Below are 144,179 nucleotides of genomic sequence, written 5' to 3'. Positions count from 1 at the left end.
GCGGTCCTCTCCGTTGTCCACCGTCTCTTCTCACTCGGCTCGAGTACTTGCCCTGTATCCTTGATCCTCGCGATCATGGCCAGTGTCAACCGCTCGCGTTTCATCTTGGAGAGAATTCATTCTTGCCGATGGCTCAAAGAACGATCGTGTTTTTAATTCGTCCGAGAGTAAAACAGTCCTCCCACAGCAATTTTTCTTGACGAAATTTTCTACAGGGGTGGGTCGCGGTTAGCGATCCCTTCGCTACGTCCTCTCCCGCCTTCTTTGGTCGCATGTTTATTTTTGCATACCCCTGTAACGCGTTATTTATCCGTCGTGGCTCTCGCGTTCCCCATTTCCTCCATCGTTCGGAGCTCACCCTCGCCGTTGCTTTTTGTTTCCGCGTTTTAACATGTCCATTCGAATCCGTGATCCCTCTATGTTTCTTCCATTACCGGCGAGGGGTCGCGCGCGTAACAGGGAAAAAATCGCGAGGCTCGAAAAAAAAAGGGAAACGAAAAAAGCGGAAAAAAAATATGACCAGCGGTAGTTCGTGGGGGGCAGGGCGACACGTACTCATACGTCAGCCCGGTTTAATCTCACCTCTCATTTATGCTACTGCGAAACGACCGAACCGGCGACCGTGGAACCCCATCAAAGCGGACTGCCTCGGCCGGTGGCGATTTCGCTGACGTATCTGGACTGTCGCGTTTCTCTTTTGTCTGCTCGCTTCGCGCGGATGTAAACGTCATATTGGCGCCATAACGTCGCTCTGGTATCCCCGTGCACCGATTAAATTGCTTTACTGTGACGCCTGAGCCTACCGAAATCGATTCGTATTCGAAACGTTTCGTTGTTCTCCGTCTTCCTGCAATCGTCGTCCCTAGACGGGAATTCTTCTTCGTGCCTTTTTGCAGTTAACGTTTCTCGACGCGTTCAGGTTAAGCCCATTCTCCGTAAAATAGCGTCTTGCTCCGATAACTAACAAACTCACGTCTTATAGAATAATCTTGCTTTTCCTATTTAAGGCGATCGATAGTTATAATGATGCTTGCGAGCGGCACGATTAACCCACGAGCCAACTTTAGTTATCGGAGGAGACACCTAGCCATCGTTAAAAGTATTTCAAACTGTGCTCGATAAACATCGGTAAACTCTCGTTCGAGCAGGAATGGTAATTAATAACGCTTCAGTGGTCGCATCGTGACGGCTATTAATAGAGATAAATTAAATCATTCCGTAACGACTTTATCACATTTTCGAGATCGAGCGAATAAGGAAAAGCTATCTGAGAGGAAGATACACGTCGTTGGACGTGAGTTATTGACCGATATATGCGCCTCCAACCATGCACGGGATTCTAATCTCGCTTTCCCACCTCCAACCACCTCGTTCCACCTTCTTCTCCGAGCTCGAGCCAAGCGTGGCGTCTCTCTCGCTGCATGCCCCCGCGGGGAGCATCTTCCGCTAATGAAACGCCGGTGAGCTACCGCCGCCTCGTGCCGGCAGCTTTTACCATAGAGCTTCCCTGGAATCACCCTCGCGACTCACTAATGCCAGCCCACCGAATCCGCCGACGATACGACGTCGCCACGGATCATATTGTAGTTTCCTTCGTCTCGAGGCGCACCGATATGCTTTATCGGTCCTTTCATTAACGATAATCGAATCGCCTGCGAAAAGCCTACCGATTAATCGCCTTCTCTCATCCACTTTATCCTGGAAGATTCAATTAGGAGGATTTACTCTCCTCCCATCCTTGTCTAGGATTAATCTTGCTCGAAGGAGGCCTTAACGCGATTACTCCTGGACGCGTACCCTTCGTCGATACCATTCGAACGCTTTAGACTTACTAGATCGTGGGATGAACGATACCGCAAGTTAGTAGTTTTTCACTATTTGGAATTGATCTCATAGTAGTTCCCGATCGCTCGTTGTTATCGATAGAATAAACGGGTAGGCGAAAATAAAATCTATCGAGTCTACGAGACGGCGTGCTTTGGTCGACACTTAAACGCGTAGCTAGATTTTCATTGCAAACGGAAAACGAATCCCGACGGTACGCTCGGCTTACTAGTTGGTGACGTAGGTGGCATGCAATGGCCGCGGAAGGTAAATTACCCGATCGTAACTACGGATACGTAGCCTAATGCTAATTTAAGGTGCCATCCATTCGGCCACCTTAGCGATATCTACGGCGAAACGTGAGGGAGCTATTTTCACCGGTGAATTCGTGAGAATGTGCTCGGGGACGCCTGTAGACTCTCCTTTATTTTAGATCAGACCCCGCGAGGAAATGTAAATCGTCTGCATCGCGATGCACTATGCGATTCCGGCGGGGAAAGGTTCACGGTAAACTTTGTCCTGCAATTTTCCATTCGAGATCGCACGATTCGGAAGAATAATCGGAAAGCGCCGTGTATTTGCGTTGGAAGACAAATTTTACATCGGAGAAACGTCGGAACTTTACGTTTCGTTATTTTTCAGGAAATGGGGAAGCGATGTTTTACCTTTGTTGCGGAGTTAATTGAGAAAAAACTGTTTCAAGTGTCCGACCTCCTAGACAGATCAAAGGATTACCAGGACAGCTACCCCGTGCAAGAATCCAATTTGAGTCCAGCTATTTTCATACATAAGCCGTTCATTGCATAAATCGATTAACTCCATCAGTCACATAAAAATTGTAACATTACTGACATGGATGAAATGGAGCTAGTGTACCTGAAGCAGCGACGGTGACGTTGAATAGAGACCATTAAATGTGTTCTTTTTATTAATTTCACAGTCACACCAGTAATTCCACAGCTCGCTATTCCCAGTTTCGTCAACGTTACGTGCCTGACCTTTGTTCTTCGAAACCGTGTTTGCTGTCCTTTCGAGGCAAACATTTCCCCTCGGCGCCCAAAGGTAAATTTTAGATTCAAACGTTAGATCCGCCGCGCGACGAAAACCGCGGTATAGAACGGCGGCTACGGGACGAGAAGAGGTTCCGGGGGAAAAAGGGGGGAAAAAAGAAAAAGAAAGTAAGATGGAAGCGGATGTATGTCGGGCACGTAGCCGCGGGGATTGCCTCGATGTGCCATAGAGGCAATCATGCCGGCAATGCGGAGGCCCATCTTACCACGTTACCGCCCTGCATATACCCACCCCCTCTGGCTATTCCGTATATATTTACTGTCTCCGTACTTCCACAAACCGTGTCCTCTCTCCGCTCCGGCTCTTTCTCGTTTTCTCCTTCGGCGTCTCCGTCGCACCGTCACGTGCCTCAAAGAAATTCGAGCAGGACGCGGAAATCCGAACGTGAAAATACGGAAACTCGAGCTGTCCTCGCATTCTAATACCGCGGTCCTGGATTTAAGGAGCGCGCCATCTTGCACACTTTAATTGCAGCTTCTCGACTCCAAGATTAAATTCTCCCGCGTTATAAATCCATATTATTGGAAATGGAGTATAACGAAATAATAAAATCTTACATTTATTAATTAAAAGTTTTGATTTTATTACTAAGAAAGAATTTCTAGCAGTATACACTGCAGTTTCCACTCATCTGTTTAGCGTATAAAATATTGAATTATAGTAAATATTCCAACAGATATTACTGGGTGAACAGAAGGGTTGCGACAACTACAAAGATTAGAATCGAAAACTTGGTTGGTTCGCGACCTCGATGTATCTTTAAAATTACAATTCGGTAAATGTTTGCTAACCCCTCTAAGCTAAATAATCAAAGAGCGAAAGTTTAGATTGCTCCACCTATAACAAAAATAACGCCGGAGGAGTTACGCGGAGCACCCCGTGCGGAAAGACTGCCGTAAGGGTCTCTCGCAGCGTCTGAACAATTTTCCTGCGTCGTTTCGTAAAGAAAAGTCTCTGGTAACCAATGCTCGCAATTATGTCGCGTACACGGAGCGCACTCGTGGAAAATAACGACCGTTTCAGAGCCATCGAACTGACTTCGTTCCGCCGCGATTCGAAACAACCGAACGGCGAACAAACCACGGGGAGCTCGTTCCAGTCGTTTCGTTTTTTCGGTAGTCGGTGGAGCCATCGCGGCGGGAAATATTCGTAAATCGTATTTCATTAAAGAACGTGGGTCGTGGCGTGCGCGCCGGTACGGGAAGAGAAGAGAAGAAAGGACGCGAAGGCTTCACAGCGCATCAGCATTCAAAGTACTCGGCAGAAGGAGGGCGCCGCACTTCAGGACAGAAGAGGAACAAAAACCCCCCGAGAGAGGCGGATGTTGCATTAATATTTATACGGGAAAAGAGGGGCCGCCGCCGCGGAGGCTCCGAGGGATGAGGGCGAGTAGGAGAGGGACGAAATGAAATGCAAATGCCTTAACGAGCCACTGAGGGACTGCTGGAGCACATCCTAGTCTCGGTCACGAATGTACCTTCCTCTCATCAACGCTTACGTTATATCGCGTCGCGACTGATCCTCCCCCGTGTCCTCATGGACGCCGACTTTCTTTCTTCCATGTCGGCTTTATCCGTCAAAGGGACGTCTGCGGATGCTGGTAGACGCTCCACGAGAACTCGTTGTGAATAATGAAAAGCAGTGAATAAACGCTAAATAAATTGAATTTGAACACATTGTTGACCGGTCACAAGTAAACTCGTGTTTGTCGGTTTTTAATTCTTTTTTAACAATAAAATATACTTTTCTCAGTATTTAGGTTTATATCACTCGATACTTTATATCACATTCGATTACGAAATAATAGCCGGTGACATGAAGTCGCTTCTGTGTAAAATTGCCGGTCAACAATGTGTTAGCATCCTCATTTTGAAATGTAATTCATAAGAGTTCGAAGGTTCGTTTGTTCGGTTGCTACCCGCAGCGACAGGGTCTATAAACCACATCGCAACAATCAAACAAGGAAACCGCCGAGGATCGAGGGAGTTCGAGTTAACGAAGTATATGAGCCAAGCCTCAATTTCAACGTCGAATCTCTCCCGGCGATCACGAGTCGTGCGAAACAGTTTCTCAGCTAATTTCCCATTACAAAATTTCACGTGCGTGCCTACCGATTCCGTGAAACCTCGTTAAACCCTTTCCGGTCTAGTGCTCCGCGTCGTAGGTTAATTAAGCCGTAGCCATCTCGTGGTTGCAGGTGCAGCGGCCAACTTGTGCGGATTTACGAGCTCCGTTTCGCCGTTTCACGAGCGGGTCTCGTGACGGGCACTCGCGAAGAGCACGATTCGTCAAGCCTTTTGTCCGTCGCTGGTTAGCAAGGCTCGACGTTGGGGGTGGAAAGAGATGGTGATAGGCAAACGTTTGTTATTTGCAATTCCACCCGTGGGATTGCAAACGGGGCGGGAGAGAAGGTCGAGCAGTGGAGGGTAGGAAGGTTTAGCACGGCTATTATACAGATCACGTGGCGATTGGATTCCTTGTTGAGCGCGGGTATCCGTGCCCATTTCCCTTTGGCTTGCCGGCTGGCTGGTTCACCGTGGATCACTGGCTCTTTGGATGGGTGGCTGCCTCTTTGGCTGGCTGGCTAGGCTGGGAGGGCTCTAGTACCCTCGCAAATCCAAGTCCAACTCCACGGCTTTCATTATAAATCCACCCCCACCTTCCGCTGTGCTACCGCTATACCGGAGAGCCCCTCGAAGCCCTAACTTTCAACCCGCATTTTCCACGATCCATTATATCACTCGGTTCCCTTCGCCCTCGGTACCCTCCGGAGATCCTGGCTCGCGCCTGCACCGAGGAGGGCAAAGAAAACGTCGTGAATGTATTTTTCAATTTGGATCACCGCCAGCCTGAGAGCTACGCGCGGAGGATCGGCAAACCCTTTCTTGGATACTGGACGAGATTCCACGTCGCGTACCTGATGGATGATCTTGGCTGTCGTAGAGCCAAGATCATGGAATGGCTGTCGTAGAGAAGAAAACGTGGAGAAGGAAATGATCTAGCGAAATCAGCATGGGTAAGCTTTACGTTGGCTACGTGGCGCCAACGTCGTTAAGATTCGGACTGCTAAGGGTAGCTTTGCCTTGGTTAATTTCCAAGATGACTCCTCTGGAGACGCAGAGACGTCTCTTCGATTGAATACATCTCAAACTGCGTCTTTACTTAGACGTACAGACGCTTCTATCAACCCTTCGACCGACGATGTCTCGCACGCGTGGGAGTTGGAAACGTTTCTACCCTGGAAGGTCAAGAGTCAATTGGTCGATTCTCGTCTCTTTATTTCCCGACCAGTCCTCGCATCGTAGAAGTTCACCTTCTCTTGCGGACTTGGAAAACTTGGGCAACTAAACGGTATCGCGAGACGAAATGGTCACGTTTCGCGATGTTTCTCGGTGTATCCTAATCAGAACCACTCGCATGGTCAGTTTCTGCAAGCTCGTGAATCGGTATAACCGAAAATCATCTAATTCCTCCGGTTATACTCGGCAAGGGAAGTACTCTAAGCGCTCTCTCGCAGATTGTTCGATGAATCAATGGAAGCCACGGTAACATTCACCGGGATTGGATTACTTTGCTGTAATACATATTCCTGGCTGGCTTCGAAGTCGAGCCAAGTCTACCGCCGGGGGGAAAACTTCACAACTGCGCGCTTTCCAATTTGGTAGGTTGCCAGATTGGAAAGGCGGCAGGGCGCTTGCTCGCTACGGAAATAAATGTGAATCTACAGGCGTAAAGCGCATTAATATCATCGCGGGGAATGATTTAGCCTTTTTTATAAGGTGTCCTCGTGGCCATTCGTGCAAACAGAGTCGGGAGGAAGGTTCGCCGGTCGCCGTACAAGTTGGCGAGTTCGGATTCGAATTCAGCTGGGGCGCCGGATGCGCGTAACGACGTCTTACGTACTCCATCCGGTGCCCCGCGTTATTTTTCTGCCACCCATCGCCACCCATCCACCCCAGAATCCACAGTCCACCCGGAACATCGAACACGTGTTTCACCCACACCGATTTGCCCCTAACCGTCTCATCCGAAGGCGTTGGATGTGGTCCCAGATGCTGTTACACAGCCGTCGGTCGACCTCCTCTTATTTTCTAAGCAGGGACTGCTAAGTTAGTGCAAAGAGCGCAGGGGAGCTCGAAGGAATTGTCTACAGATACTGTTCCCCGAAACGTAGACCTACACGAAGAGTTAAAAAATAATAACCAACTAATAGAGAGTACCGAGTATTCCGAGTATCTCTGGCACCGACACAACCGACAAGATAACGTTACAGTTTAACCCGTGTTTTTTCAGTAACGATACTAGTAATTTTGTTAGAAATCATTTATTGATAATCTCGTTAAGCTTTATGCTACGTGTTCTGGAACAAACTATGACCAAACGACGTTTTTCTTTTTAATACTGTATATAAAATAACTCATTTTTTCATCTTCCCTAGCAATATCGAATATACATTACTAGTGCGATTTTCAATTAGCACAAATATTGCAATAAATTTTGCGAAAATTTAACCTCTCATTATTTTATAATATGTTCCTCTTGGAATTTAATAAATATCATATATTTTCTTTGTAAATTACATCAACTTGGTTCGGTATTTTTCGCTTGGGTACAATTCTTTTCGTTGTCGCTAAAAGGGTTAAAGCAAGTCGCGTGACAACCGTTGGAATCAGCTGATAAACACGATCGCCGATAGATAAAATCTGAAACTGGTCCCCGAATGATTAACGAGAGAACTGTTAATTGCTCCAGCCGAGAGACATAACGCCCCGACGCGATGGTGGACGTGCGGTATTATCGAGGGATGGCGGAAAGCCCGTTGGCGAGACTTTCTATGTTTGTCGTGTAACGTTACCTCGTGTCGGACGGCCAGAGGCGCATAGATGTCGGCTAAATGGTACCACTAAAACGGAATGGGTCATTTGATTTGGAAACGATATCTCCCTTATGAGGGATCTACGTGTACCTATCCTGAGGCAACACGGGATCGTGCGATATTGTGAAAATATGCATATGGGGGACTGCGGATTTGTGGCATGCGACCACTTCGATCCGTTAAACTGATCAGTGTCCCGTGTTCCGTTCGAAGATTCATCGTTCCCCCGCTGTTCGTACATTTTGATAATCCTCTGCCACGGTAGCCGCTTCTATCTTGCTAATTATCGTTACAATTGCGACAGGGACGATAAACCGAATCGCAAGACTGCTTGGTCGTTTGGTTCCTGAAAAATTGTGTCGCGTGGTATTATAACGATCCGAAGCATCGGTTTCGTTTAACGATCGTTGCAAAACACTCCGTACAGTTGAACGACCGTGGAAAATATTCCGGGAATGGATACACGAAACGGTGGCGGTTGTTTAGCGGCGTAATTCCCAGCAAAGTCCGCCCAATCTCGTTCGAAGTAATCAGATTCAAATTTGTTACGGTTAAGTGTCCTAATCTAGATCGACCCAGCCGATAGGTGACCGAGCTTACGTTCGTAGGCCGTATGTTGGCGCGAGAAATGCTCTTCCAGTGGAGTAATGCGGTGTTTATCGGGCCGTATCCCCATCCACCTTCCGTGCTCGATCCAGCCGCTTAGACCAAGAGGCTGCTCGTGATCCCCCGTACAGCTCCTGCTATCACTGCCGCTTGTTGCAACCCGGTTACGTTCCCCGGCGGGAAATTTCATATTCCACCGAATTCCACGATTTCCCATCAGAGACGCCAGTTCTACCATAACCTTACGAATATCAATTAAACGTTGATAAATCCGTCGCTAATCGAATCCAGGTGGATCGTTAGTCCGTGGGTAGAGAACTGAAAATAGCGTAAATAGTGTACAGTGCATTTTTGATTATTCCAGTAGGAGTCTACTAGACTCTGGTAGAGGCGGGTTACTTGGAGGATTTTAAATTCTTGAACGAACAAATACAATAGTCCATTGAATCCCCGATTAAAAACTTCTACGGCGGAACTCGCGAACTTAAAAATGGCGCTACGAATGGATATTCGATATAAATGGTTTCAATGAAGCGTAATACGGTTCCTACGTTTGGTGGTCGCGCGAGAGTTACCTATTCCAAGAACGGTGGAGAATCGATTAAAGACCACGAAGCGATACAGCCGCCTCGGTTCTCCGCGATAAATCGCGAATTCGTATAAATTCGGTTTACAGCCACCGATACTACGACGCTAGTTTGTACGTTAAGGTTCAGGGAGGATCGATAAATCCGGATAAAAGTCGCCAACCGGCCGGGGGAACGGACGGACCGAGCAATTAATTGGCCCTGTTTTTCTCCGACTAGAATGCTGACTATAAAATCAACTCATTAGGGAACGCCTCGAGTTCCGATCGACGGGGCTCATTAAAATCCCCGGCGGAACTTCTGGAACGCGTAGCGAAGAACCTTAACCTTAATTTGATAAAGCGTGGGGCAGTATTTCTCGTACGAGGCGGATTAAGGCACCTTCCGAGGGCAAAAATGGCACCGGTAAATCGTCGTGGCAATTAGAAACCTGTCGGATTAGGTACACTGACCGGGGAACATCTCAAACTGTTAAGCACCGAATATTAACAAATACTTAGTGGTCCGGCCTCGGAAATATGACGTATTTTATCGCTGCCATTATTCCACTACTGTTTCAAATACATACTGTGCTGCAATCAAACTGTTTCATAGGAATGTATAGAGTAAGAGGCTCTGCGCTAAAGGATTAACTTTAACGCGATAACGTGCGGTTTTCTAAAATAGACACGATCGTTAGTGTGATTCTAAGGCAGGTTTACATGTCGCGGAGCAATGGCGATGCGCGAAATCGCTCCGTTTGGCTGTGCCGAGCACGAGCCGACGTTTCAAGTAAATGAGACATAACCGTTCTCGAGACGTATTGTAAAAATCAAGAGCCGTGGCGAAAAACGGGATCAGGATGCATGACACGATAACCTCAACGTTCATTGACCACTTTTTACAATAAGGAACGGGGTAATGATCGTCCGTGGCACATCAGTATGCGCACCAAAATGGCTTCCGTCTGCCGTCTAGATTACTACGCCCTGAATCTCGCGACGGAAGCGATTCCAGCCGGAGAAAATGCAGAAAACGGATCATGAGCGACAGAACTTGTTCCACTCTAACGTTTAATAACGATTGCCTACTGATAGAATCTCTTCGTCGAAGACATAATCGAGCTGTTCATGGCATAAATCGATTACCTCCATAAAATAAGAAGTTGAGGAATGCGACGAAATAATGTACATTATTTTTTTAAATTTCCTTTACAATATAAATTCAAATAAATATTGAAAAAAGTTCTTTCCCCTCCGGGAAAGTTATTATAAATATACAAAATTACGACTATACCAAGTGCTTTGACAGGTAAATTTAAGATTTTTCAAGAAGTGAAGGTAATCGATTTGTGCAGTGAACAGCTTAATTATTGATCGAACGTCTTCCATACGCATCCTCGTGAAAGTATAAAGAAATCCGAAGCGATAAATCTACGAATTGAATTTCTGTCGCAGAGCAAGGCTTTCCGCAAACTACGATAACCATGCAAAGTGACTGGTTCCAAAGGGAGGACAGGGGGTGGACGGTATTTTTTTCCCGCGGTATCCGAAAAATCTGCCAGAGGTGGCGATATCATCGAGTATAGGTATTTATAGGGGCAGACCTGGCCGTCACCCTCTTATGGGCAAATACCTGAACAGGGAGCAGCCAGAGGGAGAATTCTCGTGATCTCTTCGCGTACGATTCCCTGGGCGCCCTTTCGGTCCGAGCTGGGTCTGGCCCGGAACGCGTAACACGCATTTTTATCAAACGTTACGAGCACTGAAACGAGCCGGGTGAAAACCAATATCTTACTCCCGCATGGGAATTCGCTCCCAGTTGCTCTCGCGCACTGTTTTCTTCTCTATATTCGATCCCTTGTTTACATACGTTCGCCGAACCCGTATCCAGCCATCGGAACCTTTTCTAACGTCTCATTGTCTGGGGTGTTCGAGAGAGGTCAAAATTCTCGTAGGCCGGACGACAAGGTAGACGACAGTCCATTGGCTACGAATTGCCTCGATGTTAGGTGAATTTCAACGGTTCGAGGGATGGCGAAGAATTTTCTTTTCTTTTAATTTCTTTATTTAAGGTCACATCAACTACGAAGTTATTAGTGAGCACTGTGTAGTGATCAATGATTACAATTTAATTATAATTTCTTTAACGTTTATTTACCCCTTTGCGTAAAAGATTTAAGTGTTGGCCACTTACAAGTTTAAATTGATAAGCAAACCTACACACCATGTTTCAATCATTCAAATCTTTCATGTAAGTTTCGCTTCGTTTCGTTTGCACACAGCGTCACGATGTAAGCTCGTGAGATACGATTGCGTAATAAACGATGCGAGACAGTGACATAATCTTTTAACAAGAGCGACAGTTTCATTTCGTATGCAAAAGCTCGAAAGGATTGGGGATTCGAGAGAGCGGAGTGAAATAAGGAAAGGGTACTCGGCTACAATAAAACGTTTTACATCTGTCACGTCTGGGCAATATGGTTAAAGCGTACGAGGGGTTGAAGGTGACCATGAGGGGTAGAAGGCACGTGAGTTCATATAAAAAGTTTCTAATCTTGAGCCTCCCGGCGAGGAAAGTTCCGAGGAAGAAGGACAAGGCGGACACGGAGAAACGAACTCCGGTAACGTCCCCTCGGATACATATTAACCCTTATTGCACCCCTGGCGAGCCGTGGAAGCCGTTTTGAGAATATGTAAACGATATTTCGAAAAGCACCGAAATCTTTGCGTTCCTGGTATTGTACCTTAGGAAATCGTGGCTCTGCATTACGTTACAGCCGTTTCTACTTCCCTCTCATTGAAATTTCATTCGAAATTTATTGGTTTAAAGCAAAAATGATCTTCTTGGGTAAATTTATATGATACGTGAAGGTATAGCAACGATTCGACGATAATTTCGTAACGATAATCGCGGTGTTTAATATAATATCTACTTAAATGTGAAATGGGCGACAAAAATCGTGGAAAACTGCGTATCGATTTAATATTTTCAGCGGCTTACCGGCACTAACGTCCCGCGGAACTGTAATGGCGCGAGCTTTCGGAAAGTATTCAATAATTTTCGCACGTCTTTTCGAAATCGTCTGGCGCAGAGCAGAGGGAAAGAGGGTTTTCCTCTTTACAGATATATAGCTATCTCTACACAGCGGCACGTAAGCCCGCACCGACGCCGGGATTTAAACTCAAGCGTGGAAAGCTTATACAAAGCTCCAAATTTATTGGATGGAAATCCTCTCGGCATAAGCGTGCAAGTTCCCTACAGGGGCAAAGTTGCTCGGTAGGATTAACACTTTCCTATCTTCTACTCAATGCGCGACCATTCCATGGTAAACTTCTCCGTCTCTCTACACATTCATTTCCCCCGGATTTTTGTTGTTCAGTTGCGTTGGTACGCCCTTTCCAACCCTTCGCAACCCCCACAAACAATCGTTATTCGTCACGTAGTATGTAACAAAATTTAATTTTCTAGTTGGTGGACCGATCCATTAAATAATAATAATGTATTAATACGACTATTATTACTATGATAAGTGCGCATTTTTACCCATTATAGCATCACAAATAATAATATAACAATAGTTATTATTCCTGTACTAAGAGCTTGTACCGGTAAGTAGAACAGAATAATAAGTAGAATAAGACAGCACTGACCAGACACCCATCGCACGCGACTGTAACAACTGTTTAGATCTTAATGTATAAATTTGTGAAGTAATATGCGACCAATTCAAGTAACATGCCTCTATTCTAGAAGCTTTGTCTTCGCCCTAGGGTTACCACAAGCATCTAGAATAGTCTTTCCACCCATGTTGGAGTATACCGAAGCTCGGAAGTTAAAAGGTTAAACAAATACCACCCTCCAGCCCGGGGGTGCATGGCAAGCGAATAAACGTGATCTACGTGCAGCATTCCACGCATACCATTATCGTTATAATGGTATTTTTCGGAAAAGCTCGCTCCATCCTCCTTCCATGGAGCTTCAACCCCGCCTACGAGCCCTGCTCGTCCACGGGAACGCGCAGTCTGCATCTGAAAACTTCCCTAGCGGGATTTGGGAAGCGAGGCGAAAACGCGAGCTTTCCTGCCGAGGAAATACTGGCCTGGTGGGGGTTCGCCGGGGATAACGCCGACGGCAGCCAGCCAGCAGCCTCGAGGAAATACCATTCTGGGTGAAAGATACTCGGTCGCAGAATTGTTTGCAATTTTTAAACGCGAATCTCATGCTTTCACGCGCCGCATCATTCTCCAGAGTATTTTTATATCACCCCAGCCGCTGTTAATGGGGCTCGTCGGTCATTCGGGGGGCGGGGATATCTTCGCTTGGGAATCGCACGGTCAACCCCTTTCGAATTTAAGAGCGAATCGAACCCGAGTCCAGAACGCTTCGAGTTTGATCTATTTCTAAAATAATGGGTAGGTTGTCCAGGCTGCTTTGTAATTCATAGTTTAATCGAAAAGGGGTGATTTTTCGTCTGGGTTCACTTTAAAGATGAAGAATAAAAATTGTTATCAGGGTGCCTATTCTCAAACAAGAAATCGACTGCACCACGAATCACAGAACGTGCTTACCTTGTCGAGGGTGAGCTTGAGAAATCGTGCATGCAAAGCGTTTAACGTTACCGATGATTTAAGCAAATTTTTGTCGCGAAATCTTCGATCAAACGTTCCATTTCCTCGGCCATTCTACGTGCCGTGGAATGGAGAAGACCATTCATAAAATTCATCAACTCTTATAGAAGGAAAAAGTCAAAAGCAAGGAAAATCCTGAAAGAACCTCCGAAGGATCTGGAAGGTCTGGAGCGAGCTAGTGGGCGGAGATAATGGGAGTCTCGAAATTGGATTATCAATCTCCGCGACTCCTCGACCTCCCGCGCAGGTATTCCCCTTTCGTCTTTAGAATTAAGATCAGCTCGGCTTTTTCCAACGACCTCCGTTCCTCAACGTTTCCGTTCCACCTTCCGCGCGAACGAAAAAATTACTCCTGGAAATACGAAACCATTTTCCACGCGTTCGTTAACAGCCGCCAACTGTTCGGTTGACCGATAAGTGAGAATAACTTCGCGAGACAGAAAACAATCGTGTTTTCGTTGCTCTTAGCAAACTAAAAGATAGCGGGCCGCAGTTCCCAAAGTATAGTTGTTAGAACGAGCACCTCGCGTTCCTTGCTTCATGTAATACTATCCATTGCGGCTGTGTGCACCCTGATCGCCAGGAAACGATCAAGATCAGACGCAGTAGACAATCAGAGGTTACCCGTTTCGCGTTACCTCGCGATCCTTCGCTCTCCCTGTAACCTAATCCCTGGTATTCCCCGTAGAAACTGCGTGTCGGGCCGCCTTCTTCACCCCCGCCCTCCCGCCATCTCCTCGCCCCAAGGAAAGGTAAAAAAAAAAACAAAATAAACGAAGAAGAAAGGAACGGCGTGGCATTTATGGAGTTAACATTTCTAAAACTCGCCGGTTCCCGCTCGTCGGCGAAACGAGGAGGTGGGCGAGGGGGTTGAAGCGAGAGGGAGGCAGAAAAGCAAAAAAGATAGAAGCGCTGGAGCGAGTTTCGTGGACGGGGGTAATGGCAGTCTTGGAATTGCGTTATCAATCTCCGGACCCCTCGGCCCCTCGACAACCCCCGCGCCGCCCTACGGGCCACTACGCTCGACTCCATTCCATTCCATTCCATTCCACCCCTTCTCCACGCTGAAACCATCCTAGAAACTCACAGAACCATCCCCCCTTTTCCCATGCAGGGGAAACCCCCCGTCAAACACGGGGCTTCCGGCAATGCTTGCCGCGCAAGCTCTTTCCCCACTTCCTCGGCGCATGACGCTCTCAATTCCATTCGATGTATATGCATGACACCCACACCCTTCGGAACCGGCGTCTTTTTACCGTCGTCCTCTTAACCGAACGCTCTTATATTGCCTTTTATATTTTCTCTGGATGTCTCTAGTTTCGAATCGCACCTTTTCCAGAGCGTTCCCGTAAATGGTCCTGACCAACCCCTTCGGGGATCCCGCGTTGGCACGTCCAAACATCTCTATCATGACAAAAAATTCAATCGCGTTTGTCTATCCTTTGAAATTTATGTCTCTTTCTCAAATTCCATTGTGAACCACTTTATTTAGGGAAAAAAGCACAGCATGGCAGTTCGCGGACAGATAATATTCATGAGAAGATAAACGATCTCTACCTTTCTTCGAGAACCGACCCTTTCCCCCTTTTAATGAACACGATCTCCGAGAATGATGTCGGACCTCCCTCTCCTTGATGGTTCCATTGAATTTGGTGAAGGGTGGAAACGAAGGATTCGGTTGCAAGTATCGACGTTCATAGGTTATCGTGGTTGGCGATGTCGACTCTATTTAAAAGTAATCGTGTAATAGAGGGTTTATTCTATAGGGGAATCCGAGGAGGGAAAACCCAGACAAATGTGTTTCTATTTCGACAACAGAAACATTTCCTCGACTCGAGAAGCGTCTGCCATAGGGTTGTCGTAACAGCAGCTAGGTACACGAAGGTGCCATTATCTACTGTCGTAATAGTCTCAATCTGATAGCGCTCCCAATGATTCTCCTGATCAACATTTGCCAAGGAAACGAAGTCTTCGCGAATGGCGTGGCGAAATGAAAGGCGTTTAATTAGAATACGTTCTGTTCTGGTTACCTCGTTTCTCTAGTGGAACCGTCCTATCAATTCGTATAATGCTTTCAATTATACTCTTGGTTATTTTAAAGTGAAATCGTTTACTTTCTAGGGAACATTCTTTTCTCTAAAAATAAAATCTCCATCCCTATACTATTTAGACTCACAGGCGAAGATTCAAAGTCGTCTAAGAGTTTCATCATGATTGTTAATTTCGGATCTGTTACAGAGATCCTCGTGGGATTAGACGACGAGGTCTGGAAATCAGGAAAAGGTGTCGATAACTACCGGGAGAACGTCGTTGACGAATTGGAGAGAATTCAGGACGGGCGTAGGGTGGGCGACGATACGATCGCAAGGTGAAGCAGATAAGGGTGACTCTATCGAGTGGAGCGTCAGTAAGTAATCCTATCGGCGTCACTGCATGCAAGGAAGAAGACAAAATGGCGGTGGGTGAAAGGACGGACGACAAGAGGTAAAAGGGCGTCTTTCCTATACGCTCACGAAACGTCGCGCCACCGGGCTACCAACTCGATAGCGTATCGCTTTCCACGGACCCAAAGGTTACCGAATCGTTTCGAGACTATCTTAATGGTCGGATAGATCGTTCGATACTATGGGTGAGTCGTAAAGGCTATTGCTCTGCCCTCCGTCCTTCTCGTTCCACGTATTTCCAACCCCTCCGCGGCCGTCGGGCCACGAGAAAGCTGGCTTAGCGCCACCCGAGGATGCCCCGTCCCTCCTGTCTCTATACGCACCTCATTTATACCCCCTGGAAATGTCGACATTGAACACCGCTCAAGTCGATCTGGAATCGCACTCGGTCCCGAGTAATTAATTGACTTTGGAACAGGTTTACCGATTCGGTTTGGGGTTGCCGTGTTCGGCGAAGCGAGACCACCGTTCGATTTAGGAATAGGTGGAATTCTCATCCAAAAACCGATGGATGAAAACGAAAGATTACCGTTATATTCACATTTATTTATTTTTCGCGATATTTATCGTGAATCTAAAACGATAACCGCGTTATTCGATTGTTCTGACACAAAAACGAAAATCGCCGAATGTAATTTTCGCCGCTAACGTATAGTTAGTGGCACATCCATGAATTCCCCGGGGTAGTTCGCGGTTCTTATCTCCGTAAATATTTTGAAATTTCCGCTGACCCGTTTCGCGGCTAATATTTAATGCGATTCCGGCGTTGGCGTATTTAAAGGCGTTAACAATAATTAAAAATTACGTTTACGGCCGTGGCTTAGCCGCGAGCTTGTTTTGCGAGCATCGTTAAAAATATTCGAAATATCGATTCGGCTGCATCCACCCCCTCTGACCAGGAGCTGTTGAGAGGGGGTGGATTGTTCACCAATAAACATCTCTTCTGTTGTGCAATATTCAATTAGTTCAATTCAAAGAGAAGATTTTACATTTAAATTCAAACTATCCAAATTATTATTTTATACTTTAATACTCGTGCTTTCCTTTCCAGAGATTCCACGCATGGTTAAACTCTTCCCAAAAACCTACTGCTTCGGAAATGCAGTTTCCCTCAACGCCTTGTCTGGAGAGGGAGGGTAAGAAATGGATATGCGTGCAGTGCGGCGTATTTCGCGAGGAAAAATACGAGGGGAAACCCCGTAGTCGTGGTTTCGCGAACGCGAGAGAACCCGCTATTGAAACTAATTAATATCATTCTCCCCTCTTTCGCAGTGACATTTATACGCTCGGGAACAATGCGAGCGGCGTGTAACTTAATTAAGGCAACGACGCGGACCTGACCGTGGCTTTGCGGCTACCGTTTTCCTATATCCGGTTCGCGCATTATTATCTAGCCTGCTCTCTCGCGCCGTTTCGCGAAACGCCGCAACGCCCGACGGGGAGGAATTGTGTTTGTCGCGTAACGCAAGCGCGTACGTTTAACCGAGCTCTGTCTTCCGTTAAATCTGCTTCCAGCGAGTCGGGAAAATGGCCGAATATTCATGGATACCAGGCCTGAATCCTACCGAATGAAATTAAAGAAGCGTTCTGCTTTGGAGCGACCGCAATATATAAAATCTTCGAGAATTTTTTAACCCGATAAAAATGCCAACAGCCAAGCATCAATTCGGAATAAACATAGCTCTCTATTTCGTCTGTACAAGAATGCTGAAAATAAAAATGGCGAGTGATTTTTTTCCATGAATTTATAGCGTGCAGACCGTGTCGTATTCCAAGTAGCAGCTACATTTCGCAGGGAGGAGTTAATTATACGCCATTTCCGTCGACTGGACGAACCGTAAATCACGATAAATCACCGACAGGGACGCGCGATTAAGTCGCGATAATGAGCTCGGCGAATAAGCGGAGACGTGTTCATCTAAAAATCCGATCGAAAAGGAACCGGCACTCCTTCGTGTCAGCGTGACGGGACAGAGTCGTACAAGAGTCGCTATCGTGGCCACCATCGACTGAACGATGAACGAAAAGCGGCAGTGCCTTATACCTTCGTGGAACCAAACGCAAAATGGAATTCGGAGACATCATCTAAAAACAAAAAAAAAAAAAAAACACATGAAAACATTTTTAGATTAAGTTCATTTCAAAGGACTCCATGAATAAAGGAAATTCAGTATTTACAAGTTGCGGTGTACAGGCGCCATTTGTGTCTTGAAATATTGGCAAGCACGCCTTGTTTGCCAATAGAATCACCTAAATCGTAAAACGCGTTTATTCGACCTGGGCCACGATTTTCGCGGACGCCAGGCGTCGGTGAACCCCGGTTACGAGACAGAGGACGTTAAAACGTCAGAAGTCCGATAGGTAGCTGTCGGACATTGCGCGTAACTGCCTGATTGAAAGTAACGGCTTAAGCGTAAACGAAATTTATGGTCAATCACGGGTGCCACCTACTTTACGTCATCGACCGCTACCACGAAGAAACGAAGAAGATCCTCGCCGACATTTTGCTCTCTCGTTGTCTCTCCCCGTCTTTGCGTTCTCTACCTCTGTCGTCGTCGCTCCTTCTTTCTTCCATCCCGCCCCTGTCATTCAAAAAGGTGTCAACGACAATCGCTTTTACGAGATACTTATTAATTGTTACTGCGCTTTTACGACGGCATAAAAGCGCGGTCTACGATCGTTTGAGTGGGCACGACGGTGTAAGGGGGATTCCCCCGGTGGATTATTGCCTCCGATGAGGCTATACGACGTGTATATAGCTACACACGACGGCAACGACGATCTTCTTGTTGATTCGAAGACGGGAAAACGATATAATGACCGTGAGGATACGTAGGTATACCAGGAGAAAAGGATGAATCGGAAAACCTGTTCCGACTTTTGGCACCGTGTAAAGACCTGTTTTTCTTTGTTTTCGACGATCGACGAGGGGTTCTTGTGTTGTCGATGCGGCGTATCGAATCGCGGAATATTGAACAGCGTTTTAATCGCTTTAGTATCTCGTTTCTTATTTTATTCCGTGTATTTCAATTAAACGGCCCATTCGAGAATGAATGCGGCATTCAAATATTTCTTTTTTAGATTTTTCAAGTTATTAAAACGTCGTGTTTGGAATTAAGAAGTTCTCCTTCGGGCGCGATTGAATAAATTAACTGTCAACGTAAACACGACTTTTCGATTTCCTTTGATGTGTTACTTCGACGGTTAATTAACCCACTATTGCGTAATGCGCCATATTGAGAAGTCTGGAATTAAAACTGGTTAAGGAATGTCAAAAGATCGTTTTTATATCGGGAGTCTCAGGACTAACGTTCGGTTTGCTCACACGACGGCATGTGATGCTACATATGTACCAGGGGCAGCCGAATAGCGACTAACTTTAACACTAATCAAACAGCTTCTATAAACTGAAGTAAATTTAGTAACAAGAGTTCAGTAGGAAACGGGCATTCGACTAAAATTTTATCAGATGAACGAGGTTCACTACTATTGCTATATAACGAACCAAGGACAATGCCAGAATAGCAGCACTACCACCTCTTTTCTACGAGTATCTACTATTATCAGAGGTTCACGCAAAGACAGAGTATGTGAAACCCGACAAGACTACCCCATGGGCTCTGTAGGTCGATTTATCCATGAGAGCTATTTTTATCTACTACTATTTGTTAAGATATCCGAGCGTGTATCTATACTACAACACAAAATTTATTTCTCGTGTTTCAGAGTTCATCGAGGACCCGCATCGGAGATACGAGCTAAAATGAGGCGCAAGGAAGTACCAGGAACGTCGCGTGAAGTGCCCTTCACCCTCCCAAGTACAAAAGCAAACGTGAACAAGGGGAAAAGCGCGTTAACGACGACCAATCGAGAAAAGTAGCGAACCGAGGGAAAGAGAAAGAGAAACGGTAAATTAAATGTCGCGTATGTTCGAGGGTGAAAGCAAAGAGTTGTAAGAGTAGGCGGCGGCGTCGTCGGCGGCTGAGGCGTCGAGCCGGTGGAGGATGATGGCGCGGTCTAAGCTTTAAGCTTTGGATAACGACAACGGAGAGGCGACGGTAATGCCTGTGCGCAAGTAAAAGAGAGTTTTTCTTTTCCTTTGGCTCGTAGCCCCCGCCGCGGCTTATCTCCCTACTAAATCCAGCAATTTTAATACGCGTTTCTCGGCAATTTCCGTGCTACACGTTCCGCCGTCGACTTAGCACCCCTTCTGCACTCCCCTTCTCGTTTCTCTCCGACCCGGCCACCCCTACGTCTTCCCCGTTTTACCCTTCTTTAAATAAACTTTATTTTTACGGTGCTATTTAAAGCAATTTCTGATTTCCCTTAATTCATTACGACGCCGTTCCGTATAGCCCTCTTAATGCGCCTCCGGCATTGCTGGCATTTCTCATTTCCCCTCGGCCACTAATGGCAACGCGATACCGCCTCCTTCGATGTCGCGATTCTGGAATTCCTTGAGATTTGATTTTTCTGGAACCTGGACGAGCAAACGGAATCCTCGTGACGCTGCCTGGCTGAATTTCGCACCGAGCGTCTTTACCTTATCCTTAACCCCTTCGCTGTTTAGCCAGTTGCGACCACTTCCACTTGCTGGAATTAGAACTGTCTTCTAGCACGTTGGCTGCAAGTTAAAACTCGTGATAATTGTTTCAAAGTTAAAATTATGTCTCGAGACTATTGAAGATTAGATAATTTAACATTTGGCGTAGTATAGAATTTTTTAACGTGCAAAATTTACCGATTCAGATTTATTTTCATTATTTTCTTACCTTTGGAATTAATTTTTGTAATTCCTTAACGAAGAGTCCTGTCACCCATTTCTGGGCTCGAATGAAAAATCAACCAAAAAACTGTTTCTGTTACAGTAATTGTTCCTCTATTGAAAATAAACTTTTCATCCGGATGAAAATGTTGCCCGAACAGAGCTGCTGGGGAGCAATACGTTGTAACGATATACGCCGATCGGAAAGTCGAGAAATTTTTATCGCCGGTCATAGACGGAATGGATCGTTAGGGTATCGCAATAATCGGTCATAAAGATGTAGGTTAATAAACCGATCGGCGACTGGTGGCGGCACCGTTGGAGCTTCGCAACGAACTTTCTTCCACGGAAAATTGAGTCGGATTTGAGTTATGGAACGGCGAGCGTCCCTTGCGCCGGAATCGCCCTGGTCTAGCAGAACCCCCGTGTCTATTTCGACCCTCCTTCGCCCAACACATCCATCGCCATTACCAGGGCTGAAGAAGGGCGGAAAACTTGTAAATAAAAAGGAGTAACGATGACGTAACCGTCGTTTCGCGGTCGGCGGGGTACCAGCCGCCCTATCCTATCGATCCGTGCGAGGAGTAGGGCGTCAATAACAATCGATTATTGTTTCAGGAGTTCCTCGTAATAGGCTCGATAGTCTTTATTTTCTTCTCTCTCTCTGTTCCGTACGATAAACAGCGCTCGCCCCTGCACCCCGAGAATTACCTCTCTTCCCATTGCTGTGGAAACGATAAGCAATCTTTTTCCACCAACGCGCGAGACATGCTTCACGAAACCCTTTTATCAATGGTGTTTCTTTTGGCACGTTAATCTATTCGGAATTCTACGCTGTTTCGTTCTCCAAAGACGCGATTACGTTTGAAAACGGTAGCGTGTACTTTCATCTCTCCTCGTGGCAGTCGATTCGAGACGATGGCAACGGTGCTCCCGAATTGTCGCAAAGATAACCTGACAATAAAATGGTCGATTCGAAGTTGAACGTAGCAGAGGGAGAGAGAGGTGATTCCCACGTTGCGTCTGCGGCCGCTCCCGGCAATTCGTATCAGTTCGGATCATTATACATTCATACCCCCTTCGGGAGGTTAAGCCGAGAGCGAGTTTCTACTTTGCAATAAATTCGGCCTTGCGAGGCAATTACTCCAGCCGGCCGTAACCGGGCGATAGTCTAAGATTAAAAGAGAAGAGGAGAGTGTCTTCTCTCCGCAGCGGCCGCCATAAAGGTGGAACAGGGTGACACGCCGTTGGCCCTGCGGCAGGTAGGCGACGCGATAAATATGATTTTTGTGTGAAACCGTCTGGAAGACGCGGGTTTTGATCGCCAGGGGTGGTCCCGTGCGCTCGTACGTCACGCGGCACGGTCTTCTTCTTCTGGTCCTGGTTCTACCCCCTCGTTCTCCTCGCCCCAGAAACCGGCGAGATCATCGAGAGGGACCCATTGGACAACCAAAGACATTCAAGGTCCCGCGATGTCGTTCGTCACTGCCCCTCGCAAGGGGAGACTCTGAAGCTCCCTTTCTCCGCTCTCCCCTTTGTCCATCTTTTCCCCCTTTGTCCTACCCCGGGCTCTTTCTCTGACGCATCTTAATCTAGATGTACCCAGCCTCTGACCTCCTCGTCTTCTCCCGGCTAACAACTAATCCTATCTTCCTACCCGAACCATCCCTGTCTCTTGCGACCCCTCGTCCTTCCACGTCCCTCTCTCCACCTCTCCTCGCGGTGTACGAGACACCAGGACCGACAGGTTTGTACGACACGGTCGTTATTTCGTCCGTCCGTAGTCGAATCCTTTCCTTCTCTCCTTTTACCCAGGAATGCCACCGCTCTATTTATGACCGACGCGATGAACAAGATCCCCTAGAAAGTAATCTCGACGACTATCGTTAATAGAGTCATTCCTTCGATCTATCCCCGCGCGTCCTCATCGGTCGCAAAATCTGGCTGTGTAACATCCGAACTTGGCCCCTGATTTGCTTCCAAAACCACCCTCTGTAATCCGCGATAGTACTCGTGCTTCCTTTAAAGAAATTTGCCAAAGACGCACCCCTACACCCCTCGAAGCGCCGGAACCTCTCCATGCTCTCAAGGGATTTCGTTTTAGAGCACGCGATAAATGACTTATCCACCTAGCCACCTTCGGCGGCGATTTACGTTTGTTTGTTCGATCCTCCTCGCGAGAGTAGAGTCCGCCGCGATGCGGATTCGCCGAGTACGATTCGATTTTACGAGCCGATAGCGGAGACACGCGAGGAAAGTATAAAAGCGTAAGTTACGCGCGCCTGTTACGAGGCAATCTGCGTCAAACTGGATTTATCGCGATCCCCGCCGGGATGCTCTAATAGAGCGATAAATACGAATACCCGGTGGCTCGTAATGGCGGCCGTACGTCGACGGGGCGAGTTGCTTTCGTTTATCCCGACACGGAAAGAAAGCACGAAACGTAACGATAATTAAGATGCGGTTAGACGCGACTCTGGCTACCGGATAGTTTTTACGGAAACGCGGGAGAGCCATCGCGACACGGGCATGAAAAAAATGTTTAAACGAGGTCCAGGAGAGCCACTCTTCGGGAAGTTTGTGTCGTCTATTGTTCCTCCCGACGTTGCCACGACGATGCCCACTCCGAGATTCGCGGAGATTTACGGAGCAAGTATAAACATTGAGAAGATTACGGCGGAGCTCATTTTAAGTTCTAACGAGCTCCCTTCCCGGCTCGGTGTCGGCGGCATTATCAAATAATTGAGAGATGTAACTCACCGCTATCTACGCTGCACCCTCGCACCATGACCCCCTACTCTTGTCACTCTTCCCGCCGCGAAAGCTCCACCGAAATAGATCGGTTCTCTCTCTTTAGCGACCGCCCCCTTGATAACTCTTTACCTACACGAGATTTCTCCCGAACGAGCTTCTTTTTTTATTTCAACGAGATCGTATAACACGAATACACCTGTATTCGCGTCAAATGGATAATCGTACACCTGGCGTCGTTATGTCAGGAGAAATGTTAAGAGTTAATTTAAGAGAAAATTTCCAGCATTCAACAACTTTAAACGTTCCACGAAGGAGTGGACCTCCAGGGGGAAACCAACACTGGTGACATTCCCTTGCAGAGGGAAACTAATTAATGAGGCTGGATGTAGATGGCGTTTAAGCTACATTACTCGTGGGACGACCTAAACGCATCTTTGAACTCAAGATTAACACGTGGGTCATCACCGGATGGCCTTACCCGTGGGTCAGGACGGTTGTGACTCAGGTGTCCGTTGAGTATAGGGCAGTTCTGTGCTAATAATTTAACAGACATTTTCAAACGAGAAAAGTAGACGTATTATTTTGGAACTCTATCCGCCACCTCTAATTCATCATGAAAATGATCGCAACGAGTGTTCCGTTCTCCCCGAATTACATTTACTCCGTTTTTTTTTTTATCCGTGAGCACCCCGTGGCTAGAAGCTACAAAAGATTTTTATTGTACCGTAACTATCCGGCCAAGACAGAGACGGGGATAAAAAGGAAAGGGTAGACCACGGTGCCCCCTTGAATTCAGCGTAACGAAGATGCGGCGTCCTCGTGTGGCGCTCCAACAAAATATAAACAAGATCCGCGCGCAGCTTAATGCGTCTCGTACGTCACGCGGAAAGATTAAACAGTTAATAAGAATAAGAGTCTCCGAGCGCGTTCTCCCCCTTTATTCCTCGGACGGGGTTTCTTTCGTAGGTCGTCGCACAGGCCGCGGAAAGTGGAAGAGAGACGGGGACGAGTCGTTGGAGAAGGGGGGGACACTTCCACCGGGTGGTTGGAGGGAAATGGCGGCCATCTTTCCCACGGGCTCTTCTCGAAAACCAATCGCCTTTCTCCTACGAGCATTAAGGCGGCAACTCCGGCTGAAGAATTGCCTCTGCCACGTTAGACACATTTTTCTCGCTTTTCCTTTATTCTGTTCTCTGGCTCCAGGAGTCCCGGGACTCTCTCCTCTCTCTCCGTCCCGATGAAACTCTGCGAGCACCATCTCCGGCCGCGTCGTCGTTTCGCATCTCTTATTTTCTTTGTTCAGCCAGACCTAACCCCCGCTGCAACCCTCTTCCCGTTCTTCATCTTCTTCTTCTTCTTCTTCTTCTTCTTCCCTGCCGTCGCTGGCTCCGTTTCTATCTTCTTTTTTTTTCACCCTCCCCGTTATGTATAGATATAGCACGGAGGGATATAATAGTGTTCATCCCTGAAGTGAGCTCCATCGAGCGGCAGGTGGCTGACCTTAATAACGCGCCACGCAACGTTCTACGGGGCAGCCCGTTCGCTCACTCCAACCGGGCGGAAAGAAAATCGTAGAGTGTGCCATCTCGGAGACGTCAGATGCATGATTTACGCGGTGACACGAGAGAGAGTCACTGATATACTATACGGAGTCGGCGAAAGCGGCGAGGGGCCGGCAGCTCGGAACTTTCCCTCTGTTGTCCGCTGTGGGAAAGTTCGAACAATCGATGCTTCGAGTATCCTTTTGCTACCGCGTCTAATAAACAACTTGTACGATGAATAAGGTGTGCAAAAATGTCCCTAGGATCGGTCATTTATCACGCGTGGCGGTCTCGTTTGACGCTACGGCCACAATCCTCGGGATATTACTTCATTGTGTGTACGCAGAGGTCTATTTTGGAGGTTACTCGTGGCTCGTGTACGGCAGAGCGAGTTCAGCCGACGAAGACAACCATCGACGACAATCACGGATTCCCCTCAGCCTTTTAAAAGGGATCGTAAAAAGGAATCGTGTACCCCACACGTTGATCACCGGAAGAAAATGTATTAACCTGACGCACGGGCACCTTTTACGCGCCAGCGACACGTTAAGTGTCCCTAGTCTGAATTTCATGGGATATTTTAACTTATGTGCCGTTCACGTTTTGTGGACCACCTACAGACGGTCCAATACTATTCCCTCGGACGGTTTTAGTATTCCGACACACTTTGGAAAATCGATCCAGAGTAGTTCCATTATCGTGCTCGCTTCTATGAAGTGAAAATATCGAGAATTAAAAAAAAATAGTTTCATTTTATAGAATTTTTCGACCGTTTTCTTTTTTTAAAGACACTTAGAAAAAGAAAAGGTTTAATATCTAGTTAAGTACCACTGCATAAATAGCAATTACTTAAAATAGCCATAAACAATGTAAGAATAAAGAGTTCAATGCCCGTGCTAGCGTTCAGACGTGAATGCAGAAAATGTTTCTAGTGACTTATACAGTGTGCTGGCTGGCATACGCGCCACTGGAGTGCCGATACCATGATATTCCGATACACAGCGGTTTTATTCGTTTTATGACTTCTTTCGCTGCCACTGTGCCGCATTTCCAATTCATGAACGACCTCGCTGAACCAGTAACGAATACAGCATTGCCGTAGATAGTCAAACGACGTTATTTGTGATTAGGAAATACTGGATCGCGTACTTATTGATAAAAATATTCTCGCGGATAAGAAAACGTGAGCACGAAACCGTAAATAAATGCTTAAATAATTTACATGCACGTGTGGACATTATTAAACGTATTCGTATAAATTATTCTTGTATACAACCTAACCTATGTAAAACTGCACCTACCCAATAAATAAAAATGGAACTCCCGTTCGAAGCGCTTGAAATTAAATAAAGTTACCCGTCACGGCCAATAAAAATGATTGCCTCCGTCGACACGGAAGGAAAATAGTACCAGCAGCGCGTAAGATAGGGGTACCACGACTGCAAACGCATAAAGACCCCAAGCGTCACCAGAAGCATAAACGCTCGACGAGTAAACGTTCCCTTCGTGTTGTGACTTCATTCGAAATAACGAGCGACGATTATTGGAAAGTGGATAAGTAAATGTCAAGCCCTTTTCCGTCTCGGTTTCGGTCAAAGCCTAGGAACAGGGCTGAACGACGAGGGCAGGGGGAGCTCCTTTCTTGACTTTATGGCAGGCAACTTGCCCGGTGCTGTACCAGCAGCTCTCCGGCAAAGTCGTCAAAGTCTTTTACGAGCGGGTAAACGGGATTTAAAGTGACGATGATGCAACCTCAAGGTGCTCACTTTATCCTTGACGGCCTCATAAATGTAACTGATGACATTGCCAGATACGTTTGACTCGTCTCGTCTTTACCGTGCCGCCACCCATAGAAACACCATGGATTCCGTGTTGATGAGAACGGCACGAGACCCCACTTACGGTTACCGCTCGTAAAAATCAAAAGGACCATTGAACTGGATTAACTTTTCGCGCCTCTCGACGTTCGTCATGCTTCCTCTTCGACTTCGTTTTATTCCCGCTTTACGGTGTTGTTGATATTTATTTCCACAGTTCTACTGTTTCCGCACAACAACGAGCTTGTATCGATTACCGTTGATTTTTATTATATGTATAAGATAGCGATATTGTATCTTATGTGATGTAGAACATTCTGTTCCTAATTCGCTTGATCCGGAAGTTGCTATTCGGGGAATGCTCCCGACATAAATTCCGATCGCGTATCGATTACGGTCAAGTGTTACCAGAATCCCAAACAGCGCAAATTAAAAATCACTATGTACCGCAGCATCTAGTGGCGCCACCTCACAAAAGAAAACCCAAGCAGCTCGCGGTGCATTAAGAGAGCAATCGACAGCTAGTAACTTACCGAGATGGTAAGAAGGTCCTCCGAGCACATTTCATTCGTGAAACATAGAAATTGATAATTTAATTTAAATTTATTAATAGAATAAACAATAAAATTATGAAAATCAATTTCCATTTTCCTATTTAACTAAATACGACGTTTGCGAACACGCCTGGTGATAAAGGTAAGAACGCATATCGCGGACGTAAGTTAATAAGTTCTGTATAAATATAATACGAGTAGGGAGGCTGTTTGTTCTCGAAACGGTGCTTCTATCGAGCAGTTGCAGGCAAGTGTACAAAGGCAGGTGTAAGAAATAACATAAAATGTAGTAACAGTGGCGTAAGAGCAATCGTAAAACGCGGGTAATCCCCGTAAACAGCGCTCGAGCGCCGCTAGCACCATCTACGATCGGTCGGTGTTAACACGTAACAAAGGCTGGCACGGTCAAGCAGCACGGACCGTGTCGCAGAGAGAAAGTATTTCAGTAACGTGACGACAGATGGCCCAATATTCCTCGTCGTCGTGTGGTCCGCGCGAAACGGTGCGAATTCTTTCCCTAGTGATTTACGATCGAATTAAAACTGACAATTATTGTTATTGTACCGTCATATAAGGAGGTAACAGATAATAAATTCGACCGTAAAACGTTAAACTAGTGTGGCTGCGTTTTGTAAGGCTGGTTTAGTGCTGAGTCGCGTGCAACAGCGCTCGTTAAAACAGCCGTAAACCGACGTAACCGCCCGCGGTGTGCCCTGTCCCGCGACCGACGTCTCGCCATCTTATGTCCCTGTCAGAAATTTTCCTCTTTAAATGTCCTTTTTGCCGCTATTGTCTATCCTCGGCTTACGTCTCGAGCACGCTCAATTATTATTAACTTTACACTTTTAATATACGCGATGCGAGCAATTTAATCATTTACGATTGATCGTTTATTTTTTTTCTTCGCTAGTAATCTTAAGGATAGGTCTATAAAATCGTCGTCTGAAACTATGCGTATATTCGATGCTTCTAACGAAGAGAAATTATCGCCGCGTGCTGTTCGCAGCAATTTAAATCAATCTCTTGGCGAGAAATGGCATTTTAATGACTGGGCGTTAACCTGGATGCCTGATGGACATTCTGGGGATATTTCGAAGGTAGTTGTCAGCAATGTTATCGCCAGCCAACGTCGTACGTCCACAGAAAATCACACTAGTGGCGTCGATATTGGCAAGTTACCATTATTTAAAATCGAGTAACGAGTTTCATGATATCATTGAAATTTTATGACGCCAATATAGTATTTTATGCTACCAATATTCGATATTATCATGCGATCGTTGGACTCCGCGGACATTACAGGAAGTATTTTACCGTTTAAGTGGCTCGCGTCCGTATAGTTTAAGCATCGACCGTAAGAGCGGCTTAGTTACCGATTCCGTAACGATTGCATCTCTTTAGGGTAGCACTCTGCTAAATAATAGTCGATGCGCATGCGTATCGTTCAAAGGAACTTACAAGTCTTCTTGGAACATTACCTTCTAATTATTGTATTCACTTAATTAATTTCAAATTACCACGCTAATTTCTTTTAAGAAGACTTCAAGTAAATGTTATCGAACATAAAAATGTGATTTTCATGGTTAGTACTTGAATAATTAAATTGCCAGCGTATCTAATTATATACAAGTTGACGATTTCTGAAAATTAAATTAATTTTGTTGGAACGAATTCCATTCCCAGCAGGAGTATAAAGGCACAATAAGAGAAGCAAAGCGAGTCCTCGAGAGCGGAATCTAACAGCCCTATAGTATCGCTAAAGTAATTCTCGCATAGTATTTTCATATTACGATAAAAACGTGATACGGAAAAAGAATACAACGTAAAGGCGAGAGATCCATCCCCAGGACATCCGGAGAGGCAACGGAAACAGCGCGGTGTGCAGGTTCTCGCGTTGGTTCGATTAGCCAAATATAGATTTACCGCCGGAAACAAATGCGCGGCTAAAAGGGTGCCGTAGAGGGCTGTCGCAACCCGACGACCAACGATTCCCTTCGAAAATCAATCCTGATTTATGCGTCACGCTGGTCGCGATTTCGTGGCCGAAAAAAATCCATATTTAAACCGTCGTCTGATTCGCGTTGTGCCGCGTAACCAGCCAATCGTGACAGCGTAATGGCCACCGTTCTAGCTTGCCAGGTTCGTGACGGCGCCACTAGATGCCGCTTACCTCGAAGGTCATAAATTTTCAGGAAATCCCCGCCCATAGCGCGCTGGTAGGCGGTACCAGAGCGTTTCGTGACGTCAGTCTCATTCCCGTCGTGTCCCTCTGGTGGCTCGCCCCTCTACTATTTACTCCTACGCTATCTCCACCACCTCTCCCACCAAAAGCTCTGGCTGCCACCTCCCGATCGACGGTGGCGCTTTCGACGCTTCTCCTTCCCCTCTCGCGCGCGTTCCATCGCTTTCTACGTAGCCAAGGAACTCTGTCTCTGGTGGGCTAGCGTATCCCCGGTCATCTTCATAAATGCGAGTCGGCCATTTGAAACGGTATTGAGGCTAATTCGAGCGGCGCTTATGCGATACAGTGTTTGTTTACCGCTCGCTAAAGCGGCCCGGATTAAATATAAAACAGTTGACAGAGCGTAGACGTCGGGCTAGACGGAGTGGCGCTAGCCGGGAGCGGCGACGACGTCCGACGGCCGCCTTCTTTCCGCCTCCCTTGAAAACCGTCCTTGCAACTCGGAGCTCCACTCTTTTTCGACTGTTTATTCGTTCCCCTCTCGAGCCTGTGCGAGCTGCATGACGAGTTGCTTTTGGTATACCTTGACATTTCCAGATCAACCGATGGATGCGACGGTTGAAGCCTGGGTTGGTCGATTACCAAAGACCTTGTACCAGTGGTCGAAAGTCCTAGGCTTAGACTTTCGCGGTTGTTCTCAAAACTCTGACGAGAAAGTCAATAGTTTGACAATGTTTGTCTTTCTCGCATCTATGTACAGCGTGGAGCTCGAGTGTACAGTATCCTGAGCAGTTCCTATTAATTGTCATTGACTCTGGTGACGTCTGTGTATGCCTTGGTCGCGTGTCTGATGCTAAACAAGACGGTACACTGACCTGTAAACGATACCGTTTGTAGATCTCTGGTAACCCATTCAGGGCGGGCGTCATAGATTTATACTGGACTATCGGGGTAACTCTATGACGCCTGTTCTGGATAGACTAATTCTAGGCGTCTCTCAGGTGGAGAAAATTGAATACAAATACGAAAAACGCTATTTACACATCCAATGATGTTCTGAAGCGTATAGGAAAATTTTGATTCGAATTGAACACGACAAAGGTAACTCGTGGGACGAGAGTATAAATTATGAAAGAATCAGAGCAATTCCCAAGCGAAAATTTGGCGATACCGTGGCAGTCAACGCGTTGAATGGTGCCTGCTATCGCGTCTGATGACATGAGGACAAATGTGTGGCGCGTGTTTTATCGGTGTACACTTCTCGGCGCTGTACATATCGGGGACGTGGGGGATGGGATCGCGGACGCAATATACCCTAGTCAAATTGCGTGTTATAGAAACAGCGAAGCTGATGTTCGTCTCTCGGGGGAAATGTAGAACTTTTAGTCCGCACAGTTGGATTGCGCCTGTGGAGACGGCACGCCACTAAAAAGATCAATACGCTATCGCAGGCTCGCCTGTTCATCGGAATCTATTTAGACGCCGCGAGTACCGCGGAACCATGCATCTCGCCAAACAAATATGGCCTACTCGAGTATTCTTCCACTTGTTTCGACCGCGATACTCGATTGGGATCCTTCTTAAAATACAGGAGCAGGTTTACTTGAAATGCATCAATTTTTTATTACCTGCTTCGAAATTATTTTACCTACCTACCAACTCCTGGCCACAAGTGGTGATTTAATTTTCTAATATCTGTTTAAAAAGTATTTTACCTAGCTGTCGATGAACTCTTCGCCACGAGCCAACAAAAATGAATTACTTCGATACGAATGTAACGGTTCATTAAAACGAAATAAATTTATGCTCCGAGATGAAGTAATCTCTAGATACCGTTAATTTTGTCGTCTACCATAGAATCTTATCTAACATCTTACTTTAAAAGGCAGGAGCTCTAACAGAGGTCACTCAGCAACCAGTTTTCTACTTTTCCTTTTAAATATTGAGCTTTCAGAGCTGACGTATTAGTATATAATGATCCTAACGAACCTTCCGCCACATACATCCAGCAAAGTGTTAACTGCTGGGGTCAAAGTGTTCTTCCAGACACGAGCCACGCGCAGAATTATGGTCCAAGTGTACCTATCGAGACGCTGCAGTTAAGACTACCATTACCCGTAGACCCTCCTCTTCCGACAGACTTTATCTCCCAGACATACACAACACTGGGCATAATGGCCCAATTATATCTAGGATATTGCAGTTTAGACTAACGTAACTTACAGACCCTGTTGACTCCCGTAGTCGAGATATTTCCTGGGTCGCGGAAGAATAAATCAGTTAGCGTCATCGCGGCTTCCGTGAAATATCGTCCTCTTACTGTTTCGACCAACCTTAGCTTCCAGTCGTGAGCAACGTGGTTCTAGCTTGCCTATGAAAGAGACGTGGAAGCTTGGAGCAACGTTATCTAGAGACCTCCTTACCTTTTACGACTGCGACGTATCCTTACACGCTGAACAATAAATTTACGTTAACGACGCTACCTATGGCATTGTTCGATACATTTTTATCCCTCGACTTTCACGTCGTAATCCAATCGATCTAAACGCGTGCTGAGGAATGAGATTTCACTTTTTCTTTTCTAAATATGAGCCAGTGGGACAATGGACAACGGCCTTAATCGCTGCTCCATCCTTGAGGATACGTTAAAACAAATATGGCGATTCCTCTTTCGAGGACGTCGATAAGCAAATTCCATGAGAAATTGGCAATCGTGACAAAACGCTCGGACCGAGACGTCGTCTGCAAAACGTCAGGGGTGGTGCGCCAGAGGGTGGCCGAGGGGAAAACACAGAGAGATAAGTTCGAAAGCTGCAAAACATTTCCATCCTTACGCGGTTCGGTTCGCCAAAGAGTCCCAAACGATCAGGATCGCGACGGTAGTTTTCCATTGCTCCAGAAATATTTGTGTGTTTACTACGAAAGTAATGCTCTTTTCTTAACTCTCGCCCTTATCGTTCGCGGTATGACAGAACTTACCCGGCGTGCTATTACGTTCCGAGCAGATAGGGATCTGGCCGCCAGTGGAATCTATGTAAATTATCTTTCCACCTAACATCGGGGCCCTTACCCTCGGTTTATCGCAATCCTAATGCGTCCACCGACTATTCCCTGGGTGCGTTACCAGCTCAATTATTGGCGAATTTTATATTCAGGAATTTTGGAGACGCGGGAGTAGATTATAAAATCAAAGTTTGAAGACGACCCTGGCCAATAGTGCAACAACCAGTCAATTTAACATTGAAGTAGTTGTTAGAAAATTGCTAGAAAATTTCATATTCGAGGGTTGAGATTGTATTTCGTCGGAAATCGTGTAGTTTTTACACTCCAATAACGCCAAGTATCAAGATTACGCGCAGAGGGTAATTACAATCTGTTAGTTGGGAAACAAAGTTTATGCTCCTCGTTTAGCATGTGACAAAGTTGTTGGATAATTACAGTAAGTCAACAAGACAGCGCGTTATGTATCAAGGTTTTCGTAATTACCGCTCCGAATAGATATTTATTGCAAATCGCGTGGCTCTCGCTTAACGGTAGATATGCAAATCAATGTTTAAGATTAATCAAGGAAGGCAATTCGAATCGGTCGATTGGAGATCTGTGCAGGTGTTTCGTTCACTGACACTTGAGAACAAAAATTCAGAAACGAAAGAGTTACTTTGGCTATTCTAAATGAAGTTTACGAAACGAACGTGTCTTCCTCGTGCTCCAAAAAATCAGTATGTACCTTGTTACCTTCGAAATTAGAATAAACAGTGAAGAGAGTGTCCCCAGTCTCGGCGACATAAAACACAGTTAAAAAAATCACCCCCAAGAGCAAAGTTCACCAACGAAACACGATTCCCGCCAAAAAATCTAGGCTGGATCGTTTTTTTTTTTTTTTGGACGGTCGAGCGTGTTTTCAGTTAGTAAATCGGTGTGCGTGCGTGTCTGGCATTAACGTTAACATAGTTGCCGTGGTGCGTGCTGGTACGGCGTCGATGTGCCGTTTTACACATGTAACGGCGCACAATGGCCGTAAATGGTATCAACAAGTGGATGCTTAAGTGCCATTATGGAACGTTGATTATGGGTATAAAGCGTATTACGTATTATTTGCGGGCATATTAAGATACCGCGCGTGTCTTCGCTCGATTATCGCCTTCGTTTGTTTTACAATCAAACAGTAACAAAAAATGATGCAATCGCTGGGATAGCAACGAATTCTACGGAACGCTGATTGCGCGTTCTCGGCTGAAACCTTCGCGATGCAACGCGATTACGCCTCGGATTACGCGTGTGTACATAATCGCGGGAGCGAAACACGTGAAAAAAATGCTATTTCATTGATCGATTTTTATCTCTACTGAATGAAATAGGAAACAAAGCGTATCACGGGTTCAGCTTCTCTATGTTTACTCGATTCATTCATCTGCACGCTTTAACGGCCAACTATGCCTGTCTTTCTCACTTTTTTTTTCCTTGACCCAGGGAACGATGTTTATGATACTAATGACGCCGCATTTATGGCGCATTGTATGCTGAACTGCAGGAGCCGTAGGTAAGCGAAAAGAAATATTAGTAGCCGCGAGTACAATGGGCGAGGTTCAGGTAACTTCTATTTTTACACTTCGGGTCTGACGTTGATGGTTACTCTGGCGTGTATGTCGATCACAAAGTAGCAACTGTTTCAATTATTTTCGTAATAATGGAATAGTCCTTCTGGGAAGCATTCAAGACTTGGACGATCAATTCCACACGCTGTGTATTTCATGAACGAAGATTCGCAAATAGAAAGCTAACATAATCTCTTCGTAACGCGTCGCCGCTCTTCGACGAATCTTCGTTTCTATTAACACATCAAGCATAACTCTTACCGCTGCTCGCCGTCCTTCCGCAATGGCGCCGATTGATGAAGAAGTCACTCCAAGCGATATTTCAACGTCACGCGATTAAATTCAGCTCCTCCTCGCGCGCGAAATTAGTAACATCGTCAAAAGGAAAACGATGAAGTAGAATTTGATCTGCTCACGAGGAACTTGGCTGTACGCTTGCCATTCTCGTTTAGTCTGTAGCAGTGGTTCTTAACCTTCCTATGTTTCTAACACAGATGAAAACCAAAGATGGGTTACTCGCTATTATTTCTGTATTTCTACCAAGAGATTATCGAACGAGCTAATAATTGATTGTGTAAATAATTGCGTCAAGAATTTAAAAAGATGTGCAAGAGTTTATCATACTTGTCAAACAGTCGAGGGACAATATTGCTGGCTTCGCTGGATACCAATCACCAACTGTCCGTTATCGTTATTCGAATAAACATGCAGCGGTAATCACCAAGAGAGTAGCTGTATTCTGTCATCTTTCGAGTAAAATTTAATACATACCGCAACAACGTTACGGTGCTGTCGAGGAATTAATCGCATCGATGCGGCTACGAGTCGGGGCGTTTGAATCGCGGTTGTTTATGGTTTTCAAATCGGTCGTTTACCGCCGCTAGTAAATATTTATGTTCCGTGAAAGGATGTTGGTAGATTATGAACCGTACACTTGTACCTACTACCGCGAATCGTCGTTTCATGATACACCGAGTGATTACTATTATTATTATTATTATTATTATTATTATTATTATTATGTCGTTGGTCGTGGACTGGGTGCTCAACGATAACGGCGTTATGACGTCGATGCGTTCACCTTTAGCGAAAAGACAGGAAGAAAATATCGATTGGAACATTTCGGGCACGAGGTTTCATATTAGATTTCGCAACTCGACAAGCGGTTTCGTTAATTAGACGATTGCAGTGGTCACGCGTAATTAATAAAATCTTTTGGTAACTAACGAGTATTCGACTTTCTACTTTTAGCGAGGCTAGAGGCATACAGACGGCGCTTGAAAAACGTCGAATACCGATGATTACGACTAAAAAAACTGGCGTTATAAGAAGTGAACTAGAGCTGGGTCAATTTTCACTATTTTATATCAGAAATGTAATAAGTAGATTCGGGGAAGATTAATCTCCAAGACAATTGCGCTCGATGCGAAACACAAAAATGCAAGAAACGTAGCCGTTACGTGTCACCGATCCTGGTAAATATTTCCACAAAGCGACTTGGACGGCCGTTGGTCCACGTTCGGAACTCGTCGGCCGTAATCTGGCCGCGTGCAATTTACTCGACCGGCCAAGCCAATTATGCGCCTCGCAGCGAAGAATTTGCGACTCGTTGCAGAAGAGGAGAGGATACGCAGCTCGCGTTGGCGACTTTGTAGTCGCGTGTGCTCGCGAAACAGCCTCGTTAAAGACAATCTAGCCTTTCTATCTGGCCGGCGCAAAGGCCAAGGAAATTACTCGTGCGCGGGAGGCGGCGTAAGGGAAAAAAAAAAGAATGGGGGACAAAAGAAGTAAACGAGCAGCTACGCGTCCGCGTAAATTGTTAGCTACGAGACGAGGGCGGAGGGTAGGCCTGTCGTCGCTCGATACTCTCTTGGCATCCCTTTTTTTTTCGATCTCCCCTGTAGCACGACGGAGGTCTGCGAAATGTCAATAGTCGAAGAGGAAACGTTGTGTCGCGTCTCGAATTTTCTCTTCCGAGTGGGTCTGGCGAACGGTTTTGGAGTGGCCTCGTTGCGGTGGATGCAAACGGCCCTCTCCAGCATCGCTGCACTCCGCCGAATCGTGATTTACGGCACGCTGGTGTTTCGAGAGCACGTTACGCAGACAATGCCGGCCATGGATGGATCTCGCCAATGAATTACGAGGGACACGATGGGTTGGTTTCTGAAAAAGCTCCGTTGCAACTTCTTTGCACTCTCGGAATGGAGAACAAAGCAAAGAGAACACCGCTTTATAGCGTTGCGTAACCAGCCATGATTCATTTTTTAAAAAACTGTTCAACTGCGTAGAATAAAAAGAGTGTCTCGAGAGATCGTTAGAAAAATACTGCTTAATATGTCATTTTATTAAACAAATGTAAGGGTCCTGCAGGAGTCGCCTCAGGAAAATTTCTTGCTACATCATACATTGTAAATCGAATTTTAAGCTATATTTTACGGTTTAATGCTTGAATATTTTTACATAGAACAGTATAGTTTTCGATTTGAATTACGATCGCGCGAAGGGGAAGTCAAATTAGAGGAGGGACGCATCCTCCGCTGTTAGCCAGCGACGGCCGCCATAACGGGGGTGAAATCAATACCTCGATGTCCCGCTATTTAAAATATGAAGCACTACGCGTTCCTCTCGCGGAGTGGCTTTGTAATCGTAAATTATCAAATAAATAATATTCTCAGTTGCAACAATTTGTTTCAACCGTTCTAAACCAGATAGTTTATCGTAAAATCATTTACTTGTAACGATTCACTGAAAACAATTGAGAAGCCACGTCTACAAAGAATTTCGGAGCACGATACACATTTCACAGATTTTAGAATTACATGTGGAAACTTAACTGTTCGGCAGAGCTCGTAAAAAAAGAACACAAAAGTCCTTGGTAACTACGCGATCGACAGTCAAGTATTCCATAAAATACCATTATACACCATAGCGACGTTTTTAAAGCTCTGGAAGCTTTATCGAGCGATAAAGTCATTCGAATAGACGATCCTCCGGTTACATTTCAAGCAGTCCACGATTAACACGGTTCTTCTTTTAACTATTGGTATCTTAATCGCATCGCGTGTGTCACAGCACTTTCACGTCTCACGCACGAACACTGCGACTTTTCGGTCGCCTCTATTCGGAGAATAATCGGAGATGGGTAAAATTCTTGTACAGATAAAGATTTCGAATCGAGGATAAACAACCGTGTACCCGTCTCGCATCCAATACGAGTTAGAATTTAAATTACCGAACAAAGTATTCCATAACGGGAATGTGAAAATTTAGCTCGTCGATAGTGTTAAATTTTGGAAGATTAATCGAATTAAGGAGTCGAACCACCACGCGAAACTCGTTTCGAAAAGTACGAACTCGTCAAACGATTAAACCGAGACTGACAAGAGAAACTTTTCCACGATCAGATAGACCCCCGAAAGAAGAGAAAGGCTTTCGCCATTGGTCCGAAAAATATTCCCGTTGTAAAAAGGCAAGACCACACCACCGGGGAGAAAAAAGGAAAGTCTGTCCCGGAGATCAAAGGGTCTTCCTTCAACCCTGTCTTTTTAAAAAACGTGAAATTTTTATGACCGCACTTTCACACCGCGGTCGACGGAGTCCCGTCACCGGTAACTTTCTCGAGGCCGTCCGCCGAGGGGAACGATTCAAATTGTTTCAAAGGGTAGTTCGCACGCTTCCTTACGCGCCGCTCTTCCACCGAAACAACCTTTTCCTTCCTACGCTCCGAGATACTTTACACGACACGAGCACTAGCAAACGAAGTAAAGAGAATCATGTCTTTTCGTGAAATACTTCATTCGGAGGTTACCAATATAAAATACTCCAACAATATTTGCAAAACAGTTGCGATTCGTCGATTTTTCAAAAAAGAGAAATCCCTGCGTGGAATAAAACGGGCGAACAAAATTTTCCCATGACGCCAAGCGACGCCAGGTTGCAAAACGATCCGACTGCCTGGTGGAAAGCCAGTGGCGACCAAACGGAGTTAAGTAAATAACGAACGGGGGGCGTAAATTCCGTTTACGCGAGTAATATGTATCGATGATCGTTCGCGGGTATTATCGGTAAATTGAAATCCGTATTTAGGTGACTATTATAGCCATTAAGCCGTCGCGTTAACGCAGGTGTTTACGTACGAATGGGAAATCGTTTAAGCGGCGCGCGTCCAAGACTCTTGGTCTCCGCCGATCGAACAAATGGAGCAAACGCCAAGCCTGCTCGGGCTGTTTCCCATGCCGCGGAACAACCTAAACGCCCGCCGATTTGCATTGCGCACGACCGCCAAAACACCATAAAGAGTAAAAAGATATGATCTCAATTAGTTCCCAACCGAAACGCCCGGGAGGGGGGACTTGCACGAAATGGCCACGATAAGAACTCGACCGCGCGCGTACCACTTACGGTATGCAGCTCTTGAATTATGACCAGCCTCCGAACTTTTGAGTAATTCTCCGAAACTGCTTCCTGAGAGAACCTTGCCCAGCCTTTCTTCTTCGCGAAATCAACGAGACTGCGGCTTTCGGAAAGACTCGTGATTTAGATAGAGTTTACAGCTTTGGAGTGAGCATATTTATATTTTACTCTAGATGATTAAATAATTCATCTTCAGGTCTGAAGACAACGATTACCACCATAAACAAGCATAGTCACTACTAATTCAACCCTACAATGCGCGATATTTCAAATCGGTGCAAATACCAATAACACCCTACCGCAAAAATTTTGATGGCAACTGTCAGATTTGGCGCAAAAATAATTATCTTCAACGGTGCTGTAACCTTTTTATAAAATGTCAAAGAAAAATGCGGTTGATGTATCTGTGCATCAATGCGCACTGCAGAGTCAACACTGAAAGTAACACGATACATCATTTTCATGAAAGCATCCTCGGTAGTATCGTCCCTTAAACTTGACTTACCGCGAAAGTGCACGTTCCTAGCTTCTAGCTCGTCCACTAGGCGGATGATGCTCGCGAAGACCTTCCTAAAATCTGTTGTAAGAAGGTTGCGCCGTGGCCATCCGTCAGCTTGGAATTCATCGTGGCGAACGGCCAAGGGATCCTCAAATTCACCGGGCGTGCAAGAGGTCATGCACGCTGCAATCGCTGCGATAGAGCCACGCAGATTCGCAGAAACGCGAGCTCGAGCCACGTAGCACGGAAGAGAGCCACTCGATCCCCCGGACGGGCCACAGGGTCAACGCAGACAGCATTCGCAACGACGAGGACCGTGCAGGCGATAACGAGGACAGCGGTGTTGCGAGCACGAGAGATAAGGGGTCGACAGAAGAACTAACCGCGGTGGTAAATCTGTCGCCGCGTAAGCTACGGTTCTTCCCCTTCCACGATCCTGGAATTAACGGCGACGAGATCGGGATCTACCGTCGCTGGGCTATTGTATTAGATCGGGGCACACGGAATAGCACCTCGGAAATTAATGTTCATGTACTATTTGGATTATTAATACTGGCAAGCTTCAGAGAAGTTACTTTGTTCATCGTGGACGTACATCTGTAATTTCACGAAGTGTATAAAGTAAATAGATGTTGAGAATTCAATTATGATTACGTCGAATAATAATTATATTTGATCCTATTACTTTGATGTCTCTGAAGATCTCAATATCTACCTATTCATTCATCTGACTATTTCTGTATTGCTATAACGTGCTTGTATTAAGACAAGCTGCATTTGACCGTGTCCACGATCTAATAAATCCTTCGCAAATTTCGCGTTAACGATACCCAAGAGTTGTTACCATTTGTATAGGAATAATAGTCGATATTTCACTTCAATCCAACGCAAAGAAACTCTTGGAAAAGATCCGCTGGCCCCCAAGTTCGAGAAGTAAAGCCACATTTGCTGTTCGTCGATCTGATAATTTCCCCACGACCGATACAACCCCTCCTGTACGTATGCGGCGTTGCGATTACGCGATCGACCAATCTCTACTTAACAACGCAATATACATCGAATAGACGCGGCGAGTAACACGGGGGTGGCTATGTTCCGCGATCCGCTATCTGCCGTTTTGAGTCTAGCACCTACTGTGTCAGCAGCCAGAACGATATACGAGTGCTAGCTGGCCGCTGGTGCCATTTATTTTATCCCTTAAACCGGCACCGCCGTTCGTTACTTTGCGTAATAAGGCGGGTAACGACGCTGGGTCCACGATTTCTTTAATAATCCGCGCAACAGCGCCGTTTACGGTAATTGAGCCACGCCCCGCGAGCTGCAGCGTCACGAATAACCCGCTCCGAAAAAGGAGAGTTTGTCAGAGGAACCGAGGAAGGCGGGAAGATGGAGGACCCATCAGGAGGACCGTGGCGAAGAATTATTCAAACCGTGTAGTATTATTATCAACACATTGTTGACCGGTCGCGAGTTAATTCGTGTTTTCATACCCAAACGTTGTTCACAGGGTGATATAAAATATTGCAAAAGTTTTGTTAAAATATTTCATTTCGATTCATTATGTTGGTAAAATATAAACAAAATTTATTGTAGTTTATTTAGATTGTTTCAATTTCACATTCAATTACCAAATAATAGGCATGAAGTCGCTTCTGTGTAAAATTACCGATCAATAGTGTGTTAATATCCTTAAGTTAATATTCCCTGAAAGATTCCGTGACTTTCCATTGCACAGCATCTAACCAGCAAATATATCAAAAATCACAGTCCCATGGTCGACCAGATATACACTACCGTATAGATCCTTCCGCCATCGTGTTAAAGAGAGTCAATGTCGCCAGCCCAACCCGCTCTGAAAAAGTCGAGTCCACGTAGAGACGGAGTCAGGCCGAAAAGTGTTGCGGAGGATCCATCAGGAGCACGCGTTATCACCGCGTTGGCCGAGGCGAGGCGTGTAATATCCAGCGTTGGCCGAGGCGAGGCGTGTAATATCCAGCGTCGCCTCCTAGCTCTCATCCGTTTATACGTTTCGGTTACAGTCCCCGAGGGAGCTCGCACCTTTCGCCGTCCAGCCGCTTCCTCCTCGTCCCCTGGACGATCCGTGACCGGGGGATCTTGGACCAACGCTTTTCCTCCTCTCCAGCCGACGAAACCAATGAGCAAGGGAAGGAAAAACGGGATAGAAGGCTGGCAAGCAGGCAGCATATATATTTTCGCGGTGACGTGGATGTATGGGCCAGCTAGCCAGACGCGCGCGGAGAGTATGTGTGCGCGAAAAGGACGGGCCGACGGGAAAGATGTCGGGTAACCCTAACCCCACGAATTAATATTCCATCCGCGCGACGTACACCATGTCTCGTAGATTGCCAATGCTGTTCGCTTCGCGGGAACGTCCTGGACCCTCCGGAAACACCGGGGATAAGGACAAAAGGTGGACGCGGGCCGCAGGATTCCGTTTCATTCGTCAGCCCTGAACAATGTCGGCCCAGCGCCCGGTCTGGCCTCCTCTCCACCGTGGAAAACAAGATTCCGCCGCGCTGAAACGCAATTTCGCGACTGATCCGATGAGTTACCGCGACCGAGACATTCCCCAGAATTTTATTACGCTGTTGAAGTAGAGAGGAGGGGTCGTTAGGGTGTCGTCGGTTGCTACAGTTGGACGAAGGATGGTTATCCAGCTCTATTTTTCTAGGGTGTATCGGTCTGGAGATTGAGGTTATCATCATCGGAAAATCTCAAGTACAATTTTAAGTTTGAAGATTGGTACATGTACCGCTTTCGAAAGATATCTACAACCGGTATTTGTAAGTTATCGTGACCAAGGAACCGCCAACGAGGTAATTAAAAGTAATTCCAACTCGATATTAATTAACATACTCCAATCTGAACTGTACCTAGGAGAGGAGGCGCTTCCGGATACAGCTTTGTGCAAACTTTTATTTTTACCTTCGTGGACACCCCGTATCGCAATGGATCGTTGCGTTCTCCATTACACTCGTCGTTACAGAGTTTTCCTTGGTCTGGACGAAGACGGGTAACTAAACTTTCCGAACGCTTCTCGTAAATTGCGCTCTTTATTAATTCAGCCTCCCTGGTCGTCGCGACACCCTTAATCGCCACACCAGTTAAACCGCTTCTTTTCCGTTGGTTCGGCTAGACAAGAATTTACACGCGACGTCTACAGTCCGTCGCAAAAAGATACCGCATGGTGGAATTATTAATACTATGATGAACAAAAATAGGAGAAAGTATCGAGCCGTTAATAAATGAGCGATGGAGGCATCACGGTGTGAACCGTAATTGACTGTAATAAAAAAGCCCAATATAGAACTTATAAAGGGACGAACGAATGGTGCTCGATATTTCCAGAGCAATGATTACATCTTAATGAAATTACCAACGCGAATTAGTACAATTAAGAAACATTTTCGTTGCCGGATGAGGAGAAAGTCGCAACCACGGCAGGGATCTCGTACAAATTGTTTTAATAAATTTGGTAAAAATAAAAATTAATTTGAAAGTACGGCGTGCGCTATCTTTTTGTCGTGGACTGTATGTACGTTCGTAAATCCTTGTAATGTAGGATTCTCGATATATCCGCGCGATAAGGGTGGGTGTCAACGCTCGCCGCCGTACGTTTCAACCGCAGCTCGGGCGCACGTAGGCAGAGAACGTAAGATACAGTTGACGAGATACAGATAATTGGAAATGGGAAATTATATCCACCGATAAGCAAACGTTCGCTCCTGGCATGGATAATGAGCGCATTCCGCGGAACCTGTTCGCGGAAAATTATAATTCGACACAATTAGAAATGATTTTCCTTCTCTCTATGATTCACAGAAGAGATTTACCGAAACAGCCACTATTTTATAAACGTTGGTAACGAAAAAATAAAATTACCGCGTATTTATAGCCATGGGAACGTCGATGGAGTTCAATTTCAATGGCATTAGGTTAATCGTTGTTGATTCGACGAGTGCTGAATCCTTTGCTGCGTGTTAGAAAAATAAAGATTTTTTACTTTTGAGAGAATTTTTCTTTAAACAAGAATGCTGCCCATCTTTGCTCTTCATCGCCGTTGAACTATAGCGCGAAAACAAAAACATTTACACACGATTATGTAGCGTTTACGAGTCCTCCACTGACGATACTCGAAAGCCGTAAATTTGAGCAAACCACCCGTCCACGTTACACACTGCACGTTCTACACGGTAATTTTGCGGTTGTTTCCGTGCCGTTTGCGTCCAGACTTTTTTTTTCTGAACGTCTTACGAGCTGGTGAAAAACCCTCGAGAAGATCTCCAGCTCTCCGACGATTTTGAGCGCACTGTTCCGAACGGGAAAAGGAAGACCTCGATTGGTACTCGAAAGTATTCTCGTTTCCGAATCCTTTTCAGTGGAAAATAGGAATGGGATTTCATCGTATCTGCTTCAAATTGCAACGAATTTCCTTCTTTTGGAACTTTCTGGGTTAGACAAATATTCAACGACCCTCAGTTTTAGAATGCCAAGATTGAATTCGTTAAACAGTAGAGATGTTTTTAATAAAAAATGACGAGAACCTATCCTAAAATTGAAGATGACTCTAAAACAAAGAGGCAGAGGGTGAAAATCGCGGAGCTAGGAACCCTGTCGCTCTATCAGGGATGAATCTTCGAGAGGGAACTGTAGAAAATTCCCCGAAGGATTCGCCAGCGGGCGTGTAGACCGAGCAGCGAACAATACAGGTTAAGATCGGCGAATGGACATCGAGATTGCAAGGCAAATGGGTGACTTGCGCATCGAAAGAGGACCTGGGGAACCATGGCGCATAAACCGATACGGTTATTTCGGAATATCTGCAGCCATACGCGACCACTCGATGCCTCCATTTCAATGTTCCGCCCCTCCGAGCGTAAAAGTGGCGAAAACGCGCCGAGATGGGGTGAGTTTTGCGAGGGCTGCGACCATAGCCCCCTGGCATACATACCCCAGTGGCTGAAAACGAGCTATCGAGACGTAAACTTCGATACTCCTCGAATTAGCCCTGGAGTGTCGACCCCGGTCGCAAACGATTCTAAATTTCGCTCTAACGCGCTCTTCGTTTGCACATTGTATATAAATATCCGTATTTTCTTCCGTACAATTTCACGTTCTTCTGCCATTCTATTTTTGTTCTGGACTAAAATTGTGCCTGCGTCGTATAAAATTTTGTCAATCGAGTTAGCTGGGAAGAAATCGTTAATTAAAAACAAAATGTTTACTTACTTTCGTTCCGCACTGTCTATCGAAAAGATTGGAGTAAAATATTTCCTAGGAGTAGAGGCTCTGTATTCCAGAAAATTTGCAGATACGTAGACAACCAACTTCCGTGGACGGATGGAAGGGTATATTCCAGGAAAGGTGGAATGGTTTCGTTAAAATCCATTCGTCCTCGGGGGGATGCAGCTTGGGATCCAAAGGGCGCTCGGAAAACAATGAAACCGACAGCGTCCGTAATTTACTATACGCTTTTATTTCGTTTGTATATCATAGATATAGCTTATGAGTATAATTCTACATCAAGTTTCGAAAATGGATACATTTACATTCATTGTCAATGGATTACCTTTTCGCCTGTCGTCATCGTCGTCGTCGTCGTCGTCGTCGTTGTCGTCGTCAATCGCCACCCTCGTCGTCGTCACCTTTCATCGTACGGGTATATAATACTAATCTTGAAGTAGTCGGTAGACATGAGAGACTCCATTATTCCGTTACTTTTATTACTTAACGTGGTAGGTAGGTATTGAAGGACAGCTACGCTCTCTTATCGTTATAGTTATTACATTAATTAGGTATCATCCAGCGGCACGCGATGAGCCGCGGCTGCTACCGATTCACGGGCGATCGATCGAATTAGTGTAATCGATTGATCTGTTATTTCGATCACCGCGGCTCCTCGCTCACTGAGCAAACGTTTAACCTTTTTTTTACGTAGTGTTAATTATTTACATCGAAGAAACTCTTGAAGTAATACACGGCTTTCCATTCGTTTAATTGTAGGTACAGCAAAGAGACAATAATTAAGACCTAAATTCTCGGATTCGATATTTCGTTCTTTTCCTTTCTTTTTCTTCCTCTTACGGTGTGTATGCGTGTAAGTGTTTGCGTGTACGTTTACGTATGTGTTTTGCGCAATGAGGGTGCGTAGACGCGTACAATGGATGTGTATGCGTGCGCGTGAGTGCACGCGCACGTGCGCGCACGATTCTTCCGACAAATGGTTCGCGAGTTGGCGGACACAGAGACGGGTAAAATTCTTATCTGAATATGAAACGAATAAACAATGTTCTGTTTGTTATAAATTGAATAATAGTTTGAATTTAGATTACATTATATCTCACACTGGACGAACAAAAACTTAATAATAATAAACGTCGCGAATTAATCTGTATAGGTTTGGTTGTACGCGTTTTCTACCATTAGAGTGAAATTTTGCCCATCTCTGGAAGAAACTCGATCGCACTGGTACAAAAGACGGGATAAAAATGAGGAACAATGGCTTCCGTTTTTGCGCGGGAAAACGATATAACGATCACAGTACGTCGCGTCGAAGCTTCCGAGCACTCGAAAGAGAATTTATCCGAACGTAAATCCCATGGTCCTGTCGGACTCGTAGGGGAACGAAAGAAACACATGTGCACTAACCCGGCTCTACGTCAGTGTCGAGCAAATCGTGATCCACGATTGTAATTACTGAGCGATCGGTAATCGAACGTAATCACTGCTCAACTCTGCTCTACATAGCTTTTCAGTTACTTTTCTTTTTTTTTTCTTTTCCTTTAATTATCATTCTGTTCGACTTACTTTTCTAATAACAAAACCACCGCTCTCGCTCGATCGCGTCGAAACGATAAACAATATTCTTAAGTAACCCGCGAAACGGCGCAGAACAATAATAGGGGACGGGAACGTAACAAACAGAGCTTCGAGAATCGCACGATCGTTCTCCACTGGGAGAGCAGGATGTTCCGTTTTTCGCGCGGAATACACCGGGGTGGCGAATCAGGGGTGGAATTCACCCCCTCTCCGCTCGTGGAATTCTCGAGGCGTCATCGACCCGCTAAGAAACTAACCGGCGGCCAGAGATGGGCAACATTCTCATCCGGATAAAATTATTTCAAGCAACGAATAAAGTAAGGACGACTCTTTATCGTGTTGCATAAATGGAACAAAATAATACGTAACTTTTCATCCATTCATAAAAAGCTAGCAATTGAATTGTAAAATAAAGTATCTCGCAACAAACAAGCTAAAACTGAACTCTTCAATCGAATAATTTTGTTCGTCGCCTCTAATTCTAATAAACTCGTGCCCACCTCTGCCGCCATGACGCCGACGGTGTTGCTCGCGAGCAGGGAACTACCGTAGAGAAGAGTCGTAAAAATAATAGTATTCAACGCACGCGTGGAAAAATGGGACAGCTGCCAATGAAAGAAACAACACTTAGAGAGTAGACCACCAGTACTTGACCAGGCTACCGACAACCGGAATCAGTTGTAAGCGAACATCATCACCGAGGAACGAACTCGCTGAACACTTTCCTCGAACAAGAAGAACAAGCTTCCATGGCCATTGAATATTCCTTTTCTCGTCGCTTACGTCTAATTCCGTTCCTAAGTGTAACGCACGCGAACAGATTTCATAAGATTCCCTAACACGAAGAATAGAAACAAACATATAATAGAAATAATTATTTTACAACCAAACGCACTGCTTTTTCTATAAATTTCGAAAGGCGATCGAATTGTTTCTCCACGTACCGCTATCATACACGTTTAGTTTCCTTATGGCACGAAGGACTCGAAGAGGTCTGATGGTCGCACTGCGGTACGCAACGTAATCGTCGTCTTTCGATTTCGTTTAAATATAATCAACGCACGTTTAAATAATCGCGCTGCTTTTATCGTAAAAATGAAGACAGACACTCGTCGGTACCTCTATCACTCTCTCTCTCTCTCTTTCCGCAATTAACAAAAAACAAATATACGAAAAAATATGTAAAATAAACAGCTCATAAATAAACAATCAGATTTACACGTAAAAAAGAAAATATAACAAATTTTTCCTTTTCTTTTCTTCACTTCGTTATTAAATAACACCATTCGTTCATTTTTGTAAATTTTCCCATTATTGATCGGTACGCAATCTAGTCAAGAATAAATCTAACTTTAATTTTCGTCGAGTTTTCCATCTTACGAATATATGTATGTAGTACGGCGCGATTCTTGCTGATATTCCCTTTCACACACACACGCATAATCTTTCACTCTTTCTTCTTGCTCCCACTCGCACGATTTCGATCAATCTCTCTCACTTCTCACTTTCTGTCTGTTCATTAGTCGTGAACACTCTAGCGATCATTCTTACACATCGAAAACGTTGTGACATCGTTTCGTGTAACGCTTGAGCCTAGAGCCTTCTATATTTCATGTGTGCACGGATACACGTGTAATTAGGGTGAAATTAAAGTGATAGGTATAGCGACACGTAATGTTATTTCACGTGACACGCACACGGATGAAAGAGTCGAGGCAACCGAAGGCACATGCGTTCGTATCTTGGCGAACGTTGGCGAACGTTTAATTCGAGCACGCGTGCTTTCGGTTCCCTTGGCTTTCCGGTCTGCATAGGCCCTTAAACGGACATGATATAAGAGAACAAGAAGAACAAGCTTCGAACAAGACCCGTGTCTTTTCGAAACTACGCGTGACACGTGCACACGTGAATTTTAATACAAGTACAGGATCGTAAGCTCTAGTTAATCCACACTCTATAGTGTTCGTTTTACATTATTTCCTTAATTCGGATAAGAGAAGTCTTGGCGTGCGCGCTCGCGCTCGTGTACCCTCGAGGGCGCATCTACCACGCCATACGCAAGTTTTCCGTGTTGTATTCGTTATCATCTTCGTCGTCATCATCATCGTCATCGCGAGAGGAGTAAATTGTATTCGTGGTTACGCGAGTTTTGGCAAGTCGGGCAAAGTTGTACTACTAACGCAATGTTACGTTGACGTTTATTCGTGTCGCTTTGTTGTTTCCTTTCCTCGCGTTTCCTTTTCTCAATAACCCTATATGTATATATGTATACGTATAGACCTAATCGATATTATTTAAGTTCAATATGATACATCTATAATAAATGGTAAGAATAGAGCGAGTAAATCGTTTGGACGTCGGGGAAATGGGAAAGGGTAAAGGAAAGCGACGAGGGGAAGTTTCGCGAGGCGTTTGAGGTGAGGGACGAAGGGATGAGGGGGTTGGGGGAGAGCACGAGGAAGCGTTATGAACGTTAATATGATATGATTACGCGTCAATTATTTGGAATAATATTCTATAACAATGTAGATGCCATAGGTAGCTTAATGGTAAGCCGACGAGAAAGCTTCGTATGTGGACGGCGCCCGCACATTACTTTTTTTTGCGTTTTCTTTTAATCTAGAAATTGTTCGCCTCGCGCGCCGATCCGCCTCGACTCGCTCGAACGATTTCAGGAACCGTGGCGTGTTACAATCCGCGTCTCCATCCCCTTCGATCCCATAAAATCAACAAAGAGAAACAATCGTGTTTTCTTAACAAAGAAAAGGGATAAAAGTCTCCGTCGACGTCGATCGTTCTTCGAATGGGGAAACGCAGACACAACGCAAACAGTCGGTTGACACGCAATAAACGCGCAACTCTCGGTGTCAACGCTCCGTATCAACAAAACATCGACAAAACTACAACTGGGAGCAACGATCGTCGTGACCAGAGATGGACAACATTACGTTTTTTTTGGATTCGTTGAGATTCGGGTACATGTCGTACTTGGTATTTTTGTCTACACGCAAATGAAGGTATGTGAAATTATCAAGCGGATGGAATTCTTTTGCGACGAGTTTTAAATTCGTAAAATGTAATTCTGAAAATAGTTTTTATTGTAAGAATATCGTCCATCTCTGAAGGAGAACCGTAAGGCAGGAAACGAAATGGCGAGCTCGAAGAGAAAAGGAAAGGAGGGAACGGAAACGCCATCGTTCTTAAATCGTTCGCTCGGTCGAGACAACACCCGACGACTTTCTCCAAAGAAAAGCGCCTTAAATTCGGCCCAATTCTCGTTCTGTCTTTTTTTTTTTTCATTTTTCCTTTGTTTCCATTCGATCTGCAGTCACTAACGATTAAGACTTAATGCATACGTACGTATATAACACGACCGCTACGAATCTCACACCTCCTGCGAGTACTGTACAAACTCATCGACCGATTACTAATCGTTGATAATTAATTAGCAGTTTTTACGTATATCCCTAATTTGTCGGACGTATCGGCGCCGCCACTTCCGCCGGCCCGTTTCCTGGCTGCCGTGAATCTGTTCGTCATTTTTTTTCCCCCATTTTCGTTCTTAGTTAATCGAGAAACGGACCGCGTTACGCGAGAAGTTTTAACATCAAAAGACCGTAACTATGCTATATAATTAAACATAATAAAAATAATGTCGACGATACTATTTAATGATAATAATAATAATTCGTATAATAGAGTCACGCGTAAAGCTTTTCTACAAATAGTTACACCGATTCTCGGAACTCATTTACGTGCGTTTCATCCCTTAAAAAGCTTTCGCTCCCACTCTTTCTTCATCTTTCCTAATTTCATTTCACTTTTCTTCTGTTTTGTTTCGCTTCTTTTTTTTTTACGTATACATTGAGCCGAAGAAGTTTCAGGCGCGATCACACGTCTATCGCTCGACGGAACAATAGAAATTATCCCCTCGAACTGAGACCACGAACCGCGTCGCGTTTTTTTTTTATCACCCCTTAAAATTCGATAACTGAGATTGCGTGGAGCGGAACCGACAATACGACTTCTGTGCATCGACGTTTTCTCATGGGTTTCCTTCGGTCCTGTCACGACTGGGTGTATAACATTCCTCCCTCGATAAAACGACGCGAATAAATTCCAAGAGTGTGAAGGACATTGAATCACTGGGATATTTGTATAGGTCTCTCGAAGATATTTAATTGGAATTCTGAAATAAAACCGCTACCCCTTCTTGATATAAGATCAGAAACGAACTCGACCAGAGTCGTTTCATCGAGGGTTCACTGTATTTGTTGTTGCATCTTTGTTTTCGTCCGAAGAAAATATAGTTGCGAATTCTAGAAAACGTGATACCATGTTGTGAACTTACGTTGAACGAGACGAAGAAAGAAACCGTGCACACGATTGTACGATGAGAAGCGAAAATATTTTCTTTTCTCAAACCATATTCTGGACGAACCTTCGAAAAAGAAGTACGATACGTTTCGATTCTCCCTTTGACGTGTCGAGACAATTGCTCCGGAGATTTCGCGGTGCAAGTCAAATCGATCACGGCGAAGGGAATGTATAAAATATCTGCAAACCAAAAAGTAACATTTACAACGTCGCGATATAGAGAACACTTTAAAAAAGAAATAACGATTCGATAAGTCTCTTCCACGAAATAAATTTTCTCCAACAAATTACTTTGTTCGTCGAACAGCGTCAGTGTAATTGGGAGCCCAGCGGCAACTATACCCCCGTTCCCCTCGAAACGTCGATTATCCTTCTGCCAACCTACACTTGTACCTTACAAACTTGTTTATATTATATTCTACGTCGTTCGCGTATTTTTATTTTCTTCCTTTGCATCGATTTATCTTGCCCACTATACGTTAAAACATCGTTACGATTACGGTATGTACTGGTACATCGCTATGTGGGGCGAGGAATTGGGCGGGGGAGGGTGTTGAAAGGTAGGAGGAAGTATTAACGCGAGTATATCTCGTCCGTGGACTCGCATGCTCGGAGCTTAATCGTTAAACTTTACGTACGGGAGTATTTATTTATAATAGTACTTTAGTTTAGTTAATTAGCGGTACAGTATTTAATATGAATTTCTATCCACTTTTTACTTATCTTTTTTTCCCCTTATAGATTTCCCCTAAAACGACGCTAATCTCGCCATGATTACGGACGTGTGTCTATTACTTATTCATTTTTTTTTTCACTATTTTAGTTTAGGTGCTCGCTGGCCTAAAAATTCTCCCATACTTTCCCCGTGTGAACCGTAAACAAAGTCTTATTTAGTATTTAATTTTTTTCACCGTTTCGTAGCAACTTCTCTTCATCCACTTATGCAGCCTGATCGCTTTCCGCTATCATTGTTTATTCGTTTTAATTACGTACGAGTCATACGTATCCTAAATTCTTACGACGCTACTATCAAAATCATTTGTTTCTTTGTCCTTAAAGCACGGTGCAACAGATTTTTTCCCCGTTTGTTCATATATATATTTATATATATTTGTATATATATAATATAGTTACTTTTAATTATATATAATGTGGTATTGTGTACACTATGATTTTACATGTAAATAGATAGTCACTGGACGATTCGTACAACGGATTCCCCGCCTTCGTGAACAAAAAAATTAATTCATTGTTTTCGTCTTGCTCCATCTCTTGGTTCGAGTTACGTATATGTTTTCCGCGATATTTCAACGCGTCCTATTCTTTGAACGTCAATTAAAATAATTCTCGGCGAACGAGTTCCGATGAAACTTAACGATTCACGCTTAAGAAGAGAAAAGAAGATACTAAAAGAGAAGTAAGAACTACGAGCAACGGTAAAAACGCTCAACAGGAATATTAAAGTGCCAACCGATCTTCGACGTAACATAAGTTTTCAGCATTCGATCATTTTCCGTGGAAACGCCAACTCATCGAAGATCCAGAAGCGCAAAGTATCGTCAAACTTAACCGTAAAAATATACTATCTTAAAAACGATTAAAAAAAGAGAAAAAAACAACACTGGTCAACACGCGAATCGAGATACATGGGGGTCGGAATGCTTTGTACGAATCGCGTTGACGGGGAGGAGACAAAAAATAATTAGGTAATGATTTATAGAATCTGAAGGTTTGCGTATCTTTTCGTCTGTTTCTCTATCTCTTGTCCTCTTCTTTCTTTTTTGTTCGCGAATTCTACCGTAAGTAATAGCAACAACGGTTTCTATATCTATGGAAAAAGGTCTACCCTGACACCAAATTACGTATTTAATGTACTAAGAGTGAGATACTCGTCCGGTGATGTGTCTTTGTTTTGTACGAGAGTCTGCATTACTGCTCGAGGAGCGTTTAGACCGCATGTGCTCGGCAATAGCATTCGCACTTTGGTCTAAACACGCCTTCAGAGATGGGCAAACTTTTATTCGAATAACCGATAACAATAACAACTTCGTTCCACTAAACAGTTTACTCAAGTGACGTAAATTCGTTCTGAAATTGAAACTAATTTTTACTCAACGAACAGCGAAGTAAATTTTGATCTAAGAAAGAATTTTGCCCACCTCTGCTTTCTCGTAGTCATTTCCCAGTCCTTCTCCCTTTCATTTTTCCTGGAAAATCTGTGTGTCTAACGTTGCTGTCCCGTGGACGATGGGCGAAACGATAAAACGATGTAATAAGAGATTGAAAACGAAACGAGACATTGAAGATCTTTTTTCTTTTTTTCAAAAGCAAAGACTCGACGAAATCGTCGTTCGGTACTTTCCAGCGATCCCGTTCGATTCGATGTGGTCGTCGATATAAACTATGTTAACACTACGTAAAATTAACAGAAGAAATAATTAACATACCACCCGCGAAGTGAGCGAATAACATTATTCAGAGAGAACAAAACTAATAGAAAGGGAAAACAAAACGTGGATCGGAAAATAAATTTCTATAAACGAAACGTCGCGTTCCGAGTTCCCCCGTGGACGATATCGTGGATCGTTAACGCGATGCAAGTAAGGATAAACATCCTCGGATGGCGTTTCGATAAATTATCTTAGATAATATGGAAAACGTACTGCTTTCTATACAAGTTATCTTGTATTAATAAAAGCCTTAGCGATACCTTGCGCGATATCCTCTGAGATCTAACTGAAGCGATATAAACGAATGTAGATGCTCGTCGACGAGTCAGCCTTGTCCCGAATCGACTCTATCCAAAACGTTCAGATTCCAATTCTCGATTCTATAAAATCGATATTGTCCCGTTCGTCGAAACTAATCGTCCATCAAATTGCTCCTAGCTCCTTTCGGCGTTTCTTTCCGAGGGTGTGAGAAGTTTACGGAATACTTCGACTGTGCGAAACGTAGGTAAAATCGACGAACACTGTACTGCTCATCGTGGTCGACAAACTTTCATTATGATTAGTAAAAAAAATAAATTTTCACGGTTCAATGTTCAATTGATCTCTGTATCGACAAGCCAAGCGATTGACTTGACTCTTCCAATCGGAGCAATTCTAGAGAGTGTTCGATAAATCGTAATACAACCGAGTAGAACAAGATTCAATGCCAACAATTGCTATCAAAGTTAAGTATAGGATTATTTGTCACGATTATCAACGAATAGTAATATTTTTATATGCTAAGGTATGCAGTCATCTTTGACCAAGGTGTACTTGCCTTTTCACGACGAATCTGCTCCTCGCCGATCGTACCACGATTTCCTGGACGCCCTCTGTACAGTGTTCCCGTTGATTTTCAAACGTTTCGCGAGCATGCGCGATCGGGGTCATGGGAACGTAAAAAATAATAAAAAAGAAATTAAAAAAAAAAACAAGAAGGAAAAGAAACACCGATCCGCAACGGGTCCAGGGCAAAAGGATTTTTGCGTCAGCGCGGCAAACTCCCGCGCGGTTCGCGCTGACGTCGAAACGCCAAGAGATATTCTCGGTAGCGACGGTTAATTCGCCTAATTGCAACGCGAAGTCACGGAGAGAGGTAATCGCGAGCGTAAACCACGGCTAATTAACTCTGTAAAAGGAGAGCTCGGCGAATGGCATCATCGATTTGTACCACTAAATTCCTCTCGGGGCAAAAGAAGTTGGCCAGCACCGCGGATCACCGTGTGTGCCCGTTCAGCAGCTGTCTGCCAGGCGATCGTGCCTCGGTATCCGAACAAGGTATGCGTACCCGAGAGATACCTGGAGTATGCGATTCCTCGAAAGATACATTCGTCGTTCCAACGAGTTGCATCGCGAACAGCTGAGCGAGCTGCCTTGGCTCTACCTCGAGGAAAAGAACGCCTCGAACTCGAGGAACGATGACTCCCGTGTACAAGAATCGCAAATTCCCGTGGACAGTTCCAGACGGACTGAAAATTTGTATCTGGATGTCACGAAGGGAGTATCGAGATTCAGAGGTCTTCAGATACTAAGATACGTGTGAACGAAGAGTCAAGGCTATCGGTGGCACATGTGTTCTAACCTTGACGAACGTTGGCGAACGTTGGAGCACATGCGCCTTCGGTTGCCCTTGCTCTCTGGTTTCAACGTATCCATATAACTCAAAAACCATCTGCTTTAGGATGTATATACTGTCATGTTCGTCTTGGCTCTATCTCGAGGAATAACCCTTGATTGAATGACGTTTGGACCTGGATGTTTTGGGAATCTTTCCTAATTCAGGCGTTTCGGTGAACGTTTCATTCTTGCTCCCCGCGCGTGGCGGAGACGACGAGCCGACCCCTTTGCTCCCCTTGATCGTTCGGCGCAATTAGACGAATTCTTCGACAGCCTCGCTTAATTGCTCCCTACCGCAGACGGATCTTCTCCGTCTCTATTAATTGATCGTCTCGTCGGCGACTGCCGTAAACAACATCTCCCGACAGCCTGGCGTTGTAATCCTTCGGCTTCCGCTCGTTTAAACTAATTCTAGGTCGTCGATGATCTCTCGACGCGATCGTTGGCTCCTCGTGTGTACTTGGCAGTTATCATTTCTCGCGTCGACTGCTCGTCCTGTTGTTGCTGTTGGTGTCGCTCGTGACTCGTCGCGCAGCGCCCGATTAACAATTATACATTATACGTTCTAGGAATCAGTCGCAGGCTAGGTCCTCCTTTGGCCCAGCCAAATAAGTACGTAGTTTGAGGGTGTGCTTTACTTCTTCTACGCTTCGCGTTTCTACTACGGGTTGTCTAACGATCTATACGATTATTTGCGGTTTTTTTCTGCGTGCATTCTGCTTCTCCCTTCGTTCCTTTCTTCCGTTAGAAAAGAAACCAAAAGAGACAGACGAAGCCTTCCCAAACATCGTCGCGCGCCTACGTTTACCTCCGTCTTCCTCCTCTTTGTTACCCTTATCGATTCACACTGTCTCAGTAGTCCTTCTCCCAAACCCCCGCGAAAAGTTTCTTCCCGTTTTCTTTTCACCTCGAGTACAAAACGGAAAAGAGAACAGAGATCACTCGGGAAGCCCCCGTGGAATCCTGGTCGGCTTCGGAAGAGGAAGAAGAGGTACGGCTTCTTTTCGTCAAGGTCTTCTACATAAGCGACCTTACCGGCTACTCGTCGTCGATGTCTGCCCATCTACGGTACGGCGTCCAGTCTCTCGTTTCTTCTTTAAAAGAAAGACAACCGGCCAAGCAAAGTCTCCTATGTGGGCACCTTACTGACCGCCTTCAGAAGATCGCTCTGCGTCTTGTCCAGGCCGCTGACGTGATGCTGCTGCTGCTGATGCTGGAGGGCGGCGCTCTGCTGGTCCTGCTGCATCTTCGCCTGCTTCTCCGCCTGCTGCTTCTTCATCATGTCCTGCTCCTCCCGTTCCCGCCTGGCCTGCTCGTTGATCTCCTTCACCGCCCTTAGCTCCTTCTTCAGCTTCATCCGCCGATTCTGGAACCAGATCTTGATCTGCCGTTCCGTCAGGCACAGGGCGTGCGCGATCTCTATTCGCCGCCGTCGCGTCAGGTAGTGGTTGAAGTGGAATTCCTTCTCCAGCTCCAGGGTCTGGAACCGCGTGTAGGTCTGCCGACCCCTACGCCTCGGACAGCCGTTCGGCCCTGGAAACGTCAGAAACGCAGATTTGCCTAGGTTAGTTTTTTCATGTAGGACACGATCCTGCCTTTTCAACCCTTTGCACTACCCACAGTCAATTCGCCGCGTCGATCACTTACCGTGCGTTTCGTACGGGTCCTGGACAACTACGTAAGAAATAAAAGGATATCCGTTACAATCAAGCATTTGAAACACAGAGCGTCCCACTGGAAACAATTTCTAATATCCTCGATGTTCACGATAATAGCGAGAAGCGTCGCTTACAAAAGTTTGTGACAGTTTCTTTGTAGCTGGGATCCACTGATCTGGAGGTCAATTTCGATTTTTTAATAGAACGCTCAGTCTTTGTAGTAATACGAAACTGGACGATCCATTTGAATCTTGAAGTTGATCCTCCAAACTAATACTCACTGAGAAACTATTCAACTTCTGTAAACAATGTTTCTTTCTATTACGTAAAACAGCGAATACACTGGCATGAATTCTTTTCTAACAGGACGTCCTGTATAATAACACTTTTGTATAAAAAGAAAATGGTAACGCGTTGACTGAAAACCTATCGGAAGAAGTTGACTGTTGACTTACCATGTAAGCGCGCAAGGAGTGCAAAGGGTCGGCTGCGTAAACGATAAATGGTAGCCATGGATATGTTCGAAAATAAAAGCTTTGTTTGCTGACGCATACTTCGATTCTTGAAGACGAGTTTTATTCGCTCATACGGTAGGAAAGATGCTCAACGTCTTCGTGCCTGCACTTGGATCCACATTGTCCCTTGTTTTGATGCATGACAATTTGTTTTCACGCGACTGTAGTAAAATTCCAAAGTACATAATGGTAAAAAATATAATTCAGATTGATTTCACGATTTGTTTATCATACAAGGGCAGGCACGAAGGCGATAATATGGAGGTTTGCTTTCAAGGCCAAGAGTTTGTTGCCTACTAATTAGCAGCAGTTATTAGTTGATCATTAGTAAATAACTAGAGCGTTTACTTTGTTAATTTAGCTGCGCGATAAAACTACCCTGTATTTCACGTTTCTTCGACAATAGAAATCCAGCGATTTCGCTGGAGGTCCTTCCGGTCAACAAAACGGGAGTACTCGATTATGGCAGTTTTTTTTTCGTTACGTAATGTTCAGTTTTTCCGTGTTCCTGCTGAGTGACCTGCGTGTCTCTTGCAGAGTCACAAATCTTAACTCTCTCCCTCGCTTTCTCTTTCCAGGAACGAAAAAAGCAGCGCCCTCGGATGGGCCAGTTTATTGCAGGGGTTGAAGGAGGTAAAAACGGAAGAGCGAAAAAAAAAGAAAGTTTCCCCGTGAAAAGTCTCGTGTCCCATTGTCCACGAATCGAACCCTTTCTTCGAATGCCTTTAGCTCGGCCAACTTTCTCCAAGAGAGTCAAAAAGTCGTAAAGCGGGGTGTGCGCAGGGTTCGCTGAATTTTTTATGGTGTTTAGGTAGCTATCGAACCGCGTTGGCGCACTAACCAGGTAAAAACTCGTGCTTGTCGTCTGGCTTGTACCTGAAAGCGCTGTCTTCTACCCATTGCCAAGCTCGCTTCCTCAAAATTCACAACACGTTCTGGTGATTGCGAAACGATTGCATTTAATACTCAAACTAACAACCGTAAATTTAAACCGTAATTTCAAAGTACGATTTTTGAATCTTAGGTTTCTGGATGAGCGTACTTTACTGTTCTACTGTGAACAAAAGTTTGAAATGACAGAATAAGACAGTGTCTTTCAAAGTTCACCTTCTCATTTAGCTCTTCGATAAAGGGAAACTTTTTGATTTCACTTGAAAGGATCAATTTCGATGCTCTTCCTAGATTAAAGAATCAGCTGAGAGTATCCATAATCTAAAGACGTTGGTTAAGTAGTAGGAACGATTTAGGTTGCTCGATTTACCAACAGTAATTACATCTCTTATTATGGTACCATTCCCTCCGAAACTATCATCGATTGTAGTAGCAATCACTCGAATATAAATCGTTGTAACGCTATTAATATTTCAGTAGGAGTCCCCAAGTGTCGGTCACCGATGGCCAACATGGCGACGAGTGTGTTAACAGTACAATAAGAGACGTCTGTTGCGACGCGAATGATTTGAAATGGCGCATAGACCGTTCGTCGTTCAGTTCGCGCAACGAAAGGGAACGGTTACAAATTGTAACAAAGACGCTTGATAAATTTCTTGCCGACAATTTTCGCAATTGGCTTGGGCATAATTTTCCTTTTGGCTGCCGGCACGGATCGGAGGCGGGGACTCGTATTTTCGGTTCGTCGCTAAGAAACCGGTTCCTCCGGTGCAATGAGCGGACAGCCATAATACCATCATTCTCACCGAGACGCTGAGTGGCCATATTATTGCCTCGTGATGAAGCAAATACGTGCTACCGACCAATAAAAGATAGCGAGATTTTGTGTTCCACGCGGTCTCGTCGAGGCGCACACCGAAATACCACCTTGACTTCTTCCCTACTTCAAATAATAGCAACCGGCGAAGTCAGGCTTTTGAATCATTCAGCGATATTCCTAAAGCTTTTCATTGATCTTATTTTTTTTTACAACAGAATAGTTTCTACCGAGACATCGCGGAAAGCCCTCTAAAATATTTAAGCGAATCCTTCTCGCCTTATTCCTGGTGCTGGTTGAAGGGAACTTTTCATCCTCGAGGCGCAATTGGAATAAAGAGAAACGACTACCGGGGAAATTCACGCGAGTATCCACCAAATCCCTGAAAAGTCGTCGCGAGAAATTCTCGAGTTGTCTTTCTTCCCCATTTCCCTATGGTTTCCCGCGAACTGCCTTGTCGCGAGCGTCTGGACGCAGCCAACGACGCGGGACGAGCCGCCATCCGGTCCTCATCATTCAAAACAGAGCAAAAAAAAAAATGTTCGGAGGGAACGCGGGGAATGCTGATATTGAATTCAGCATGGCCGTTCGCAGCGGCGAGAGGTCCACGATTCATCGACTTCCAGCGTGTACGTGTGTGCGCGCCGTCGCCGTTGGGTGCACACGAATCTCTGGGCTAGGGTGTTAGGTGTGGTGGTGCGTACAAAGGAACAGCCGTGGGATCGGTGTGCGAGAGAGCCTGGGGCCAACGTGGTTTTTCGAGGCATCGGTGTGCGTGGAGCTCACGTACATTCTGGGCTGGTGCAGCCACAGCGCCACAGGGTGGTTGCTGAACCTCGAAGGGTGGGCCATAGGTTACCTTGGCAACCAGAGGGAAAACCATTCCATCCTGCTGGCGGCACATCATGCCAGGGGCGAGTCAAGCAGCCAGAAAACCCTTCGTTGCATCCTCCCTACTCCATCTCCAAGCCTCTCTGTTCCTAGCAGAGAGCTCCTCGAGCACCGGTGAACCCGATTGTCCCAGCACTTTGGCCGCCATAAATATTCGCGGCCTATTGACCGAACGCTGCCGCGAGCATTATCAATAATTTCGTCGGATCAGGCTAATGCCCATGCGGAATTTATTGATAACCGACGTTTCTTTCCTCCACGCCCCTCTAGACGAAGAACTGTCCGAGCCAGAATTTTGGTCGATGTGCTTCGTGGCATAGAAACGCCTCGGAATCTTTCGTGAAATGGCTTCGAGATTTTTACAAATTTCGTTCGAGCATATACAGGATGAAGTATTCATTCTTCATCGAAATTTCGGAGGACTAGCCTTTTATTTCTTCGGAATGCAAGATTAAAGAAATTCTGATATTTAAAATTCCGAGGCTTGACTACCCCCTCGACATCCGGCTCCCTTCGCTCTTGGAAACACTTAATTTATGTATCTTCTCCTCTCCTTCGGATGTTTCTCTATTTCTTTGTCTCGTTTTTTCTGTAAAGTTCCATGGAAGACGTGGAAACGTTTCATACCGTGAAAGAAAATCTCCTGTCCGCCGTTGGTCAGTTATTTTCGAAGACCGCGAAGGTGATAACCCTCGATCGAAAATCGCCGATAACCCCGGAGTCGGGGCGATTAAAAAAATCGACGACAGAAACGTGTAATATGCGTCTACGAGTCTCACGATTGATAACCTTTAGCTACCGGCTACACCGTCGTTTCTTATCGCTCGGTGGGTCGATTTATCGCAGACCGCCAGTGCGCGAAAAACAGGATAAATTGATTCTTGTTTACGATTTATAATTAATAAAATTAAATTAACGAATCGTTAAAACTAAAATTGTTTTTACGTAATATCTGCTCGACAAGTTTTTCGTGTATATTTTCGAGTGCGTGTAAAAGGAGGGGTAGTGCTGCTATCGGTCAGCATTCGATACACGAGGTTTCTCATAGATCGCGTTACTTTTCTAAAATGGCGGATTGGATCTGTCGCCTATTATACTTTCCATTAACAAACGCGTCTGTCGCCTGTCAAAACTGTCGCTCCAATTAAGGGAGCCGCGCAACCCGAGGAAGATCAAACAGGAACAGCGACAGTGATTGCTCGGATTCGTGCAATTTCTGGTTAAGAATTCTCGCTAATTAGCGGTAGGTTGGGAGTGATTTAGGGACAAAGGGAGCTTATGGTTGACACCCGGTGGTCCGTTTGCCCGAGGGCGGGAGAGTGACACGGTGGCGCAACACGGCAGCCTGTAAACGAGAAGGGCGAAGGCCTGCGCCTAATTGCGGCTATATATTAAGTTTAATATCCGCTTTTGGTCGCCGCACGCGGCTTTGCCGTTCCTCGTGTAGACGGGAATATTGCGGAAGTTTGCCCAACTCCCCCTCGAGGCGCCACCCCCGTTCCAACCGCCAACATTCTCTATCAATGCGCTCCGATCGCGCCTCGCTGTCTTCTAAGTTCGCGAATTTATTCGAAATCTGCGGAATCGAACTTTCGAGGCTTCGATTATCTCGGATTAGAAGGAACTTATCTCCTTCCACGGACGACGAACTGAGGGAAAATGTGAGCTATGCAAGAAAAGTGGAAAATCTAACGAGAAAGCACGAGGAATATATCGATGCCCATTGAGTATCGGTAGGCAGTAATTTAATCCTCCCAGTCTTAATTTCTCAATTATATTTTCTGACAGTACGTTGTTCTACGTTTGCGTCAGCCTGGTTTCAATAGTGGGAAATTTCTGGAAATTGTTCAACGGATGAATGCACGCGGGATTTTATTGCCTAGTTTCAGTCCGCATAAAAGACATAGACGAAGAATTTAATGGGCATGGCATAAAATAATCATTACTCGTGCATAAATGTCAATTATTTGTAATTGGTAGATACGAAGGTACGGTAATTATTGCTCTTAAATGTTAGGTGTATAATAGCACTTAATTGTACGTTGCGTTTGCTCAACATATTTTTCTTCCACTTATCGTTATACCTACGTATTCTGTTTCGTTTGATGTAATAAGTACGTTTTATTGTTAGTATGTATACTTTTCCTGCTATTAAGAAACTACATTTGCAAGCTTTTTTTATGTACTTCAAATAATTAGACAAAATTGAAGGTAACGAATTTGAACTAATGATAGTGCACATTGGACATTCATTTCAGCGTTTCCCATATTATGCAAACAAATGTTGTGTTAATCGAATAGTCACGAACGAATGTAAATGTACCAAAGCTATATTATATAGGATGAAAAGTGTGTTAGAAGTAAAAAAAGTTTGAGAAACTCTGTTTTAATCCACAAATACCAACAGAATTTTCGTCGAGGGAGTTCCCGGTGTGTTTTTTCTCCATTTCCGGGCACACCCCACGTTAACGTCATCGCTCCAGCGTCGTATCCAAGGATTCCTAGGTTCCTTTCCATACTTTTCGTCCCCCATGCGATAACCGGAGAAGCGATAAATCGCTTCCGCGGCTGTTAATGTCAGCATCAGGTTGACCATCACGACCATCAAACCTACATCGCGGTGCTCCGATATCAAAATCGAGGAAAACGATCCCAGCGATACTTGTCGAGCCTTATATCTTTATTCTCTCGCTCAAGTCGCGAAAAAAAGAAAAAAAAAAAAAAAACATCGGAGCGTAATAACGAAACTCTGCTGCACTCTCGTGGAAAAGAAATACGTGGATTTTTTCGTAAACGCTTGACGCAAGAAGAGATTGCGCAGCCTCGCGAAAAACGCGTAGAAATCGCCACGAATTACGCATGTACCGAGAATTCGCGATCGTTGAGAGAAAGGCGATGTTGGAAAAATAAGAATTAATCCCATCTACGTGCCTCGACTTCTGCGCTACTCGAACACCGATAGCGTTTACCACGGACGGGTCTCTTTGGTGACTTTGATAGATGGCTGAGATCTTCACCCGTAGCGATCATTCCGAGGACTCCGAATCACGTGGTATTATTCCGAAGACTAGTTTCGAATACACCGCTTGCCTTTTAATTAAGAGTCTCTTTCGTACCGTGCCTAGCCCCTCTGTGGGTCGATACAGTGGTCGCCAAGGGTCGTAAAAGGAATATTATTAGAAACGGTCAGCCGGTGCACAGGAGCAATGGGAGCTGTCAAAACACCGGCGTCGACGTCGAGGGTAAACGCGATTACGATTTACAATCGGAAAATGACGGGTGAGGATCGTGGGTCAAGGGAACGGAGGGAATCGGCATCCGTTTGGAGTGGACTGCGCAGTCCAGGATGGAACGAAACGGCAAGGGAGAGTGGCTCTCGGCTGTACCGCAATAGCGCCAGCAATAGGGCCGAGGTTGTCGTAAATCTAGACAGGCGATTAAACGTCAACCACGCGCCTCCATGCGATTTCGGTTCTTCTGAACGAGCTACGAAACGCGCTCGCAAACAATAACGCGACTTTTAACGGCCATTTTAAGTCGCTCCATTCGCTCGGACGCGTTATCGGGCCACGGCGTTTCGCGGTTATCGGTCAACGCTTTTTCACCGTCCGCTGGATATCACGGGGTCTTTGTTTCGTTACCATGGACCCTCTCTGTCTCTCCTCCGTTCCTCCTCGGCAGCCATTAACGAAAGCAGATGAGAGAGTCGTTTCGCAAGGGGAGGTCACGACTTGGAGCTTCCTGAATGGGAGGGAACCCAAGAGGAGAGTTAACACTGGGACCAAACGAAGACACAAACATACGAACGGACAAAATTTGAAGCTAATCCGTAACGTCGAAGAGCAGGGGGTTTTCGAGAAGCTCACTTTCGAGATGGCCGAGCTTCTCTCTTTCAGTCGGCAATTTTCGAATTCTTGGAAAACGTTCTAAATTTTGACGCGTTTACACGGGGACCACACAAGCGTGACGTAAATCGATTAATATATAAGGCAGAGTACATCGTACACACTTTACCGTCCACTTCAATCCGCTCGGCTGGAAATAGAACGCACGGTCTGGGACGCGCGATGAAAGGAGCGCGAGCAACCTTAGGGGCGAACAGTTTGAAATGGAAACGGGGTACGGCCACTGACAGCCGAAACGGCTTCGATCGCGCGGTAAATTCGCCACCCGAGTTTTATTCGTCGTACGTTTCCACTTACCTTGTCGGTTTTATTCGGTATTATTTACGCGTCCCTGAGTTATCATTCCACCGAAAACACCAACGACCGATGCACGCGGATGGTAACAGTCTCATTGGCTACATCGCCGAGCCGCTCCCATATATCCTTGGTTCCCATGGTCACTTTTTCGCGGTTTCTCGCGACCTCCTCTCGCTAAAACCAGCCGCGAAGCATACTTGATTTCGGGATTTCATGAAAAGGAGAATACGAGTTTCATGAAAAATGGATCCTCGGAGTGGTCGCTATTGGGATTTCATAAATTGGAGCGTTCGGCTGCATTTAAATAGAATGCGGCAAAAATTGCGGCACGCATAGATTGAAGTCTGAGGAAGACTCCTTCATTTGCACAAGGGGACGTAAAGTTCGTACTCTACGGTAGACTTAATCGCGCAAACAGCGACATGACATACGAAAACATAATGCTTCATACGCATCCATTTTAACGTCATCGAGCCTTTTGTCCAATAGTTGGGCGCTTCTCGACTATAGTATCATCGGAGACACCAATGATCCGTGTTCGCGGGCGATAGCGCAGCTTATTGGTCGCGACACCTCGCCGCTCCCGTATATTCCAGGTTCCCATGGTCGGTTTTTCGCCCTGCTGCGACCTTCTCTCGCTAAAAGCAACCGCGTGTTCGCGGAATAAGAACGGATGAGTCACGAAAGTTGCGCGTAATTCGTAGCGCGCACCGGCTGATCGGACCGACTACTAATGAGATCGGGATCCATTAAAGTTTCTTAGGAATTCCGTGGGTTGCGCTCGAAAGGGGCAAGAACGTACCCGAGTAATTGGATAGCTGCGAAACGGCCGCGAACGCGTTTCGACCGCGAGAGGCAGTTCCGCGTTCGTTGAACGCGACCAGTTCAACCGATACCCAATGCCGGACTTAGACTTGCCGGGCCCTGGAGTTAATTAGCTCGAGGGGCCATGGGTTGGCGTCTTTTCTTAAATATTTTACAAAAGTTAGGAACAATTGCCAGCCGAATTCTAAACTGACTCTATGTTTGTTGAAGTTTGACTAAATTGAATAATAGTTTTGATATTACCGAATGAATTTTTCATTATAAATATGTATATGAAAAAACTTATGCGTGTACATATTTACATATACACCAACGTATTTATACAAACATACACTTGGAAACATCAACCTACCATTTAATTTTCACAAATTTCTTTAATAGTCATACAGGGTACTTATGGGACTGACTGTACAGTGGCAAAATGTATCATGTAGACAATAATCAACTCATCGACAAGAAGAAGAACGACGAATTGAACGAAACCTGTTTAGCAAATGAGTTATTGTTTCCTTCGCTTTATGAGAATGTCGAGTCCATATAGGGATCGAGTCCTCATCGGTTAGTTCTTCCCCTATCGATATCGAAACTCGATTCCTGTTGCCTGAGCCTGGATAAATCGTCAAGTTCTACTTCAGCCGGAAGGACAGACGGCCGTACGTCATCGCGAACCTGGCGAAGCAATTGAAACGTATCGCGAGCTGGATGCGGAGCTCGTGGAACATGTCCGCTCGAGCGTTCATTCCACCGTCGTTACACACGAACTCGCGCTTAAATTAACGAGTAGATCTAATCGCGAGCCCTTTCGTGTACCGATTATAATAATCGCCAAGGATCAACGTCGCGCATAAAATTACCATAAATGAATCTCGCTCGCTGGTATCTCATGCCCGACACGACCGTTCCTCGCATTCTTGCTCCGACGCTTTTCCAACGAGGACGTCGACAGCCCGTTTTGCGTTTTCCGCGATTGAAAATTACCCTGGGATTCCTTCTCAATTTCCACGTGCTTGAAATACCGGGGAACTTGCTGGATTCCGATCGACCGGTCGGCAATCGAATGGTTAGCTCTCAACGGAGAGCGCGCAATCTTCTTATTGGGGTGATAGGACGCTAAAAAGATTACTTTATTGCCAAACAAATGGTAGATAAACTTATCAGAAGCGTATTTGTTGCTTATCGCAGCAACAAAATTACGGCGTTCCATCCTAGATCCGCTGGAGGTCTCATTAGTAAAGCTTCTCTAAAGAATTCAGCTCGAGACACGCCTCTCGGTTGGAAACTGTCTTCCAGAAGAGGATCTTTCTCACCGCAGAGTTTGACCCAATGGCTTCTCTTACGAATGACTACTTTAACAGTGGATTGCGCCTAACTATTAGTTCCTTTATTTTTTTTACAATAGGGTCGCAAGGATCTACACATAACACGTGTATTGCGATATTACAAGCAATAACACTATCTGGAACCTACTCAAGACAAGAACCAGTTTCTCACTTTGTCTTCGAGGTTATATCACATGTCAACAAGGCACCATATCGTTAATCAGAGTGTGTCGATTGTTAATGAGAGTGTGAGAGATCACCATGTGTCGGAGAAACTTTCAGTTTTAAATGCACACCTTTGCCATATGTGGCTATTAGAGTCGTTAATTTAGCGTATTGGTGTATATTTAAGAACTTATCCCAATCTCTAAATCTGAGCATTTAAAAATGGTCCTCCAATCCCAAATACGAAAAACGTAGGTGGGATCAATGAGTCCCATTCACATTGGTGTTCAACCCAACAGCTCGTGGCTTAGTCTTTCCCGGGTTAATCGGTTCCAAGGGAGCCGAGTGATCGGCCAATGGACGCGAGTTAACGCCTAGTCCCCCTAGATATCTGCGGGGGACGAAAGGCAAGTCGGGCACGAAAACTGCGAGGGATTAGCCGGATAAATCGCGCTCGGTTGGCGGAATCTGGAATTGCGACAGGGAACAGAGAGGGAAAGAAGGAGAGAGAACGAATGGCGGCAGAGTTATCGCGAACATTTTTCCCGCTCTCTGTGTCTCTATCTCCGTCTCCCTCGCGCTCGTTCCCCTCTGGTTCCGCTCGGTCGTTCTAGCGGAGGCTGCAGTGACCCGAGACGGCGATCAAGCGATTCGTGGGTCGTGGCTGGGCCGTATCTTCTCCCGGTTCCCTTTCCCTCCTCGCGGAGGAGCTGTCTACATTTTTCACCGGCTCGAGATTTTATTCGCCCGCAGTGCCGCGAAATTAAGCCGTTTTGAGATATTTATGAATGGATCCGGCGCGCGGGCACCGCTGGACCCGCCGACTCGAACAAAGAGGGACGCCAGCAGCGTCCTCGTGTTCGAATACGCGAGGCATGCACACGATTTGCGACCGTTGTCGAACTAGGCGCTGCTGCTTTTTCGTTCATGCTCGATCGTCCACCTCCACCCTCGACCTCGCGTGTTCCTCCACCTTCGACCGGTATTGTCTATGGAATTCCACCAACGACGCCCGGATAGCAGGCATATCTGCCGTATGATGTCACGTATCCGAATACATTAACCGTCCGTCATACGGTGGCTTTTTTTAGAAGGCGGACGGACGGCGACGTGATTAAAAGTTAAAGTCTGCGCTCGGGACCTTCACTCTTCGGCCGTCGAGCTTGGCCGTTCCAGCGTTGAACAGCCTCCGCATCTTGGAAACACGGTACTCGGTGCAGTACACTTTCTTTTTCTTCGTTTCTCCTACAGCCGTTTCCCATTATTTTCGCTGGTCAGACGTTTCCATTTTACCTCCGCTCTTACTCTATCGTAGCGGGCCTCGGCTTCACTGACAAAGGCGAACGTGTTTGGACTTATAGGACTGCAGTAAAACCTTTGTCGGTCTTCTTGCTGTCAATGAAGTCTATCTGCATCCACAGTGGCTGATGCTTTATTGCTTCCTCGAGAAGCTGGTCGCATGGTAGACAGACACTACCGGGTTACACAATCGAGAGGCATATCGAGGGCATCGTGCAATAGCTCTGGTCGGTTAAAATACTTGTAAGAATACGTGCTCATTAGACTAAGCGCACTGGTATCATTAAACACTGGTTTAGAATCCAATAATTTGAAGATTACAAGCCAGCATAACCGCTAGTTATCGTCTATGACAGCTATTGCTCCGTTTCAGCCTTAGTTTTATTATCGAGAACCGTCTATTTGAAACTATCGGTGGATTAGAGTACATTGCGAGCTATCCATCGAGGAACGAGATTCTATTTACAACTCTCGCGAACTGTGCGACAATTTGAACGAATCGTCTTTCTATAACAACGCGGTACTCCTTTTTCGGAGCAGCGATTCCGTGTCGTCGAAGTTTCGAGCGCCCGGAGCACCGAGATAAAGTTTATCAAGACTCGACGTTCCATTCGCCGAAAGTTTAACGATAACTAAGACCCACTCGGAAAGAAGAGCCACGTTCTTTGCCGTATCCAACAACGATTGGCTTTGATTCGCTCGGCGACGACGCCGAGGGCAATAAGCCCGACAATGCTGCCGAATAGGAAAGACGATCGACGATAAGGATAATCCAATATTAAAATCGCGGATACTCACTGTTTACAATTATAGCGCTAATTTCGCAAACAACGTCCGAGACGCAGCGAGATGTCCTAGATCCTAGGCTCGGAAGAATGGCGTCCTGCGTTCGACGATACGCGTAATGCAGCCTAAAGGCGTTCAGCAGCGCGTGGGTGGCGATAAAGGAGACTTCTTTCGTACTTGCTATCGCATGCAGGTTTGCGTCATCGACGTGGCGAGATTTGTGCTCCGAAGCGAGAGCTGTCACGAGCGAGGCGTTCTCTGGCGTCCAACTATTTATGGGAGAGAACGCGACAAAAGATGGAAGCTAGAATTGGCCATGTTCGTGCTACCACACGAAAATCGGTATTAACCCTTTGCATTCAATAGATGACTCTCGGTCACCACTAAGTTCGACGCAACAACTCAACTAGCAATAATGTTTGTTTAGGTTTAATTTCCTTGAAACTTAAATCTTAAATTAGAGATCTCATTCTCGAAGTCAACCTAAGCTTAGCATTCGTGTTGCTGGTAGATGCCAGAAAAAAGTCCTCGAGTGCAAACGGTTAACATGTCTTGTCTATAGTCACTTTTAGAAGAAAGCACGGGAGTGACACGCTGGAAAGTAGACCACGGCGACGTGGGTGTCTCAAATCCTTCATGGCAGGACGCGAAGAAAAACAAGGCCCGAATGGCGAAACGAGCGTACAGGTGCACGCGCGCTCCTACGTCATGGACGAGTGTGCGTAGGCAGGGCACAGCTTCCATCACGAGCAACCAATAGGCTTAAATCCCGATTGGTTGGACAGCTCGTTCTCGGCTAGTGTGAGTGCTTAGCTTGTACGCGTGCACACGCACACGACGCAAGGGTGCGGATGGAGGAGGGTGGATTGTATATGAGGGTACACCGTTCGTATATATACCGGCTGGTAATAAAGGATTCCGACAAGGATGGATGGTGAGAGGGGGAAGTTCGCTCCATTGTTCCCCGTGGAACCCAAACGTCATCCATAAGGGTGCCTCCCATTATCCGGCGTGTATCTGCCTGGCGCACACAGCCGTCCACCTAACCAGTTAGGACAGGGTACACACGCACACCGCACACCAGCGAATCCGAAGAGATCGGGTCTACCCAGATGCGCGACATGGCGGTGCCTTTCACGGTGTGTGGAATCGTATCTACATGGCGGACCGACTTGTGCAGCTATTCCTCCTACTCCCTCACATCGCCGGCAATAGGAGCTCTAATCTCCCACGAAATTGTAAAGTCACCTTGGGAATGAAATTTATAAGAGGCCCCCGACCCTGCCGCGGCACGAGCGCCACCCCGTTACACGGATTCTCGAAAAGAAGTCTCGTGTGCGCGTCCCTCGTAGGTTTCTTTGTCTCTTCTCGTCCCGTATCGCTTGAGAAATTATTGCTGTTTACGACGACGCTCGGAAGAAAGATGATCCGGGCAGTTTCGTGCCTTTTTTTTCTTCCCTCTCGTCTTTACGAGGAGATTGGCTCGTATTTCATTGGAAAAACGGGAAGCGATATGCAAACGATGGAGTGGGTTAATGGGCATTCCTCTTTTACGCGGCTCCAGTATTTCGCCTTTGACGAGCCCGCTTTGTTTTGCTCAAGATAGATTATTAAAAATGATTTGGAGGATGTAGGCTCGTCGGTTGGCCGAGCAGAATGGCGATGGTTTGTTGGAACGTCGACGTTTCTGGCTGTATAAAAGGCCCTCGTCGGGAAACAGTAATTATGTAAACCCATGTGATAGATTTCAATGTAGGCTTACGTATGAAATAATTGCGAATAAGTGTAACACTGGAACACTATAATGAGGCACTTTGTTATTTATGCATCCTGTTTTCTTCTAACAGGGAAATATTATATTCGCTGTTTGATGCAGCTGGCTTCATCGAAGCACTTCATCTTTCTTTACTTTTATTATCGTAGTATGTATCGCAGGATTAAATAGATACAAGGTTCGAAACCATATCGATGTTGCACCTGCGATACCGTTCGGTATTCGAATTTCTAATTGTGACATGCGAAGGGAATTGAATGGGTATGAATCTAATGTTTGGTTAATTAGGAAAGTGAATTCAAATTCCTCGTGTGCACTCTATACGTAATTCCTCGATGGTTGTCGGAAGTGTAGAGATACGACGGACCAATTTTCCGGAATTTTGTGTTTATCTCTGTGCACACAATGGTATCCTGTTGTTCAAATAATCCTCCATATTACCGGGAACTTGTGTGCGAGGATTTGCCCGGCGGGTGTTCTCGAATTTCGAGGAGCTGGAATATGTGCTACTTTTGCTTTATGTAAAGAGCGTTTCCCCTTCTGGCTACTCGATCTTAAAGTATTCAAACAGTAATACTGCACTTCGAGCAACAAAGATATGCACTTCTCTATTCGCATTTGCCTCTACACAGAGAGGCGTAAATCTTGTGAAAAAGTGCCGTGGCACACTTGAAAACTTTTTGTTCTTTTCCTTATTTTCGGTTAGGTTTGCCCGCACTGTCATTACGCGCTCCCTATGGCACCGGTGACTGTATCGATTGCGTGGCGGATATTCGAACAGAGTGTAATCCAGATTCTTTTCGACTCCGATTTCTCATCATAAAAAAAGAAATAAAAACATGAAATGGTATCAAAGAAGATATCGCGATACAATTGTCGTTTCTTTCTTGGAGTATTCGGCACCATTCGGTGAAGCATAGCTGCAGGTGTCTCTTTTCTCCAGTTTCACATAATACAATCTATTCTAGCCTCGACTACGGTCTCTCCAGCAGCGATAATAGGCGAAATCACACGTGAGAAAAAATTCCATTTAATTCGTGTCTTTGCATCTCAGACCACCGTGCCGGATACGATGAAACAGCGCGCGATAATGCGAATGCAATGGGAGCGAGCGTAAATTTCATCACCGCCGCGAGCGAGTTGCAAACGTTACTGGAAACGGCATAAAGCCGGCACAAATCGTCGATGTCCCGCAGCCCATTCCAATAAATCTTCACCGAATACGAAACATTATTGACGGTATGTATCCGAGCCGGGATTCGTCGGGGCTCGAAAGCGTATAATTAGCGTGCGCGAGCACGGGGAAACGACGGATTTATTTTTATTAGAACTATTCGCTTCGAACATTTCCCGAGTGAAACGACACGTATAAGAGTTACGAACGAACGTTATTGCGTTGCTCAATGCTGTGATGAGGAATGACGACTCGAAAGAAAGCAGAAATTCCTACCTATATAACAATTTGGAGTAACAGATAGGAGAAAAACAATCTTTTTGTTTGTTATACACATTATGCGAGCTACATGGAGCAGAAAGGTACTTCGATTCTATTTCAAATAAATAAATGATACGAATAAAATGTTGCCCGCGTCAGTCGTAGGCACCGTGGTCTCGAATAATACCGAAAATACTGTAGGAATATTTTCCTCCGAGTCGGCCATTTTTTACCACGGAAAGAGTACACGCGCTAATTGCGTGTCACGGCGATCGCATAACTCTCGCCGTGTAGGAGTATCGCGGAGGAGTTGGCGACCGAGTCTCGCGAAAATAAACCGGTCGGCAACACGCCAATACGAAAATACACGTAATCTCGCACGGTAGACGGGGGGTCGATGGGATTAAATTTTAATTTTACAATAAAGAATGACGTATTAGAACGCCGTTGGCAAACATTCCGCCCCTCGTAAGAGTCGCAAGGGAGGCGTGCTACCCTCTTGTACGCTCCGACTAACGCCCATCCACCCTCAGCTGTAACGGGCCAGCAGCGCGAACAACCACCCCATGGAACCCCTAAAACTCTAATTACGGCCTTACATTCCCTACCGACCGTCTTTCCGCGCCCCCTTTTCCAACCCCCCTCATATTTTCCGACATTCTTCGTCCCAGACCGGGTCCTTCGCCTCCTGCACCATTACATGCAAATGCCACGGTTGTCTCTTTCCGCTAATAAAAGTCGTGGCCCGCGCAATTTAGAACATCCGACGTAGAGCTCGCTATAGCTTCCGAAAGATACTCGACGAGACACGAAATAAGTTCCGAGGAGGTACCGACGCGTCGAGGAAATTATTGCTCGTCAACGGAGCCCCGGAACACGGCTTGAATTTTATGTCCGCCGCTGCCCGCGCCACCGTTTTGATTGTTATTTAAAATGTCGAAACACGCCGTAGTTTCTGTCAACCAAATCCACGGATCCTGCATCCTCGAGGGGCTTCGTCAGCTAAAAACAATTGGGTTTCATTAACCAGTCGGCTGTAGCGTCCTCTTTTCAGAGTCGTGAGAATCAAGCTACGATAGGTATAGTCGTCAAACACAGAGCAATAGTGCCACTTATAGTTCTCAATAACCAATGGTAATTAAATTTTATGCATGACGAGTATGCTCGTCATCGCACAAAATACTGCCTTTTCTCCATGGCTTTTCTCTTCCAAAAATTAATCGCATATTCCCAACGTTGCTTCCTAGAAGTTGATTCATCCTCCATCGATTAAATCTCGATTTCTTTACAAGTCTTCAGGAACAGTACAACGTTGGCGCGAGGCATTCTTTAAAATCTAATTAGAATCAGCGCTCGGGACTTGGCGATGATTCCTTGTTAGCAATCGTAGAGTCTCGTCAATTGAAGTTTTAATCACGCCGAGCGTCCGACACTCTGCATTCTTCGAACGTACGTAACCTGCCGATGGCACGAAGGCCATGGCGATCCTCTGCTCTCGACGGCGTGTGGCGCCACCGCGAACACCCATCGAATGGCGCCTAATCCATATTAATTAGGACGAGGTGAAATATACAGCGACAGGAATCGTTTCCCTTATTGAAAGAAGCGATTGAAAGGATAAGATCTCGGTGGTAAAAGGTTGGCGGCAGCGGAGAACGCGCAAGTGGCTATCGTCAGCGGTGAGAAACGTTAGGGCCCACATAATGTTTAATCAGAGCACGTTGCGGCTTTACGACATTAGTCCCTTTCCTCACCCTTCATCGCCCTTCGTCGAGGTCTATCCCTCCCAGCAGTTTCTTCGCGCCCGAGTGCTCACCAGAACGTCGACCTCCGGAATCTTCCGGATATTTCGGAATTTACAGCCGGGAGGTGTTTAACCTTCGACGGGAAACGTTCGAAATGTGTTTGCCAGCCCCTTACCCTCCGAATCTGTGCCCCCATGACGATGTGCATATTGGTCGAGACCTTAATCGCTCTATCGAATCGGACCAAATCGTGGGTCGGACGCGGTGATCGGAAAAGATTATGGCCGAGCTTAAATATATTCGTGCGAGATAAGTGCACACGGTCGTGTAAAGTAAACGTGTTCTTTCTCCCAAGAAAAGGTTGAATCCAACAACCTGCAACATTTCATTCGGTTACTGCGGTCAGAGCATATATACTCGTTTAATCTATGAGTCTATCATGTCACCCTTTAACCCCCTTCTTCGCCATGTCCACGAGCAAATAAACGTTAACTTTTCAAATACATTATTAAACTCGACATCTTTCTATTCAACTTTCTGCGATACAATCCTAATGGTTTCTGCCGGATTGCACAAACATCCTCGACGATTTGCTAATCAGCCTACTCAGGCGAGGAGTCGTTAACGTTGGACTACTAAGCCAAATAGCTTAAGTATCAAGACCTCCCGGCTCCATCTACATATATTTCACTCCTAATTGAAGGTCGACCGAGTTCATTGCGTGTAATAACGGCGTTATTGGGTTCAAGGCGAACGTCGTCATCCAGACTACTAAATAGATAATCCGTCCCTTAGGTGTGCGTCAGCAATGGAAAGCAGACTTTTGTAGCGATCTAGAGAACGACCGATGAAAAAGTCCACTCGTAAATCTAATACAAATAATACCGAGGGTGCGGTTTTATCGGGACCATTTATCTGTCTCCTCGTGTCTGCATCACCGAGGAGAATAAGGATCGAATCGGGATTCCCTTTCTTTTTGCTCCGTCGAACGCCATTTCTCGTAGACGTCGAACTTTGCTACTTTATAGTCCACCCACGTGTTTTTGGACCGGTCGGTTACGGAGACCGAAAATTTCATCCAACGAGACACGTGACGCCAACGAAGAGAACTTAATTTGTCACAGTTTAGTATTCAGGAATACCGAGCAAGACTCTTCGATTTTGAAATAGATCGGTAACGATTACCTCTAGATATTAGCTCGTCTCTCAAGATAGGTAATTAGGTATACGATATTAGAACACATTTTATTCGATTTGGCGCCATCATAATTACGTATCCGCGTTTATGGTCTTACGTAAGGGCCGCCTATCGCCGACGATTTAATAAAAGTTGATTCTCCCATAAACTAACGGCTTCCCAGGATGTGGCTCAAGAACTCTGCCCATCTTCTATTAACTCCGCGCTTTAATTAACTCCCAACTCCCTTCTAAGGATCGAAGCATGCCGCTGAGCATTCGAAAAATGGCTGTCGAAGGACAGTGACGCGTTGTACTCGTCTGAAACGCAAACGAATAGAGGATACGCCTAAATTCGATCGTTTGAACGATCCGTTTACTTATAAGATAACGCGCCACTGGGTAAGGAATCATCGGAATCGTTTCCTAATTCGACGATCGACCGGATCGCCCGAACGAAATCTGCACACGATCCTCTCACGACTGGCTGACTGCGCCCGGCTAAGGAGAAGACTTCGCTAGGCAAACATACGCGTAATAAAAGTCGGAAGATAGGCGAATTCCTCCGGGAGCTGTAGCCACCCCCTGCATCCCTCGCCCCGGAGCCTGCTTCTCTCGCTCCTCGTCGTGCTTCCTTCGCGTTCTCTCGGGCACGTCGCGCACAATGGGGAATCCCCGGCACATGCGCACACCTCGCCCGGTCCTAGTAACGATTCCACCCTCGCCTGATATAACTCGTCTCCCCCGCCGGGATACCCCTCGCCCCCTATTCAACCACCATCAGCCTGACGGGAGCTACGGGAACGATCTCTCTCTGTGTCCGTGCGACAGTGGTTCTTAACCTTTCTGAGCTCGTGATACTGTTGACAGCGATAATCTTGACACGTGATACTCTATAGTTTATAGTAGTTCATGGTACGACTCGATTGCTCTACAGAATTGTATTTGGGTCTCTCCTTTTCATGAATTCCTTATGGGTGCCTAAAGTGGGTGAGAATCCACTTTATTTCAGAACCTCCCATACGAGTGAACACCCCAGAAAACTGGCGAAACGGAGTCGAATGTAAAATTGGTATCGTTGTTGGTCAGTTCTTAAAGGCGTGCTCGGCAGCAATTAAATAAACGCTATGCTAATACTTTTATATCGTTCGTTAGATCTTACTCTTTGGTCACCGGTGAATACCGCGGAACTGGAACTTAAATTGAATTAAACAAAACGGAATCGCGTCAAAGTTATAATTTTTTTCGACCGAGGGCTCGTTAAATGGACTTACGGAAGGAATTAATTTTACGACCGGGGTTTCGAGACATCGGAATTGGAATTTCAACGAGAATCGTGGGTAAATATCGACCGACTCCGGGGACGAAATCGCATTCAAGCGCGAAAGCAAAGGATTGTCGCTTTTAAAGGCCCTTTAGCGATACAGGGCTCTTTAATTATGTCCCAATTAACCGGCGCGCAGGATTCCGCCGCTTCGATGCGCGGCTCGTTTCCTTTTTCTACCTCGAACCCATCACTATCGACGCCAAGAACCCAAAAGCAGTTTTCACGACCAACGTAGGGCACCGAATATGCCTGCGAAGCGCACGACGTGATTACGTGCACATGCACACCACGCATCGAGCTCTCCGGCGCACACGAATAAGGGGAACACCTCGCGTAGTGTTCCTCAGTGTCTCTCAAACTGGAGGCCACGTGTCGATGGAGTAACACTTCTCATAGTACTTTCTTCATGCTAACCTTTATTGTACGAATTGTTTATACAAAAATAAAATAAGACTTTAAATGCTCCAAACATTTTCTACTTTGATTATCACAGTGTGATACTTCAGGTACCAAAGGAATGATTGAACAACTAATAAGAAACTTAAATGAGATAATAGAAAATCAGTTGAATTAAATAAAAACTCTCGAAACGTAGACGCATACAAAACAGATTTAACACGTTGACTATCAGACCGATTCACATGGAAATGTCTACAGGGTTAAAATTTTGTCTCGAGACAGTTGTAAACAAGAGAATCCAACATTCGCCGTATTACTTATTATTGTATTATTATCATCAAAATTTACAAATTCTAAACTTATTTTCATTAATACTTAACTCTTAAAATTAATTGATGAAGTTCCTTAGTGAAAAGCTTCGTCACCCATATATGACGTGGCGTTCGACGTGTTAAAATCCGCTGGAAAAATGATTCTTTATTTTATTATAAGTAGTTCCCCAAAAATGTACTCGTTGAAGTTTGAGAAGCGCTGTGCTAGTACGTCCACACGACTACCGGTCGGGTTGTTCGCGTACGTAAGTATAAAGAGAAGAGGCGTAATATCCTCTGGCGGAGCCGCGGGACGGTACAAAAGCTGGAAATGGAGCCTTTAGTTTTTATCGAGGGATAAAAGTCGTGATAAGCTGTATCAGGGGTGTACCGTGAAAGAGCACGGCGACGAAGTCGCGGGATATCTAGACCGGATCGGTACCCTATACGAGTATGTGTGTGGGTGCACGTTTCTCCATTCGCGCGAGACACGTCGTGGATTTCGAAATTTCGGCAGGTTATTGGTGTAGTTGGGTAGAATTTTATACGGATAATACGATGCACAGTGCGTTACCATTCTATGGTGTTCGGTGAAGTACAATTCAGTCTTCACATCCCGCAGAGGTCGTCATTGTTGGCATTATCGGCGATGTTAACCCTATCGCAAAGGGTCAAACCCTGACGCAAAGTTATTTTACACTGGGGGGCAGAACTGTCGCGTAACAACACGACAATTTCCCATTCGGAGGCAATCGTCTCGCAGCGCAAGATTATATCCAACGTCCTCGGGGATACCCGTGCTTCGTGTACCTCCTTTGCTTTCCCTACGCGAACGACGCGCAGCTTCTTGCACGAGGTTCCAACGGTAGAATAAGAAAACGCCGCTCCCTATCGAAGGATCCCAGGGAGATCGGAAGTCGATAATCGTTAACTAGCCGTCGACAATTAGAGGCTGTCCGACCTGCGGTGTAAATCAAACGCGGATCGTTACACGAACGTAAACATCGTAATTCCGATCGGTAGTAAATCTACCTGGGATCGGGGAGGAGAGATCCGAAATAGTCCTTCCATTCGGTATTGGCCATCCGAAGGCATAGATTATACCGGGCGAGTCCCTGGGGATAGAAACGAGAGCTCCTCCGCAGCATCCAACCCTCGCGTTTCTCTCTTTCCCTCTCAGAGCTCGATCGAGCGTACCTCCGTCCCCCGATCTTCGTTCTCTGTCTAGCTCGTGCTGGCTAAAGGTCTATATCGCGCACCGTCAAACATACCCGAATTGCTCGTCGTCGTGTTATGCAAACGGGCACATTTGTTACGATAGTACCCGCCGGGGGGTCGTTCTCCACTGGCGTGGCACGGCGTGGCACGGCGAGGCTCGGCGTGGCGCACACCGGTCCGGAGTAACACAGCCATCGAGAGCCGTGGATCCACCCCAGGACTGGGATCGCGTTCCCTGCCCGGTGAGCACGTTCTCTCGCCTGGACAACGTCGTTCCGCGTGTCAGCGGTACGTTTTCCTAACTACAATGATGATGTTCCTTCTGCCGAATGTTACCATCTCGCTGGCTCGAACCTGACGTCCACGTCGCGATTTCGTCTTCGCTTACAGTCTGTCCACGAGGATGGATCCATTTGAATCCACCATATTGTAGGAGAAAAATAAGGCACAGAGATTCTTAGGCATTGGGTGCGCGAGACTACAACATGTTACACCAGAATCGAGATAAATACGATTTTACGTGAACGTTGGGACAGCATCTCATGCGTATCTAAATTGTACAGAGAAAGGAAACGAATCTGCTTCTTTACTATCACTCATTGTAATAGACTGTACAGCACAGGCATTCCAGTGAATTGTCCGTGCAATTGGCTAACCTCTATCCTTTTGTTGCATTGTTGAGCCTGTCGCGGGTGAACGCCACGACGCCCGTGAATTTTAATTGCTCGAAACAGTTAGAGGATCGTGTTTCTAGGCAACCGTGGGAAATGAACTGACTGAACATTGTCGCCATTCGATGTATCCGAGAACTTGGTGAAAGAAAAATTCCAAGTCCTTCTGGGGGGTTATTAACCATAACTGGGTCAATTAACCGCTTCTTAATTTTCGTAATCGTCAATCGAGTGGATTGTGTCCGAGGATTCGTCGTGTCGTCGAAACAAACGGAGGAATTCCAGGGATATTTAACGATCTTCGCACATCCTTATTCGTCACATATTTCACCGGATCGTTCTATCCTTGTCGTAAAATTTTATCGACCGTGAAAATAACACTCTATCCGTGTTATATCTGCCAAGTGACATTCTCGAAGTTTTAACGACCGTCACGCGCCTCCATATCTGTCAACCGGAACCCTTCTTTCTCGGTTTGATTTTTCGAACTTCGCCTATCGAGCCCACGGAGTGAAAAGAGGGAGCTGGAGAAGGGGATCAAACGAGTTACGTAAAACTTGGTTATAAATTTGATCGTCTAAGCACCAGGGATGCGGTAAATTTTTATCCGGATAACAAGTGTTTATCTTTACTCCTTTCGAATACAATTTTGTCCGCCTCCGCTGATGAATCGCATTTTTCACGACGACGTTACACTTTCAGATGGAGAATTTCCTAGTCTATATCTAATTTTAGGTTCAAGAGAAAAACAGCCAAGTTCTCGTTCCTCCTCCTTCTACCGCTCCTTCTCCGTTCAGCAACGGCTGGAATAAAATGTAAACGTCCTCCCCATCTCCATTTTGAATCAAGAAAGTTCGGCTCCGCTTCTACCGTCGCGCATTCGAGCGCGAACGAGAAAAGAGCAGGACGTTCCAAGTTTCGGGTCGGGAGAAGCAATTTTTCTCTTAAACACCGTCCTAAAGTTTAAACTTTCCAGGCACAGAGATGAAGACAAGTTTCGACTAGCAGCGACTCGGAAGAATAGGGTATCTAGACACGAAAACTCGGAACGGGATGTTTGTTAGAGAGGAACTTTTAGCTAATCGCGAGAGGGGTGGTCCTGGAGGAAATAGGACCCGGCGTTCACTCGAAGAGGCGAGAATTTCCTTTTGTACACGTATTCGCGTCGATGGAGACAAGTTTTCGCGAATTAGTAACTAGAACTCGAGGAATTGCGCTGCCGACTGTTAGCCCAGCGCCCATCGAACAACATCCTCGTTGAGAGAAAACTCTGCGAAGGAAACTATTCAACTTTCGTATAGTTATAGAGTAGTTCTCCAGGAAAGCTTAACCTTTTGACTACGAAAATTAGGTTCAGAAATATTGTAGTATTGGTCGTTGGTAGTAGGATCCACCGATGCCTATCAATCTATCAAAAAGTACTACTTCTTATTTTTATTATTTTTGCTAACAACAACGTAATGAAATATATATTTCAAGATAACCAACGGTGACAAAACATATGGGCAAGTTTAACGAACTCGAGAGAAAGTACATTTTATCCTATCGACTCTGTTATTACATACAATGCACATGTCTGTGATAAGATCAGCGTTGGAAAAGATCGCTTCGAACGTTGGTGAACTATAAACGGTGACATGCATTAAACATGAATAGAAATACGATGCCATTATCGAATCATGAAATGATTTCTGGTAATTAATTATTAAATGTATGCTGGAATGCAAACGTAAAAGTGTATTTTTTTTGTATCGCCCAATTAAATATTTCATATTCGGTATCAGACTAAATTTTGTCCTTCGATGAGTTATAATAACCGTTTAAAAAATACGAAGCTCGGGCGTTTATCGGGCCGACTGTTTGTTCGGCTTCTAATTGCGTCTTTCTCGCGACGCAAAACAAGCGCAATTAACCGGCTCGCTTCGCTCCGAATTGGCCGGTGCCTGATTATTTTTCTGGTAATTCGAGCGTGGGCGGCCTCGTGAATTTCCCAGCCGAGGCATTGGTATGCAAGTCACCGTGAGGATCCAACCTCTAAACCTAAGTTTTCATTAGAACGGTCGTTCCGCTATCTCAATCCTCGTTCCACCCCGGGCATAATCGTATTTCAACGAAATCCTGTTAGCAGCGGAGGAACCGGCCGAACGGCCGCGCCGAGCGCACTATTTTATCCTAACCGCGCTCCCATTGTACAATGGCTCAAGTCTTTTGCAATCTCGCGAGCTGCGAACGCCTCCGACTCTAGGGTATATTTGCCTCTATCCCCCTGGATCTTGAGGAAATAATTCAACCTGGGGAACGTTTCTACCTGGCTGAAATCGCGAAAGGTCGCGGTGAGAAGTGTTACTCTTTCTTAACGGATTAAAACTAGTCTAAATCCGCAAACCGTGGTGGCAATGATTACATCGAGGTGACGAAGAAATAATTAAAGGCACTGAGAAATGCAGCTTTTCTTTCACTTATGCTTCGAATCATATACATTCCAGTCCTCGAATGTGAATGTGAAATTTCCGAAAGTTGATCTTACTTTAGGTGGTCGTAATATACCTTGATCGTCTTTCTCCGCGTTAGCTGCCCCCTTGAAATAATACTCCAGTCCTCGAATTTAAATTTACGTTGCACAGTTTTTGGGTTAAAAGTTTCTTAAAGTTGATTTTAGTTTGGGTGGTCGTAATACGCCTTGATCGCCTTTCTCCGCGTTAGTTGCCTCCTTGAAATAATAACATTCGTAAGGACCCCCTGAAAGTAATTAGCGCCAGGTCCCGATAAGTCTACATCCGCCACTGCGAGAAACAGATAGTGCCGTCGGTGTAATTACGATAAATCGTATCCCCTCTCGCGTGCCGTCCCCCTTGCCGATAATTATCGGTACCGGTGGAACGCCAGGACACGGCAAGTCCGTGTTTCTCTCGGTCGTGGCGCTCACCTACAGTTCGATTTTTCAGACCCTCCCTCGGCTTGCGCAAATGGCACCGCTGAATATACGATCAGCCACGACGCGCGCCGCCATCTACTCCCCCTGGTAATCTGTTCTTTGGACGAGTTTATAAATTAGAACGCTCGTGCGCGGGTACTCGAGCGTCGCTTATACTGTCCACCAGACAAAGCTCTGAACACGAATCGTGGTTTCGCATCACGTTTGTCCACCTATGCGTCTCTCCGACCCTCTGCGTTGAAGATACTACGGCTACACCTCGGCTCGTTGCAGGACACCGGAGTGAAAATTCCTTCAATAATCGAGGAGAAATTACCTCCACAGATCAAACACCTGCCTAACAGTCGTCTAGTCATCCAATTTAAGCTTCAGGTGATTTGCACGAATAATGACTGACACTTTACATTCGAAATGATAATACCGAACGATGGCGATTCCTGAGATTCCCAGAACCATAAAATTCTTCCTATAAATCTCTTTTAATGTGGTCTATCTAATCGAATTTCGACGCCAGTTTCGAATCGAGAATGGAAACATTGCCAGGAAATTCTTTGGTTGTTTTGCAGCAACGTGATGGATTCCCATGGACTGTCAAAAGCCTTTACTTTCACTCGACGGAGAAACGTCATGATTTACGAACGACGGCGACAGGCATCGACTTTTTGGCTGCTCTTTCCTCGGATAGGGTAAAGCTTTATTGCCTTTTTAAAGGGACGAGGCAACAGGCGCGCGACTATCTACAAAGGGTGCGGTGAAAGTTTTCGACGGGTTAGGAAAAAACCGATCCTCCGGATAGAGGTGAAACCATAAAAAGGGCTGAAGAGGAAAGTCGACCTTGTGAAATTCCGACCGTCCTGGTGAAATTTCGGATGATCGTAATAAGTCCAACGCAAAGTACTTTTGCGTGACCGTTCACAAAAAAAGAATTTCAATTCCTTTTAGAGTAGAGAAATTCTTCAAAGGCAATGTACAATTTTTACGTAATTTTAGTTAAATACGAGAGCTTTAAAGAATAGATTACAAAACAAAAAAGGTCAGAAGTGTGAAAATAATAACAAGGTAGTAGCTCTATCGCGTTATGCTAATAATTATTGTAATTGTACAGTGCATCTTACACCAGTTTACAATTTGCCTCTGATAATAATATCACCCAAGTAAGGAGGTGGTGGAATAATAATATTAAACAGAAGATTTTTACACTTTGCGAAAATAATGTTTCCGTTTAAAACCAAGCGAATGGTTTTATCTTTCATATTCGTCACGCATTTCTGACTGTGCTATCGTATACTTAGGTACTCTTGTTGCGTGCGTATTTACGTCTTCCTCCTTTCATTATGCGTGCAGTCTTTAATAAGCCGGTAAACAAAATTAATTTCATAGAAAAACTAGATAAGAAAGATGAGCACGAAAGGGTGCAGCACATTTTTTTGGATATTCGTGTTATCAAATTAAAAATCGCTACAACACAGGTGTAACGTTTCGTCCTCGTATGCAATTTTCCGCAAGTCTCTCGTACGGTAATTAAAAAGAGTACATTTTGTAAACGAGATCTTAAAATTTTCGCGTATTTTCAGCACGCTTAATTTTCGTCTTATCTCGGGCAGTTGAATCGACCACTAAGACAATGCCCACCCATAGATAACACAATGTAGAATCGCTTCTATTGTGTTGTTTTCGCTATCGTCAAACAGGACATACAAACACGGATGAGGTACCTGTAATTAGAAAAAGAAATTCGAATTCCACACACGTTATCTAGAACTCTCACTTGGGGCGGAAATAAGTTAAATTCCAAGGTAACACGACTTCAAAATAAAATACAGTATGTACCTTTCAGTCTCATTACCTCTTTATCTGTGCAAATACCAGCGCGATCGTTCTCCAAATCGATCCTACTATTCTATTTGGTCGCGTAACACTGTGACTATGGATGTTTCTTAAATCCGTAACGGCGTGTAACGGAGCACGCGACGCAATCGTTTGCATATTATCATCAGAAAGGGGCGAATAAAAGCGTGTCGGGGCTCTACGTGCCACGGCCGATCTGGAGGATTCCGTCGAAGGAAATCGCTCAAAATAAACATGTCCCCGGGAACCGGAGTGAATGAAAACGGCGGAATGGTCTGTTCGTGCGCTGTTAAGGCACGTCGTATTTGCAAACGACTCTTTCGACTGCACTTTCTGCTATAGCGCTCCGTAAGCGAACGGTTGATAGCGCGTCGACGATACCGGTTGCTGCTTATCGTTGGAAATTACAAGCGGAAAAAAGTATTATCGACCACTTAACGAGGTCAATTAGAAAGAAAACGTTCGCGAGGGGCGCAGCAGAGAAAACATATGGGTGTTGTTTTATACGATTTTAATTTATAACTGTAAACCAAGTACACGAAGAAATTCAGTTTCGCTCGCAAAAATTCCTTAGCAGAACGCAGTAGTTATTATTCATTCCGCGTTTCTAATTGCTCGTCTTTCATTCGTTATTAATTGCTTATCTTTTATTCAGTACTCGCAGTTATCATTTATATAAGAGCTCTGCCCATCTCGTCGCGGCGGTTGTCTCGGCGATTCCCCTTGGCTAACCCGAAAATAACCCAACGAAATTTCCTCGAGGTTACTCATTAGGAAAAGAGACGGACGGTGCGTGTTTCTTTTCATATTTTTTTTTTCCAAGGAGGCCGACGCGTGAATCTACGGTGACATTTAGAATCGGCCCAGTCATCCCGGGGATTTGACCGGTATGATGGCTTCGGCACGCGACGAAACGGGGTACGCGCCGCCGTATGACCATAAAATAAACGTTTCGGGGTGGCGCAGGCGGAGGCCGAACCCGCCAGCGCATAAACACTTATATAACAGCAATTAAACTGCTTTTAAGGCCCATAAAACTGCAGTTTCAATAATCTCGGTGACAACACGATTCTGACCTGGGCTCACACGACTTCTGCAGGCCCCCGGAAGCGGGGCTTCCCGGCGACGACCTTCGACGCAGACGTTAGCTAAGATTACCCTTAAAACTGCCTTTCCTCTCGACAAGCTGTCTTCAAGGTTGGCGAAAGGGTGAATATACGAAACGCAAGAATGGGGAACCCTTCGTGTCTCTCGAACAGCTTCGGCTATTTTTCTAAGATGCTAACGTTATTTTTCGGTTAACGGCAAAGTCTATACGACAAAGTATCCTCGAAACGGACGCTTGACATCCTAAGGTCGAGACGTCGCGCTTCGTTGTTGCTCTTTTTGCGGAAAATGTCGGATACCTGGCAGACCCAATGGCGACCGAGAGAGACGGGATAGGTGTGAAATAGAGACGAGGACCAGGGTCAGAGACGCGGAGGGTGGGCGGAGACGGGTGGAAACGAGCAGAAGCTCAGGTAGGGGAGGGCTGGAACGATGAAATGGGATAATACGGACGCTGCAGGACGCGGCAGCCATCATCGAATGCTAATGAGGGGTTGGCGGGCTTTTGGGGGCGGAAGATTCAGTCCGTGCAGTGGCGTACTGTTGCCAGAGAAACGGTCTGATTATAAATTATACATTATCTCGTGCTAGCCCCCGTGTACACACCGAAATCCAACTACGCGTCCGCAACCCGCTGAGCCCTAACATCAAAATGCAGAACGTTCGCGAACCAGAGATAGATTAAACTGGCCCGTACGGCTGCGGCATTATCGCCCCAGCCTGGCTCTATATATCAAAAATTGCGTTACACTCTACCCTCTAAGCCAACGTTAAGCGTATCGTTTGGGTTAATCGTCGATCGGTTCCTTTTTTTATTGTACACCCTCCTGTACGCTTTACCTCTATTCAGCGATTAAGCAATTACGTACTTTCTGGAAATGTCAGTTGCAAATTAATCCTACTACAAGGGAGGGGGTCAATTGTGTCATTTGGCCTCATATATTTACATGTTTATCTACTAAGAATTTTATGAATATACTAAACGTCTCTAAGAGAGCGTGTAAACCTCCAAAAAATAAGTGGCCTGGTCTCCGAGAGGCTCTGGTGGCAAAGTAGAGATCAGTCTGACATCTTACTTTAGGTCATTCATAACCACCTCCTCTCTCTCTCTCTCTTTATCTAAATTATGCGAGCAGAGGATGACTCTTGATTGTACCGACTATATTTAGACCATGGTCGAAAACTTTGCTGGTGGAAGTGAATAAAGGATGCTGAGAAAAATGTCATCGAGTCCAGAACTTACTGCCCTACTTGCCCTATGCGACTGCAGTTTTGTTTGGATCCTTTCCAAAAATACCGCGAAGAATAACTATGTCGAGTAACTTTGGTTTCTCCTAAATTCCCAAGTGTCGCTTAGGTATTTCGGTGTTTTGATCATTGAAGTGAAAAAAAAAAAACAGAGCCGTGTGAAAGGGTTTCGTTAATATGTACGTGATGCAATGTTTCGATCATTTCCTCCTCGATTGCCTCAGTCGTTGCGAAAGACCCTACAGATCACTGCGTTTTAAATAAATTATCGCCAATCCGATTCATGAGCGTCCGACACCGTTTTTATTGCCGGTTGCTTTTACGGTGAATAATCGATAGAGAATTCGTCGAGCGTCCCCCGTCGCGAGATTCGTAAGAGGAATATTTAGTATTCACCCTACGGCGTCCAGGCAAGATAGGCTTATACATTAGTCCCAAAATAAAATTAGTTCGGTGCTCGTGACTCGGGAAACCAAATTAAACACGCGGACAGTCTCTACAAACATCCATATTTATAACAGTAGGTAGGTGTACAATTTTTGGTTACGAGAATAAGATACAAATTACAAAACCGATTACACCGATGAAACTGATATATTAGTCCGACTCGAAAGTGTAAGCGTCGAAGGTTTCCTCGAATAGTCGTTCGTTCGACGGTGAATCGTGTTAATGGCTGAGCGACTACTGCGAGACAGCGCCGTTTCCATTTTGTCCGACAATGTTTCACGATAAGGTAAAAAGAACGAATTCAGTCTGTAATTTCGAAGATTCGACCATTACCCGTTCCTTGTTGCTCGGTTACAGAGGTAAACGTTTCCAGGAACGAGACCGTACACCAGCGGGGGTTAATCAAAGGGTGGAGGAGCACGAAACGCTCCTGGAACTGTCCTGAGTAAGCCAACAAGAATGCTCGCTGGCGCAGTGCTGCCAGCAGATCGAACTGTTTATAAATTATACATTATCTCGTGATAGCCGAGCGTACACAAACCCCGGCTAGACGTTTACTGGCCAGTGAACTCTGTCGCGAAAGCGCCAAACGTTTCCTGCCCGACGAGGAATGGGAAGAGAAACGTCACGGACCGAATTACGCAACCGTCGCATGGATTCCAAACGTTTTCGTATTTTCCTCCGGTTCGCGGCAGACAACACATCCCGTTTTCATCGTTACCTTACCGAATGGAGAGTACCGAAATATCGAGTCAAGTTTTTTTATTATTAACTGCGTGACCTGGTTGAAAAGGGGAGCTCCAACGCGACAGACTCGCTGAGAAACGCACTGGTGGTATAGTATCCATGAAGCCATCGGCAGATCTCTGACCTCAAACTGCAATACGTTTGCATACCGAGAGTGAAAGATTAGATACGCGTATCTCCCAGTTAATTTTTTTTTTTTTTTTTTTTTTTTTTTATTGTAAAACGGGCGCGTTTTTCTCCGAGTTTTACGACAAAGAACGCGAGCGTGCGACTGCGTTCATGTAAATATATTTTTTTTCGTACGCGACTTCCAAAAGTAATAAAATAGATGTACTGCGTTTTATTACATTCGATGAACTTCGTTTAAAAAGAAGTCAAAAAGTACTTCACCGTTTTCTAATTTGAAGCTTCGTTACCTAGGCAACGAGCAATTAAAGCTTACCGATACGACTCCCGGTTCGCGCTATTTCAAATCCTAGTCAGCTGTTCGCGCGGCTGCGCCCTGAAGCCTCCCCACACACGAGAAACACGTGCCCACGCGTTCACACGCGCAATAACTTTAACTGCTCGATAAAGAAGTCTCCGATTGCAAAATGAAAAAACACTTTTCCAAAGGCTAAACAAAAAATTTCTTTAAGCAAAATTCACTGTCTCGATTAAATATTTTTCTGAGTACACGTATTCTCTGTACATTTCGTCGAGTCTCTCCCCTCTGAAAGGGGGTTTGGGGAGAATCTTTTCGGAATCGATGAACTAATTTCGCCACCATACTGTACCGCGTCGCTCCCGAGCGAAAATGTATATAATTTTCGCTCCAATTGGAATCGTACGGCGAAACCGCGAGCCGGCCATTCTATCGCCCGTGGACTCCGAAGCCACCCAGTCGCCGATCCCAATCTGAAACTCGACGGCGTAGTACGTTCACGTAGCACCGATAGATTACGCCCGTAGACACGGCGACGGATATTGCAACGAGTGGCAGAAAAAGAATGACGCGCTTGAGTTGAATTCAAAGTGCTAATCTTGCATTAGTTTATAGCGAGCGCGACGGACCGCCGAGGAATTCCAACCCCCCCTTTTCCCGAATTATTAAAATCTTGAGATTCGACGACATATCGTAGTCACTTGTGTTCTTGACATTCGTCTTGACTGCGTCTTCTCATTTTCTTTCGTATCACAGCGAGTCGATGGAAATCTTGCATTATACCGTGAGTGTTTCTTTTTTTTCAAGTTGCGACTAGGTTATGAGAATTCTCGGATATGGTACTGTTTCTTTACTCGACGTGTCGTCGTATCTTCGTCATTGTCGATAAATCATCGCGCGCAATTCTTTACAAGTGTCCACGGTAATTAAACAAAGACCGTTGTCTAGATAATCATCGGTGTTGAAAGTGTTTTGCGCTGTGATCAACGATGCAACAGAGACCGGGGAGGAAAAGGGAGTACTTTGTGGACGAGCTCCCATGCATAATTCAGCGCTCGTCTCCGAGACTAACGTTGATTCGCACGCATAAATTCGATTACAATTAGTCAAACATCCTGGAGATCTTCGTGGAACACGTTCCCACAAGTATTTCGACTGGCGCAGCCCAACCTCCGCAATGCATTAACGTTTCTCGATGGTGCCAGGAGAAGCGACGCATCCAAGAACGAGGAGGCGAGCGTGCTCACGCCAGTGAGCAGTGTTTCCAAAACACCGGCAGATTCGTTCGTGATATCGATCCGGTGCGACTAGCCCCGAATTTGAACCGCCCTTTGCGGCAACCGAGGCTAGGAGATTAAAAGCTACCCGTTAACTGGAAGCTGCTGTCTCGTTGCTGGAAATTGGCGACACAGAGAGTCGCGTTATTTTGGATCGTCGAGGTTTACGGAAAGGAGAATTTCAGAGAAAAACATCGAGTGGTTCAATTGAAACGAGGTATCTGGGATGCTTGTAGCGTTGTACGAATTTTGAGAAGAAGCCAGGATTGAGTCAAGTTTGTCGACTACCCTGTCGCTAAAAACGTCTTCTTCCCACGAAGCAGAGTTTCGTATTCGAGTCCCACCTAAACACTGACCTACCGAACGAATCGTAGCTGTCAAGCTCAAGCTGCTCCCCCTGGCAGGCGAACAGCCCGCAGGATAATCTCAACGACCAATTGTGTTTTGTTTGGAACTGCCGGTGGATGTAAATACACCCGGCGGGCTAACTGTTCTCATCGTACGGGCTGACTTCCTCCGGCGGTAGTCGTCGGTACTCCTATTTGAAATTATGATCCGTTGAATATAAACAAACCATGGCGATAAGTCCGACGGGCGAGGTTTTAATTTCACCTAATCGCTATTTACTGCGTCATTGTCGGCTTGTAATAGGTCGTATAAAAGATAGTCACGGGGGTAATTTGCGGGCAACATTATCACGGGCGACGACAGGTGTAGTTGGCCGTATACATGTCCTTCTTGCATGCGCAACCAACATAAACGAATAGGGGTACGGAGGGGGGCATGGTAGCACGTGCTACCGGCACCAGGATTCGAGCAAACGACCGAACCGCGTGCCCTTGACTTTTCTCTGACACACTTCCTTCCGCATGGGTCTGGGACGCATCCGTCCAAGGACACTTTTTTCTTTTAACGCAGCAATGAACCCCCGGAAGAACGTCTCCGTGCGATGAAGCCAAGAACGCCGGAGTCATCGACAACGTCCTCGAATGAGGAATAGGTGCGCGAATTAGCCTTAAAGCAACTTATTTCGCGCGGTATATCGCCGAGCGAAATTGTAAGTAAAGTTTAACGACGCTTGCGCTTTTATCGTCAAACTCCTAAGTGAACTTGGAGCTTTCAGAGGCGAATCTTCCCGTCGAGGGACTTTGTCCGAGGACTCGTTTCCTCGTAATATCGAACGTCTTCTCGACCTTTGATCCAGACTTGAATAATTTAAGAACCCGCAAGGTAAGATCACGCGAACTGAACTGCTTTGGACATTTTTTTAAATTGTAATATTTGCAAGAGATAAAAAATTCAGGGTTATCGTTTTAGTTATGCCGGAAATTCACCCAGAGGTCGAAATAGGAATCACGAAAAAGTAGTAACAGTCTTGTACGATTGCGGTTCGTGAACGAAACTGGCTGTTATATTCGAAAATATGGCTGCCATATGTGGCGGCAGCGTCATACGCTTAGCAGCTCGCTCGTTCCTGCATAGGGGGACCCATTCTACCACCCTGACCACTTCAAAAAGACGTTCCTTCGCTGAGATTTATACGCGCGACCTATGGCGTCGCAGATAAGCTCCATTTTTAACGCGTTCAACGACACTTGCTTGTCCCAACCGTGTTGCGAGTTACTGTATAGACTAAAAAACGTGCCTGTACCGCGATATCGAGGCATTAATGGGATTAAGTGCGCGTTGCAAAAGCTTCACTCGAATTAAAGGTTGATTACGTGCTAACCAACACGGCGACGATTAAAATGGTCGAAATTCAGAGATGGACAAAATTCTTAGTCGGATAAAAGTGTCGAATGACGAATACAAGATAAAAAATAAATCAGTACGATGAATAAACAAAAGAAGAAGCGAGGAATCAGTCGTCGTCATATATTATCCGAATAAAATTTTGCCCAATTCTGAACAGTGGTACAATGGCGAAACAAACCTCGTCTCCAATAATCGATGCTCGAAACGAAAGAAATTTCCAGGCGATAGGTTTCAGCTAACAGCAACGTCGCTAGCGACAACAAGATAATACTCACCGCACACGACTCTGTCGAAGGGGCTCATCCAATCTGCAAGTAAAAATAGAAAGAATCGTAATTAGTGAGAGTGTTCGTGGCGAATCGATCCGATACGGATATTATCGAGCTCTTTAACCCCGGTTCCGTGAAACGCATGCACTACGGACAAACTACCCACACGCAAACAATGCCAGCAACAAGAAACGCTGGATAGGGAGCAAGGTACAGAGGAGAGAAAGAAAAATCGAGCAAGAGGGACGGAGAACGGAGAGTCCAAACTTATTCCAACAGATACCCAATTAGAAAGTAGGAAATTCGCGGCAGCCCGACACGCAAAGCTCTCGCTGTAACTTCTCTCCCGCCTAGGATCGAGGATTAGACGAACGGATCGTGAAACGTTCGAGCGTAACGGGCTTAATCCCTCGTCCTACTCTTGGTCTCTCTCTCTCGATTAGATAGAAACATCGACGGATTAGACTGACATCGATCTTCGCAACCGTGACGGGCGACTCGGTACGATTGCGACGTGACGCCAATCAAAGGGATGCGCATCCTTTCGAAGTTAAGGCTGACGCCAGACTAACGTTTTGTAACAAAAATGTGAAATTTTTCTTCGAGATTAATTCCTCGTGCAAAAGAAAAACGAAAACTCCCGTACGGTTAAATAATCTGACGCTTGGTTACGTAGATACGAGCAATTAAAGTTTGCCGACGTGACTCGCGGTGCGCGCCATTTAAATCCCACTCAGCTGATCGCATGCGCCTGCGCAGTCACGCATGAAACACGTGTTCGTGCGTTTGGATGCGTAAAAATTTTAATTGCGTGTATCTCGACAATAAGAACCCTGATTACAAAATGGAAACAGACTTATCGATACGTAATGGCATGAAGAATCAATCTCGAACGAAGATCTATGTTGAAATTCGAGAGGTTCGGATTACTGTTTGCTTTTTGGAGCATGTGCGATAGCATGCGCAGAGTGTTCCAACAGCCTCGTTCAACAGAGGTATCTTTTTAACTGCCAATGGCATAGACGATCATTCATTCCGATAAATTACAAGGCATGCGACGTTTCGCGACGAGAGTAACGTTCCCTGCGTTCTCAGCTCGTAAAAGTTATTCTTACGCAACCGTAAACTAGATATGCGCTTTAGTGAATCGCGAATAGACATTTCTCGCAAACGTTGTACGGTAAGGCCACCCCACGAACAACAACAAAAAAAGTTACATCGCTGGCCATAGGACAACGTGGTCTAATAAAAGTGGGCAACGTGAATTATGAGAGCGATACATGTCCAGGGAAAAACTGATCGCTGTGTGTCCACGTTGCGACGTATAGATTGATCGATAGGTGTAATTAACACTTCGAGTAATTACCGAGGAACATTACAAAATAAAAATCAAATGCATGCGTCAATAGCCTCAGGCAAAATGTTTGCGATATATCTTCCGTGAACAAAGGCATCGTCTAGGTAACGAAAATTATTTAAATGAAATATGTTTCCATTTTATGATTTTTCTTTGGATTTTTCTTGTGTTATCCCTCTGTTGACTTCAATTGCGTTTTAATTGTTTCTGTGAAATGACGAAATGATTAATCATCGTCGTTACGTATCTATAACGGCGAAGTCGAGCGAGAATTAAAGTGTTACATAAACCATTATGATAAGCTAGATGAGTGTCACGTAACCTGTGTGATAAGCCAGATGCGTCGTAACGGGCATATTACAAGCGTGTATTCATGGACCGTCGATTGCTCCAAAGTACCGAAGCGGTGGTACAATAATTTGGGAATAAGAATGGCAGACGATTGTAGAGTTTTTTCTTTGCACAGTTGCTTTAACCGGTAAAAGACTGGTTCAAGAGAGATATTATAAAATACCGTGTAGCAACTTTCGTACATCGAGCACGGGATCGTGGTCGTATCGAGTAATGATAGATAAAGTGAAGAGATCCGATATAGACGATACGCATTAGGCAACCTTTCTCCTAAGTAGACGTTGGAGACCTAGAGCTGCGCGTTATTGGCGGATCTCTCTATCTCCCTCGTGAGTTGATGGTAAAAATGCTTGAAAGCTCAGCAGTTTAATACGTTTATAGGAGCATTACGGCGTGGCGTTGATAGCGGAACGATCCTCGGTAAATAATTTGCATACTCGACGATTACGGCTTCATCGCAATATATTCGATCGGGTCATATCGTCGCGGTTGCAGCCTGCCGCGACGAAAATTTCGTCATTCTGGTAATTTAAAATCGGCTAGGTGGAACGTTAATTCGCGGACTGCGTGGACATTCCGGTCTTAGAGTCGGGTGCAACGTGATATTTTAAGGTGGCCGTTCGTCGAGACGTCCGCCGCGACGCTCGCCTAGCTTAGTGGTCCCCAACCCTTTCCTCTGTGAGAACTCATTTTACTTAAATTTCTTTAGACTCTAAACTTCGAACTCCAATGTTTATTTAATCGGTAATAAGTAAAAAATTATTCATCTTTTATTCCTTAGTCGTAATTTTTGTTTATGAAAAAATTGATTAGAATAACAATGACGAGTCCTTCGCGCCATAGAATATAGTTTTGAGAGCGGAAAGAAAATTAACGTACAGAGGTAAAAATAATTATACATTCGGTACAAAGACAGGATACGACTGTACGTCGTTATTAACATAACTTAACTGTCGCATAACGGTAGTAAAATAAAAACATGTCGTGAGAACAGCAAGTTTATGTCTTTTTTAATATCCATCTACTTGAGGAAACAAATTATTAAAAATATCGTCTCAGTTGATCCATACGGAGACGTGCTTGTATAATTAAACAGTTACGGATTGATTCCAACGAGTTCGCTTATAGTTTCCATATCTTGTAATAGCATTACGATTTTTCTTCCTTCGAAAAAAGGTGTAATTGCCACCTCTTAGGTATACAGTTTTCCCCATCGAATAATGTCACTCATTTATTTGAAACCCAACGATTAAGAAATTGTTATGTATGATATTTAGCTGCACCGCGGTATCGTAATAATTTGTGTGAAACTAAGGATTAATTAAGATAGTGGGCCCGGTAAGAAGCACATTATGCCACCAGCGATGCTTTTAAAAGTAGACGTAAGCAGTTTGAATGAATTAAAAAGACATACGTTAGGCAGGCCATGGTCGAGTGCACGCATATGTACCTCACTGACTTTCAAACTCAAATTTCTCGAGAAAGGAGCCGCGTGTAACAAAATTTCACTTCGCACCAATGACTTATTTCTACCCAAAGGTTCGTTTTCTTTTTGTTTCGTATACGGTACAAAACGCACTCCATATTTGAAAGTACTCTAAAGCTTTTTTGTTTGGCTCGCTTCATCGATCGGACTCGAATAGCAAAACATACATGAATTTTTGGCTCTTCGCGCGTCAGGACAAAAATCTGCCAGGTGATTCCACCCCAATAAAACCACCTAACACCATTCGGCCTAAAAATTGTTATTTTGGTTCTGTTTATTTTTGCTCGACCAGAATCCTTGAACGAGGTACGTTCATCAAATTCTCAACAGAAGCAGAGAGAGGGAGGAGACGCGGGAAATTTATGGTCGTGGTGGAAACAAATGCTCCCAAAAACAATGCGAATCGGTGTTTCTGCCGTCTTTAAAAATACACGAGGTTTTCACGCGCGAGTCACAGCGATGTCTCTTGTTTGCCGCAAATACACGCGTTAACACGTTCGCTACCAACGTCACACCCTATAGCACGAATATTTCTAAAAGCAGCTCGAAAAAGATAAATTCTTCGGAAAAGGCGGAAAACTGTCGGCGAGTTTAGCAGCAAATATAGACTATGGTGACCGTTCTCTGACCGAATGGTAGTTGGAAACGTGTTAAACGTCGCCGGCACTTTGTTCGCGCTAATATGTCCATGGACAAAGACGCTTGGGTACAAGCATGGCACAAAATGCATTATGCGAAACACGGAGAACAGCTCGTCGCAGAAACGCCGCGAGGTTTCAGGCCTCCTATCGCGCCTTGAGCACGCTGCCATTATTCCCGTAAATTGAACACCCCGCCATCGACGAGAATTCCAATCGAGACCGGTGTTTACCGTGTTAGAAATTGTTTGATGAAACGAGCAAGCTGATTCCCAGGCCAAGTGAATGCAAACGTCAGGAAATTAATTCAAAAGTAGACAATACATGCTCCAAAACGATATTTTTTCGTAATAGTCCCTTTCAACGACTCCACGTTTGAACGACGAACAAGCTACCGCTCCAATTATTATTCACACTCGAGAATCGCGCTTGAATCGACCAACGCAAGTGTTTAATTTGTTATTCCACCAAGTATTTACTCTGTGCACGAAGAACGTTCCAGCTACGAGCGTTTATTTTCCATTCAAGAACATCGACGAATATTTACAACGAATTGACGCACGAAAGCAAACTAACGCCAGAATAATTACTCGCGAATGTTAAACGCGCTACTTAGCAGTAGTTCCCGTCGGTTAGCATTAATATTGCCGTGATTAACCTTAGAACGGATAAGAGAAAAACATTTATCTCGAGGCTTCTGGTGCAGAAATACCAATGAAAAATAAATTTTGTTTACTCCCAGAACGATCTTCGTTTCCAAAGATGGCCGGTTCTATCGTTACAGTCTTCGGGTCTCCAACGCACTATAGTGACCCCTGCTGAAAGAATAACTACGAACATGTGTGCCCTAGGTCAGTACCCCTCGTCCAAGGGTAACAGAGCTGATCAGAATATTTCTGTGCGCTATCTTATCCCTTGTAGAAAACAAAAGTATGCAACAACAAAAACCAGGGAGAATTCAGATTTATTTGGAATAGACTGAATCTAGACTCGAATCAAATCATAATTTACCAGCTCATCGGTTTATTACTCGAAACGAAGCTCGTGTTTGACTTGAAAACTATGAATCCATTATTTTTTTAATTATCCCCGAACTCGTACTCTCGCTCAACGATATGGGCTACGTGCATGTTATCGTTATCTTTCTTGCATTATTAAGAATAACATCCGACGCTCGGCAGCCAATGCGTACCGATAGCGTAACAACGACCACGATGGAGTATAGAACGGTCGATCCCGATAACATTAATTCTATTATTGATTTCACCCTTCTCGACAGCCAATTTAGCGCCATATTAAAACGCCAACGACTGCTCCGATCGCCGGATCTATCTCTCCCAGCTCGGAAAGAGGAAACGCTAGCGAACCATTTAACGATCGCATACCAGCAGATAGAGTGACATAGGATAAACGTCCAACTTTCCCGTCGAACGATATAATTTTATATTTGGACATTGAACGTACTGTTCGAGATCTCTGGGATGCAGGTTCTCAGGTTCAACATACCAAGCATAATTCGTCAAAATTATGAATTATATAGCCCTTCAAAAGATTTCATAGCTGCCTGAGACGATGGCCCGTCGGACGACTCCAAAATGGAGTCGCGCGTCAGAGAGTCAACGCTCAGTAAGATACACGCGAGAGTGAAGAAGAAAGGGTGAATAATCATGTATGGAGCGTATTTAACTCATACCGCCAAGTATTAGCTACTATTTGCATTCCTCTACTCATTGACTAAGTCGAATAGAGTACGGACGTTAATCCGAACCAAGACGTACCCTTTAGGATATCATGCAGGGATCATAAGAAGGGACTGAAAAGGGGCGCAGGCTTCCAAATTTTACACAAAAAAGCAGCATAAACGTTTGGCTTTAACTCGTTCATTGAGATAGGGGCCATTTTACCTTCGTTTTATACTAATGGCGGGAAAGAACCGATACATATATAAAAGTTCAGGCGCATTTAACTCGAACAGTCAAATATCAGTGTACTAGAGAAGCTAACTCCAAAGCTGACTCGAAAAACAAGAAGCGCATCGAGTCTCGTCTGATCCGAAGAACGCAACAGACGACACACGATCGCGGAACTTGGCATTCGTAGGCATACGCGAGATTCGAGCAGATAAGCAGCCTTGCCTCGACTCTTCGGTCTAACGTTTTCACGCTTCGTCGGCCTCGCGCACGAGATTCCCGTAAGGGAAACGTACAAGTGGCCTACACCCATGCAACTCATGCGACCACCGAAGCGTTGAGCGAGCAACGGCAAGCGAGATGCATAGAACACGGAGAGATAAAAGAGTAATGTAGACTCACCGGTGATCGACATCCACGGGTACCGTGGTATGTCCGAGATGCCGGGCTGTCCGGTGGTGGGTTGTTGGCAGGACGTCAAGGGATCGACGACGGCCGACGCTGCGGCGGCCTGATGATAAAACTGCGCGGCGGCGGCCATGGACGCGGAAGCTGCTGAGACGGCGGACGATGCGGATGCCGATGAGACCAGGCTGCCGGGTGTAGCTCCGTTCTGATGATGATGACTGAGGGTATAGTTGACCATGGGGTCGGCGGATGTCGGCGCGACATTTCCAGTGAGGCTGGCGGTGTAACGGCAAGACTTGTCGCCAGTTGCGGCGTCGACGGCCGCGGCCGCGGCCAACGCAGCGCTCGAAGCAGCGGTGGAACCGAAGCCTGGCACCATGCTGGACGTGGCTCCAAAAGCCGCCGCCGCGACGGCTTGCTGCTGCTGATGATGGTGATGGGCAGCCGCCGCCGATACGTAAGGATACATGCTAGATGTTGTTCGTGCGGCCGGTGACGTAGACGCGGAACTTCCTGAGTGCTGTGGACTCGAACCTGTCGGGCTTGGCGAGTTGTGCTGTTGCGCGTAATTCACTGCCGCGGCCGCGACTGCAGCCGCGGATAAACTGGACTCTAAACTGGCGGTAGCCGGGCTAGTCGTGCACGCCTGGATCGTGCCTGGATTCGCGCTCGAGAACAACTGTTGATGATGGAACTGCTGATGGTACTTAGGTAGCATACTATCGATTATGAATTTCGAACTCATATCGGCTGTCACCGGTGCCGATCTCTCGGTGCCTCGATGCCGAAGACACGCCCGGACACGGAGACCGGGTCGAGTGCCTCAACACCGACACCGTGCCGCTGGCGAGTCTGCCAGCTGCTGCTGCTTCATCTTCCGCGCACTCACCGTTTTCGTTTCACCGGGTACTCGTTGATTACGACGAAACCGAGATCAAAGCTATCCTTGGCGCGCACTCGGGTACACCGCTCGTATCTGAGGGGTTCCTCTCCCCTTTGTGTTCGGTAGCTCCGTTTTTTTTTCACCGTGTTCTTCGTCTCGATCGTCGTCGTTCGCCTGCCGTCTTTCGGCTTTCCCTTCGTTATCCGTTACCTTTAACCCCCACTTTGATTGCCACTTACGCAACTTTACACATTATCACAGGAACGATAGCGGACGCGAGCGAACGAGGGGTGGACGTCGTCGTATGGTCACGATCACTGGACGCCTCGCGACGGCGGACGAACACACCGGGAGCGCTTCGTTTGATCTTCCGTTCGGCGGCGAATCTCTCAGATCATCGTGTCATCGATCGCGCACCGTCGGGGCCGACGATCCACCGTCCCAGGCGGATTGAATTTCGGGTCGGACGGTACGATTCCTTTATGGTAATTACGATTCCTTCCACATCGGAACGACGGACGACGATAAAGCAGCGGGTCTTCCGTCGTTGTCGGGCCCACCCAGCTGATCCAAAGCAGCGGTCCCAGCGACGGAAATTGGGCTGCGACGGCGAACGAGGCGACGGCACGCGGAGAGAGAAGAGAAGAGAAGAGCGTGGCCCCTGTCAGGTGTTAGAAGCCGTTTCTTGCGTACTTCTCGGATAGTCGACGAATCCTTTATGGGCCATGCATGAAGGTACTATAGCCCCCTATCCCGAACGCCGCGTACTACAACCCACGGCCAGCTAAATGTAACCCCTTACAATAATGGCGCCGCTTGTCTCTCCGTTCTGTTCCCCCCTCTCTTCTACGATCCTCGAGCGCGCCGGGGTACCAGCTGGTAAACAGAGCCGACCAATCGCGCTGCTACCTTATCCACGGTGGACCAATCGCGTGGCGCCTAGGCGCGCCAAGATGAATGGCTCTCTCTCACCACGCCGACTCTACTCGCTCTGATCTTCGCTGCTGCCTATGCTTCCAGCTCTCTCTGGTTTCTTTTCAGCGGCGGGCGCCTCTCGGCCGCTCTCGCTCCAATACGCCACGCTCTCGAGCTCCGTCCGTGCCACGGTCTTCTCCTCTTCGGCTCCGTTCTCCGTGTTCTCTCTTGCCAGTGCAGTCCTGCCAGCCACGTTGCCTTATACCCTGCACACACCGCCTTCGAGCGTCTCGCGCGGATACTCGTTTCCTCTGTTTTCCTCTAATCTCTACGCTTCTCTTTCTCGACGCCGTCTTTTTCGTGCTCTGCTCTCCGGCCAGCCAGCGATGGTTTTTCGAGCGTTAGCCTCTCGCACGCGTTACTCCGTTTTCCCCCTTGCTCCGTTTTTCCTTTGTTTTTGCGTTAAGCTCGCTCTACCTTTTGGCCAGCTCGTAAACGCGCACCAATTCTCTCGGCTCGCAATTTCGTATCGATCTCGCTAATCGCGACCAGTAGCTTCCGATTTCCCTGGTCCAGTAGTGCATCCGTGTCCGACGGCTGGCGCGCTCGCTCCGAGACTCGTTTCCTCGTATCTCTTTCGCCCTTTATCGTCTCGCTGCTTTTGTTCTCTTATCTGACCGGGACCCACGATCCGCGTTCATCGTCGTGGAACTTGTTTCGGAGTTGTTCTCGGTAATCGCGTTCCCTCCAACGAAAGCACGCCAGTCGAATGTTCCGATCCGATCGATCGACGAGATGGAACCTCGACTCCGATCCAGATGGCGCTCCGAAACAGTCTCTGATCCCGATTTCGTCGGAACCGCGAGCTTTTCAGATTTCCCCCGTTCCCGCGAGAAATAGCCAGCGAAACCGGCGCGTTTCGCCAGCGTCGTCTGCTCGACTCTTGGAAACCACTGAACTCGTCCCGCTCGGGATAGCGGCGGCATTCCTGCGTTCTGAGAGTGGTGGCACCGCGATGGGGCAAGAAGCGACTCGTCCGAGGGGCCGGGGTAGGGGGAAGGGGCGCATAGTAGTCGGGGCGGAGAGGGAGCTCGCGGTGGATCGCGAGCGAGGGTGGAAAGGTGCAGGGGCGGGAAAGGTCCTCGATCGCGAGCTGCCTCTGCTCGACGCTTTTTTCCTCGCGGAAGGCTTCCATCGAATTGATTCGTCGCGGCCAGCGAGTGCTCCGTTACGCTCCACGATTCCGTTTAACCCTTTCGCTAGGACAGTCTTTGCTAAAAGACGAGGATAGACGGAATTTATTTGGAACGACTGATTACGAAAGGAAACCTCCAAGTGTTTATTTGTTTGAACATTCATATTTGCATAATTACACATGCTTTTAGCCTCTCGAGGTAAAACGTAATACGATTAACGTTATTTCTGACACATTAACGAAGACGGGAACCTCCGATATACTTAAACATTTCAACGTTACTCGTTCAGGTCTTCATCGGTAACAAAATTATTGTAATCTAAGCCAATTAAGAAACGCGATGGCTAATAGGAGCATAAAAATGGTCCCCGGTTACTGCATTATTCAATGGTGCATTATCATTTTCTTTCTGGCTCACAATAATTGTATTATTTATAGACATTTAATTAGCGAAGAAGACATAAATGAACGAGTTGAAGACGTTTTAATATTAGAAATGTGCTTAATCGGACTATTAACGTCAACGCTATATCAAGCTACCAATCTGCAACCATTACGATTTACTTCTTCCTGTAAAAAATCGTATCGTACAATCCCATGGCTATTCCATCATACGAATAGGTTGCTATTCCGGTGCGTTGTGCGCAGTATTTCTCGAAAGTCGTCGATATTATTCGCGGATCGTTTAGAGGAGGACGACTAAAGTCATCGTTAGTAGCGAAAAGGTTAAATATAACGCTGGTTGTTTGCTTTCGATCGGTGAGAGCCAATGTGGCGAGGTAAACGGCCAGCTCGCGTTGCGCGGGGTTCGGCAGCTCCTTCGGTTCGCGAGTTTTACGAGGACTTTAACGACGAGGGAATCGAGATTTCAGGGTTCGATTAATTTTACGATTTATTTCCTACTGTTTCAGCCGATACACCTCGTCGATTAACCGGTTAACGACGATCGAGTGGAGGATACATCGGTAGTCCGATCGGTTTCAGGCTGACGTACTCACCTTAGACGGCGATCTCCGATCCTGAAACCTGAAACACAACACAAACAAAATCCCTGTTAGAGTCTCAGAAGAATAGTTCTTATAAATTGATATGTATTCGTGCTATTAATACAATTAAGTATTCCGTTATCTATTTCAAAGATAATGGATCCAAGATGTCTTTGACTTCAAAATCAGGGAAATAAAAATGATGTTGGTTGCTTTTGTTTTGTAAAATTAACATTTTTTATACATTACATATGCATATAATAATAATTCTTTCGCTGCTTAGATAGATTAACCTCTACTCATTCTACCTGCCGCTACCCTCGGCAACATACCTTCCACTTTCACCAAAAAACACAATTTAGAAGACTCTTTTTAATTTATCTCGTCGATTACAAATTATTCCCGATTCTTTAATTCCTCATCAAGGAGAGGAACAGGCGTGGTCTCTCAGGTATCTTCGAAATGGGCTGGAACGTCCGAGTACGGATACCTCGGAACCTAATCTATGGAGATGAATGTCCCACCTCTGCCTACGTCCCGTTGGCATGGTTCGAAACCGCTCGATCCTTAAAGACACCGCCTGCTCCGATGGTACCCGACATGGCAACTCGACGTACAAAAGAAGAAGTGCCTTCGAGCCTACCTTTGTTGCCGGGGCGGTTCGGAATAGATGGGAACGATACAGAAAACGACCTAAACAACAGCGGATGGTTATATCCTTTTTTATACGCGGGGGACACGTGAACTCGTTTAATCTGCCGCGGGGACTGATTCAGAGGAGGAAGATAAGGGACTGGAGACTGGGGATATTTTGACGAGCGACCCCCATTTATTGCCCCGCGGTGACGAAGATATTCCGCGATTCGGTCGACAATTGCTTTTGCCGGGGGCAATCGAGCCACCGAATAATTTACAACACCCAGGGAAGCCTGTCTGGATTCCCCGGTAGCGGTGATTAACACCTACCGTGCGTCATGTATAACCGACACGCTGATTCTCGTTGTCACCTATGCGTGTAGGCGTGTGACACAAATGTAGCTCGACGCGTCGAAGACTGTTAATACCAAACGTGTTAAGCTGCCATCGAAACGGTCACCTCCTTCCGTCTTATCTATCAGAACCTCCTCGTGTCAGGACTCATCGTCCCCGAAACTACGTGGTCCAATTGACGTTATCGTTAATGAGGTCCAGCTACCGCCGAAACACCCTCGTTTTTCCCATAATTCTGTCGCAGCCTCTTCGTGGCGCGATCTAATCGTCCCCCCTCGAAGCTACGCCTAGTGTCTAATAAACCCAAGACCCGGTGATGTACAGCCACCTATCCAGCGGCTCCATAATTACGCAATCGAACGATCAGGCTCGAGACAAAGGTTGTCGTCAACCCGGTGCCGAAATTCGACCAGCACCTAGTCGGGAGACCTGTCCAATTACAGGAACGATCCTGACGCATCCTGGGACGAGCCTTGGAGCCAGTTCTGGTCGCGCGAGCGGAGGCTGCGCTCCGAGGCATATGCATACCTGTCTTGAGCACCACGGGGTGTAAATTGCGTCAGCTGGACGGACAAAGACGGAGAGCCAAGCGGCGGTTGGTATGCGTGAACCACTGGAAAGATCCGCGGAGGATAAAGAGGTGGTCTGGTTCAGCTGGAACCCTCGAACGTGTCCGTGGAATTCTCGAGCGAAGGTTCTCGTTCCAGGGCTATCCCGAGCGTGATCCCGCGGGGAAAGGGAACGCCGAGGACGTAGGGAAAGAGAGATTGGGCGGTGGTCCAACAGGATCACCCTGGGCTGGGGGTGAGCCGGGGTGACGCCCTGCCGATCGGAACGGAGGCACCTAGAGCGCCATCTTCGAGCGGATGGAGAGAATTCCCGAACGATGCACCGCTCGTACCGGCATCCTTTTCGCCCGATCAACGATCCTGGCATTTTCTGGCAGCCGAGAAGGACCTGCGAGCCGATACTACAGGGCTTGGACCATTCGAGCGATTTAACATTTCGGTGCCTTCGACTATTCGAATAGAGAATAACAGTGCTCCTCCCTTCGAACAATTCTTGAAGGTGGGGAGTAAATTAAACCGACGTCTGCTGGTTGTAAACAGCAATCAGAGTTATTTATTATTATCCTAATTGGCCGAAATGTCGTTATTCATTTGCGATAATAATAAGTGAATCTGATTGCCCTTTACAACCAACATACTCCTAACCAATCCAGTTTTTACTCGCTCTGCTCCGATTCGCAATCTACCATATTTTGCTAATCGTACGGGTCTGCGATCAATCTTTAAAAATATTATTATTTTTAGGAGCATCGGATTACCTATGCGAATTGACACCACTTTTGTGACTATTTTCCTCTCTCTGTTTAAGAACTGAACTTGCATCGACGCATTAGTAAAGAAATATTTCCACGTCGCGGTTGAAGCTTTTTTGCTGGCGAAAACAAGATGTTTTCTTAATGTTAACCGAGGAAATTCTATTTTTAATGAACGGCTTGGCTAATTACAACAAGCACGAGGTGAAAATACATCGACAGGTGTGAAACTCATTGCATCAACTACTTATGCACCAACTACTTACTGCCACGTGTTTCTTATTAGCAGCTGTCGTCGTCTATTAATCGAAACACTTTAGTTCGACGCTGGTGTGCCAGTTGTAAACTTATCCAAAAGAATAAAATTGACGCCGGCAATTAAAATTGTGATATAAATAAAAACGGGCCGACAGAGTTTACCGAAGGGGCTCTTTTTGCGCGAATAAAATATTCTGCGCGTTAACTTGTTGGATATATTAATGTAACCCCGTTAAAAGGTAATAACCGCGAGTAGATTTTTTTCTCATCCATTATGCAACTAGTCGTTACGTGTCACTTTTTACCGGGTTTATCTAATCGTAATGTACAGCTCATACGTTGTTTAAGCTCTTGTGTACGCACAGCCAATTAAACGCGTAATTAAAAAGCAATGCGCGTAACGACAGATTGCTAATCAAGGTCACGGTCCACTTTGATCGAGGGAACTGTTTTACCGACTCGCTTTGTCTAGCGTAACCTGTTTACCTAGCGAGGTATTCGCGGGCTTCGTGGGTATTTTACCTACAACAGTTTTTCCGATACAACGAATTTGTAATGTTATATATATTAAAAAAAAAAAAAAAAATAGTACTCAACAATAGTTTTTCTGTCATAAGAATACAAATAATTCTATGAAGAATCGATTCGAGTTCTTAAAATTTACCGAGGGTGACATACGTTCAGCTACCTCTGCTTGGTAATAACTCTGCGATTAAAAAGTTAACGTCTAGGCGCTTTCGACGTTGACACGCTTTAGGGGAACGACCTAACCGATCGTGAATGCTCAGAAAATTCGGTTGTCACCGAGAATCTCTCGTTTCGAGCGATAAAGCGAAGCTCGGCGATCGAAGGGTGAAGAAAACGCGAGGATGCGGCGGTGGAGAAAGATTGGCCCTAAAACGCCGACGAAGCACTGATAAGAGGCAATCCCGAGACGTCTCCTCTGTTCGTATCTTGCGGATTACCGATTCCCTCGAGTCCAGCTCTGGAGAAGGTGCAAAGTTCGCCTCCAACTTTCGACGAGGACGCAAGTGGAAGAAGTCGCTGGCTCCACGAGTAACGAGCGCAATTTTAAGTGAGTAGATACTAATTGTTATTCCTACGTTTATTCCATCGTTTGCACAAATTTCTCAGTGATCATTCGTCTTTGTTTTTTGAATTCTCGAAAAATAATGACTCTACTCTACCAGAGAAAGCTAGGCAGAACCGCAATCATGCGTCTCGCGTGCCAGCTTTTTTCTAAAGCGTTTTCCACGACGCGCTCGAGTTCTTGCGGGCACCGTGGAAAAATGGATCGTAATTTGTTAAACAAACCTCGCGCTGTAAAAGCCGCACGAAGTCCATCGAGGCTGAGCGGAGTCCGCGATTCAGGGACGCACGGCCTGTCATTACCAACAATTTTATTAGCGCTTCCGAGAAAGTACTGGTGAAACCGTGATGCACGAATACGGTGATTACGGTGCACTCCGGCGATTGGTCGGTCAATTCTCGGAACGCGTCGAACACAACCGGAGACGGTAATAATAATTCCCGCGTTCTATCGAAGAATATCAACCGCCGCCGCCGTCGCAGCAGCTCTGTGTGGATTTCTATAAAAACAACAACGCTGGCTGGGTGAACAATAATATTCGAATGGAGAAGAGGTGGAACTTTCACTGGACCGTATTAATTGTTGTTAACGAAGTCCCGTAGAAGAAATATAAGAAGTGGGTGCAATGGTATTCGAGGGTACCAGACTACCAGAGACCCTCTCTCACGATCACTCGGTGTACGAGTGTAGACAGAGCAATCATCACAGGGGATCAGGTGATTTCCTAATGATAATAAAGCCTAATAGTAATGAAGAAGAGGAGGAACTTTCACTGATCGGTATTAATTGTTGTTAACGAAGTCCCGTGGAAGAAATATAAGAAGTGGGTGGAATGGTATTCGAGAGTACCAGACTATCAGAGACCCTCTCTCACGAGCCCTCGGTGTACGGGTGTAGATAGAGCTATCATCACAGGGGATCAGGTGATTTCCTAATAGTAATAAAGCTTCATCGGATAATACAACCTCATTAATCCCACGCGAGACCATCGCTCCCAGTCATTTCTGACCGGTTACCAGGACGGTTACTTCTTCGAACCACCGTGACGTTTTTGCAAAAGGTGTTCCCTCTTCGGAGCGAACGACCTGATAAACGGAGGATGTGCCAAGCACGTGACAGTCAAACTGACGCGACGCGACGCGTAATGACGTAATGACGTGGCGGAAGGTCCGAGCTCGCGACAAATGTGCGAGACAGCGACAGGACCGCGCGCGCGGGGCGGGCCACTTAACGACATTAGCGGTGAGGAAGACAGAGGGATCGAAAAGGGTTCCAGAGGGGAAGGGAAAGACAGACTGGCGGACTTGTGACTCGATGCGTTTTACTGCTGCTTTACGGCGGTTTATTGCGCCATCAAAACATAAAATGTGCCCGGCTGGGAAGCGTGCACACGCGTGGGTACACCCCCACTTCACTTTTACCGCTGACTGCCGGTTAAACCGGCCAACGTTTCCCGATTTCTTGCTCCGGGGAGCGTTCCGGTTCGCCTCTCACGATCTCCTTTTTCCTTCCGAGCCTCCCCCACCAGGTTCCCCGGTGACTTTGCCAGGGACTTCGTTTCATCTTCCCTTATTATCCGTTCGCGTTCAACGCCGTACCCCTCTGGCTTTATCTTCCACGCGGCGATATTTTATCGCGAGGCTTAAGGCCGCCGTATTGGGCGTAATTTGATTTTCTAAGTCCTCGTTAGAAGTTAAGTCTAGTCGTTCCAGGCTTGTTTATCGATGCTGGTCCACCTCCTCGCGGCCTCTTTTCGCAGGCTATCGCGCTTCGTTTTTTCTCTGTCTGGCTCCTGGTGCATCCTTTTCCTCGCGGATGTTCTTAATTAGGGTGTGGTGAGTTTGCTGCGGGGTTGATTCGTCCCAGGAGTTTTTGTGTTTGTCTGGTTGCAACGGCTGACCAAACTCGTCGCCCTTTTCAAAATGGTACTGGTAGTAGCCATTACGCGCGAAATGAGAAGACGAGCCACGAGGGGGTCCAGTCTAAATTGTGTTCACATCTGGTCCCATCGCCTCATCTACTATATGAACGGAATGTGAACCAATGCCACTGTCTGAACTGCATGCACCCTTATTTCTCGTCCCATTATCTCTCTACAATATGGAAATAATCATTAGAACCTAGCCCGTAGTCTTTTCCGAATACGCCTCAGGTACCCTCATCACATTACTTCTCTACTATATGGACATAATCATTAGAACTCAGAGGGCAGTCTACGTTGTGTGCACCTCGGGTACCCCCATGTCTCGTCACATTATCCCCGTACAATATGGACAGAGTCATTCGAGTTTGGTGTAGCCCTCATCAGAGTCATTCTACCCGAATGATAACATTATCCTGGAAGACGCTGCCACTCTGTACATCGCCCGCAGAGGCCAGCCCACCAGAGCCAGAATTGTTGCACCCAGAGGGTCTGAGTTGGCGTCGTTCCGCGCTCACGCCTCGGAGGCGCAGGAATCCTCCGAGTCGGAGGTGGAATCCTCGGAACTGGTCGGAGGAAATATTATCTCAGAAAATGGCGATCCCCGATGCTGGTCGAGCATGTCGCGCGCCATTACGGCGTTTTGTCTGGCGGAGAAAAAGAGAAAGGCGGGCGCATTCCAGGGCCGGGCGATTTGCGTTTCGACGCGATAGCGTGGTCACGACGCTATCATTCGGAGCCGAAAACGCGCTCTATCGGGAAATTTACAAGGACGCGCCGTTCGTAAATTGAACGGTCGCGCGCCGCAAATTTCATTAATCGGCCGACGGTGACCCGCCTCGAAACTCTTCCACTTCGAGGACCCGCTGAACGCGATTTTTAACTTCGATTCCTCGACTTCGGCCGCGATAACGCACGATGTGGCCGTTAGAAGGGGTTACTGATGTCGCGCGATAGAGGACGACATCCTATGTTCCCGTTTTTACTTTCCTGGGTGGTATTAAATATAATAGAGTCGCTATCGGTTCAAACTTGCTATCCTTTTCTCGATTTTTACACGATTTCAACTGTGTTCGAAATTGTAAAAAGATGTTTTCATATTTCGGTGATTTTTGTATAAGATACTTGCATCGGCCTGCTTTGCTCCATATCTGAAGAGTTATCAGAAAGACATAAAATTCGGTACGTTACATGGAATATGGAATATCGATGCCATTAAATTTTTGAAAAAAACTTGACGAGGACATGCAACGATATCTTCACAGTGACTACCACAGTTTGTTTTTCTCTGTTCCCATGGAACTTTTATTACCAGTTCTGACTATTAAAAGCATCGAATTTTGATGCATTCCGAACGAATCATATTTTATCAATTTTACTGCACTACGGAAGTTTTAGCTCCGAATTCCACCCTAACTGTCACGGAATTTCATTCCACGTACTTCGCGCAACACATATAACGAAGACGGTCTTGAGATTCGCGAGATTTCGCCACACAAGGCGAATTGCATCTCCCTCCGGATCAAGAAATTGTAACATAAGAAATACGTTTCGCATACCATTCCGAAACTACTGGATTGTATCGATTAAAACGAGATGTACTCGCGTAAATTTCGTACGTTATTTCGTTCTTCGTTAGCGTGTGCCCTTGCAATTCCTTTTCACGATGCAAATTAGCCAATCGGTTGATTGGTTTCTATAGCGCTTGCGAAGGCCAAGTCTCGCGTCGATGCCCGAGCCATTCGAACACACCCATGCGGAATAACAAAACGACGTTAGACGTGATCCATAACGTGTGAACGAATGTGTCCCAATCTTGGTACGTTGACTCGCTGGTTCCAAGGTCAATGCACTATATCGAAAATGACTATTGTCGCGAAATAAGACAGTTCGAGTAATCTCCAGACTTCGAAGGTGCAGCAGCTCCGACCGCGCTGGTACTCTCTCGCGCACAATTTTACCAGAAACCTTAAAACTAAAGAATAAAACGATTAGCGTATTGATGGAAAGCAAACGCGAAATAGTCAATCGAGTCAGTAGAATTCGCTGAAATCTCGACACCCTGTGCGATCTAGTGGCGGCATCTGCCGAGGGGTGGTCGAACGCTTGCTTCTCCCTTGTTTCGGGCGCATCGCAAACCCCTCTGCAGAACCGACCGACCAGACAGGGACCGATTAGCGAACCCTCCCTTACTCCATTCCCCGTGGGTTTCTCACAACTTTCCAGGATACCGTCGGAGACACATAGTTCCCTAAAATCTCGCCAGAGTTGCCATACAACGGTGACCAATCGTGCAAAGGCACGCGACGTGGAATCGCAAATCATGCGGCTCGGTGTTGCAATCGAATCGATGGTTTCTGCTTCTCAAATGGAGGAATATGAAGAATTAAAAACAAATATACTCCTTCTCTTCGTTGTCTCGCTGGTTTATAGTAGGTCGAGCGTCCTGTGTCTCTGTAACTAATTGTACATGTTAATCGTATAATTTTTGTAACGAACAAGTAGTTAACATTTCCCGGTGTAAGGCCATAATCTCCATCGAGGGAACTCGCCACACGCACGAATCGCGTTCGTTGAAGGTGCGTGGTTCACGTGTAACTCATTTAAAGTCTCGAGGTGAAGGACGCGAAGACAGACTATGACTGCGATTAGAAGAGGTCGACGATCGGGGAGTGGAGAGCGTAACTCGTGACATCTCTCGTTGTCCCAGAGAATCACGGAACTGCTATCCAGCTCGCCCAACAATGCAGGCGGGCGCACGGTAGCCTCGACGCGGGACCAAAGCGTTCATAAAATTTTAACTGCTTAATAAAAAACGTTACGAGCCACTGTTTCGCGCGAGGGGTCACCGTAGAGAGCCGAGAACCATCTTTCACGGCGCATCCAGGCGGCGCCATTCGAAATCCGCGCCCGCCATATTCGATGCTCGTTTCTCGTGCCGCGCTGGTTGCCTGAGTTTGTAGGTTCGAACGATTTCTCCATACTTTGAAGAAATTACTAAACTACTTTTACTCGCTTAAAATTTATATTCGTAAATTGAAAGAATTTCGAGTGTACATGAAAATAACTAACTCGAGTCGAAGACATTCTTCCATGAATTTTTATACATACATACGAGACCGAAAGGAATGCCGAAAGATGCAGGCAATTTTCCGGCAGCGTGCTTCAGGGTGACGCCGAATCGAAGGAAACGGCTCGACCCGTGCAAGGGTTGCGTGGTTGGCCTTGGAGGGTCGTTTGCAGTGTTCTTGACCGCACGTAGCGGTTACCGTGGACCGTGGTCCTTCGAGGAATGCACGAATCTCGTCGGACTAGGTGCATTATTCTCATTGTGCACATGGCGCGGAGGTTTTCCCCTTATTCGACCGTTTTAACCACATGCTTTCTCGCTTACAATCCTCCGGGACCTTTTTAACGCGCCTTTCAAGCCATGGACAAAATTCAAACGATCCCTTCATCCTTGGTAACGAGCACTGTATCTCACCAACGATTACCAGAAACATGGACAACAAAATATACTGTTCGATACTGGTAGGAATTTTCATATCGAAACGAACCTTTCGCCGAAACAATTAATTCCTTAAAAAGAAGATTCTTGCATGCGCGTAAAGAGTCCTTACATAAATCTTGGCAAACTTTAAAACTGCCCATCGTTTCCAGCGAAGGAAGCAGTAAATCATAAGAAATTTCCAAGAAAATGCAAAGTCGCGTGGAGCGTAATTTTCTCTCCCATTGCATAGCAATTATAAAGGGTTCCCGAGGAGCCGATTCCTCGGCAGTGTCGTTTGTAGAAACGTTCGCGAGGGAAAACGGTTGGAAACGGAGGAATAAGACGGTGGAACTCGAGGAAAGAATGCGATGGAACGGACGTTACCAGGCCCTGAAGCGTGCATTCGGTGGCCGTTATCGCGGCAGAGTTACGACCGATCGATAAGGTTAAGAACCCCCTGGTCGGATTTACGATGTCGGTCGGAGGATGATCGCCAGCGATTGCACGGCCTTGTGTCGTAAACCGGCGATCGCGCGACTCAACTTACGCGCGTGCACGCATATGGAACGAGTAGGCACACCACCGACACGACATGTGGATCCTGTGAGCTCGATAACGACTCCTTGGATATATCCCACCAATTTATGCGAAGGAAAATTCTCCCTCGATTTCAAGGCCGTACAGCCCTTTTCCTAGCGATGCTGCAAGTGGAATCGTCGAGGAGGTTGGCTGGATTAAACAGAATCGGAAGAATTAAATTTGATAAGGTATCTCGTTTCGGCTCGTGCATATTCAAAACTGAGAGAATTGTGGCCGGTGGTTCATTATGCGGGACGTTACAAACCGAGAAGGAGGGCCTCTCCAGGTACAGAGTGTACCGAAACCACGATGGTACTGCGTTAAAGTTAACATCGAGTATTTTGTTAAATTATTGTATTAAACGCAGTTCACCCAGGGAAACATTGGAACAAAGAAATAACGAGATCAGATAATGGAAGTCGTTTGATTACGCAAGTTACAGTCTTGTAGTTGCACTCAAGTAAGATATATGCCGGTATAATTAATTAATTACGACTTTGAACGTACAGAAAAGAGATGTATCGCAGTTCTACATTCGATAATTACTTACAACGATTAATTTACTCCCAAGTATTAATTTACGATACAAGAGCAATTGATTTTCCATTTCAGACTTAAAGTGGATTCTTCCACGCACCGCGACAACGTCCCATTAAAGTTTTACGCCTCTATCAAGAATAATTTCTCGATTCGTGGTGTGCGCTCCGAAGAATGTGGATACCTAATTACTTTTACATTGCTCTGTGCTTTCTTTAATCGCACATGTTGCCACCTGGCAATTGCGTTTAACGAATAATCTCAGCAATTAACGTACACCGGTACGTGGTCGAAACTCTCGTTTTCAGGGGCTTTCAAATTTCCAGTTATCGACGTTCGCTGTACGACGACAATTAATAATCTCGAGTGAGAACCTTCGACTTCGGTGTCCACAGTAAAAAACACCTCGGTGCATTAACGACGCGATTACCCTGTGAATATTTACGCGTCCCGGTTACGATCACGCGAGCGTAGTCGGTTTGAAGCGAAGGAAAGAGACTCGGCCCTCCGACTGGGCGTTGTTAGCAAAATTGAAAGCTTATCAGTAATCACGGTTCCCAGTCGGCCCCTCGCGGTTACAGCCAGGGGATTACAGCGAAAAATTACACGAAGTCCGAATCCCACGCGTGCAACGTGCAGCGCAATATATGGAAAAGGCCAAAGCACCTCTTACTTTTCAAATTGGATCATTTTTACACGAGAATCATTCGCAGAACATCGAAAACCGACTTTCTACGTAGCTCGCAGCTATAAATAAACAAAATAATACATACGTATCTAAGTAACGTTTCTTTTTTTACTCTTCTATTTGTACATTATACCGCGAATTCAATTTTCATATGTTAAAGTGCTAATGATAATAAACAGATAATGATTTATATGATTGAGAAATATATATTCTTACTTTATTAATATGTAAGGGCAAATGAAGCAAAGACGATTTATATCGTCGACCAAAGAAATCGTTATTCACACATCTTCTGCAGTTTACTACTTGTCCTTACATAGTAATAGGGAGGGATTGGAACAACTAATCCAATTGCTCGCTGTCATAACGCGAAAGTCAATTTTACATACATTTTGTTATATTTGCGCGCGTTGTAAATACATAAAATCCGCAGTCGACTTGTTAAGGCCCTGTCGCGTTAACGGAGGCTCGGCTTATAAAAACGATACAATAAATTAAGGGAACTAATTTATACGTCGTTGCGAGCCCAACCTAAGCTCCATTCGTGAAACCAAGAGACAGTTCGCGTAATTAATTACTCGCGACTACGTTTGCCTCCGCGTCGGACTAATTTTTCATAAAATCATAAACAAGAAACCGAACGCAAAAAGTCGGCAAGGAACGATAAATCGGGACGCACTATGCCCAGAAGAATAATGTAGGTCGCCGAGGTTACGGTTTACAACATGATTTAGATGAAAATGAATTTAAGAGAAATTATAAATGTCGACTGGATAAATGCGTGCTCGCTCGCGGTAACGGGAAAGAAAGAGTTCGGTATGCAATTTGGTGCTGAGTATATAAATTTATCGGTCCATAAACCGAAATCATTTCGCGGATGTCTGAAACGTCAAGGAGAATTTACGTCGCAGGAGCGTTACGTCACGCGAGGTCTTGGTTCGTCAGGTTAGCATAATACCACGTGAAACGTGACGTAACGTCAGCTTTATGGGAACGACGGCGTTACTTTACAGTCGCACCTCGGCGTTCGTCACCAAGTTTCTCTGTGACTTCAGGCGTTCGTTGACCACCGCCGCGACGATAGGCACCGTGATCCATTAAACCCTGCGATAAAAATACTCGACCAACCGCATTGCGTTAGGAGGATCATTCGGAGAAGCAACAAGTTCGTTAAAATTCATAGACCATTTTATCGATTAACCGAGTAATCACTTAGACAAGAGATCGCTATTTCAGTCCTGTTTTATCTGCTCTCGAGCACGAGGATTTAAGAGGAATAAAATACCGAGAATGGCGATGGATGTATTCACGCTTGCGCTGATCAATTAAATGATTAATCACCTAAACACGAGTTTCTTAGTTTGTCTTGACGCCTCTAGGCCAGGGAGGTACTATGAATCTGAAATGCAAGGGCGATTAAAATGTTTACAAAAATCTGGGCTAAAGTGGAACAAGGTCGAAGGACCACGAAGCTCGTGGAATATTCATAATATATTCCAGGGCAGCGGTTACTCCACGCAAGGCGAGTCGACAGAAACGAATCCCTCGCGTTCCAACGGGGGTGGACCAAATTCGGACAGACATTGTGGTCAAGACAGAGGCAGGTCGTTCGGAGGACCAAAGGGATTCTCCCGTGACTCGGTCGAGCGCGGGAGTCGAAACGATCCTTGGCAGAAAGTGGGATCGAGGCGAAGGCGAGGATCGCGCGAGAACTCGAGGAACCGATCGACCTAATCTCCGGGCAACCGATAAAAGGAGAAAGCGTTCCGGAGCGGGGGTGCGGAGCTCGTAGATTCCGGCGGTGAATTCAGCCGGTGTGGAGGGAGGGTCGAAAAATCGCGGGGGTGACGAAGCGAGAAGAGCCGTCGCGAGAGCGACGAGGGTAGCGAACGGCGAGGCCAAAGGAACACAGAGGGATGAAAGGAGCGAGTAGGTTGGCGGAGACTGCGGCACGAGGGGCAGAGCAGTTCGGAAAAGGATATAAAAGGAAATATATGGTAATGCGGCCGGGGGTGGCAGGGTGGCTCTTTCCACGGGGGTGAGGGGTGGTTGCAAAAGGAAGATAGGGGTTCGAATCGCTAGCTGGGGGTTGGGCGTGGTGGCTAACGCACCCTCCTGCTTCCTACCCTTCCTTCGTGGCTCTTCGTGCTTCCGTCCCCTCCCCCTTATCAACTCCCACCCCGGCCGTGGTCGTGCTCTCTCTCGATTCCTCGACGAGCGGAACGGAGCTGTGCCAGCACGTCGGTCGATACTTTGGGGCCGCGTGCCCGACTAGCGTCGCGACGCTGGAATTCCGCGCTTGTCATGGCCGCCCTTAGTACCCACGTATACTTACATACCTACGTCTGGCTGCTCAGCTGCGCCCTTCGACCGTCGCGTATCCACGTCTGACGACCTACCCATCATCCACCTAGGTGAGTCACACAATCTTAAGAGTAGAGACCGGTACAATCGCTCGTTCCTCTAATTTACGGCGAACGAACGATCCTATCGCGTGACGTAGATTATTCGCTCGTTCGTGGTGTCTTTCTCGTAGACAAACGCGACTATTCGCGGCTCCCGATCCCAGGACGTAAAGTTGGACGTTACTCTGAAAAGTTTAGGCGTTGCGTTAATATTTGAACGACCAACGGAAATTATAACTCCCATGGAAAACAAATCTTTGATGCAGATTTCGCATGTTGACAACGTCGTTTCTCTCGCGGTCGAGACCTCCAGGAAAGCTTCGAGTTTCAAGGCTGTCAAAACTTTCGAGTCTCTTCAATATTTCACGAGCCTTTGACGTCCTTCGAGAATTTCAAATGTGTATACATATTTCAAATGATTCGAGACACTATCCATTTCGGATACATGATTTCAAACTTTCCATGTATAGAGAAAAGAAATATGTCTTGTTAGGATTGTGTCACATTCCTAGAAGACTACTTAATCACCAATTCGCGTTCTACAGAAAGAAAAAACAGACGAAAGAAAGTTTTATTGCCTTAATCTTCTCGTTTATATCAGAGTAATTCCACAGGGTGCAAATGGACATGGTTTTTAATCTTCCCGGCCTTGTTCAGTTTTAGAAGAGATACGAAGTTCGAGGGGGAATTAAATGATGTTATGAATATGAATGAGAGTGGCCTGCGTTCGCTTCGAAGCTAGTTTTAATACCATGTCTGATAGTAAAGTCCTTCCATCGACCTGGTTTCATTAAAGTACCTTCGATTACGTCCAACAGCTTCACCGAAACGTTCAAAATGTTTCGTACTTATTTTCAACCAAAAAGTTAAGGAAACAAATGGCAGTAGATACGTACAAATTAACTTCTGTCTGATTAATTATTTATTTTCACTTAAGACCGAATTCCTTAATAAGTACAATCTTGATTAAAAAAAGAACCATTCGGACCGAGATGTTGAAAATCTTGGAAGGAGGTTAAAGGGTAAAAGAGAAGACGCGCACCGGAAGGAGGAGTCAAGTTGTTTATTTGATGGTGCCGTAAAAGGCCTCTTTATGTTTATCTCCCATTTGAAACGCTCGCATAAAACCAGCGTCTGCACACACAAACTATCAACCGACTCCAAATCGTGCCGCGAAACGGAGTACGTTCGAGAGTTACCGCGATTCTTGCTACAATATCAAATGACTACTCAAAGATAAACAGAATTAGCTACTAACTAAACAGCGTAAACAAACAAAACTTAAACTAGCTACGATTCCGATAAAATTCTGCCCATTTCTGTTCCAAACGCGCAAGTTTCCCGACGGCAGCTGATCTTCGTGTCTCGAGTCTCGCTCTTTTCCTTAAACTCGTACGATTTTCCTAAACTTTTCAATGTGAAAAGAATACAATTCCTTTCATATTTTCACAAAAAGTACAAATTCTGCCAGCTTCTAATAGAACAAATCATTCAGCTCCTTCCATTGAAGTTCAAGACGAACCGAAATTATCTTATCGTTAGCGATCTGACCAAGTTACAAGCAGAACCAAGACCTCACGACTCGAACCAACTCCGTTTCTAATATTCAAGAGATAAAAGAAAGCCCGTACGATACACTGGCCGGAGAACAATGTTCGCCATCCAACGAGTCAACTCTGACGTTCTTACTCGTGTTCCAAAAATTAATTCTTCCTGTTGTTCCCAGTTAACGACTTTCACGCGAAGTAATAACGCGAGTCGTTATGCAGATGAGCAGCGTCTGCGCTTATCGAGGCATCGCGCGTAACGGCAAAGTAACGCCAAGTTACACCACACGATCATGCCAACGTCTTTCCAACGCATTTCCCTCGCGGACCGTTCTTAGTCGTCCTTTCGACCGGGGGCGATTTTTTTTCCGTTCCTTTAACTCGTTCCTCGGTGCATCAGGTAAAAAGACAGACCCGTGGTTTTGGGTAAACGTCGACGGGGCTCTAAGAATACCGAGGCGACCTTGTCGCAACGAAGCTACCTCTTTTGCGCGATCCCCGCCGCGGAGCCACCAAGGATACGCGCTAACAAAGGTAAATTACGATCCGTCCTGCTCATGCAAATTGGAACGAATAATTTTTGAGCAGGTTCTTGTAAAAAAAACCGCAGCGAGAAATTTTGCTTTCAGACGAGCCGGAGATAAAGTCATCTCATGGCGGAGCGACACCGAGAGACTCGACCTCTGCGTCCAGGGTCTCTGGTTCGTTGCTACCGCGGAGATAATTTACAATTTTTACAGAACTCGATCGAAGGAAGAAGTCGCCTGCGCGATAGTATCGATATACAGACGGTACAAATATGTCTGACATATGATCGACATTTAACCCTTTGCACTCCTAAGACTACCTGTACTGTCCAGGCACTTGAAGGCGTTCTACTCCTACGGCCAGTGTCACTGCCCGCAATTTATGGATATGTACTTCTGATCGGCAGTGTTTTGCGAAAGGTAATATAGTGTGCACAGCTAAGAGTTTTCCGTGGCCGTTCCATAACTCAGAAATATAAGAAAAATGATCTTGGAGTGCAAAGGGTTAATTGATCTCGCTCGCTGAGTTGTCGTCAATTTTATAATACTTTCGCGAGAGTCTGTCGCGTATCTTCAAAGGATTGGATGATATTTTGAACAATTTAGCAGCTTGGTAACGAACTTCGACAAAAATGGCCCTTCGAAGCGTCAAAGCCATCCCCAACTATAAATTTGTTTGGAAACATTCTAAGACTGGAGGGTCGACGTTTATTCCAGCCAAAGTTTCGCGCCAAGTTTACACGTTCCAGGCGGATATCCGCGGATTTTTCACCACAAATCTAATCGAAGTTTCGCGAAGATCGGGACACCCTTCTGGAAGTTCTTTCGTCCCACGCGATCACGCCGCAACGTCACGCGAAGAATCTACGTCCCAGTCGAGGCCGACCGAACCTCTAAATTTTTAACAATTCCAACGCGACCTCGAGCGTCGCCGGGGTAAAAAAGGAGGAACCCTTGCTGCGGCCAAGGTCGTATGAATCGCCAAGTGTCCATCTAACGGATAAAAAGGGTTGTTTTGTGCGTTTTACGGTCGGCGTGACGCTCCAAGGCCGTACCACCAACCACCATAACGAACAACAACCCTTGCTTCCGTACACGCAACGAAAGTCTTTCCTGCGCGTCCTTCGAGTCCCCGCGAAGGGTTAACGGCCAGCCCGAGCCCAACGTCGGCATTCAGGATTATACGACGCTCCTTTTTTCTCTCTGTCCCCAGGTAGGTAATCGCGAGGGGTAGAGGCTCCAGGAAAAAAAGGGCGCAGGACGTTATTACGTGTTTTTAAAACGAGGACGCAAGGTGACGCGTCCCTGAGTAACTACCAGCTCCTATCCACCTAACGTCGGTCCCGAGTCCTTGGCTCCTCGTAAAGGGGTAATCAGCCCTCCTCGAGCCGGACCTTGACTGCGATGCCTCTCTAACTCGTCTCCGTTCACTCGTTTCGTGCGCGTCTGTCTGTCGCCGACTCTGTGACAGGGTTTAGGCCGGTATATGGCTCGTCACAACGGGCTACTGTCACTCCGTCGACGAAGTTTGTCTACGAAACACGGCCAGTCGCGACGCGCGTCTCTTCCTCAACCACGCGGTCTAAACTTGTCTCGGGAAACGTTCGATCCAGGATGTGGCGTTCGTCCGAGTTTTGAGAGTGGAGCGTCCGTATATAGAATCCTAAGTGATGTACATAAATTCCCCGGTGTCTCGCTGCTTCTGTCATTCCGTCAGCTATGTCAGTCTTCCAAACGTGGCGCCCCTCGCGACCACGTGATCGACGGTCTCACCGCGCCTATGACGTTTGCTCGTGTTTGCAGCGCGAATTCCTCGGTAGGATTCGGATTGGTGGAAAAATTCTCCAATCGTCGACAACGTTATCCCTAAATTCTCGACGAATTATGCCTCGCTACGCACCAGAATAACCAAGTGTATCAAAGTGTCTCTCCCCTGTTCGTTGTCTTGGAACTCCGGTCCAATTAAATCCCTCGTGGTAGACGTCTGGAATTAAAGGAACGGCAAGAAGAAGCCTCTCGAGAGCCAGCTGTGAATCGCAATTATTTCTATTCCCACGTCCGACACACGCGTGACGCCACGCCGACGAGGGGTTACGCACCACGAAGTCGCAACACGAACGGCGACCTATCTTGGTTTATTCGTTCTTCGGGTGACATGTGTGCGCGTGTGTGCGAAGTGAGAAGGCTCCTCCAACAGCTAGCGACCACGGTACAGCTTGTCCCGCTGCTTCTGTCATTCCGTCAGTGAAGTTTGTCTCCCAAGCGTGGCGCGCCGACGCTCGAGGCGCACGAATCATCCCTCTGCCGATCTGCGCGGGAAGGACGTGCTCCCACGTATGTGAAACTTTGGGCGAATCGTCGTCTCCTTCGAGTGTTGTGCGTTGTTCTGTGGCTCCGTTGCAAGCACCGATCGAGATCGATCAGCATGGATAACGGCACGGCACGATCCGGTGAGTGTCTTGTTTCATGCATGCTTGGTACTTTCTGAAGTTGTCTTCTGGTTCGTCGGATGCATCATTTTCAGACCTTCGCGTCGGTTGATCCTGAGTATCGTATAAAATGCATCCTTCTTTATAAACATGAATTTGTTTCAAAAATCAATTTTTGAACGTTCCTCTCAAACGGCTATTTCCTTTCGCGTAAGCTGCCGAGCGTCGCATAGCTTGCGCTGGATTTATCCTTCATCATTTGTATGCCAATCTTTGCTAAGCAACCTATTCAACGCGAAACTTCGTATAGCTTGTACAACAATTTTCAATTTTTCGTTTAAGTTTGGGAGTGGATGAAAGAAGGAGGTTACATATTTAATGGTATTATTACTTTGATGGTCATGCTTTCCTTCGCGAACCCATTGGATAAATTAGACGATTGATACTGAATTCGATTAAGTGCACTCTCCTCTTGAGTGTACTTCCTTCTTAAAACCTTCGACGTCGCCGGACGGCGCCATTATCGTCCGCTTTGACTCGACACCGCGATGACCTTCATCACCAAACGATAAAGTCTCCGCGAGACCTCGAAAAACCTTTCCCACGTCTTCCTTCGACGGTTCTGTTCTCTTTGAACAGCGCTTTCTCGAAGCAAAGCCATCGATTGTCCTAAATTCCGTTTCCTATCGAACACACCGCATCCTCCTCTCGCGATAAAAATACGTGAATGGACTTGTATCCAACACCAGATGATCAAGGGTGTTGTTTCATCGAATCTAAAGTAACGCCACTTTACTGAAAACTTTTCTATACTTCTACATTCAAAAAGAAATATGTATCGTTCGTATTCGCAGCTTGGCTCGCGTTTGCGCAGATTATTCGAAGGAAAAGACGCATAGCGAGTTCCCGATATGTTTTATCGACTACGTGTTGACGCGACAGCATTCGTGGCTCTCTGTATCAGCGTTACGAAAAGAAACGATAAAGTTTGCATCACGTTATCGCTCGTTACACCCGTCATTATCGCGTCGATTCGCATGGTGTTTTCTGGTGAAACCGCACCGCGACGCTCTTAATTAATTTTGCAATGCCTCAAGGTGCGCTAAGCGCCCAGTTTATTTTACGATCGTCCCCGGGCCATCAAACTTTCCCTTTGGAAAATAACGATTCCCCGAGCAATTAGCGTTAATGTTTATCGGTGATGCGCGCGGGATCGTTCCATCACTTTCGTTTAATATCGGTGTGCTAATACTTTTTTCACCTTCTTTTTCGCTCTTTGCGAAACGAGCCGAGAGAGGGTCGCTATCCGATCATAAATTAACGTTAACTTAACTACCTCGCGTACATTGTATTAAACCGTAAAATATGTACTCGACGGTGATTTCTCGGTCCCTCGAGGTTCTTCGCCGTGCGAACCAAAAAAGGGCAACGATTACTTTCCTCGGACAGGTTGTATCGGATGGGTATTGGATAAAGCCGAAAGGATATCCAGAAAAAGGTTCCCGAGTACTCCATTTTAGCGACGGACACAGCAGAAAGACTAAATCTAGAGTGAATCTGAAACGAGGAAAAAACTTGGTCTTGTTAGAACTTCTCGATTAACTTGTTCTTACAAGCTTTTTCTCTTTCGTTACATATTATTTTAGAAATTCTTTTGATTGTTCTCTTGAAATAAAACGTTCAACATTGCGCGCATATTGTCGTATAGAAAACGGAGCACTATGCACGATTTCATTTGGAGTCACTTGTTGGACGCCATGGCGGAGTCGGCGTGGCCCTAGGCCGAGTCACGGCCTCGGAGCTGCATTCACGGATGTAGGAACTCACACATTCACACAAACACCAAGTGCAGCCATCTTTACTGTGGTCTCGTACGCACAGTCCTGCTCCATCAGGCACACAGTATCCATCCAGTCCCGTAGCTTTTGTCGTTAGCCCAAGCGGCGGCCATTCCTGCCTCGAACCCAATCCAAGGGGATCGAAGCTGGGGACGACCCAGTTCGGTTAAAATAGATCCCTGGACCGTACGTGTTCTCAAAAATTCTTATTTTTGGCACTCGTCACGGTTGGAATGGTTTGGAGTAATTTGGAGCAAAGGTGGGCAAAATCTTCGCTCGGATAAAAACTTCAAAATGGCAAATGGACCACAAAAGAATTAATTATCAATAATTCCAAAAGAATCTTTCTTTAAATTGCGTAAGATGTTGACGTTTCGGCCATCAGGAACGTGATCCATTTCAGATGGACACATTAACCCCTTGCCCTATGATTTATTGTGGAACGTGACGTGTCTGGTTCGTGCTTTTCATGTTCGACTCGAAATTGAATGTAACAGCTTCTGTATCGCTTTACGATGTGCGTAGGCTGACGAAGAGAACTCTGTAACATGATGCTTTGACTTGCAACGATGTATACTAAGAAAATATTAATCTCAATCATAACATACCGCTCTGTGTTCTCAACCAACCCTCTGCGTCATCCAACGCGCAGCCAACATAGAAAACTCGTGGCGCGGTCAAACACGTATAAATTAGCTTATTTACTGTACCGCTTAGAGTTGGCTCGAGGTTAATGAAGACCACTTGGTCACGACAGAGCGGCATTTGCATAAAGGTATTTATCAACGCGAAATAACGAACGTACCGGAATTGCCGCGAATCCCTTTCCCATCCTCACTGCGAAGCACGCCCACCCAATTTCGCTGGAGCTACGGACGTTGCGATTGTCAAATCTCGTCCCCTCTGCCCCCGTTCCACCCCCTGTGTCCTCTGTCCTCTTTGTTCCTCGCTTTACGTTCTCCGGCTCGTCGAGTACCCAGAAGGGTCTCTTGCTCGCTGCAAAAGTCTCCCCGAAACTGTTTCGTTGAAATTGCCGGCGCTGACCGAAAAGGATCTGCCTCCAGGATGTTCGGAGCGTTCTGAAGCAGCGCCCCACTGGACGGCCCCCTTCGCCCGGGTAAACCGTTAACCGTGATGGCTGGAGAACTTGGACTGTTTGCCCTCTACACCGGACGTTCGAATCGTCCCTATCTGGTCTGGGTTAGGTCTATTCCGCTCGACGCTGACTCGATACGTCTGCCAAAGCCTTTGAACGGCCAGCAGGAATCACCCAGCGACGAGACAGGACGGATTAAGCCGGCCATTCCGTGCTTTTGCGACTAGAAAGTCCTCCCATCGCGTGCCTTGAAAGAATAGGCGTCTTGATGGACGACAACATTTATTGGCCGAGCACAAAGAGAACGTGGGGAGCCATGTTAGACGATGGAAAAACAGATTTTTATGAGTGGGAGGTGGTGTTCCTCCAGAACTTCGTTCAAACACGGCTAACGAGACCCAATTCCACAAAGAATCCAAGAAAATGCCACGATTTATTAATCAGACGGCAACACGCGATCTCGTAACGTCCATCGTGTAGCTCCTCCTATTTTTTTCATTAGGATATGCCTAACTCGTGGCACGTTCGGATAAGTATTTACGTAAGACAGAGGAGGATCCCGCCTCGAGTGTTAAGCAAGCGGAAAACGCGGAACAAGAGCGTTTTTCTGCGAGTAGAGGCAAAATGAATCACCGACACACGATGGATCCGAGGTGTCTTGTTAAGTAGCGAGTGGAAGGCGAGAAACGGCCCGGTGGCGTGCTCGAGGTCGGTTTATTAAATGTAAACTGCACACGGAATTCAGCGTTTGCTTAACCGGCAAACTGTTATGAACTAATAAAGCGTTGAACACACGCGACGAGCCGTATCTTGGCGTAATTTATATAAACAGCTTTGACTTTCGCCTGAGACACGTTCGAGGCTCTCGGAACGCAAGTACGAGGCGTTTTTCAACTCTATCGGGCCCCTTGAGTGCCGCCGCGATGGAGGGAACATGACTCCTTCAGGGTTATCGATACATCTCCGACTTTTAATTTAAAATATTCTTCTTCGTGCAAATATACGACGTGTCCTATCGTTATAGCTTAAAAGGTCCTGCCATATGTACGAGGTATATACATATATACATGTATTATCCAAGGATGTATTAGTTTATCGCCATGCTACACAAAAATATTGCAAAATTGAAACACACGATAACCACATGAATCATTAAAAACAGGTGTGTATCGAAAAACATCACAGCGAAACACGAATGGATTTAAGGCCCACGTTTGCCAAACCTTCCTCCTCGCTTCGAATGTGTATAATACTCTTGTAAGTTTCGCGACAGGACCTCGGAATGGCTCCGTATATCGGCAGAAGCGTCGAATAAAAACGGGTTAGTAAATAAATTTATACTCTCTCTTTCTCCGTTGAGATACAGATTGACTTCCTCGAAAGGTAGGTGCAACGACAGTCGTAAAATCGTCGCAGGCTGGAGAAATGAAGTCGTCAACGACACGATTTTCGAGGCCCGATTCTGCCCCACCGCGTTCGTCCTGAGAAGTTTCCGTGACATTTCGGTATCGAGGACCGTCCGAACGCGCGAACGAATCGGCGATCGTCATCACACTTTCCACGGTTGTAAAACGTAGCGAGCAACGTCGACGGCGGTGCCTTAAGTATCCATCTTTCGAATAGCCTGTAATTTAATGGCCGATCGTGCCGCGGTGCCGGCCCCTTAAACGGTTATAACTCGATGTGTAAACCGTTGTAAATCGTGGCCGGGTACTTTGAATACCGGCAGCCCCTTTGATGCCGCGGTTTCGACGGAGTGATCGTGAACGAGGTAGGCACTCCGACTTTTATTCCGGTTTTGCAGCCATCCTTGGTTGATTTAGCGCGAGACACGCGGAAGTGTCACCGTTCTCCAAGGAGTGCTGTTCCTCTGGTCGACACAGTTTCCGAAATGCACTGGGATTACAGCACCAATTATCGACGCAGGATTTACGTTTGTAGCGATGTCACTAACAAAATTTGTTAGACTCATGATGCCCCCTCATAGGGAACATCCGAGTTCAAAGGACTATTTTCTTCGAATAATTGATTTTCCAATAAACGAAGACCATTTCATGGCAATAGTCCACAATTTTACACCTTCTACTTGGTTGAGAGCACTGCGTCTGACAAATTTCTCAATTTCACTTTGAAACATCTTCGATGCAGCCAATGTCGTGCACGCAAAGCTTTGAAACTCGCACTGGAGCTTACATTGAATTAGGTTGTAACACTTGAAGAGGGTATAATTATACGGTGCCAGGTAATCGACGCCACCGCGTTATTTCAACACGATATGCACGCGTCTGTTTATTCTCGCCCTATTTCTGACGGATGTCAACGCGATCGTAGAAAGAGATCTTCAGCGCGCCCGCAACTGCTATTAATACTTCCGAGTGAGCAGTCCAGTGCTACTAGCAAGATAAACATATAATCTAAGAGATTGGTACTGACAAGACATTAAGGTGTTTTTCTATCGTTAACCTCACCTCGAGCAATTATGAATTTAAATTACAAGAATTTATTGGAACTTACGGAGAGTCGAATTAATTACACGTTACTCGAGTAACGACCCTTAAATAATAAGGATGCGTTACGTTCCGGATACAGATTTCGTTGCAATTATTAGTCCAATTTTACGCATTTCGATTTTCGCATTTAAAACCTCGACTCCATATCGTCCTTTACAAAAAAAGTTATATAATTCGTTTATTCGCTTCTTTCTTTATTCTCACGCATTCTTCACTCGTGTGTCAGACAATTAAAATTGATTAGAGCAATGTCAAACTCTGGTACAAACGCGTTTTTAAATATTTTTATTAAACGTCCTAACCTCGCGTTTCAGTCTTCGTCAAATAAAATGTGTAAAAAGACCAAAACGCGAAGTCGAAAGTTCAACGAAGATAAATAAACACATGCTCGAGCCAGACGACGTCATTGTCCTAAATTGAATCTGCATCCTGTGGGCAATCATCTTCGAAAAATTGGAACAATTACCATGAAGAATATCGTCGTTTAGAGATCGCAAAGAGATGAAAATAGACTCGAAAGCATCGAGCACCGCCATCGTTGACGTAAGTGGGCAGCGATTGGGCGCGGTTTATTCAATGAGCGGGACCGTAAATCTGACTTGAAAGAAGGGAACCTCCGTTCGCATAAATACGAATTCAGAACGTCACGATCGCTCGTTCACCGTCCGATTAATTAATAAGCAACGCGATTACGGTCTCTGTAAATTAGGCGATCGAAAACAGGCGCGAATAATTAATTCCGAGCGTTCATCTTTAACGAGGCTTGCACGCCACGTGAACTTGTCCAAGGAACCGGAAGCTAACTATAAACAGTTATTGTAAGCGTCTTAATTAAAAAGAATTGTCGTTCTTTTTAGGGCATTAATTTTGGTCACAGGACTATCCATAATTGGAGTACCTCGATTAAATGATCCATGTTGGTTGGAGCGTTGGTTGTTTGTTGGCAGGTAGGACGGTGCTCCAGAAAGCAAAATGGCCTCACCTACCTGCCTAGAGTCCATTGCAAGGGCTAATTAGAGTCGTTACGACGTCAATGATGGCCTTCCAAGGTGTGACCATTTAGTTCATTTGTCGAGGCGCGTCGAGGCCTCAATAAAATGTTTCCATTGTGATCGAAACTCGACCTGAATATTCTATTTGTCGATTCAAATGACCATTAGTCACCTCGTTTCAATTGTTAATGCGTTAACAATTAAGCACTGTTCATAGAAACTGATATGCATCGTTACTCTCAGCTGATCGTCCTCCAATTATGGCAAACGAGAAACATTATAAATCATTCATCATTTTTTCGTTCCAAGTTCTTCCAGTCTTAGGAGTTCCAATGGAGGAAACAATAGATGCGCATTCCCATTCTCACACGAGTATCCTGATCGAATCGCCTCTATCCCAAGACGACAGATGCAAATGGGATTCTCTGAATTGGCGTATGATAAAGAATATAAATCAACCGTTCCCATCGCAGGTGTCGCGCGTTCCAGCATTCGAGACGATAAAACGATCGATTGCACGCTGTTGATCCTCGATTAATAAAACCCGATGACTATATCCGCGTGCTAGGAAAAATAGCTCGCATAAAAATTTTATCGTGGCTCTCAAGTTGGCGCGCGCTAGATTGCGCCACGGAAAAGTCACCGTTATGACGTCACGACGGTACATTCGCAACACCAGCGCCATAGGAATTCAGCAGAACGTTTCCCACGGAAAATGTTTCGCGTTCGAACGTCAATTAAACATCGAGTAAAAGTTCGTATCGTATATTTAAAAACCACTAAGCCGATGATCCTTCTTTCGTCAAATTCTGCGCTTAGCTGTACTAAATCGTCTGATCCGGCAATCAACCGTCCCTCAAACCAAGTTTTCGCGATTCAAACGCTTCCGGGGAATCCGTTCGTCCCGAGCTCCAGCATTTTCGTACTTTTACGATGCCTAATAGGCTCGGTAGCCGAGGAAATTAATTTCACCGGCCATTAAACGGAAGAAAGGAGAGAGAGAGAGAGAGTTAATTGGTCGACGCAGAAGAAACTTAGAGAGTGCACAGAATGTAATGTTGGCGAAACGAGCGATGAGAATTCTTGATGTAAGTACGCGGAGACTGTTCTAGGTGACCGAGGATCGATGATTTCTTCAGCATGGTCTTTTACTTTTCACTTAATTCCTTAGGAACTAATTGGAATTTCGAAATGAGATCTGTAAAATTTCATAACTTCATATCGTGCCATTTTCTATCGATTCATAGCACAACTAACGCAGCTGCGGATGTTCCAAGGATTTTCGAAATGAATTATCTCTGAGAGAAATGCTTCGAATTTTACTCGACATCTTTTATTCATTTTTTAACAAGGAAACGCCACATTTTATTTTACTAAGCGCCCTAACAAGATCTACGCGAACCGGGTGCGCCATGAAAATAAAACGCAAAGTCGACTCTCTCGTCGTCCATTAATCGCAAAGCGGTTGTTGCGCCGAGCGATTGCATTTCCACGTGTCTCTGCGCCACAGCCAGCACGGCAAATTGAGCGGTATTGTAAACGTGAATAGCAATTCAGCGGATGATTTATCGTTATATCCCCAACGACGGTGGCGTCGGGGCGTGCACGCTTGATTCTGCGAGTCAAAAGTGACGCAGGCGGGGTTGTACGCGCTGGTTTCGAACGGAAACGTCGTAAAACCGTGGTTCGGAGTCGGTCTATCGGCGAACCGCATTCCCATTCCAGAAACGTGTGAGTCGGCCGAGCGTCACGACGCCTGGCGTCGTAAATAACGCTCCAACAATTAGCACACGCGACAAAGGGGCGTCTAGCCCGAGTGCCAAGGAGCGGTAGCGCCCCTTGGATCGTGGTCGGAATATAGGATTCCCGCAATAAGAAGGATTATGCACGGTTTTAGCAACGGCTTCCCGACAGAAACCAGCCTAACTTCTCTAGACGTCTTACCAGCAACGTTACCCAACTGTTACGCGACGATTTCGATGAAACTTGGGCTGTTTAAAATATAAGACAGGTATTCTTTCTTAGGGGTGAAGAATCAGATTCGGAAATCACACCTCTTTGGGGCTGGAGAAGTGAATAGAATAACTTGTATGTAAATACAGTCAGTCCCATAAATGTTCGTACCCTCTGCGTTTATTGAAGGAATTTGTCTTAATTAAATGGTAGGTTTGATGTTTCCAAATAAATTTTTCATCATAAATATACACATGCGTGGAGCTCACTCCTCTACATATTTATAATGAAATATTTGTTTGAAAACATCGAACCTATTATTTAATTTAGACAAACTTCTTTAATGGACATAGAGTAAAAGTAATTATAGTATTTTAGCTCGTGCAGTAAGGTTGCTCTAAATCAGTGTAATCGGAAGGACAGCGATGAAATCCGAAATTCACCGTTGAACATTTAAAATTGGATGGTATAATCCATAACGAGAGAATAACCAAGAAAGAAAAGACAAGACAGAAGTAACGTCCAGATAGCCACGGTGCGCGGCCATCGTTCGCCGCATAAGGATGAGGCAAGGGAATCGAAGGCGGAGGTGTGCATGAGGGGGCGAAGGGGATAAAATTCGACGGGAAAGATCCTTGGCGAGTATTAACGGGAATATACGCACGCCGGTTTCCAATCTTTATCAAAGGATACTGCGGTCCTACGATCCTGCATGAATCCTCGCCAATATAAACACGAGCCGGAGTACTGGTTTCCGATGGCGAAAAAATCCTGTGCCTACTCGAGACTGTCCGTCGAATAGTTCCCCATTTATGGTCCCCGTTATTATTATTATCCCGCAGTTATCGTGAGCGAATTTATTGACTTAAAATTGATCGTCCGTGTAATGTACTCGTATGTTACTCGATAGCGAATACGGACCCCGTTTCCTCAGACCACTAGTCCTGTCCGTGAGCCCCACGGAACTCGGAGAACTTTTTAGATAACGCGCTCGATCGGGAGAAAATAATCGTAAACAGAATTTTTATGATGCTCGTAATAGGAAAGCTCGTTTCAAATCGGCTTCTACAAGTCCGCGTTTCGTTCTCATCATCGTTAACCCTTTGCGGTGTCTGAACGAACTAAACTATAGGGTGAATACAGTTCTTATCTGTACGAAAAATGTTCCATAACGAATGGCAGATAAAGAATTTGGAGTACCTGTGATTTTCTACTTCATACTCGATCGACCATTGGTGCAGGATTCAGCACTGGAGCCACAAGAATCGGCAGATCGAATCCGTCCGAAATCCAGAAATAACCTCCGTGGTCGTTAAGTGACGTCATTTAATGATCCGCGTATTAATGTAGTATTTATAACAGTTTCTGGCTCGTAAAATCCCCTTGGACCGATTTCATAAATATACGAACCAGTTCGAACGTTTCCTTCGTCGATCCGACATCCGTTGGCCCCTCGATCTCCCGATTCTGCTGTTCTCACGATCTATCGGACCTACTGTTTTCAGATTTCCGCAGTCTATATTTATCGAAGGTTAGAGAAGGTACGGAACCCCTACGGATGATTCTATAAATATCGTTTTAATCGGACCTCCGCGTCGAGGCGTATAATTACACTCCCTAGGAAAGGGAGGTGAGCAGAGAGCGTCGACAGGGCACCGTAGCGGAATCACGAAAGTTCGCAAAGTCGTGTTGGAATTCGGCTGTTGGAGCTCACGAAAAGGAAGCGAAGGTGGACCGCGAAAAGGCGGGAGAACGAAACGAAGAGGACACGGGAGCGAGAAGATCGGGACTGGGATGGTCGGGAAAGGGAAGACAGGAACACGGGTTGCAGAAAAGGTTTGGAGGGGGGCAAAAGTTTCGATCGTAAAGCGAATGGAGGCAAAAAAGGAAAATTACATTAAGAAACTCGAGCGTAGCCGACGCGATGGTACTCGGGGCTGCTGGTATGCGGCGTGCTGGCCGCCGAACAACTCTGCTGCTTCCACGCTCGTTTCTCTTTCTCTCTTTCCATCTTTTTCCCCAGTCCTCTTTCCGCTAATGCTCCCTCGCTGCGAGTAATTGCGGTAATGGCGAGAGGTGCCAGGATACGACGTTCGAAAGAGCAGCGCCGCTCTCCATGACCAAGATCGAGGTTGAGGCAAATCGCCTCCAGTTCGATTGATTCCTGATTCCTCAACGAACGAATTGATCGTAACGTTCGGAGGAACTTATGTTCCAAATCGTCCTGACGCTTTCGAAGCATCCGGTGATCGATTGGAAAACGAACTGAAAAGTTCTTCCGAACGGGAGACTTAGTTGTACATAGATAATGCCGCAGGTCTCCGATGAGGATCCGAGGAAACCTGTTCTGGGTTGATCTGGATGAGCAAGTTTATATTCTGAGAGAGCCGAGATTGTAGCTGAAGACGTTAGACTTCACAACGAAGGCTACAGCGATGGCTTGAATGTTGGGTTGGTGTCATATCGATGCACCTATGAAAAGATTAAAGCCGACAAAATCTCATCGTTCTTTAAAGCTATGATACTTAAGCCTTGCATACAAGTAAATTCATCTCTTATACCGTTGGTCCTTGTGAAATGATTGGGTAGCGTTGAATATTTTAAACGTCTAGCTGTCTAGAATCTCGGGGTTAGCAGTGGAGGGTGTATTCAAGAAGAGAGGAAAGAAAGGCGAGGCACCCGCGAAGGGCTGGACCTCGAAATTAAACGGAAGAAGGGTTCCTACGGGTAGAGGAGTAACTGTGTAAGAAAGTGGGCGCCGAAGGTGGAATAGAAACTGGTAGGAACGAGAACGACGTCCCTTTCCTTCTCGAAACTGCCAGTCAAATTCGAGTTAGACGACGCACGGAGAGTAGAGCGCGATAACGAAGAAAGGAACCATTTGAATAAGAAATAAGCCGTACTGCTTCCTACGTTCGAAGTTTTAATCATATTTTATAGGGATTTCGTACTCCGTAAAATGGCCCTGCTCCACGGCTATTTTCAATTACGCGCCACTCGGACGACGCGACGCGTCGCGACTCGGATCGCGATTCGTAAATAGCAACTCGAAACCTGCTGCGCAAAGCGAATTTGCATTTTCAATGAGGAGTTGTCTATCTACCCTTTAACTGCGAAAGATGATTGGTATAATCGGGTAGGCAGCGCGGAGAAACTTTTCCTTTTCTACTATCTAAATGCATTAATATTCTACATTATGAGTTTGTAACTCTTGTTCTTCTGTTTATACAGCTGCAATCGCAATTATAAATACCAGACTCTCTACTTTGCTCGTTCGGTGAGAATATCCTTCGTATCTTTATATTACAAGATTTCAGCGAGCGTTAACGCGATCATAGCTTCTCTGAATTCCTAGATTCCACGATATTAAACGGTAACGTCTCAAAAAACGTTAACGATGTGTAAGTACATCGGTGTCAAGCCTGTCCGCAGATCTCGCTTAACTCGTTGGCATTGCGCGGGTGGCGCTAGCGTCGCGTCCCGCATAACTTCCAGGATCTTTTTACTCGCGGCGCGGTACCTGTCGCAACGTCGTTCCTTTATCTTTATCGTAGGAGCTTTCTCGAGATCTCTGATACTCGCGGATATCGCGGTGAAAAAAGGAAACGCGCTGCAACCGATCTGAAATGAAAATCAGCGAGACCGAGGAACGTGCTCGCGGCGTTATCGGGTCCCGCGCATGGGCTTATCGCGGCAGGGAACGTGTTCGATTAAAGAAAGGGAAAAGCCGCGGCCTCACCTCGCGCGGCCGCTTAAGTATCCTAGCGGGAGAGAATTTACGTATCGAGGAGCAACGCGAGAGAAGAAGCCCGCGAAAGAGCGAGAAAGGGATAGAGGAAGACGCGGGATGGTCTGCATATAAAGTGGACACGAAATGAAGCGGGTTACGTTGCTCGGTAGGTAAGGGAGCATGTGTCGGTGCCTCTCGAACGGAGAGTTTGCCTCGCCTTTTTACTCGTTGTACATTTCGTTTACATAGGATCCACGTGCAAGCGGGCGTGCAAATGTGAATATACGCTACGGGAACGCGTACCATATACCCACGCGTATATACGTGAAGTGGAAATGGCGAGAAACGAAGAGCCGTGCTAGGTGGGCAGGCTGATGGGAGCCGAGCGGCAGGAAGGGGCCGGCAAGAGAAAGGGAGAAGGTCGAGGCTTGGTTAAAAGCGCACAGGGTGCTCGCAATGGCCGACAATTTTCAACTTTTGCTATCGCCTAGCCGAGAATGGAAAATGGAGAATCCTGACGCCGGGATACATACATAGGTACATAGGTATATGTATATACACATATATATACACACACCCGAGTTGAACTCATTTACTTTGAAAGTTTCTCGAGAGCCTCCCGGCACTCTTTCTCCACCCGCGTTTACTGTTTTCTCTATCTGCTTTTCATCCCGCCGGGCCGTTACCACCGACGAGATCGCGAGCACCAAACGGAATCGACCGTGAATGCGTTCCTGCTCGATCATCGATGGAGATTTCATGGATTTCGCGAATTAAAGGATTAAACGCGATGGGACGTGAACGATGCTCTCGGACAGCGGGCTCCGAATAAGTTACCTTTTCATGGCGCCGCTCCAATTCCAATTAAACGTACTTGAGAAAGATTTGTTATTCCTCCAGAATTGAGCTGAAGGACCAATCCTTGCTACGAAAAGAAATCGAAAAGCCCTTTATCGTTTTGCAATCTGAAGCTTCTTTGTCAAGATAAAAGCAATTAAAGTTTCTTGGTGTGACTTTCATCGCGCGCCATTTATGTCACGGTCAGCTGACCTACAGACATCCGCACTCACGAATGTACTTGCTTACGCGTTGGTATAAGAACCCGATCTGCTTGTATTTCGATAATGAAGTATCACATTGTAAAATAGTTAAGTACTGTTTGAATCACGTTTCTCAAAGTATATGTCGTTCATATTTCTGACCAAAGTCTAATAAAGGGGCGCGATAGTATCATTGTTATTAAATTGTCCCCAGCCTGAGAGTTAATTTGGATGGTCACCGTCGTAGTCAACGACCATACAGCTTATTTTTGGGAGCATGCTGGCGCTTCGAACATTCTTTGTATGGCCCTTCCACCCTTCCACAAAGGGAGCACCGTGGAAAAAAAAGAAAAGCACGTGTCGCGCGGTTGCACAGCCGGCGAAACATCAGCGCCAGTACCGGGAAACTTTTGTTCGCAGCTGCGACGGAATGTTCTTAACTTCTTACCCGTGCCTCGACGGAGTCCGTCGTCTTTTTTCGAAATGAATTTTCTACCAGCGACAGAGTTTCTCGACACGGTGATCGAAGCGACTTTAATTTCGCATAAAAGCACGACCCACGACAGGAAAGTTTACTTCATGCCTGTTACGAGTTTATAGCCGCCGTAGTCGTACCAAAATATGGATCAAACCTTGTTATTCGATCGTAATTTTACGCGCTTAGATTTTCGAGATGCTTTTCTAGGAGACGATCCTCCTGGAAATTTGTATCTAGACGAGAAATTCCCCGCCCTTGGCGTACGTCAGCAGAAAGATCTCACCGATCCGAGAGAGCACATTCGTTGGGAGGATTTCGTAAACGGAAAGTAGGTAGCCGACAGTAAATCACGCCGCGGAGGATTAATGCGTATCCCTGAGTTGCGCGCGTCCCGTTGAATTCCGGTCAGTTAAAGTCATCGTAAAAATATAATCGCGTTAATGATAAGCAAATGGAATACACGACGCGGGACGTCGAAAGCAGAGAAACACACGATCGTCAAAAGTCAGGAAGTCCGCTCGTAAATTCGTCTATGACGTTTATAGACGGACACCTCGCGAGCGGAAATTCTTGCTAGAGCCAAAAGGAGGGAGGGAGGGGTCAAGGATCGCGAGAGGGCTGGGGATCGTTAATTTGACGTACGACTGCGCGTACGCGATCTGTGATTTAGGACCGCGAACCTGACGCGCCGTAATTGTTCTGAAAATTTATAACTGCACGGCAGGGTCCGACAATAGTTCGTCGATTAAAATTTACTGGCCGCAATCCAAGTGCACCCGACGACGAGCGCCGTTTGGGACCGCCTAATTGAATGAACTCGTTCATCGTACGGGAGACCAACGACATCGTCAATAGGGGTCGTTGACGACGCTTGCCTTGATTTATTGACACTGCAATCGGCGAATTTTTTGTGTTCTGTACCTTGCTAGCCTTCGTGTCGCAAATTCTGTATATTGGTCTGTAAAGTATGCGTCTGCGTGAACACTCACAGTCTACAGCTGATGAATCATGCTTGGCAGGCATTGGAGCCATAAGCGTTGGATTTTTGGCGAGGACGAGCGATGGTTCTCGACCTGCGGAAGGATTTGGTTTGCTAATTAATCGGCGACCATAGGATCACTGGGCGAGAGACGACCCAAGAGCTTCGTTTAGGAATTCGTATCGTGCATCGGTCCTTCGTGGCCATTGGTAGCACGTTTGATCCATCCGTGTCTTCTCGAAGATCGATGTCGCATCGTACACTCCATGGCAATCGAGTGTTTCAGCAACGTGTCATTGAAATTCATCCCCTTACTCTCTGTTCTAATATCGTGTATCGCGAATTAAAAGTAAATTTGGTCGAAATAGGATCGATTGAGTATCGTTAGATATGTTATAATTTGACTATCCTTTGAATTTAGATGTATGGCGAATTAAAAGTGATCGAAATACGGTCGATTGAGTAGCGTTGAAATATGTTATACTTTTTTAATCCATTCTTGTTTGGCTATCCTTTGAATTTAGATGTATCACGAATTGTTTTAAGAATTCAATCTTCCAAAGGGAGGTCGATTCGCCAGGGATGCATCCCTGCATTATCTCTCGGGTGCGATAGGAATTTTTACCGCCACTTTGTATCATCTTCCACGGACCGTTCGTAGCCCGATTTGCATGGAGGTTCGCGTGGGACTGATGGAAAGCTGGAGGATCCCGTGAGAGAAACCATACGTGAATGGGTTTCGGTATCGTCTCGTTGCGAGTCGACATTGTGAGATCGTGTACCTTGCGAGTAGAAATTGTAAATTCGTGTACGTTTGTGAAATATCAAAGGCGACTCAGCCTCGGTAAGATCGCTCCTTAAAGTGTCTTTCGAGCACTTTCACCGAAAACAGTACCGTCAAGAAATACGATCTTCGGTTACCATTGGATCATGGTCACCATTTTATTAAATATTCATTCGTATACATCGACGATTGTTTTATTCGTCCCGAAAACACGAGTCTTTCCCGTAAGTATTTCAAGAACGTGACGCGATTATTCTACGTCGAGATGATAAGCTTCCTTGATAAGGACGAGCGTTTTTCCCGCGTCTCGATAGTCTCCAGACTGGAGTCTGCGACGCTTCGCGAGGAAATCCCAAAAAAAGCGTCCGGTGAAATTTGGTGCTCGATGTGCGCCCGAAACGAAGAGTACACCCTATCGGTTGGGGAGAATCTGGGAACGCCCGGGCGCAGAACTGCCGGATCTCTTTGCCATCAGATTGCCATGAACTAATTTAGCCTCTATCCAATCTCGCTGCTCGTGCATTCTGCGTCGTTTTTAGATTTAACCTACCCAAATATGCAAATTGTCGCGGAGCACAGCGGAGAGAGAGTTGCTCGGAAGGATTCCACCGAGGAGAATGGGCGATTCGGTTGGCTGGGCGGCGGTAGGGGGGTATAATCCTCGCCCATGGGAGATTGTGGGCGGCCAAAATGAAAGAGCAAAAAGGACGCGGAGGAATGGAGAACGAAAACGAGAGAAAGAGAGCAGTATCCTGGGCCAGACGGAGACAGGCGAACCGTGGATCCGGTCTCGCATAAATGCATGGCACACGTGCGTAACGGGGTTTCTATCGGTGCTGATCAATATCGACCGAGAAAAGTCGAGGAAAATGAGAAGTTGTGGCCGTCCACGGACGTGGATCAACGGCAGCGTTCGACGACCCCATTGCGTATACTATGCGCCACCCCGGCTCTGGACGAGAGGGATGCTCCAATTTCTTTATTGCACCCGTTCTCCTCGTGGATTTGCCCTTTATGGTTCCAATGGATACGTTTGTTGGTCCGATGCCGAGGATAACTAGCGATTTACAAACGTCAACGTTCTCCACGCGAATGGCTAACATGACGCATCCTTTCACTGGACGTCACTTCGAAGATAGAGTGAACGTCAGAGGCAGAAACAATTATTTCGCCTTTTGGAGCACCTGACTTTCTTACTGTCGAAGAAACTACTAATTTACAAATAATTACTTCGTTACGCTGTATTAAAGGAGCGATAAATTTACGGAAACGTACACTTTGAATGGATTAAAAGGAAAATAGTTTTCCTTGAAAGAGCAGCCAACCGTCGTGAAATTTGCAAGTATTATGAAACTACACCGGCTTGAATGTGCTTTTAGTAAAATGTATGTATTTACATTTCCTTTGGCAATAGCTAGTACTAGGTTTCTGAAATTCCAAGCGAATGTACACATTTACTGCGGTTTGCGCTCTTAGTGTAACATGTGTACAAATAATACAAGAAATAGGAAATGGACTTTGGTCGTTTTCCGCCGACTAAGAATTTTACAATTGTTACCCATTCGCAAACAAATATCCGACGAACATACGTTTACTTGCTGTCGAACGCGGATAATCTGATGCGCAAGTTTCCTTTAAGGCACATTCCCACCTGGACAAGAGGTTTTTATCGTTGACAAATTCGCGTTGCGTGACAACTAATTATCATATCGAAGATTGAATAAAAATATCGAAGAACTAATTGCTCTTTCTCAGGTCGTTACTGTATCGCTCCAAAATTCGGCCGAAAGTCTGAAACGCAGTGGTGTAACTTTCAAAAAAAAGAAAGAAACAATAAAATCGATGACACTCCAGAAAATACACGTTACGGGTACCTAATAATCGCGTACTGGCCGGAGGCATGATGGCGGAACAAGGCGGGGCTCTCCGCGAATATTTCTGTCCGCGTAGGTAACTTAAGAGAGGGTAAGAGAGAACGACGAACACGTAGCGTGAAAAGGAGCGACGCAGAAAACCAGACAGAGATACAAAGAAACCAAGAAAAAGGTAGCGCAAGAGAAATTCAGGGACGAGAGAAGGGAAAGAACAAAAAGGCGGCAACAGTGGCGCGTTATACCTCAGCGGAGCCCGATACAAAATGCAATTTTTGGAGCATCAACTTAAGAAATTCGGATGCATTCGAAATTCATTCGTATCGATCATTTTGTATACGAATAATAGCAACGAGGTTTCGAAACATCGACATTGTAGGCTCGCCTTGAATGGGATCCCTGGCAGATGTTTGTTTACCTGTGGAATGATACGCCACTGTGCAGGGGCCAGGAGTTTGGGGGCCAAAGGAGGTTGGGCTGGATGTAATCGTTCCTTGGTACGACCAGAAAGGGAATCCGACGTCCCAGTTCCACTCGTTCTCTCCTTTCTACTTTAATTAAAATCAGAAATTGACGACCGAGACTACAATGTTTTCGAGCAACCATTTTACCACGAAAACTATATTTCATCTTAAGAGAATTTGTAGACAATTGAGAACAAGTGATATTGTTAATGGTTAGGACTTGTTCAATATCCAAAATAATCATCTCGATAGGAATGTTTTAGAGCGAAACCTGAAGTAACTCTGCGTTTGGAGCGATCGAATTGTCTTTATTTGCGTGTCCTGGATCCGCGAGTGACTGCCGCGCGTTGCTTTTATTTTTGATCGGGCTTGCTTCTCGCGTTCCACTCCCCCATCGAGGTGTCACGCTTCTAGCCAGAGTCTCGGGACTCTGTGAATTTAGTAAACGCCGTGTTCGCAAACAGGATACCTTATACCCGCGCGACGACCAAGAACACGGCTCTTCGAATCCGTGAAGGGGAGCATCGGATACGCTTCTGTCGATCGATAAGCGCGCGAACGCGCCTATGCTTCGTTCTCGATCCCTATCGAATCATGGAAACCGTGATCGTTAGACCAGCTTTGTTCAGGAATTCAAGGGTCAACGGAAGTCCCAAAAAGTTGAGCAAAAGTGACTATCGAACTTTGTAATCTTTAGGATAAATCGGAAGCCATATTTATTTTTACGATTCTACCAACAACATTTAGATAGTTGACATCGGTCTAGTATCATTTTTGTAAGCGTTGAAGACGAGTCGATAATCTGTGCTCTTACTGCGCGGTACGTGTAGGAACGTAGCTTAAGCAGAGCTTGCACGCCAGTTAACCGTGTTTGAAAACAAATAAACACGTGTCTCTATGTTGGCTGTACGTTTTCAAAGGGATACATGTATAAAGACAGTTAGTTGGCACGAAACGACACGGGTCCATTTCCTATTTCTTGCCTCTCTTGTATATGTTACGGTAAAAGCGTAAACTGCAGTAAACGTGTACATTTATTTGAGATTTTAGTGAGAATGTACACTGCACTTTACTATTATTAGTAAATATATGAGCTGACTGGTAAATCCACTTACTGGCACATTTCAGTAAAGGTATACTAATGGATGCATAATTTCGAAAACTTTTGTAAGTTTTGCAGTAGCCGTGCGGACGAGTGGATAGTTTTTTTTAAGAATTTATTCCAAGCGAATTTTAATATCAAACCAGACCTACGCCAGACGAGAATTCATTCGGTTTGTTGTAGAAATTGCATCGAGTGATGCGATGAGTCATGTCGTATAGCCACGTTAATGAATACGCAATTTCATCAAATTCAATTCAACAAGGAACTTGTACCATACCATTAATTATCAGACTTTACTGCGTGCTTAATGAATCGAGATTTTATATTTTCATGCGACGAAGAGAGTATCCTTTGGTTACATTTGATTCAATCAAACCTTCTACGAAATCCCTGTGTGTGGTCCTAATTCGATGGCCCTAATTCAGAGACTGCGATACCAAAAGTGAAGTCGAGCCGTTTTGGAACGCACGATTTTTATTTTTCTTAAACATGCCTTTCAGAACTTATGAAACAAATCCGCTACTCTGACATAAGCAATATGTCTTTTCTCCACACGGTGACCCTCCGAACGTGTGTATATACCGCGTGAAACGAGAATCGAGTATACACCACGTACCCCTCGACTACCCCTCGAGCTTGGGGACTCAGGACAGTTTTATCCTCATAATCCGCGGTCCTGGAAAGGGCGCCAATATCGCGGTAATGGCGGTACTATACGATGGCCGATTAAAGGGCATAGACGTTAAACGACAGATTAAGAAGTCCAGCCACGAGTCAAGACGTCTCAGATTATTAGTAGGATGGAGGGTTCAAGCCTATTTAGTGGTCGCGAACGAACATCCAGGGAAAGGTGAACTCACTGACTTTTTTTTTTGCTGTACGTCGAGGGTAACCTGTTCCTTTCCGGATTCCACGGTGTCCAGGCTGGTTCGGTAATTAAGTAACGGATAAAAATCGATATTAACATCGACCGTCTGACACCGGTTCCAGCGGCGATCGGGCTTACTAATATTTTACCAACTTTATCATTACGACACCAACCCCCGCTTTCATTCGCGGGTAGTTGGCTTCCTCCCCTCGATTATATCGCTGTTCCATCCGTGGCAGCTCGTGGTTCCTCGTGCACGGGATCGCCAGCTGACGATCCGAATCCTCGAAAAGATCTCCATTAATTGGGACCGCCGGAATCTCACGAATCCGAGCGAGAGGTTTAATTGGCGATTCGGTTATGTACTCCCGCACGCCTCCGATACCGCCTGCGGATTTTCACCGAGAAGATTTCGTGCGAAGTTTAAGCGTAGATTGGGAAGTTCGGATTTTTAATGAACACAGGGTCGAGAGCGTGGGCTTGTTGCGTAATTCATACACCAGAGCTCTATCGAGTATATATCTCGAAGATTAACGTGGGTTCTTTTCGAAAAGAATATTGTCGATTACATCTAGAGGTTTATCACCACAGAAATAATATGCAGTAGTAGTCAATTGCATTGCTGAATTTTTTTTCGTACGAGCACCGTACTTTGTTGGTCCATATAGGAAAATCCGCGGGACCCCATCTTCGTTTAAATAGTCTTGCAATTAAGCGTTCACAGTTTCACATTCTTCCTTCAACTGTTACTTTGTAGATAACGAAGGTGATTATTAACAACATTCCCGAGTTTGAACAGCAATTATCCAGGTATTTCCTGTCGTCGCGGAGTTTATTTCTTATGATAAACGATGCGGGCTGTCAGGAAATTATCATGGACGACTGCGCAACAGCGTGTTCCACCTACGCGGTATCAGCCGCAAGGGTGATCAGAAATTTTATGTATTTTTATGGTCGGGAGTCGTATACAAAGTGAAATAGAAGAAAGAAGAAGAAGGTTCGTATAAACATCGTACTTGAACACCGATATTAAAGGGTAATATATTAATAGTACGAACATGATCTTTGATCATCGATAATTGTGAAACTGTTTCCTATGTTAATCTTCCTCTACAGATCGAGTAGTCTCGATAGTCAGCAAACGTCATACGAATCTCTGTTCGTTTCAACTATTAATTAACAAGGAAAACGTAAACTGCCTCGAAACGAACTTTCTTTTCCATGCCCTGGTTACGGATCGATCAGCTGCCCGACCTGATGCCTCGTTGCAAAATCGCGTCGACGTATAAACCGGTAATTAACAGATAACGAGTTAATTTCCGAACAAATCACACACGCTTATAAAATACCTCCGTGACTGAGCGTAATTCAGGAAGTTGTAACTTCACTTTTTTTTAATTGTTCCGCCGTTAATCGAGCGTAAATCTCACGACTCGTGGCGTTCGTTAAATAGAATTTACGGGGGATCGATGACTAAACTATCGTTAAAATTAATAAAATTACAATCTTCGAGGAATGATTCGCCAGACAACTCGTAAGTAGGAGAAGTAAGAGTAAGAATCGCGTTTGCTCTAAGAACAAATATCGCTAGTAATATCGATGTTCCTACGTTAAACTAATCAAAATATTTTCGAACACCGCGAGATGTATAGTCTCGACTGTATGGAGAAGAATTGGAGCAGGGGTATTCTTGTCTATCGCCAAAAATAAATGTATTACTCAGGCGGCCTGTCACAAGTGCCTCAGTCTCCATATATCCCAACGTCCACTCGCCATATTTAATCTGCGCTCATACTAGCTCTCCATTCTTCCCCACCACCAAGGCATCTTTCCACCGGCACGACCTGGAGGGCGATTCTCAATGGCACGAGTTGGAGAAGCTATAATCGTCCCTCGAAGTCATCGATTCTAATTAGTTGACTCTCCGAATCTCCAGCATGGGATATGCTCCCCGTCATAATCCCGATCGGATTCTGGGACATGCATTGCCGTCTAGGTGTACGCCGTCGTCGCAGAGGGTCGACGGCGAAGGTGGTGGAAGTCATGGAGAGCCGATGGAAATAAAGACGAGGGTATAGGTGTCGGGGGATGGACCATTCGCCGTGGCCATCCTATGAAACCGAGTGCAGTCCAGGGTATAGTAGACATCCCCTACCACGGGGAAGTTTTATTGGAGATGGCCGGAGGGAAGAGCGAGCCGACGTCGGACAAAGAGACAAGGACGACCACGAACGGTGAAGAGCATACGAAAAGGAGCGCGCATGGTCTTTCAGCCGCGGCGCTTAGGATCGACGATGAGGGAAATAATACCGAGGATAGACGGCGAAATAGGCTCGGGAATTAAAGGATGTCCTCGACCGTTCGCATAAAAATAACGAAACCCCATTGACACTTGTCCGGTGAGGACACTTCCTGATAGAGCTGGATTGTTTGACAGACTGTTCGTGGAACTGATGGCAATGCAACGTGAACGCCATGCGTTATTTCAGATAATTCCCTCGTTCGCGCCGTAAATCCGTCCCCGTTCTAACGCGATTCCGTTTCGAGGAGCGACCGGAACGTTACGACTCCCGAGGGCTCGAAGGAATAGTCGATCCGAATACGTTCCGTGGCGTTACTTTACGACGAGCGGTGTGAAATATTCTTTAAGCAATTTTTGTACGCGACTCGGTCGTCCTGGCATCGCGTAACGAACGGTTAACGTCTGAGTATAACTCTTACGTACATGCTGCCTCTGGGTACACCTTACCTAGATATTTTTCCGTAAGTTTTCACATGTATCTAAATTAAGATCGAAGAAACAGAGTTCGTTATTAGGACGTTTACCTTCCACTCGATCTTGAAATTCGCAGCAACATACCTACTCGCACACCTGGTACAGAAAACCGGAACTGTCGGACGCGACAAGCCACGAGTAAAGCGCTCCGAAAAATAGGCAAAACAATACGGAGAGAGAGTGGTGCATTAGAGCTTATCTAAACGCAGCAGTGATTCACGCTTGTCGTAAATAACAGACGCGTCTTTCCGTGCGGGTCTGGTATGCGTGCATTTGCGATCAGCTCGCAAACGACGCCGCTGAATCGCCGCCTGAGATCCTCCGGTATCCTCCGCCCGATCCCCGATAGACGATGGATCGCATTAGGATAGCCGAAGACTTTCTGCTGTGCGTAAAATAGAATACTTAATTAATGAAACGAAACAACCATCGTACAGCATCCTCGATACAAATTTAAACAAAAAAAAAAAAAAAAAAAATGGATGAAAACGAAATCGTTATGCATTTGGAGAAATTCTCGAGACTAATCATCGTCGTTATAAGTTTAGGATTAGGTTGTAAAACGGCTGCCGCTGCGGCACAACCGGTATCTATATATAATTTGTATATTTTTTCTCGGTTTCATTGGCCAGTGATGGAGACGTTAAATAAACGAACAAGTAAAATATAAAATGTAGAGTAAATTTCGCGCTCGCGCACATCGAACCGTGACCCACGCATGCGCGACTAGGGAGAACCGGATACGTCCGAGGCGTCATGCGAAATAAGATATTATAATCTCGCGGCTGGCCGTAAATATTATTGCGGTGACGCCAGCATTACCCTGTAAAAGCTGTAAAGTCGTGGAACGTGTTACACGGGGAGTTTCTGCCTCTCTCGGCTCCGCTAGGCCCGACTCCGCTCCGTTCGGCTCGACCAGCCGATTGCTTGGCTCGGTCGTGTTGCTCGACTCGCCGATTGCTCGGCCTCTCCGCTGGCTGCCGCCAAGCAGTACGCCTTCCTCTCCCCCTCGACTGTTTCCCTTTTTTTCCATTTCGTTACTCGATGTCTATGGCAGAGCATAAATATATCGTCCGCTCCGATCCGCGGCGCTCGTACGACGGCTAATTAAAGGGAGCTGCTTGTACGCTCGCCTGACACGGCCCTGGGCATTGCTACATATCGTATGCCACGTTATCGATGCACCGAAATAACCGTTATCGTTGCAGCGCTAAATATCTCCGAGATCTTCCTTCTTCTTTCGTTCCCTGCCTCGTTCGACCTCCGTTCGTGGGTGGACAGACACTGCCGCGATCGGTTCGAGAGATTTCCCGCTCCCCGAACGCGGCGTCCATCTTGCGATTAGTGGTGTACAGCCAAAATGGGAATGGACGGTCGATCGGGACGCTGAGTTTCTTTTAACTTAACCCATATCCATCCGGAGATCTCTGGCGTTATTGGCAGCTGTTTCAACGATGCCGTAATATTTTGATTCATTTTGTCATTATTTTACTCTTGATAAAGCATTCTTCTCTTCCGACAACGAAGACCCGCGATAATTTTTCGTGGTTAGAGCGAATTCATGTATATCCCCGTGCAGGCTAATGGAGACCGTCGAGAGACTTTAAGCGGAGACGCCGTAAAAACTCATTAATTAAGAGAATAAGACTGCGGAGTGCCGTGGGTGGTCTCCATTCGCAAAGGTGTGGTGGCAGAAGGAATTCTGTCTCTTTCGAGTCGCCGAGAGGACGGCGCGCCTTTCTGTTTTCTTTCGTTATTATTTGCACGCCAAAGAAAGAGGGCTGAAACTGTGGTTTCCGTTACTGGTTGTCGTTCAATTAGGGTACGTTCTTTGTAATGGCTGTACTCGGGGTTGGCATTTCTCAGCTTCGTATATTGTTTCATTTAATATTTCTTTATATATGCTCTATAAAATGCTTATCGATCATACATTTTCCAAAATGATGAAGCACGAGCAACCGCCGTTGGAAAACGCCTGAAATTTCCTGCGACAGGCTCACCTATAAAGAAGCTTCCTTCCTCGACCCTTTTGCACGGATCACCCCGTATATAAAGGAGACAATTGAGCACAATGGACGCCAAAGGAATCGTAAATGTAAATTCCAAGGAAACGCACCGCGCGGAGCACGTAAATAAAGGGTCGCGGGAGTCCAGCGAACGATCATGGAATAAATGACGACCGGTCGGCCATTACGATCGAGGTAAATCAGGAAACGCGCGATTACGCGCCCTCTCTACCTTCCCCCCGGAAATAAAAATGTATCGCTAGCTGTACCACGGTTATTCCTTTCCATTCTGTTACTGACCCGCAACACCATAAGCGGACACGATTTAATACGCCGTAAATGGTAATGGCCGATAATAAAATTTTACGACCATAATTGAAACTATATTTTCTTCGGCGGAATCGGAGCTCCACGCTCGGGCGGGCCGATCGTTGGATTATCTTCCTAGATCCAGAATTCGACGTTCGACGAAGAGTTGTTCTTTGTATCGTCGACTGAAAATATGTATGCCCATGCATTAATGTCTTCTTCGTGAGGTATACGTTTCGTGCAACGCAGGGTTAACAAGTAGTTTCTAAAATTCGAAAATTTGCACCTTGTACCCGGAAACATCGTCCGGACGGGATGCTCCGTCTCGAGTACAACTTTGATGCAAATTCATCGTAGAAACGTGCAACGAGCGCAGTTTCGAGCGCGGAAGAGAGCTTCTTCATTCGGGATGACAACGCTCGAGCGTATCAAGACTCGCCGCCCGTCCCCTAGAAGTGGAACAATTTGTACCAGACGAAGATCCACTCTTATGACCTCAATAATTCCCCTCCGTGAGACTTGTCAAGGTTAGAATTGTAGCTCCGACTCGATTCAACTCGCCAGGCGTCCCTCTTCGTATCGTCTGAACTCGACGGAGTTTCCTACGGTTCATTGAATGCGACAATACTGCTATACAGTCGCGATGACTGTCACTTCGCTGTTACGCCTATACGAAGTACGCTCTTCGAGTCATTATAACCAATGAAACGATTGTCTGCCTCTGGCGAGACTGTCTACTCCGGAAGCCAACGCGACGAAGTCTCGTGATCGTCTACGCATGACCTCAGAAGCAGAGGATGACAGAATTGATAATAATAATATAGCATTGATCGATCCTTGCGATAAAATGATAGCGTGTTTGCTTCAAGAATTCATCCGCGGGTTCACCATTTCTGGTCTCATCCCTAGAAACTGCGTTTCGAAAAATCAACACTTTCAGACCTGAATTATTTTTCTTTCTCGTACTAATGTCATTTCATTCTTAGGTTTAACTTGGACTCAAATTATTATGAAAAAAAATCCTAATAGTGTAGTTTCCGAGGAATACTGGTTTTTCTTCACAAATAAGGACATTCGGCCCAAACGATAATATCGGTAATTTTTAAATTTTGTGTCCTCAATTGTAGACGCCGGTCGGCAAGGGTTAATTCCTTAACGAACGCGATCCACAGGTCCTGAAATCGATGTTACCTCAAAGACAGGCGCAACCACACGCGGAAAAGTAGCTTTTCCACCGGGGTCCGGATACAGGACGTTGTCGAGGAGACCACGTTCCCAGCAACGAGCCACCCATACTCATGGCGAATCCTCGTGTATCGCTGCACAGGGGGACGTTATAATGCGCCCGGTCATCTCTATTCAGCGTAGCTTACCCGGGAGTATCTCCTGTCGCCTTTTTTTTTTGCCTCTATTCCCCGTGAAATGAAACTGCAATGCACACTGCCCGCTCCGACTCCTCTCTCGCTCCGATCCGACGCCCTCCGACTTCGTCCTTATCCTTCCGACGGGTGTTGCTCCCCTCCTGCG

At 45.9% G+C, this 144,179-nt stretch overlaps 1 protein-coding gene across 1 annotated transcript; it reads right to left on the bottom strand.

Annotated features, from left to right (window-relative positions):
- Positions 1 to 52,290: 52,290 nt before the first annotated feature.
- Positions 52,291 to 97,206, bottom strand: LOC128888885 (homeobox protein abdominal-A homolog). The gene is made up of 3 exons (XM_054146066.1): positions 96,087 to 97,206; positions 89,949 to 89,981; positions 52,291 to 55,994 (listed from the first exon to the last, which is right to left on the bottom strand). Exons 1-3 carry the CDS (start codon positions 96,835 to 96,837, stop codon positions 55,591 to 55,593), a joined length of 1,188 nt encoding a protein of 395 aa, XP_054002041.1. The 5' UTR covers positions 96,838 to 97,206; the 3' UTR covers positions 52,291 to 55,590.
- Between the last annotated feature and the right edge of the window lie 46,973 nt (positions 97,207 to 144,179).

Source organism: Hylaeus anthracinus, unplaced genomic scaffold (genome assembly GCF_026225885.1).
Source record: "Hylaeus anthracinus isolate JK02 unplaced genomic scaffold, UHH_iyHylAnth1.0_haploid 11994, whole genome shotgun sequence".
Lineage (NCBI taxonomy): Eukaryota > Metazoa > Arthropoda > Insecta > Hymenoptera > Colletidae > Hylaeus > Hylaeus anthracinus.
The sequence above is the reverse complement of the archived record's forward strand: the minus strand, read 5'-3'. Positions and strand labels throughout refer to the sequence as shown.

What these genes read in the sequence shown, in the direction of transcription:
- LOC128888885 (XM_054146066.1), bottom strand. Translation starts at nt 96,837, where the DNA reads ATGAGTTCGAAATTCATAATCGATAGTATGCTACCTAAGTACCATCAG. An exon ending in CCCGTGGATGTCGATCACCG is followed by an intron (nt 89,982 to 96,086) that starts GTGAGTCTACAT and finishes TTTTACTTGCAG; the next exon opens with ATTGGATGAGCCCCTTCGAC. An exon ending in CTTCGACAGAGTCGTGTGCG is followed by an intron (nt 55,995 to 89,948) that starts GTGAGTATTATC and finishes TGACGTTTCCAG; the next exon opens with GGCCGAACGGCTGTCCGAGG.